General features: G+C 40.9%; 1 protein-coding gene across 1 annotated transcript; it reads left to right on the top strand.

Moving 5' to 3' along the window:
* Positions 1–17,856: 17,856 nt before the first annotated feature.
* DCUN1D4 (defective in cullin neddylation 1 domain containing 4) lies at positions 17,857–84,531 on the top strand (the record flags this gene model as incomplete). Its single annotated transcript, XM_081059618.1, is given in 13 exon segments — positions 17,857–17,899; positions 17,902–17,960; positions 17,962–18,019; positions 38,504–38,574; positions 38,751–38,790; positions 47,365–47,479; positions 50,424–50,515; positions 57,550–57,620; positions 60,875–60,966; positions 67,880–67,988; positions 78,835–78,939; positions 81,016–81,118; positions 81,228–84,531. Coding segments are annotated over 13 exon segments (1,014 nt in total). The 3' UTR covers positions 81,284–84,531.
* Between the last annotated feature and the right edge of the window lie 18,738 nt (positions 84,532–103,269).

Raw genomic sequence — 103,269 nt, 5'->3', positions numbered from 1 at the left:
ACCTTGCTGAGCCGTGGGCATACATGGTCTGACAACTAAGTTCATGAACTTGTTGCAACAATGTTGCTAACCTTTTTTGATAATCAGAGGAATTATTCATTATGAATTTGTACCAACTGGACAAACAGTTAAACCAAGTTTACTATTTGGAAGTGCTGAGAAGGCTGCATGAAAAAGTTAGACGACCTGAACTTTTCGCCAACAATTCATGGCTCTTGCATCATGACAATGCACCAGCTCATATGGCCCTGTCTGTGAGGGAGGTTTTAGCCAATGAACAAATAACTATTGGAACGCCCTCCCTACTCACCTGATCTGGCCCCCAATGACTTCTTTCTTTACCCGAAGATAAAGGAAACATTGAAAGGAAGACATTTTGATGACGTTCAGGATATCAAGGATAATACAACGACAGCCCCAATGGCCATTCCATAAAAAGAGTTCCAAAATTGCTTTGAAGGGTGAACTAGGCGCTGGCATCAGTGCATAGTTTCCCAAGGGGAGTACTTTGAAGGAGACTGTTGTGATATTGAGCAATGAGGTATGTAGTACTTTTTCTAGGATGAGTTTGCGAACTTAATTGTCTGAGCTCATATACAGGGAACAGGGATGCAGCGGTCCTCTTAGAGCCACCATCCTACTGGGCTCTGACATCCTGAGGGCTCCCTAGATCTGATGGAAAAGGATTTGATCGGGTTCAGTGTACTTCATGAGGCTTAAACATTTAAAAAAAATCTATATGGAATTAGTTGTGGGAATTGAAAACAACACACGTTTAAGTGTAGTATATAGCACATTTAGAATTCTATTGGCTTTGTGTCTTGGAATCTTATTATCATTTATAGCCTCATTTCAATGGAAAACGCGTTTTAAGTTTCCAACACTCAACTTATAAATGAACCTTTAAATAAATTAACTTTTCACAGTATTTTCAAGAGTTTGGATTTCCTGAACAATTTACTAAGGCAAGAAAGTTATAGCATTTTGGAAAACGTTTTCAACAGGAAGCACTGATGGAATTTTCAGATAATAAGAGTACCACGTTCTTTGAATATTCTGGTTAATTGAGATTATTACTTCAAAATACTCTAAGGTGAATATAGTCATAGGAAATAAAAGGAATCATGGTTCTAAAGGAATCATGGTACTAAATTTGCCTTAGTACCCCTTACTCACAAAGCCTTGGCCCTCACCAAAGGAAAGAACAAGAAGTTGAATGTTTTTCTCTTCATCTCCACCGCTCACCTGGTGGCAACTGACTCTGCATCCCTAAACAGTAATGGCAAATAGTAGCTGTAAACTCCCGTGGTCAGAAACTGTATTTGCTCTTTTATATAATACAGACAAAAGGTGTTGCTTTGTAGTCTACAAATTCTTTTCCTTCGGCATTTTTTTTTTTGATTCTCACAATCATCTTTCTAGCTAATATTCTGATTATTATTGTATATGTCTCATGATTTATGCTTTGGAAGTTTGGGCAGAATGTGGCTGGGCAATCCTATTCTGTGCGGCATTCACTAGAATCATTTGCTGGCATGTGGATGGTGGTTGGGCTGCACCAGCAAGTCCAAGCTGGCTTTGCTCACATGACAGTGTCGAAAAGTATGTGGCCATCTTTAATCTGCCACGGCTAGATTTCAAGAGGTGTTTTTGCATTTCTTAGATGAGGACACTAATATTCAAGTTGATAGAGTTGACTTGCCCAGAAGGGCACACCTAGTAAGTGGGGCCGGGGGGCAGTATCCCAGTTCTGCTAATTCCGAGGCTAGTATACATATATTGCTGGACACCTGGCCGGACTCAAATAATTCCTGGAGAACATAATATGCTAATACTGCTTCTCTTTTGCTCCTCCTCTTTTAAAATAATGGAGGGCCCAGAAGGGCCTGTAAGTGTCTGTGTTTCTGATGGTACATGTTCCAGTGCCTCTCTTTTCCCATTTGACCTATTTCCTTTCTGAAGCAGGAATGAGGTGAGGGGCAAGAGGGGAAAAAGGTGGAGGACTTTCTCTAAGGACTGGGGGTCTGGATAACTGTAGTTGCACCAGCTGCTGCCCTTAGTGTATGCTGCTGGGTTAACATTCTCTTGAGTTCTGAGCAAGCAAAGGGCTTAATCCATGGAAAAAGCCCATTTATTTGAGATTAATGAGGGTGGGACTCTACTCAGGAAATAAATAGCTGTGGGGTGAAGAAATAAGCATGAGCCATTTCGTTGACCAATATGAATCAGTCCTTTGGAAGCTGGTTTTAAATTGACACATTATTCAACAAAAGCCAGAGCGTGTTTCGCAGCAGTTTTTCTGTACAGTACAAATGCCTTTTTGAAAAGCACCTCCCAGTACATGACATTTGCTCTATTGCTCAGATTTGGTCACAGGAAGTCCTGGGGTTATCTCTAGCAGAAGGCACTTTGTCTTTACTAATAAGCTGTGTTTCCACTTTCCTTTATCTCAAAATTTCAGAAGATGCTTCTTTTCTAGCGAAGCAGTGGCTATAATAACCCTTTTCTTTTTTCCCATTACAGGGGAGCCTACTGCTATATTATACAATATTATTTTATATTATAATTATAATATATTAGTTACATATAATTTTACTTATAATTATTTTGCTGTAATAGCCTATCGTTATTACTACTACAGCCTGTTGCTATAGTATCCTTTAGATTTAAATTTATGTGCCAAGTCTTGGCAAACACCTTCTCTCCTCCTTCAAAATGCTGGGATTTTATTTACTGCATAAAAATCTGCCTCATTTTTCATCAAATAGCAAAAGCACTGAAGAAGTCTACAAAAGCCCCGTGGAAATCTACATCATATGTGAGCAGGGAAAAATTCCCGTCCAGGTGCTTCTGAATGTAACCATGCTAAACAGCACTTGGCTTCCTCAGAGCGAGGAATTCAAAGCAACAGCAAATTTAAAGTTCAATCAGAGCATCGTTCACTTGGAACATTTTTGCTTTGTGGATATCAAGTACCACAAGCACTTGCAGTGGCTAGGATTTCCGTAAAAGGAACAACAGGAGTGCTAGATTGCAAAATACCTAAAAGTGATGGTAGCTGTTATCACAAAGGAGAAAAGAAATTAAAGCAGAGGAAAGATGATAGGAGTCGAGTTAACTGAAAATGAAAGGCAGAGTGCTTGAGCACTGTGGGAGAAGATTAGTGGAACCACAAGCTGTGCCCACCTAATGTGTCCCTTTATTATCTCCTTTATTCGCAGTGTCTGAGGCTTGGGAAATTTCTGTGACTTCTGAAGTGCCTGCCACTGAGCTTGCTTCTCTAGCAAGGAAAGCGAGTATGGCTTGGTTTAGTGCAGTGGTTTCCGAAATGGGGTCTTTCACTCCTGGAGCTGCAAAAGACAATTATCTGAGGTGCAGGAAAAATATTAATTAGAATTAGTATTTTATCCCATAGTATTTTCGTGTTTTAAATATCTCCTTGGGGGTTATGTTTACAGCAATGCTATTGAAAGAGAGTTCCATCCCAGGCAGCATGGAGATCACCTGGGACCACCTGTTAAAAATGCACATTCTTCAGTCTAGTCTCAAACCTAGTGAATCTCTGAGGCTCTGCAGGTGGGCCTGATGGTGAGCTGTGTTTGCTTTCCAGGTGATTCTGATACCCATTAAAGTTTGAAGAGCAAACTGTTTTCTAATGTATGTTATTATATACAGACGGTGCCAAAAAAAATGTAGACATATTTTAAGAAAAGAAACCGTATTAATATTGTAGTACTCAATATGTATCGATAACTAAAGATGAATACAGGTCACATTTGACTTCTGTAATTACACGAGGTGCTCAGAATGGTTCCCATCAGCGTCCAGACACTTCTGATTATGGCAAACTACTGCTTGAGCAATGCTAACCAAAGTGTCCACTTGCCTACATTTTTTGGCACCGCCGGTATTTATAAATAAATACACATGTAAGGGAGATGCACTCGGAAGTCTTTGCTAAGGGGGTGTTCAAACAAAACTTTGACGATGGTGCTGTGGTACAGACCTGCTGACTCCAGAGCCACACATTCCTGTCTGCCCTTGTTTTCATTTTGCTACTTAACCCTGGGGTGGGGAAGTCGTTAGTTTCTGTTTCTTCCTGGGTGAGCTGAAGCAAGTCATTTAATCACTCTGGAAAATGAGAATAAAGTGAGCTGTTACTATCTCACAGGACCGTTACGGGAGTTAAATGAGTTCGTGTACCCTGGAAGCATGTACTATATGCTCGAGCACAAAATAGATGCCCGGTTCTTCTTCCCCTATGTAGCTGTGGGCCCCATAGCATCCGCAGCTCAAGTTCTTCTGCCTGCCAGGCTAGTTCTATGGTCCTCAAACACACCAGACCGTTACATGTGTGGAAGCCAAAAAAAAAAAATCTGTTACGGTCTACAGGCTATATTAGCCTGATCTATTGTGCTTCGTGAAGACAAAGGAGACAGAAGGAGAATGAATGAGTTTATTCAACATATTTACCATTTCCAAGAGTTGCATGAAATTTTCCACTGACATACCACACTGCAAAGAATAGCAGTGTCCGTGCGTGATAGCTGTTGACTGGAGCAGTTCCACAGCACACTGTTGTGAGGAACAGCTACTAAAACCCATTTCTGCTATCCTGATCGAGCAGGTAGCCTCTGATTCAAGCTGTGCACGCTTCAGGCTGGCAGCTGGACACAGCTGAGTTAGTTCGTAGGAGACAGTGTAAAGTTTTAGCCAAAGCTTTTTCCTAAGAGACCTGGGAGGTGCTCTTAACCATTAGTGTTCATAAGAATTTCCTGGAGAGCTTGTGGAATTGGCACATTTCTGGGCCTCACTGGCACTCAGCGTGCAGAGACCGTAAAAGCTTCTGACTCTTCCTTATGAAATCATTCTCACTAGCTCTCCACAACCTAATTCTAGACAGATCAGAGCCATCTATTAACATAAGTCTAAGCTGGAAACTGCATATGCTCAGGGCCAGTAGAAACCATGGATGACTTTGGTGGGTGATGGGAGAGAATTACAGAAAAGCCATTCTGTCCTTTCATACGTTACCACTTCCTCTTATCATGGTGGACAAAATGATCACCAGCAGATAGTCAACTCTTGACTCGTGAAATGTTTGAGTTTTGTTACGTAATGGAGGCAGTGTTAGATAATCAAAGACAGAGGTCCTGTGCTGAAGGTGAGGTGGCCTTACAGAGTGGAAGTTTCTGCCATGGAAGGATGGGCCTGGCAGAATGGGGGGGTCCACTGGACTGGAGAGGATGGACAGCTGGAACGGCCTGACTCTATGAGCCAGGGCTGTCCTGGTAGCAAGTGACAGAAACCTTTGTGTAATTTGAATTACACAAAGAGAATGCATTGTTGTGAAACCAGTGCCCTGGAAGAGGAGGGGATCAGCAAGGCTTCAGAAGCAGTTGTAATCAGGGACTAGATAAGCATCCAGACAAGGCCACTGAAAGAGCTGTTTTCTGTGCCTAGAAAGCTCTTCCCTCCCACTTAGTATGTCTCCTACTCTTTAGTCATTTGTCTCTAGTCACCTCCTCAGGAGAGCCTCTTCCTGCCCGCCTCTTATCTCTGACTGGGTCACACAGAGTCTTGGCTGATCCATTCAAGACTTTGGGGCAGATTAGAAAAAGGTACGGAAAGTGTCGGTGTGTGAAGAAAAAGGTGCCCCTTCTTCTGAGCAAATACAGCATCACACCAGGCCCCATGGCTTGGTGATCAGACTGAAAATGGTCTTTCAGCCCACTTGCTCCATCAACTGTGCTCCTTTGTGCTGTACACAAACCGTACAACTGTACAGAGCAGCTGAGTCAGATCCCCTATTGTGTGCTCTCAAAAGATGTGTACCTTTTCTCCTTACTACTTGTCAAAATAGCAGTTTTACTTTGCTTGCATGATATTTTAAGGAATGTCGCCCCTGCAGGCTTTAAGTCCCACAAGGGCAGCAAGTGGTCCTGTTTATGCTCAACATGTTATTCCTAGGGCCCAGCAGTGTCTGGCATATAGAAGGTCCTTTGCTTCCTGAATAAATGAATGAGCAAGCAAATGAGTGTTTGTTTCTTATTTCTCTTGGACTGGCTTTTCCTATGAGGTGGGGGCCATGGTTGCTGGCAGCTTATGAGCCCACAGACAGAGAATGCTGCCTCTCCTTAATTCTAATGTTGAAAATTATAGGGAAGGATGTTGATTGGCCCAGCTGAGATCACATGCTCACTGGGAGAGGGAGGCACCCTGATTAACCACCTATCAAAACTCTGTTTGATGAATGGTGGGGCAAGCAGTTCCCCAAAAGAAGAGAGGTTTCTTCCTAGCAAAAGAGGGGAGGGCTGGGCAGATACAACTCCAGAGAGCCTCATATTGCCATTGACCTGCTGTGGGTCTTTGTTTCCTCATGTGTGAAATGAGGAAAAGTGCTGAGCTCACCTCTGAGATCATCCAGCTCAGTGTTCTATTCCTTTTTGTTCTGGTTCTGATTCTGTTTTCTTCTCCTGCCAAATTCTGTTCTAGTGCTGTGGGTGTTAATGGAAAAAGACATGACCATTGGCAGCCTCAGTCAAGGAAGTCTCATGGAGGTGAGCTTTAAGTTGAATTGGAAAGGCTGAGGAGGAGTTGTGTATGAAGAGAGGAAGAAGGGGAGATTTTCAGGGTGAGGGGCTGGCTGGGGGGACATACAAGTCCTGACAATTAAGTTTGCGAACTCATCCTAGAAAAAGTGCTACATACCTCATTGCTGAATATCGCTACGGTCACCTTCAAAGTACTCCCATTGGGAAGCTATGCACTGAGGCCAGTCCCTAGTCCACCCTTCAAAGCAATTTGGAACTCTTTTTCTGAAATGGCCATCAGAGCAGTTATCGTATTATCCTTACTGTCCTGAATGTCATCAAAATGTCTTCCTTTCAATATTTCCTTTATCTTCAAGTAAAGAAAATCATTGGGAGCCACATCAGGTGAGTAGGGAGGGTGTTCCAATACAGTTATTTGTTTACTGGCTAAAAACTCGCTCACTGCTTCCTGAATAAATGAGCAGACAGTGCCGTGTGAGCTGGTGCATTGTCGTGATACAAGAGCCATGAATCGTTGGCAAGAAGTTCAGGTCGACTAACTTTTTCACGCAGCCTTCTCAGCACTTCCAAATAGTAAACTTGGAACTGTCTAGTTAACTGTCTAGTTGGTACCAGTTCATAATGAATAATCCCTCTGGTATGAAAAGAGGTTAGCAACATCATGGCAACAAATTCGCAAACTTAGTTTTCAGACCTTGTATGTTAGGCATTAGTGTGGAGCCATTTGTTTGTTAGGAGTATTTTTTTTTATTGGGGAATATTGGGGAACAGTGTGTTTTTCCAGGATGGTAAGTCGTTTCTCAATCTAGTTGGGGGGGACACAGCTCACTGGCCCACGTGGGACTCCAGTTGGTGACCTTGGTGTCATGATCACCTCACTCTAACTTGTGATCACCACTCTAACCACTGAGCCAACCGGTCACCCAGGATTTTTTTTTTTTAATCTTTTTTCCCCCTTTCTTCCGCCTCCCCAACCCCACTCTGGTTCAAGCCGTTGTTTCTCAGTCTAGTGGTGTAGGACACAGCTCCCCGACCCATGTTAGTATTATGAGCTCCCTGGCTGAGACAGTCGGTCGCCAGTCGTTGGTCGGCCACTCACAGCAGCTCATGCTGGCTGCCGGCCACTCACACCGGCACACGGTAGCCCACGGCAGCACAGCAGCCTGCAGCAGCCCAGCTCCAGGGAGAGCTGTTGTACACAATCTTAGCTGTAGAGGGCGCAGCTCACTGGCCCATGTGGGAATCGAACTGGCGACCTTGGTGTTAGGAGCACAGTGCTCCAACCAGCTGAGCCACCGGCCCGCCCAGGAGCATTTTTTTTTTTTAATATAAGGGATACCATCTTTGTAAGGAGTACCATGTTAACTTATCTGTATTTTCCCCCAAATTAGCTTATTTGAGAACAGCAAACCAATCATCCACAAGGATCTGAGGGAATGAGACATTGGACAGGTGAGTTTTGATAATCAAAATAGGTCCTGAGTACAAGCATCTCTAGGGTGTATCCATTAGATGGGTCACTATGGGGTCTGTATACTCTTTGCTGAGGGTGGGGCAGAGGGGACGGAGATTTGCTCAAATAGCAGGAGAGTGGCTCATGGAGACAGGGAGGGAAGAAGTGTCTGTATTTCATGATGCTAAAATGGCATTAGGCTCTTACACACACAACGGGTGTGTAAATCTTTTCCATGATCATTAAGTACTATAACCTCTCCACACCTGTCTGTTCCCCTTCCATTTCTTCAGGTGACCCTTCTGTGGCTTCCCTCAAGGATGTTGTTTAAGCTCATTTCAATCTTCCTCAGTCTTGGTCCTACTGGGGAATAGTGTGGTTTGCCTTTACTCGCTAAGGATGGGCCTCATACTGAAAATGAAAGCAATCTGTCCGGGAGGGCTGTCCACCAGGCACCACAGTGGGAGGCTTGGGTAGGTGGAAGGGGAGCCGGAAAAGGGAGAGAAGGTTCACCAAGGGCAATTGGGAGCAAGGGGCAAGCGACGCAGTGTTGACCCACGTGCAGTGGCAATCCCTTAAAGCCGAATTGCCTGTGACAACTCTGCTACTTTGCGGCCTACTCTAACATACCCCAACATGTGGTTCTATTGCTGGATCCTCACATCTGTTTAATGAGGAAGAGAATAAAGTTCCATATCCTGGAACTGGGGAAACCGTGTTTCGTGCTGCCACTAATGATGGGCAGAGAGAACACTGTGCTTGCTGTGACGGCCTAGTGGTACTAGAAAAATAGGTACAGCATCCACATTCATGGACTTGGAGTGTGTATTGGGGGAGGGGGAGTTGGGTGGGCAAACAGCCCTCTGTAAAATGCTACACAAAGAAGCAGTGCAGCACAGTGATGAAAAATACAGATTTGACGCCAGTCTGCTTGGGTTTAATTCTCCCAGTTTTGCTATTTACTAGTTGTATGACTTTGGGCAAGTTACTTTAAAGTTACCTTACCATTCTGTGCCTCAGTCTCCTTACCTGTAAAATGGGTTTAACAAGTTTCTACCTCTTGGGATTGTTGGGAGGAATAAATGAGTTAATATGAGCACTAGAACAGTACTTGGTACCAAGTGAGTAGGACTTGTTTGCCAATATTTGTATTCCCTGATCTGTTTGTGAACTTAAAACGTCCCAAAGCTAAAGTTATAGAAGATCGGAGTGGAGGCTTAGAACAGATGAAGGTTGAGAGAGCTTCAAAACCAGAAACAGTGATTGTGAGATGGAGGGATGAAGAATAAAATGGAAGCAGTTGTAGGGACTCAAGGTCAGACTTTCAGGATAAACTGACCAGACCATGGGCGTAGGGGCATGGGAGCTGGGATGTGCAGTGGGAGTTGATCAGGACCTGGGGTCCGGGATGAAGGGATAAAGCAATTAGATGAGAGAAGGCAAAGGGCACCTGTGGGAAGGATAGGACCCAGAGTCTCGGTGTAGGTGGCTGGCTGCAGCAAAAGCAGTTTTGATTGTAAGCCAGTTTGGAACTGGAGGTGAGCAAAATGTGGAAAGAGATGTTTATTTTGGGCATCTCCTCTCCAGAGAGCACTTCTCCTCTCACGCTCTATGTCCAATATTTCCATTCTGCCTTGAAAATGCTGCCCCCAGAGCCAAGCCTTCCTCCTCTGTCACTGCTCCACAGCCTGAAACTGTTCACCTCACCCACCAGTTTCCTAACAAAACTCCCATTATTTGAGCTCATACTCAGATGTCAGCCTGACTTGGGAGGAAAGATAACAGAGTGGAATTTATCTCTCACTAATGAAGTTACCAAAAGCCACTGACTACTCCCTAAAGTGCCTGGATTTTAAAAAGGAAATACTTGTAAACTCAAATGAATATCTAACCTAGGAAGTCTTAATTTAGGCAGTGATGGGGTGGGCAAAGGCAGGTTTCAGAGAGGCATCATTTTCAGTGATTCTTAAAGGGGCTGTGACTGCTAAAATGTTAAAGTATTTGCTTTAACCTATTTTGGCTAAGGCAGCTTAACAAAGTAAAATGTAAGCATTCAGGTTAGTTGGAAGAAAGTAATTTTCAATTCCATAAGTTACTGATTTGTGAATGTATGTGCCCACAAGTGTGCATGCATGTGTGTGTATCCAAATTCTTTCCTTTTTCTATTTTGGAACCATGGATTTTATTTTTTTAATGCTTGGATTCATTGTTTTCCTTCCACCAACATGGCTCCTGTGGTTTCTTCAACGGGGGGGGGGGGTTCAGGTGTGAGTGTCAGGAGGCGTGTGGGTAGCTGAGGGAGGTGTAACCAGGTTGTGGGGGCTGGAATCTGCTTAGTCACAGGTTTTTTGACATCCTACATCCTCTTCCTCTCTAAAATAGGAAGTTCTTACTTCCATACCATGGTATCATCATGAAGGAAGTGAGCATATATTTTCCACAGCTTTTCTTCCCTCCCCCATTTCCTATTGCTGTCTGCGGCTCCATCCACTCTCCCAGAATGCTTCACTTGGCCATAATGAGATGCTCGGCTGCTGTGCAGCACCGACATCTGGAGATGGATGGGGACTCCTGTACTGCCCTGAGAGGGATGTTAAAAGACGTTGTATTCATGGAAGCAGGCTAGAAAAAGCGAGGAGAAATGAAGAGCCTGACAACACACAGAAGCCATTGTCCAAGTAAAATGGTTATTCTTTCTGTCCATTCCCTGCTAGCTGGAGTAACTGAGGCGATGCTATGTTTCTGAGGGTCCCTATAAAGGTCGTGCATTGTTTAGATTCAATGGGAAAATTATACCTTCTGAGATTGATTTAATACGACATCATTAGGACTTGATTAACTTGGTGCAAATAAGGTGAAAATACCCAATTTAGAGATGAGCATGTGGTAATGAATAAATACATTTTAAAAAAAATCCCTAGGCAGGTGTGATTTCTGTCAAATAAAAGGCCCTGGTAAAAACGAACAGTGTCAATTTAAGCATCCCATAGTTGTGCTGGAGAAAAAAATTAGCAAAAAAAAAAAAAAAAAGGCTGATTAATGCTACCCTAACATTCATGTATAAAAAATCTTGGAAGTGAGAAATAGTTTTAAAAATAAATGAAATTTTCTCTATATCTAGGGGAGGCAAAAAAAGAAAAGTCATTGTTAAATGAAATTGAAACACTGATATTGAATCTCAGCATAATTGGAAAATTCTTGGCTTTTCTGAGAAATCCATAAGATGGCTGCTTCAGAAAGAACCAGGATTTTCCAGAAATTTAAAAACAGACTCATTTTTACTTGAAATAGTCCCAAGCATAAAAATTAGCCAACTGCACCTCATAAGATTGCATTAGGTTCACAAACAAATATGTGACAGCATCGTATAATTGGTGCTTATGCATTCATTCCTGCTTCCCTCTCCTACTTTTACAAATGTTTTTTTACATAGTTTATCTTATTTAGTCCTTATTTATTCCTTGAAAGTATTACTCCCATTTTTACAGATGAAGGAACGGAGGCCCAGCCAAGTTTAATGCCTGTTCAAGGGTTTAAGTGATAGGATTTGAGTCTTTATTCAGGCTGGCTGAAGGGTAATACTTAAAGACATGTTGCTTTTGCCTCTGGTATAGATTAAAAATTTTTTATGCTGGTAACTGGCTCTCAGGGAAGGGTAATGTTCCTTCAAAGTACAAGGAAGAGAAATTATTCACTATGGGAACACAATATGTATCTATTCATGTAGAACCCCCTGTAATTTATTACAATCTGTTTAGTTGTTTAAGATGCCGTCTGTCTATATTCACAGGAATTTCCTATACCCATTTGCACTTCCAGTATCAATTGTCATTAAACTGTTTTTCGAAGAGTTTGAAAGACACAGCATTGATATTAGGTACTCATTTTTTTTTCATTTACTGTGTAAAGTCTCACATTTCTGCTAGTTAGCTCAGTTGGTTGGAGCATGGTGCTGGTAGCACCAAGGTTGCCGGTTCAATCCCCGCATGGGCTACTGTGAGCTGCGCCCTCCTTTAAAAACAAAAGAAAGAAAATTTCACATTTCAGTTCCAAACTCGGCTCATTTCCCATTGGTGGCATGTCTTGGGGAAGGCTCTTTTGTATGCTAACTCAATGCTCACTGTAAACTCTGAAAGGGATGAGAGAAGCCAAATTAATAAAACAGTGACTGGAGTCGGACTAGTTTAGAGGAAAAGACAGATTTGGGATGACATGTTGGATGTGAAGAATGTGATGAGTACTGGAGAGTGTCACAATGACAACAGTGGCTAACATTTATTGAGCGATACTACCTATGTGCCAGGTACTTTTAAGTGCTTTACTTGAATTTATTCATTCATTTAATTCTCGTAACATACTTATGAGGTAGGTCCTATTATTTTCACTGTTTTGCAGATGAGGAAACTAAGACACAGCGGTGTGAAGTAATTTGTCTTCTTAAGTGGTGAAGCCAATGGGATTTTGATACAGACCTTAGGCTCCAGAAAGCTTAAGTTTGGCTTCCGAAAAAATGGCAAAAGTTTAACTTCCAGAGCTAAAGTTTAGCTCCCCCCCAAATTTAACTTCTAAAGCTAAAATGCCTAGTGTGCATTGGTTCTAGCAAGTTCCATCTGTTAAGGTTTTTTCATATTGGGGGACAGGTAATAGCCCCAGTGGAGGGTGATGAAAAAAATGGAAGTCTCTTGAATGTGCATTGTAAGCCCACATGACAGGAACATATCAATTCTATGAAGTAACTTGTAGCGATTACAAAGAGGTTGTTTGTGTTTGTCAGTATTCTGACCTCTGGTGTAAGATAGGCAGGGAAAATGGAAGCTGATAAAAGAAAAAGTATAGTAAAGTAAGATAGAAGGCAACCGATGCCATCTTTTCAGCTTGTCAGTCACTTCCAGTTTTGAGGAGAGGCTGTGCTCATTGATGACAACAAGGAAAATGCCTACTTCTATGCTTTTTCCATTAACCTGATAATTAAGACCTGACTGTATGCAGGTACTGAAAAATGAAACCAACATTTTTATTACCCTAGTAGCATCTGGCAAGTGGCTATTTGCAGAACTGTACTATGTATATATGTGAAAAGCAACATATGTTACAGAGATAGTCATATGTAATTAAAAGTTTAAGAACTGGAACATGCTTCCAATAACACAGGCCTTAGTGGTTAAAAGGTGAATTCCAGTATGCTGATGTATTAGATAGAGAATTTGTTATACTCAGTAGTGCCTCATTAGAGACTGGTATAAATAATCTTGTTGACAATATACCAGGAAGTATATATTTGCTATTGAAATAAAGTCAAAAGAATTAAATAGATAAGGAAGATGTAGTAATCTGGAAATAATCTGACTGATATTTTTCACAATATATGTCTACAAGGTACTCCTTAGTGGTTAGATATTCAACTCAAGACAGAGGCCAGATTTCACTATCTTAAAAGCACATTCACACCCAGATTATTGTATCCTTATAAATAAATCTCTCAGATATGTAGGCCATATATTAACCTGAATATTAACCTCTCTAAAAAGAGAGGGAACTTGGGGTGAGCGGTTAGCTCAGTTGGTTAGAGCTCGCTGCTCTTAACAACAAGGTTGCCGGTTCCATCCCCACATGGGCCACTGTGAGCTGCGCCCTCCACAACTACTTGATTGAAACAACTACTTGACTTGGAGCTGATGGGTCCTGGAAAAACACTTAAAATAAATAAAATTAAAGAGAGAGAGAGAGAGAGACAGAGAGAGAATTGAATAAAGCCCAGCATGGAAACATTGTAAAATAGAGAGTTTGGCTACTTTGGGACGATATTAACACTATTATCTGTTCGCTGAGTGGCAAGTTACTAAAGCTCTCTAAGCCTCAGTTAAATTATTTGTAAATTGGGGATAATATTAGTACATTGGGTGGTGGAATAATTTACAGGCAAAGCACTATAAGAATAGTGCCTATCATACTGGAAGCACTGAAAAAGGTTATCATTTTTGGGTTGGCAAACTGTCAGTTGGTTATGGGTTTGGAGAAATAAATTATCCTGACCTCTACAGATACACAGTTGACTCTTGACCAACACGGGTTTGAACTGTGTGGGTCCACTTATACATGGATTTTTTTCAGTAAGTATTATAAAGATGTTTTCTGTTCCTTACGATTTTCTTACATTTTTTTCTCTAGCTTACTTTATTGTAGGAATATACAGTATATAATATATACAATGTACAAAATACGTGTTAATCAATAGTGCAATTGGAAAAGCTTTCAGTCAACAGTAGGCTATTTATTAGTAGTTAAGTTCATGGGTAGTCAAAAGTTATATGTGGATTTTTGACTATGTGGGGGTTCAGCACCCCTCAATTTTGCATTGTTCAAGGGTCAACTGTATTTACTTTTTCTTTTTTCCCCATTTCCATGTACTGAAAACCCCTTAGTTTGACTTTTTGTGACTCGTGAAGTTCTACATACTCTGTCTCTGTAATCTGAAGCTGAATTATTCCACCCTGGCATGTGTTCTTTCTCATTCTCTTTAACTCTTACCAGGAACACATTTATCGATTTGTTTGAGCAGACACAACTTTATTTCAGTCCTGAGGATTATGCCATTTTTCATTCTGTACCCCCAACCCTAACACCTGCAGGAAAAGCATGTTATAGTGGGGTTTGTAGAATTTAGGGAAAAGTTTTAAAATTTGATTAAAGACTTCTGCTGTTCTTTCTCTCACTACACTTTTCCAAATCAAATTTTAATGCAGGCTTAGGGTATTTGAAAATATATCTGATTAAAATTAATATTATACAACTAATAAAATAGAAAAAATCCAATTAAATTTGGTATCAGTTGACACACAATAACTTGCTTTAATATTACCTTAAAGCAGTACCCTGGTGAAGGGTGATGCTGAGAGACTGCATTCCCAAACATCTCTACCCATCACAGTCCCAAGACAATTATTCACTTTTTTTCTCCAAGGATTTAATATAAACACACAGAAGTGTAACATTATTGTCTCAGTAAACATCCTCACAGGGGTAAAGTTATTTGGGAATGCTATCAATGAAAAATAATTGAAATATATAATGAAAAATTTTCTTATTGAATTTCATAAAAAAGGCAACATTCCAGTTCTGAAGTATAGAATTTGTATTACATTGATATAATAACTTTCAAAGGGGAGGAGAAAGTAGTTTACCCATCTTCGGAATTTGAAGCTTTGGACGTGTGATGCAGGGGGAAATAACTAGCCTAGGAGTTAGGAAATTTGAGATTAATTAATGCTTTGTTATCAGATTAGACATTTAATTACTTTGGACCTCAAGTCTCATATTCTTAAAATGAGGAAGTTGGATTTGATAATCTCCAAGCTTCCTTCCAGATCCAAAATTTCACATTACAGTGAATATTCAGTTCACTTTAAGGAACAGTTAATTAGTACCTACTATTTGAAGGCAGTGTATTAGGTACTAGGGACATAAAGATAAATGATGTAACAAGTTTCCTGCCCTCAAACGTTTATAATCTTGTGGATTATTAAAACAATAGGGTAGCATTTGAAGAATATTATGTTTAGTCATTGAATTATAACTATTTTATTCAGAAAATGTGGGGGCAGTAAGGTTTAGCAGAATAATAATGAGCTTCGCCTCTCAATCTTCAGACTACAACTGACCCACTACAAAATTCTGTGTAAATTACTCTCTAAGTCTGTTTTTCAATTTAAAATAATCATATTGACCCCACTGAAAATGATGCTGAGAAATAACAAAGGTTGTACATTCCATACTTTTTTATGGCCACCCTGTGCCAGAAGAGAGCTGGGGGCTAGGGGCAAAGCAGCTGGAAGGTCCCTTATGTAGGTTAATCGTGACATACATTATTACAAAGTTTGCTGCAAATGAATTCATATAGCAAATGGCTACGTAACACAAATTAATTGTGGTTTATTTGAATTTAGTAGTGTCAAGAAGCAAGCCCATTTTTGTACAAAAAAACAACTGTGTCTTAACCCTTGAAGTACCATAATAAGAAGTAAAAAAAAAACCCATACGAATACTACATGTACAAAATATGAACTTGTATAAGCTAAATATAATTTATTATTTCCTAGATGTAGAATAGGTTAAAAACATAAAGGGGATAATGAATTCAGGAGCAACTTTTCTGCTGTTAGTATGGATGGACATTCTTACGATTAAACTTGCCCAACAAGGAATGGCCTATCTCAGAGTCCAGAGGTAACTACCCATCTCTATGGCGCCCAGATGATGCTCTGTCAGGTTAAAGGTCACCAATATGAATGAGATTCTTGTTGAGAAGTGGATAAATTCACGTTCAATTCTGAGATTCTATGATTAGATGATGTGATTCGTAAATGTTTGAATGATAGAAATATTATAGATTATATTTTAAAAATTATAAGGATGTGATTTTTTTAAACGAAACATTAGGGATTACATGGAGTTTATTACAACAGGAGTGGGGTGGGACAGCGGAACAGGTTTGATTCCATTGTTTCAAACATCTTGTTTTTGGTGTAACATTTATGCCCTGATTTGAAACCTAAATTTTGGAACCCCGAAACTCCAGACCTTGGCTGTAGAAATCTAAAACCCAAACGATTGATGTTTTATTATCAGTTGTTTGTAGTGTCATCCACTCTCTGAGGTGAGATAGATGGAATACTGGGGTGCTGTCCTGGTCAGGGCCTTAGGATACGAGGAGGTGACGCACGTCTGCGATGCACGTGTGCTGTCCTTGGGGTAGGAGGGAGCGATCCTCCACTAATATCTCAAAATAGTATTACCCACTACAGTAATTTAGTGAGTGTGATGAGTTGGTTTGAAAGCATTGGAAAAACTGGTCAAAATTCATGAAAATGGTGCCAATTCTTAGGGAATTCAATGGTCATAATTCACCGAAATTAAACGCCTTTCTCTACCAAGCAACAGCCAATTTTGTTTTCTGGACGGTCTCCCAGCGTCAATGACTTAGGTTCTCTTAGTTTACGCTAGTTGACCTTAGACGGCTGGTGACCGGTCTTTGTGCCAGACTGAGCCCAAAGCTCGGAGCGTGGTCCTGGATTTCCGGCATGCGGACTGAAGCACACAGCTGTGTGTAGGACGGACAATGCCTGTAACATTCGAAGGCTTTAGCACAGCCCATTTGCGACGAAGGGGTAAATGTGTTAACTCCAGAAAAGAAGTGCATTTCGAAAACGGGAAAAGGATGGATTGTTCTACAAGAAATGGGAATTTGTCCTTCACCAGAGGGTTTGCTGGAAATGAAGACGCGGCAATTCTTTATCGTTTCCAGCTGTAGAAAACAGCAAGCGAAGTCCCAGTTCAAGTTCGGCGCGGACTGGGCTCCTGCAAAGAGCCACTCTGAGGCGTGCGAGTAAGTGGGAGATCCGAACGCGTAGCGCCAGGCGCGAGGGATGGGTTGCCTCCTCTGTTTGGTGCAGCGGGACAAACGCTGCCCCGACAGCGCTTCCCCTGCCGGGTTTTTCGGGGAACACTTTTCGTGCTTTGTTTCAGACGCCGACCCATCCTTATCGGTTGGTCGGCACCTCCACCAATCCCGCCCGCGACGGGGCGGAGCTTCAGGGTCAAGGTGGACCAATTCCCGGGCCTCGCCCCTACACGCGCTTTCGGACCCCCGGGGGTGAGTGACAGCAGTGGGGTCCAACCTCCTACTCCAGAGCGTGGCCTCCGCCAGGGGCGTTACGAAGACAAGGTGCCGGGGCCAATCGCATTGGATCTCAGGGGGCGGGGCCTCTTTGTCAGCCCCAGACCGGCGCTCACCGCACGCCTTTTGTCAAATGAGAAACGCGGAGGGGCTGTTCCTCAGCAGAGGTTTAGCCAATGAAGGAAGCGAGGTGGGCGGGCCGGGAGTGCCTGGCCGCGGGTCTCAGCTCCCAGCCGTGGTGCGGCGAGCCGGTGGGGGGACCGCGAGGCGAGCGCGGGATCCTGGGCGGCGAGCGGCGTGTGAGGTGCCTGAAAATGCACTCGGATGCTGCCGCTGTCAGTGAGTAACAGAGAGCGAGCGGGTCGGAGCCGGACGGCTGCCAACACTTTCCACTCGGGTCTTGCAGTCCCTGCGCCCGCACCTCTTGTCCCGAAACGCGCGGGGAGCTCCTGCTTGGGAGCCACCCCTTCCCCTCCTGGGGCCGAGGCGGGCGGTGAAGCCGCGGGCTGCGCGGGGCGGGGGCGGGCGTGGGGGGAAGGGGCCGGCCTGCTGGAGGAGGGCGGAGGTGAGGGGGGTGGGGACTGGCTCCATTTCAGTGTTGGGGGAAGGGGGGTCGGGACCGGAGTGTCCGGGGTGAATAGAGGTGGAGGCGGCGGGCGTTAGCGGGCAGGGACGGGTGGTGGCACCGGAGGGCGTGAAAGGCAGCGAGCGAGCGGGGCGCAGGGGTGAGGATTTCCTAGGGGCTGAGCGGTGCGGGCGGCTGGGTGAGAAAGGCGGGTGAGTGTGAGGGGAGCTCGGGGGCGGGGACAATGGGAAGGAGGACTGGTTGGCGGGGGTGGGGGGAACAATGGGGTGGGGGAGTGGGGGCCGCGGCTGAGAGGGGCTGGGAGGGCGGGCGAGGAGGTGAGGGCTGATGTAACGGGAGAGCGAGATGGTGGGAGGGATTGGGGTGTGATGGGATAGTTGGGGAGTCCAGCGGGCGGGAGGGGTATCGGAAGGCTGGTGGGCTAGCTGGGAATGGTGAGAGGGGCGGCCGTGGGGGTGAAAGGAGCAGGTGTTGGGAAGACAGGGTAATTGGGAATAAGAGGGTGATTGGGAAGGAGAGGAGGATTTGGGGTGAGAGGATGGGGTAGGGGTAAAGGAGGTGCGGTGTGGGTGAAGAGCTGGTTGGGTGGAAAGGGAGATTGGGAGGGGCCGGAGCAGGGGGACGACTGTCAAGTCCAGATTCGGGCTGTGCCGGGCTGGGGGCGACTAAGGTGTCAGACTGTGTTTGGGGGAGGTGTTTTCTGTCCCCCCTTTCCACTCCCTCAAGGCACGGTCCCTGGAGAGGGGAGCGAGCCCTGAGTTTCGGGGTCCGGGGGGGGGCGGGGTTGAGATGTAGGGGACGGGGGAGGTGCCCCGAGGTTGGCGCTGGTCGCGCGGTTCCCTCCCCCGGCCCCCCACCCCCCAGCGGCTGGAAGCGAGGTCGGCGCTGGCGCGGGCTCCGGCTGCGGGACTGGGAGGCGGGGCAGGGACGCGGGCTGCGGGCTTTCCGCTGTGGGAACTGGAGGGGTTGGGCCGTGGAGGCCGGGTGGGGGGTTTTGCACAGGGAAGGTGTCGGGGTCCTTGGATTTGTCAGTGACGCAGTTTTCTAATTTTTGGTTGTCAGGTGTGGAGGCTGGTGCTTCAGGACCCGCTTTCCTGCAGGGAGCATGGAGCTGGAGGCCCCGGGTGGCGCCTGGTGGGGCGCGACCGCTCCTAGGCTTGAGGGGAGAGCGCTTTAGGGGCTTCCTTTAGGGTCTGGCTCCTTTCGCCGGGTGTGAAGGGGAAAGGCGGTCTCGCGGAATTCTGGGATTCGTAGTACTGGCGGCGGTTGGGTTGGGTGCACGTGGGTAACTGTGGAAACGAGTCCCAGGATGCAGCGCGCCTGTCGGAGCCTCCCTTTTCTGCTAACTCTTGCTTTATTCCTGATGGACCTGAGAATGCTGTCCGGAGGCTCCCCAGTCCCCTGGGACTGGACATGGTTTCGTAGACCTCCCTTTGTCAGCTGGACGGGGAGAAAGCAAAGTGCAGTCCTTTCACACTGGGGCTCTTGATCCCTAAAGTTGATTTCCCCCCCCCCCTGCATTTGGTGGCTTTACTTGTAGAATAAATGCTCAGTGTTGAACCATTTAGCACATCGGTTGTGGGAAAAACATTCAAGGTGCAACGCAACATAAAGGAGTGTTTTTAGGATGGTGTATTGTGGCGTCTGTTGGTTGTAAACACTAGGTAGAAAGATTCGGTCATACATAAATCTGGGAACGCAGTTGGAGACATGTAACCCTTGTGAAGATAATATAAATTATGTGTTTGTATTTCGTGGGCTGTCTGGATTGCTCAGGGATGAGGGGACTTTTTGAAAAAAGACGGTTTTGAAATGATTTGCGTGATGGAGGCCGCTTAATAGAATTTAGGGTGGAATCTAGTGTGGTTTCATTCATAAAGCCACCATGAAAATGTAAAGATGAATAAAGGGAATATATGACGTCTTCAGTTTTCAAAGAAGCATGGGAAGCAAATAAGAAGAGAGGAAGACAAACTCAGTGGAGGACCTTTAGAGGTTTACACTTTTTTTGTTTTTAATTTTAGCTACAGCCTATAATTCCGTCTAGCTGCTTTGTAAGTATTAGAGACCATCCTCTTAGTCTGTAGACTCCCCCAACCTCATATACTTTGCGGTAAATGGTTCCCTTTACCATTTACATGTAATGATTCAAAAAATAATGTAGAGGGCCACAAGATTAACTTGGAGATGAGAAATCATTTTTATGTGATATGTAAGGTATTTTGAAACTATTGGTACCATAGTCACTGGAAGAATAATGACTCTAATGATAAAAATTTTAACCAAAAAGTCCTCAGATTTGGAAACCTTCTAGTATGGTTACAAATACACTGAATGTGTACCTGATTCAATGATGATTGTTTTCTTCATGGCTGAAAAATTGGGCAATGTGTGGTTTTTGGGGGGACATAGTTTATATCTATCTTATATTAATATAGTTTTTAAGTTTGTGGTGAAATATCCAGGAAACCCTTTGTGATATGTAAATACGTAATATGGACATGTTTTTTAAAGTGTACATTTAACAGTGGAATTTGCTCTTGTAAAAGATAAAGTGTATGAGGTTGAAAACAAGAATTGTAATTGTCTTCAAAATGTTTTTTTTTTTTTAAAGAATATATTAGGCTAGTCATTTCTTTACCTGTTGCTTTATCTTGCATTCCAAAGGGCAGGTGCCCTTTGCACACAATACAACCCCTTTCCTCCGCTAGCTCTCCAAACCCTAGGTTTCTATACGTTATCAGCTTACACTTTCTGCTTTGGTTTTTAGGATCCTCTTTGATTTTAGGCCTTTGGGGAGGTCCTTTATTTTCTTGTGAACTTAGCTATATATTTAAACAGATCTTTCTTATACAGAATTTTTTGACTCTTTTATATGACTTGTTTATAACATTGCCAGCAAAGAAAGTCTCCCTAATTTTTTCCACCTTAGATTACTTCTGTACATTTACTCTTTTCTTCTTCTTTTCCTGCCTTCAAGAAGTGCTCCTGCTAACACTTGATCACATTTTATCAAATGTTATTTGTCATATTCTTTTCTGTTCTTTAGCTGCTCCCAGAAGCTCTTATTAGCTTGTTGGTTTCTTCCTGACTATAGCACATGTTTTGCATTATTCTCAATCATCATCATCATCATCATCTTGTTAACTCAGCATTTTAAAAATCAACCTGTCAGAAACCGACCTTGTGATGACCTCTGTTATGTCAGGATGCTTTTGGTAGGTAACAGTACTCAATTAAAAATGGCTTAAATAAGGAAAAGAAAATGGCTTAAATGTAGAGCTTATCGTCCAGTAGCAAGAAGTCCAGAGGTAAGATTTCTTATCTGTCTTCTCTAGGGTCTAAGGTTGATGCAGTGTCTTAATGATAACTTAAGAATCTACACCCTGCACATCATTTTCTTCCTCTATTCTTAGTATTTTGACTTACCAAAAGTCTCAGGCTCGTTACCTCATGTTTGCAATGTGGTTGCTGCAGCACCAGACATGCGTATATAAGAAAGAGAGGCAAAAAGTTTATTTACTTACAACTCCCTCTTAACAGAGAGGTCTTTTCCAGAAGTTTACCTTGGCTACTTCCACTTGAGTTTCATTAGTTAGAACTGATCTCATGCCACTGGTACTTATGAGGGAGGTTGAGAAAGTGCAATCTGGCATTTTTCAGCTGTCGTGGCATATGGCCTTTGCTAGGGTGGAAGAAGGGTGAGGAGAACGCTGGGTTGGCAGCCTACAGGTATATCCCTGCGCCAGCGACTTGGTGTGTCTCTGCCTTGGTCGCCATCATTTCTATCTGTTGATTTATTTTTTGCCTCATTCTGAAATAATTAGAAGTGACCTACAAAATATAGATAAAATCGTGTCAAGATAAGGAAAATAAACTATAGATTGACAGGTTACACATAAATGCTTGCCATACATTAGAAAAAGGCCATGTATTTGGCTCTGAGCTTCCTAGTAGGCAAAACAAAGAGGAAAACAAGACCAATTTTATTCATTTGGTTAATGAAACTACAGTTCATTTAATAACCTAAGCAGGATGCTTAGACATTTCTCATCCTCTTTCCCTGGTCAGTAGTGAAAGGGAGGCTGGATCTCTTCCCTTGCCTGTCCTCTCTTCCCTGTACCTCTTGCTATCATCCTTGGTCTGATCCATCCTTTTATATGTTGTAATAACCAGTAATCCTTTGGCCAGGCTCAACCTCCTCAATCTTCTCTATCACCAGTTGAATCATTTTTGTCCTTACGATTCCCTTACCCAAAAAACTGGAGGGCTCCCAGTTGCTTACCGATATACAGACTCCTCAGGAGCTGGGGTCCAACCCGCTTCTGTAGTTTAAATTTAAGCTCAGTTTCTTCCCCTTGGACTGCTCTTTGCTTGTCCATTGCCTTCAGTGCTACTTCTGATTGAACTTGATTATTGAGTTCCTTATTCCCTTGCTAGCAGACTCATGTTCCCTCGAATCGAATCCCCAAAGTACTGTTTACTTCTGTTCTCAATTTTATCTTATATAACAATAACTGCTTGTTTGCTTTTTTGTCCCCTCTCCAATTAGGTTATTACCCCCTTGAGATCTGGGACTGTGTCTTAGTGTCCACTTTATTGTCCACCGTGATGTCTTGCTTATTAGGTCCTCATATATGTACTGAATTGAGCTTAACTGGTCAACTCTTGAATAGTTTGTGAATTATACGGAAAATTTTAATTCTTCCTCTTGCTATCCAGCAGTCTTCTGAGTCTTTCATTATCTTTAGATTTTTCTTCAGGGAATGCAAACTTTCACATTCATCTTCTGCCTTTTTGGACGTCAGCCATGTGCAAACCGATTTAAATAGTATTTCTTTAAAAATACATGCATGTATCAATTTCAAAGAATGTCTGTGGCCTGGAGAAATTTTCAAAGAGGTTAAAATGCTAATGATGCTGAGGAGCCAGGAGTCCGCGTGTGAAAGCGCGCCTGTCCATTTCTGATCCGGGGGCCAACAGCGCCGTTCGGAGGGGCTCAGGCAGGCCTGGTCTTAGGGGCCTAGAACACTTCTGCTTCCCCCGCTTTTTGTTTCATAACCAGTTCTGGTCCCAACGTTTTATTTCTGATTATTAATAATACTTTGACATTGATGAAAAGCTTTCTTCATTTAAAAAGTAAACTTTGTTAGTTGGAGGTGAGTTTTCTGAGAATCTGACATTAATGCTGATACCTTTTTGTAGTTGGTCAGGTTGAATTAGTGTTCAGAGTTTTTCATGGCTTGTTCTTCTTTTGTCTTATTCTGGGATTCAGGTTAGAAGTACCTCTTGAGAATTATTGCTTTAAGCAGAACATACATTTAAAAATATTTTTGGCTATAAGAGAGGTTATAATTTGTGGCTTATGTTTTAAGCAGAAGAAAGTATTGAGATACTACATTTTAAATAGAATCCTGTATTTCAGCAATTATTGCATGACTATTTCAGCTCTAAGGATATTTTTTGTATCATGTCCAGTGTTCGAGTTGACAAACTATCAGCTACTTCAGATTTAAATTTTTTTTTTAGATTGAAAATGCTGTTAATGAGTTATTTTCAGTCTTAGAAGGTAGGCTTGTTGTTTTTGAAACTAGTATACTGAGTAAAATACTAATTAATATGAAAAAAGTCCCATTCTCCCCAAAATAGCATTACCTCTGGGTATGATTCTTTTTACTTTCATCTTTGAGGTTGTTTTTCTTGTGAATACTTTTTTCAAACCTTTCGTTACTTGCTGGCCTGTATCAGTAGTATTGGCAGAAGCAACGCGCATCCCTTCGCGTCTGTGGTGGGCAGGACCTGGCTCCTCCTCTCATTGGTGTGGAGCTGCTTAGGCACAGCCACCTCGGCGTGGGAATCGGAAGGTGGAGGCCAGTGATGGGAAGAGTCCTGCAGGCTTTTTGGAGAGCAGGGACAGTGGTTGCAGCTGCACTATTTCTATTTCTAGAGTCAGTGGAGGCTGCAGTGGGGGGTGGGGGGTGGGGTGTCCGGCTTTCTGGTCCTGGCTTTGTGGATGGTGCACTCTGCTGAGTCCCCTGATGATGGTTGTATAGCTGATGCGCTTGGTTCTCTGGATTTCCTAGGGAGTCTGTGAACTATGCAATAGGTTTTAAAAAACAAATTCTCTTCTGTTTAAATTAGCTCGTTGGTTTTTGATACTCACAACTGAGCCTTCTGACAAATTCAACATCGAGACCTGTCCCTGTCGATTCCTGGGGGAGGCGCTTGTGGAGAAGAGCAGTGATCGGCCTTTCCACCCTCCTGGGACTCTGTGTAGAGACCTGGAGTCCTGCTTGGAGGCAACTTGGGGGACTGAAGGGGTGGAGCACAAAGGCAGTGTGAACTGTGGGGGCTGCTTTGCCGGTGGTCATGCAGGACTCTGAGCGACACACCAGCCACCCCACTGGTTCTTGCCTGATGGAGCCTTTATTGCTGTCTTTCCCTAATCGCCTTTGTCCCTTAGGACAAAACAATTCGAGGAGTTAAGGTGTAAGTTGCGCATCTTTTTGGATCTGACTTGGGAATATTAGCTATGGAAATAATACTTGTGGCTTTTTTTCCCTTGGTGGAATATTTGTTTAGCCAGAATTTGTATCTGATAGTCCTAATTACTTTTTAGTCTACTTTATTGTGTGTAATTTACATGCTATAAAATTGGATCTTTTTAAGTTTACAGTTTGATGCATTTTTGTAAATAATCTATATTGGTATAAGCACTACTAAACTTAAGATATAGGACATTTTTATTACCCACAAAAGTTCCCTGTGCCCTCTTGTAATTTGTACTTCTCTACCTCCCACTATAATTTTTAGCTTTTAACATATATCATTTTAGTCCTCCATGTTGGTTGATAATTTGTTATTTTGCTGCTCATTGGGATATTACAATATAGAAAAGCATGATAAATCTCTTTTTTACTGAACTATTAAATCCAAAGAAAAACTATCAGTGCTGTATAAATTATAAATCTGATAATTAACACGTTACCACATGAAACTGTCTATGTTGACTTGTTCCCTTGAAAGGTTTTCCAGTAAATGGCTTTTCATGCTTCTCTGTGGCCCAAAGACATATTGTGCTAGGATGTGCTGCCTGAATGCGATGACGTCTTTTAATTGTTATCTGGGTCAGGTTAGGAGGCAGGAAAACATAATAGTTAAGTGTGAGGCCTAGAGTCAGAATGTTTGGGTTCAAATCCTTGCTCTGCTACCTATTAGCTGTGTGACCACGGGTAAGTTACTCAACTGCTCTGTGTGCACTTCAGAGTTCTCATGTATAAGAAATAACTACTGCCAGGTATGGAGTTGTTCTGGCAACAAATGTTTATTGAGCACCTACTATATACCAGGTCCTGTTCTTCATCTTTCATGAAGTTTTCGTTCTGGTGCAGGGAAGGAGGCAAATAATAAACAGGTAAATCTGTAGAAAAAAATCAGGGAAGGGGGAGAGCACAGGTAGCCCTCCCTGTAAGTAGAGTAAAATTTATGTAATTTTAAATAGCATGGTTAGGGAAGGCCTCACAAAGAAGGTTTTAAGTTAAGCCCTGATGGAGGCGACAGGGCATTCCAGGCAGAGGGAATGCAAACGCAGAGGCTCTGAGTGGGGAGCAGGCTGTATCGGAGTAACAGCAAAGAGGCTGGGGTGCTTGGACTAGAGTTGGGGTTTGGGCCAAGGAGAAAAAAGTAGGAGGCAAGATCAAAAATGATCTCAAGGATTAAAGGAGATAAAACACATAGTGTCTAAAGAAGTGCTTGGCACTTTTCTGTTTTTGTTGCTAATGATTACTGTCTCATGACAGTCTCCTCGTTAGGCTTTAAAAGGAGAGCCTGGAGAAGAAAAGAGGTGATTAAGAAGCACCAAATGAGCGAGGCATTCCCTCACTCAGCCATTCACCAAACATTGGAGGTTTTTCTTGTTGCCAGGCACTGCCGTAACAGGACTGAACCGAGGTCCTTGTATTTAAGGAGCTTCCTTCCAGCCAGTTAAGTGTGGAGGCAGAGAAGTAATGGGCAGTTGAAGTGTGGGGCTATGGCTGCTGGGTTAGCTGGTGCCTAAGCTGCTTTGGAACAAATAAGGAGTCAGTAAAATTAGACTTCAGGGAAGGGCTAGCAATTGTCATGTGGATTCAGCTTTTGAAGTTTCATTGTCTGAAGAAAAGGATCTGAGTGCACGTGGGGGGTGAGGTGGGAAGGTGGCTGTGCGAGCAGAGGCTCAGCCCTGAGGACTGTGGCTGCAGAATGGGAGTTTGGGACCCCAGAGTGAAGCGGGGAGGGGAGCAGAGGGGGCAGGAGCTACATGGAGGAGGGCTGAAAAGAGGTACCGGGAAGTGAGAGAAGAAACGAGAAGTCAGAAGGTGGGTGCAGGGAGAAAGGAGGAACCAAGGGAAAAGGGAGGGACTGACACACATAGGATTATTCTCGCTACTCGGCTGCTTTTCCTGATTCACTCCTGTAGTCCTCGCAGCCACTCCGGAGGTAGGTTGTGTACGGTTCTTAGCCCTGTTCTGCAGATGAGGAAGCGGAGGTGAAGAAGGTAACTCACTTTTTCAGGGTCACACAGCTTATAAGTAGTGCACTGAGATTCTAACTGAGGCATGGGGCCTCCAGCACTGCCAATAAAGTAATGCTCAGTGAATCCTGGTGGTAACCCTGCAGATACATTGGAATTCCATATTTTGTCCCTGGCCTATGAATGATGACGGCAGAGCCAGTTGATATGATTCTCTCTGTTTTACTTTTGGTTCTTTTCTTCTCGGAATGGGCTCAAACAGTATTAGGGTCACGGATGAATTCCTTCTTTCCCAGCCCTCCTCTTCTCATTTCTGCCGTTTGATTCGCAATAACAGAAGGCATTTAAAAATGGATGCTTAGTGGGAAAAATATTTCCATACTTTTTCTTAACTCCCTAGTGAAATAGTCATTTTTAGTCTTCTTAACATTTTATTTTAAATAGACGTGTGTTAAGTATTTTCCAAACACACACATTTAATATTTTTAAAAATATAAGAAGTATCTACCTACATTGCAGAAAAGCCAGAAAATGTAAAATTTACCTTTTAGTAGAGCGATTAATGTAGTTTTTGTGTAACATCTTTGAAATTTTCTTCTTTCTCCGTAGATGATCCTTTTCCCCTTTAAGATCTCTTTGTACAGATGCCATTCCCAAAGTTAAACCGCAGATTACTTGTTCTTAATTAAACAGGAAGCTGAGAAGGGTAGTTGTATATTCAAGTCCAGGCAACTGGCTATTGAAGTTAGAGTTTTAAAGACCTGTCACCCTGTCATCCCTCTTGCCCTGTCTTTACTTTTTGATCTTCTAGGTTTAGTTTGTCTGAGGCTCTTCCATTTCTAATAATAGGGATTAAAATAATGACCCTTTATGAGTGCATAGTCGTGGGCCAGCACTGTGTGAAGCACTTGGCATGTAACATCTCATTTCCTCCTCACAATAGCCCTGGAAAGAGGGTCCTGTGATTCCTGCTATACAGATGAGGACACTGAGGCACAGTGAGGCTGGGTTAAAAGTCACTCAGCGAGGACTCCACAGCGCTGGAACTGATGCCACAGCTACGCTCTTGAGCCTAAATCTGCGCTCTTGTAACATTTGTGAGGTTAAAGGATGATTTTTACTCTGAACTCCCGAGTAGATGTGTGTTCTTTAGTGGGGAGGGTGGGGTGAAGGGAATGAATCTAGGGCCCTTTGTACCATGTTACATTTGGAGTGCAGCCAGACCCGGTGTCCTGAAGTGGCCGATTCCTTTGAGATGGCTCCCACAGGCATATGCTGTGCGATGGAGGACGGGTGCTAGGTGGCACAGCGCCTCTCCTGGGTGGATGGTTTCTCCTCCCAGCCCCTTTTATGGGTCCTGTGAGAGTTAGGAGGAAAAAGCCAGCAGCGGTGTGCTTGGATGGCTTTAACTTTGGATCTTGTGTTCAGTAAAAACGCTGCGTCACCTCTCATGACCTGCTTCCCCCCACTTAGTGGCTTTCCCCTTTCCATGCTCACCTTGTTGGCTTTCTACCTTGTAAGTAGCAAATATTTATTGATGAGAATGACATTAATAGCTTCGTCACTGCTCCTTTGTTTTTTTTCAGTTTTGCCCGGCTTTTCAGCCTTGTAATCTTTTCCCTGGCATTGATCTTTTTTTCACATGCTTCTTGATCTCTTTTTTTACATGCCGATAGGGTACTTATGAATGAGTTGGATTCCTGTCTGTTTTGTGAGGTTGTTCCAGGAATGGATTGGCTGCCATTGAGTCGAGGGTGGGGACAGAACTCTCCTCTCTGCTTGCACATTAGAATCACTTGGGCTGCTTGAGAAAAGATCAGTGCTCCCCCTCCCCCATTTTTATTTCAGTGATCTGGATTGGGGTGCCAGCAGTGGCATTTTTTCAAGCTCCCCAGGTGATTCGGATGTACGGTCACTGGGTTCGTTTAAGTAGCTTAATTAGTGTGCTGGGTTTGGTTTGGGCTGTGGGGGAGAGGGCTCAAAATCTGCAGCTTCTGTCACCTGGGCCCTGCACTGGGCGGGTAGCACAGACCATTCCTGCACCCCATTTAACATAGCCAGCACTCAGGTACGCTCTCCGTGTGCCAGGCACTGTTCTAAGCACATTGCAGCAAAAACTCATTTAATCCTCACAGTATCCTTGTGAGGATGGCACTATTATTATCCATTTTACAGATAAAGAAATTCCTACTTCTAGCAATGAAAGGCATGTGGAATGAAGCTGACCCACAAACCTAGCTTTTGGGTTTTCCTAGTATTGTGGTATAGAAAACTCATTTCAAATCTTTGTGTTTTAATAATTTGACCTCAAATATGAATGTATTTGTTTCTACAGATGAGATGTATACTCGTGCCATCTCATATAGCTAAATGGCTGTCAGTTGGTATGCAAAGGTGTAAGTTGATCTTGTAGATCATTTAAAATACTGCTTATATATTTTTTAAGTTTTTAAAATTTTTATTGGGGAATATTGGGGAACAATGTGTTTTCCCAGGGCCCATCAGCTCCAAGTCTAGTTGTTGTTTTCAGTCTAGTTGTGGGGGGCACAACTCAGCTCCAAGTCAAGTTGTCTTCAATCTAGTAGTGGAGGGCGCAGCTCACTGGCCCATGTGGGAATCGAACCGGCATCGCTGTTGTTAAGAGCTCATGCTCTAACCAACCATCTGAGCCATCTGGCCGCCCCCTAAAACACTACTTTCTATAGTGCCAAAAGCAAGTAGACTTTACTTTATGGTAGATTTTTATATTCCAAGTTATTTTAAAGTAGAACTCATTTTTAATGATTTTTATTACTTAAAATTGCATTTTGTACTTTTTTTTAAATTGGGAATATTGGGGAACAGTGTGTTTTTCTAGGACCCATCAGCTCCATGTCAAGTTGTTGTTTTCAGCCTGGTTGTGGAGGGCACAGCTCACTGGCCCTTGTGGGAATCGAACCGGCGACCTTAGTGTTATGAGCACTGTGCTCGAACCACTGAACCAACTGGCCGCCCCGCATTTTGTACTTTTAAAATCAGACATTTGAGCTCATGTGTAGATAGATCTGCGCTGACTTGTGATCTGACCTGGTCTATACACTCTGGCTACTGTAACCTTCCAGGGTATTAAGCAAATCTAACGTTTGCATTTTAAACATGCTCTAGTCTCGCCATCATAAGACCCTAAGCAAGACTCGCTCAATCCCATGTACATTTCTAGTCTCCCTTTCACAGTCAGACTTCTGGAGCAGGATTTTTAGGTTTGACATAGTCCGCTCCCTCGCTGCCTGCTTGATTCTCAGCCCACTTCATTCTGGCCTCAGTTCTGCCTTCAAAATCTTCGCCAAGGTCACATTGCCAACCTTAGTGACTACGTACTTACAAAGCATTTATTCTCCTGTTTATTGGTACCTGTCGTGTACTAGGCTTTTGCTGTTTTAGGTATTGGGATATAGTGGGGAACAAAACAAAAGAAAGTCCCTGTCTGCCTGGATCTTGGACTCTAGAGAAGTGGCAAAGGATAAAGATGTAAATATATATGAAGTGTAATGTCAGGTCACTAAAGACTTCATATTGTATGAATCCATTGACATAAAAGTCCAGAATAGGCAAATTTACAGAGACAAAAAGTGGATTTATGGTGGTGTAGGCCTGAGGAGTGAGGGGAGGAATGGAGAGTGACGGCTAATGGGGTGATAAAAATGTTTTAAAATTAGATTGTGGAGATGGTTGCACAGCTCTGTGAAAACGCTGAAAAACATTGACTGCACTTGAAATGGGTGACTTGTGTGGTTTGTGAACTAGATCTCCATAAAGCTGTTAGAAAATGTCAGAAAGTGATGAGTGCTGTGCAGTAATCTAAATCTGGTGGGGATGGAGGTACAGCGTTGGACAGAGAAGTCAGGGGAGACCTCTGTTCCCAGGTGACACTTGAGTAGCTATTTCAGTGAGGTCACCTGTCAGGCCTGTGAGCAGCGGAAGTTGTGGAGGCCAAGGGCATATTAAATGCAAAGGCCCTGAGGTAGGAAGTCACTTGTATTCAAGGAGAAGTATGGCTGGAATGGAGTGAGCAGGGATAAGTGGAATGAGATGACTTAGGGCGGATAACTTAGATCACGTAGAGCTTTGTTTGGAAGGACGTGTGGAAGACTTGGATTCTATTGTGCTTCAGTAACAAATCCGAAATCTCAGAGATTGAAATCAAAGGCGGAGGGAGGTCTCCACTTGAGATCACTGACATTCTCATCCTCTGTCTGAAACTCGTAGGAGAGAAGGCTTCTCTTCTAGAAGGAAGGAGACCACGCACACCTAAACAGTGGCTCTCAGCTACACTACATCCTTGGCTGTAACACAAAGTTGTTTTCTTTTCCCATACGACTGAGTGAAATTCACCTTTCGGGAGGATGGGCCAGGTGACCCATGGCTTAGAGAAGCCCTACGCTGGCTGTGTTGAGTCCCAGTTAGAGAGGCCCAGCCCTGTACCATTAGGTCATGTTCTTCTGTCCCAGACGCGTTTGGGATGAGTTCTGGTTTTGATAACCTTTAATTTTGTCCAATTCTGTTTCACTCTTTTGGCAGTAACATGGTCATTTTTCTGTCACTGTCCCAGTGTCCCGTGGGGCTGCCCCACCCCAGCGTTTACTGGTTTAGTTTATCATTTTCATTGTCATCAAACAGCAGTTATTAAGTACATATCTGTGCATAGTGCTGCTTCAAACACTTTTATACCTGAGAGCATTGTTCTGATTGGCCAGCTGGAGTTTAGCTAATGATAAACTACTTCTATGACTCTTTAGTGACCAACAGAGAAGTGTACTTAAAATAGAAATAGCATCCGTATTCCTGGTGGTACCTTTTCTGCACATCTTTTTCTTTTTTTTAAAGGTAGGTTGTTCTAAATTTAGCCAGTTTTGATAGCTTAAAAAACATCTATTACCCTAAGTGTGCTTGATTATTAACAACTTTGCATGGGAAATGCTGTTGGCTTTTTTGCTTTTATCTTTTATGGAGCGTGAAGATAGATAAGATTAGAAATAAGCTAGAATGGAAGAACAGACTTTGGATTGGCAATTAGAAGATGTAACTTACTCCCAGCTTGGCCACAGCTAAGCTGTCTGACCTGCTTGGGCTAATAAAATGAGGAGATGTGGACAAAAGGACGTGCCGCACAGCTCCTCTCTCGTCTCCCGAATGCAGCCTTGTTCTTTTTCCTCACAGCACAATCACATTTTATATAGAAGCTAGTTCTAAAGTTCATAGGTAAGCTGACAATCACCCGTATTAAAAATATAAAACTATCACTGGCACTGCTTTCAGGAGGTGTCCCGTTGGGGGCTGTCCAGCTCAGCCAGTCCTTTCCTCCAGCATCAGAACAGATCGCTGGCTCTTCAGCCGAGCACCAGTTAAAGCAGCTACCTTGCGTTTAAGGGCCGTGTTTTATGGAAACAAAAAAAAATCTTTAAATACTAGACTCATTCATACACTGTTGTGAGATGCACACGTAATTGGCATGTGGTAGCTGAGTGACTATGGGATTCACGTTGCCCCGTCTCCTGCTCAACAAGGAGAAGGGAGGGCAGTTCCTGGGACAATTGAAAATTTGCTTTCTTCTCTCTCCTTTTTTTTTTTTTTTTTTTTTGCCAAGTGAATAAAGTTGAATTTGTTTAAGTTAAGTGTGGATATTCTGCAATCCCACTGTGCTCAGCATTTTCCCTCTCCATTTTTACTGCCACTAACTTAAGGCCCTAATGATTTTCCATTCCAATCACTTCCAGTAGTCTTCAGGAAAGGCCATCCTAAATCCAGGCCAACCATCATCTATGCCACACATTTGCCATAGAAGTGATCTTCCTAAAAAACCCGATTTAAACCACTTGTGTGGCACCCTGATACAGAGCCGTGCTTCTCACACTTCTCCACCAGCCTTGGGCTATGGCAGAGGTTCCGTGACTTAGGTGCCCTCTCGGTCCTGGGTGCCTCGCTCAGTGTGGGCACATTTCTTTAAAGTCTTATGCCATAATCACGTTTTTGTGTTCATGTAACCCTCTTACAGATGAATTGCCATTGAGCAGAGTTGCTGCTGCTGCTTGAATGCGCCATATTTATCTGTTACACTTGCATACCCTCTGGCTCAGTTGGAATCTCCTTAGGAGATTAAAGCTAAAGTCTGAAGCAGGATTCAGTCTTCTTTTTTGGACCTGTTTTTGAGTCTATTACTATGCCGCTTCTCACATTGGAAGACTTAATGCTGTAGATGTACACAAATGCCCTGAACAGACTGAATTTAGGTCTTGGTGCATTTGTAGCTGCATTCATTTATTCCCTGAGTATTCACTGAGCACCTAGTATGTGTCACATACTGTTCTAGTAGGTAGTAGGGATCCAGCAGTCCTTCGTGAAGCTCACATCCTAATGGGAGAGGAAGATGACAAATATATGACATGTTATCAGGTGATACCATACAGAGAAGTAAAGCGCGGCGAGGTGATAAAGAGTGAAGGAGTCCTGTTTGCTGGGTGTGGCAAGGTTTTGTAAGAACAGGATATTTCAACGGCGACCTGATGAAGTGTGAGAGCAAGTAGAGGGAATAGGACTCAAGGCAAAGAGAACAACGTGCAAAGGCCCTGAGGTAGGAGTGTGCTCGGAGGGTGCCCAGAACAGCAGGAAGTGCACTATGACAGAAGAATGAGCCTGGGGAAGAGGACTAGGACGGGAGATTGAATAGATGCTGGAGGCAGAGTGTGCAGGCCTCTGAGTTTATAATTAGGACTTTTCCCTTGCCTGCCTTCCCCTTCCATGGGTCATGTTTGTGTGAGTTTGGAATTACTTTAAATTTGTTCACATGCCAGCTAGTTGCCCCTGTGTTTACTGAGTAATTATCTCCTCCCCATTAATTTAACATGCAGTTTTATTATATATTGATCATATGTGTGTTCATGCGTATGTACATGCATGCGTACATACGTGTTTATCAAGTCTCGCCACTGGTTTGTTGTCTCGCACACGTACCTCCCACTACGGTTACTGCACAGACTCCCCCAGTATCTGCGCAGGGTTTGTTCCAAGACCCTCAGTGGATACCTGAAACCACGGATAGTGCTGAACTGTACACATACTATGTTTTTTTCCTATACATACTTTTTTTGACTTAAAGGGGGTACTTTATGACTTCGCTTTGGCATATCCCAGTTGCCAGCGTCACTACATTTGCGCTTTGGGGCCATCATTAAGTGAAAGGAGGGTTCCTTGGACACAAGCCCTGCGATAACTGGGCAGTTCGTCGGTCGGTCTGGTTCCCGAGAGGGCTGCTCAGTGACCAATGGGCAGGGAGCATGCACATGTGGGTAACGCTGGGCAGAGGGATGGTGCGTGTCTCAGGCAGGCCTGAGGTTTCATCCCGCTACTCAGAACGCCACACAATTTAAAACTTATGAATTGTTTATTTCTGGAATTTTCCATTTAATATTTTTGGACTGTGGTTGACCTCAGCCAGCTGAAACCACAAAAAGCAAAACCACGGATAAGAGGGGACTAATGTACCTTTATATCTGACATTGGCAAACTACAGCCCATGGGCCAAATCTGGCTCACCACCTGGATTTTTTATAAATAAAGTTTTATTGGAACACAGCCACACTCATTTGTTTATACAGTGCTTATGGCTGCTTTTGCGCTACAATGGCATAGTAGTAGCAACAGAGATCATATAGCCCACAAAGCCTAAAATGTTTATGATCTGGTCCTTACAGAGAGTCTACCAACCTCTGCTTTATACTATGATTGATATCCGATAGGGCAAGTTCTTCCTCATTCTTTTCAACAATTTCTTGGCAAACCTAGCATGTTTGTTCTTTCAGATGAACTTTAGAACCAATCTGCCAAGTTTGTCTGACTCCCTCCCTTTCCCCACCTCTTTCTCTGGGGCGGGGAAACTGGGAGATGCAAAGAATAGGAATTTGCAATTACTTTGTAGTTTAGTAAAGGGAGAAGGATTGCTTTACCATACTGGGACTTTTCATTCCAGGAATGCAGTATCTCTGTATTTTATGTTTTTCAGTAAGCTTTTATTGTTTCTTCATTTGAATGTTGCATATTTAAGCTTATTCCTACATGTATTATTGCTTTTTGTTCCTATTAAAATTGAGATCGCCTCCCAGCTGTATTTTGCAAGTGACTGTGGCATAAAAGAAAGGTTTTAATTTTTGTACATTTAAATTGTTTCTGACCCTCTTACGGAAATAGACTTAATTTTTAAAATTTGATTCTCTTGGTTGATGGTTATTGTTTGAACTTACCCGTAGTTGTTTCATTACAGATATTTATGTCTTGGTCTATTTTGTGGGACTCTCTACCTGGGATAGTTTGGGGGAATGGACTTACACCCTTTCAGAGGCACACATTTTTTTTCTTCTGTGTTATGTGGATTACAGCAAATGGTAATTACAAAACAACAAAAAACCCAGCAACCCAGAAAACTTTAATGCCCCGTCAGCCTTTGTTGGTAGTTTTAAGAATACCCAGAAGATAATTTCAGCAAGCTCTTTATCACGCAGGCTGTGCCTTTTTACAGAGCTATTTGTTGCTGTTAATTTAGAATATAGGGTTTGCATGTCACACAGGAGAGTCAACCCCAGTCACTGCTTTGCTCTAAAGAGCCGTTTGATGGTGGAATAAAGTTGACTTAACGTAGCATTTCCTTCAGAATTGAAATATGAGCCGAAGGAGATTTTTATGAATCAGTTAGTGCTTTCCTAAATACATTCTCTGTAAAGCATTTGATCTTTACTCTTAACATCTATTCCTTAAAGATGTGAAATCTTTTTCAGATTTTAAGGGCTATTACTTGCCCTGAGCACTGAACAGATGAACCATAAATTTAATATGTATTAACTTTTGTGGATTTATCTTTTAAGGCCATTTTTGTCTTTTTTTTCCCTTGAATTTGTGTCTCCTCCTTAGTTTCTTCTTACCTTGGTGAAACTAAAGAAAAAGGATTCATGTTGCTGGTTCCTTTACTTTTTACTGATTTTTGGGGGGGTGAAGCGATGATGCGGTGGCGATGGTAGTAACCATCGTATATGGAAATGGAGACTTGCTGACATACGTGATTTGTGAAATGGACTTCGTTGTTCTCTGTTTGTGAACGTGAAACTTCATGTGTAGAACCTGGTCTTAATCACTCCTGTAGATGTTTTCCACTGTGTAGAGATGACCTTTGACCGTCATGAATATCAGTTGGTGATGTACGAGTGCAGCGAGGCCCTCATAGGCTGTGGAGAGGTGTCAGGCCATGTGTCTCAGTCACAGAAGGAGCGCCAGCTTGGGGGTTTCTGTGCTGGGGCTTGACTTGGACCTACGGAAAGTAGAGACACTTTTAGAAGCTAGGTGGTGTGGAAAATGGTATAACAGGATATGGTGATAGTTGATACCTTTTATTGAGCACTTGCTTTGGTCCAGGTCTTGTAAAGGATGTCTGCCACATGCAGGCACTGTGAGCCTATGGTACAGATGAGGACATTCAAAGGCTAGGTTAAAAAACTGGCAGATCTGAGATTCAAACCAGATGTCAGACTCCAGAGAGAGGTAGTGAAGCACAGTGGTTATTTGAGCAGGACGTGTGTGTGTGTGTGTGTGTGTGTGTGTGTGTGTGTGTGTATAGAAGGATGTAGTAATTACAACTCGTTTGGATTCTCTATGTGAATTTTGACAGTTGAATTGACGTCAGGATGTGAACAAGTGTAGCACGGGGGCCCTGGAAACCCTACTGCTTGATGATCTTTGGCAAGTCCCTGTCTCTCTTCCCTCCTGTGTGGCCTCATGACCCTTAAATTTCCTATTTTTGTTTTCTGTGGGGGTGCCCAGGAATTTTAACTCAGGATTTAATATCAAGATGATAATAGAAGGTATCATTTGTATTCCTATTTTTAAATTAGAGACCACAAAAGGGGGTTATGGCTCTGGAGTAGATGCGGGATGGGGGAAGTATACGGTTAAGCACCCTGTTGCCTCTGGCAGCTCAGGAGAGGGCTGTCGCTTCTAGGTCTAGGGATCTCTATCCATGTTTATTAAATATAAACATGAGTAAGTAAATACACACATAGACATACACTCACACACACCTCATGCTTTTAAAAATTTTTCTGTAGAATGCTCTAATTAAAATGGAAGAGGTTCTGTGCCACATTATGTTGTCATTTACCTTAAATATGGCTAAACCATTCAGATGCCAAACAATTAACACTTGTCTATGTTCGAGGCCTATTTAGAGCCTGAGCCCCTGTTCTGGTTGCCTCTCAGCCAAAAACTCGGGTTCTCTGGACCACTCTTGATGGCTGTGACTATGGTGGTAGGTGTTTGGCTGTCGCCTGGTAGGGAGAGCAGTGTACACGTGCGGTGGGGACCTGGATGACCTGCAGCTCCTGACAATGGAGCTTCAGTGTCAGGGGCTTTGCTTCCTGCTGGCCCCTCTTCCCGGCAGGCCAGCCAAGAACTGGATTACTGCCACAATTTAGAAAAGAAAGTAAAGCTTTCTAAATACTGGCAGGGAAATCAGCTTGCTTTCCAGATTCGGAGCAGCAGCCCAGAATGTCCAGTCCCCCTGCATAGACAGCTTGTATTGTTGAGTCTGCTCTTTGGGTCTGTTCTTGACATCTGATACATGTCCCGAATAAATACCACCTGAAGGGCGATTCCCCCCCCCCCGCCCTTTTTTAATCAGAATGGCATAACTTGTAGAGATACAGTATCTTTTCAAGGTTACTTTCAAGACTAACCTTTAGGATAGTAAAGAAGAACAACTAATGTAATTTCTGATATTTTATGAAAACACATCTATTGATGCTTAGTCAAATATGGCATTATTCAGACTTTCAGCTAATTTTTACATAGCCTAAAATGTATGCGAGCATACTTAACTTGATAAAAATCATTTGAAATTAGAGATTCAAAAGCCTAACAGTTTAACCTTAAAGTTTTATGTTGTGCAGGATTCTTAGGTGGAACAATGTAATTTGTCTTGTATGTATGATTTAGTAACTCCACAACTGTTGGAAATGATTCAGTGTGGATACATTTTTTGATTTGGGCCTACTTCTCTCGGAGTGTGATTTCTGCTTCTGTATGTCTGGTTCTGTGGCACATGTAATATTGCAGTAACAGACTCCATGACAGGGCTTGTCGGACTCAGCTGGCAGGATCATTCTTTGATTTGTCTGTGTTTGACTAATGGGAGGACAAGGGGCTTAGATTCCTTTTTTATTCTCTGTTGTATAAGAGCCAACAAAATAAATATACTGTAAGAACTGCTGAATGATTGAGAAGTTGGTCTATTAGTTTCTTCGGGGGAGCTTGATATCTTACTGGTAATTCTGGGGAAGACAAAGGAAAAAAGAAATGATCAATTTCATTTGAGATCTGTCTTCTATTTTGTGACTTAATTTGATAACATTGATATTTTTCTGTTAAGTTCAGGTTCATTGCTGGTAGGATTTTATAACTACTGAGGCATTTTTGTTTTTTCTTACAATTCACATGAAACTCTAACATTTGGTTGGAATTTTAACTTTATTGTTAGACTTTATTTCTAGGTCAGTAGTTGCCTGTTATATTTTATTTAATAAGTATCAAATTAATGGAGATAGTATTCAACTGTATCCAAACATTTGCTTATCTTCACTTGTGAACGATCTTTTTTATAGTCTTTGCACTGTGGGAAATGAATGACACTGAATTTCTCCTTTTTCTTTTAAAGACTTTCAGCTGAATTCTCATCTCTCAACACTGGCAAACATTCATAAGATCTACCACACCCTTAATAAGCTAGTAAGTCAATCTTTTAAAGACAAAACTACCAACTGTTTAAAATAGTTGTTTTAAGTGTATTTGATAAAAATTTAGGTTATAGATTTTAAGATATCAGCTGTTTATGAAAATACTGAATTTTAAAACTTGCAGTGTGGTATGTGATTTCTTGGTAATAATGAACATATTTCTTGCAGAATCTAACAGAAGACGTTGGCCAAGACGATCACCAAACAGGTATCTGTAAATGCTAACACTACTTAATTTTAAATGAACTTCCTAACATAAAGTTATGAAGGAGAAATACTAGCTGAGAATAATTCAACATTGTATTAACATTCCATTAACAAGTTGTTACTTGGTTGAGGATGTTTTTCACTGTGTATGGAGGCAGCCATGTTACAGTTCCTTCCTAGTAGGAAATCTGTTCTGGGGCTTTGGCTTATGACAATACTTCAGTCCCTTTAAAACGGGGCTGGGGATTCTCCCTATGGTTTCAAGATACCATTTCTCTACTGAAGTATTTTAATTTATACTAAAAAGTTACTACAATAATGCAGTTTGAAAGGTATTCCATAAATGTTTGTTGAGATGAAACATGATTTATAGGTAGGTAGGGGTGTGTGTGTGTGTGCGCGCGTGGTATAGGTCCTGAAGATTTATAAATGGGAAAATTGAAACTTGATTATTGTAAATGATTCTCTAGCCCCATAGTTCTCATACTGTTGTAGCATTATCATTCCCCGGGGAGGCCTTATTACAACAGGTTGCTAGGCTCCATCCCCAGACTTTCTGATTCTGCAGATTTGGGATGGGTTCCCAGAGTCTGCATAGCTGACAAGTTCCCAGGTGCTGATGAGGCAGCTCGTCGGGAGCCCACACTTTGAGAACCACTTCTCGAAACTGCTGGTAACCATAACGTTTAGAAACTTGTGCTTGATCTGTAGTTACTAAAACTTCCAGCAAAAATTATTAAACTATATTTAAAATATTTTGAAAATTACCACAAAAATATATGAATGCATGCTTGCTGGAGAATTTTGAATAGCATACAAGTAAATTGAGGAGTAAAAAGTGACAGTCCTCCTTCCCATCTCCCAATCCATTCTTTATCCTGTTTAATGTTTGTTCTTTCAGACATTTTTATACAAGCGTCTATTTTTATAGTGGTGTTTTTTATTTAGCATCGATGAGATCATACTATACCGTATACACTATACAGCAGGGTTCTTTTTTTCATTTAATGGTATGTCTTGGAGGTTTTTGGAACCTCTCCAAATTGGTTCAGAATCATTTGAAGATTAGGCGCAAGATGAAGGTTGAAGTAACAAGTTTTTTGGAAAACATAGCTTAGTTGTGCAGCAAAAATGCAGAGGCTTTTCAGTGTTTCACCTGAATCAGACACCCTTACACTCAATCACTGCCACAGCTGGGTGAGCACCGGCAGCACACCTGCTCTACCCCTTCGGGCCCCCCGCTAGGGACAGTGGAAAGGTCTGAGCTTCTGTTGGCAGGCCTGTCTGAAAGGGAGTTCAGAAAGGGCTGGACCCCTCCACTCAGCTCCTTCTATAGCACCAGTTAGATCAGACACTCTTCCTTCTAGGGGTAGGAGTGAGAGAAGGGGGCAGAGACTGTGCCAGGAGTGTTCTAGAAGGCCAGGCCGGAGTGTCCCTGCACCGGATCTTGTTTCATTGTATAATATATAGATCAATTCAAAGACAGTCAAAAGTTTCCTTAATAATTTTAAAAGCAGTGTATGTACACAGTTTTAAAAGAAGTGTTGGAAAGGTATAAAACAGAAAGCGAAGGTTTCTGTTCTATTTTGTTACCCCAACTCCCATTACCTACGAGTATTCCACATTTGACTTTCTGCAGGTAACTCTCATATTCTTAATATTTGTTTCCCAAGTGATGATGGTGATGGTATGTTTTTCCCTCACATACCGTGTGCATTTGTATGTGCCTCTTGTTTTTGTCATTCAGTATATCTTGGAGATCTTTTCATAGTAGCAGAGTTATAAAGCATTCACTTTATTTTTTTAATGAATGCATGATTTTCCACTTCATGGATATATCATGATATGTTTCTATTGATATGTACATTTAAGTATGTTTAACTTTCAGCTACTACCAATAATGCTGAAATAAAGTTTTCAGGGCTACTTTTAACAGTAAAAAAAAAAAAAAAAGAGCACATTTCTCTCCTATTCAGGAACACTATGTTTGTAGGCTTTGGGGATTTTTTTTTTAATTCAAGAGTTAGTATAGTTTTGATTTTTAAAATCGAATTTTGTTTGTAAAGCCTTTAGGTTATCTTCCCCTTAGCAAAGGTAATAAAAGTTCTAAGCTCTGAATCTTGTACATTATTTAATTAACTTTGACTTTTGGATTAAAATTGAGTATTGTTACTATAGTAATTTCATATTTAAATACTTAATCTGAATGTGGCAGTTTAATAGCTAAGTTGTAATTAAGGAAGATGAAAGTGGAAAATGTCTTTGGCCTCAAGCCCCCTCTTTCACGCCTAAGGGACAGTGGATGTGTCTGATGTTTGGTATATGACATGCTGGTGCAGTTACTGGTACCTTGTAATTGCCAGTCAGTGTCAATTAGTGTTAATAATTTCTTAGATTTGTCCATTTCATTAACAGTTCTCCATCTGGTTATAGCACCACTTGTGATTGCTATACCTGACAGAGTAGCCTTTAAAATTAAACCACATATAATCTATAATGTTGGAAATCTGAGAAAGTTAATCACTGTAGTCCTGTTCGAATCTCTTGGCTTATCCATAGTCTGAGCAGTATCTGTAACAAGTGTGTGTGGAGAGCCAATCCCAAGTGCAGGAGAGGCTGGAAGCTGCCCCTCTGCCTCCTCTAACGATTTTCTTTGGTGCTTTCAATCTTACACACACACACACACACACACAAACATATGAGAGAGAGACAGAGTTAATATTGGAGTAGACAAAAAAAAATGATGAAGGAAGATGATAGATGTCAGAAGTCAATATTTTTGAAAGAGAAAGGAAAGGAAATATTTTAGCCTTAAATAATAGGATAAAATTTGTGCATATAGACACTAATAGTTTTTTACTCAAGCAAGCAAGTAGTTCAATGATCTGTTCAAGAAAATGAAATAACATATGAGGTACTGGTAAGATGTCTTAAACTGCAATCTATTTATCAACTCAAATTACTGTATCTTTGTGAAACTTCAGTGAAAAGTGAGGTGAAATAGCTCTATAAAATGTACTGAAGTGGCACAGTGAACCACGTAAAATGTTATTAAGTGAAATAAGCTATATGACACAGCAAACTCACTGAAATGAAAAACTAGACAGTGAGTTGTTTATATTAGAACATGAATTTATACTATTTTGGAAAAGTCAAAATTTCTTGACCTGTTGTTTGTGCATGACTAGAAATTGGGCACACAATTTTATGTCTTACAGAAAATAAATCCTGAACAGGACCTTTTATTACATGAGGCCCACAAGCAAAAGGATTAAAAAAAGAAAAAAAGAGGCAGCATACCACCTTCTGAGATAGCATTTATTGAGACTAACATGCTTAGTTATTACTGTGGGTCCCCGAAAATAAGTCCTAGCTGGACCATCAGCTCTAAGGCGTCTTTTGGAGTAAAAATTAATGTAAGACCTGATATTATATTATATCATATGATATCATACCTGGTCTTATAGTAAAATAAGACAGGTGTTATATTAATTTTTGCTCCAAAAGACTCATTAGAGCTGATGGTCCGGCTAGGTCTTATTTTCGGGGAAACACAGTAGCAAAAGAACAAACTGGATTTGACTGTAAAGGGCCTTTGGTGTGATCCAGATAAACTCAAATTATTCTTTAAAATTTATTTTCTGGGGTCAGATATTAGGATAGATATGTTGAAAAATGTCAGCAGTATTTCTAACTGTTTAGTGTGGGAAGAATGGCTATATTCATTCACTACCTGATTTATTTGAAAACATAGTTCATTAGTAGAAGAATTTATTTGTTCTCTTTAAACACTGAACAGAAAATAAATAAACCTGAACTAAAATCATAACCCTTGAGTTAAAAACTATAAACAATTTTTATTTCCTTCCTAAGGATCATTTAAAAACCCCAGTATCAAGAAATAGCTTCTAATGATGGGAGAACTGAGAGGGTTGATTTTACTCACTGTTCATCTAATAGAGAGATTGTTAGACTGAACATGAGAATATCAATCAGGATAATTTTGAGGAGTCCAAATCATAGTTTGGGATTACTGGTTGAGATTCTTCTTCTCTTCTTCCTCCTTCTTTTTTATTATTACAAAAAGGCTCTTCCTCTTTCACATGTTCCTGTGAAATATTCTGTAGGAGATTTAAGATGGCTCCCTATAATCTTTTTCATCTCTGTTTTTCTTGCATGTTTGTGAAAGAATGAAAACTTGCAGCTCTGATCATTGCAAATTAATTTCTGGGTATCTTAAAGTTCGCTTCGGCAGCACATATGCTAAAGTTCATTAGGCAGTCACTTTTATTTGTTAAGTATTTATTGATCTTGGAACTTTCAGGTGCTCTTTATTAGTCAGTTTTCTTACCTTTAGAATTAGGGTGGTAATAACACCCCTCAGATTTGTGAAGATAAATAGGATAACTTTAAAAGTGCTTTATTGTTATTATTTAAAACATCGACTTTAATATTTTGCCTCTCCCCGTAATGGCAGATTGTTTGTATCTAAGTAGATAACGTTTAAAGGGTCAAAATAGCTCATTCTTTGTGATTGTGATAGAAGTTGAGTCAGTAAAGTCTAAATTTAACTATACAGATAAATACGAATTTGTAACACATTCATTTAGACTTAAGTATTTTTATTGTAAAAAGACTTAGCACAGAGTTATTTTAAGAAGCAAATATTCTGGAATATTTGTATTAAAGAAAAAAAAATTCTTACCTGCCAGGAATCTTAAAGTGCTTGTTTTACTGAGAAGAAGAAAAACCATCAAAAATGATGGTGTATTATTTATTCATAAGTGTTTTAAATATCTGGAAATGTACTGAATTTTAACAGCATTTGATTTATGCATGTTACAGGAACACATTTATTCAAATATTTATTGAAAGTCTACTATAGGATTCTCACCGTATATGTCTGATTATTGCTGCATTGTGACACTGTTAGCTGCTGTGTGCACACAGGTGAACCAGACAGGGCCCTGCAGACCAAACTGGCCCTTTGTATCCGTGCACTTACACCCCTACGTGTCGATGTGCTCGCTTCGGCAGCACATACACTAAACCCCTACTTGTTGCCCTACTCAGGTAGGGTCCTAGGAGCCATGGTAGGGTGGAGGGCTTGGGGCAAACTTGAGTTGAATTCTCTCTGTTTTGTTGATTTGGTTCATGTTGGCAAATTATTTTAAGTAAACTTAATTTTCCTCAGCATTCAAAAATAGCTTTTATGTAGTTTGAAACTTTTCACTGCCATAGGGTCTAGGGTTCTACCTGAGGAGCTGTGCCGTCCTTTGCAGCGTCCCAGGGGTGTGAGTTGGACTCCTCCCTCCTGTGAGGTGAGGGTGAGAGCAGCAGCGAGCCGTGGGGCCCTGGGCTGTAATGAGCGTCAGGGAAGGAACAGATGTTGTTTCTTTGTGAAGATGGTCTCATAACAGCCACTCGCTTATGCTGATGACGAGTGGACAGAGCTGAACAAAAGCGATGCTTCTTACGTAGAAGATACAAATGTCAGATAAGTGAAAGAATAAAATGTCAAATTTGGGATGACTTCGGGGTCGAACATGAATAAGTTTTATGCCGATGCAAGAAAAGGTGATTTGTGAAACTCTTTTAACAGAAAGCATTCATCAGTAAGGAAAAAAATAAAAGAAAGTTTAAAAAGTTGGTTAATTTCCAATGTTTGTAAGTTTACAAAATACATGATACTCTTGACAAGTGAGATTCAGTGAAAGCCTGACATTATACCAGTGTTTCTATGAAGAAGCAGATAGTAGAGCAGCTGGTGGATTAACCTTTACTGGTGAATATTGGTGAAAACATTATTTTAAATAGTGTTCGTCTTCTCACGGGTTGAGGAGGTAAGTACATTTTCCTCTGTGCTCTGCAAACACTGGTGGAAGGGAGCGGTTACTGCCGGACCAGATGCTCAGAACCAAACCATGACCAGTACTAGAAGACAGTGTCTTTCCTTCACACGTAACACGTCCACGGCGGGAGAAGCAAGCCTGCCAGTATAAGGCAGACTCTTAATTCCGAGCAGTGTAGCAGGCTTTTCAGCTAGATGGGCTGTGCTTTTTCATTTTGCAGGCCCCACCCCAAGGCATTAATGGGCAAGACTAAATGTTTTCCTTAAATGTTGGCAGTCTGCAAAAGCTTGGGTCACTGCAACTCTTGGGACCTTTGTGTGTGCTTTGGTGCTGTCTATAAACTGGACCACCATTTCCCAGGGAGGATGAATGAGGTGCCTGTGGCGGTAGGCCCTTTCTCCGGCTCATTCTCTTTCAGTTCTTGCTGCTGTGATGGGGAGAGAGATCTGAGGGTGCCTTAAGTCTCAGAAAAACCCTTGACTCTCTCCCCTGGAAGGCCTGGTTAGGCCCCCAGGAGAGGTGGCTGAGTGTCGTCTTTTTAGCCCTGGTTGGGGTGCTGGAGTAGCAGGCAGGGTCCTCGAGCACATGCCTTTTCTGGTCCTTGGCTCTGGGCGGACACCTCAGTCAGGCTGCCGTCTTGTTTCATAACAGAGTAAGTGCTCTTGGCTGGTATGTTCTCGGAGCGTCTGAGTCACCCTGGGCACTTAGCACTCGGTATAAAGTGGCGTTTAGGTTCCAGTCCTAACCATTGCTCTTCCCGGGGTGGTGACTGTTAGTGACTGACAGCTGCCTCCCTGCCTCCCGAACAGCTTTCTAGAAGGAGTTTTTTATGTCCGCTGTGTTCACTCCCTCTCCTCACAGTCTTTCCCAGCCCCCTGCAGTCTGGCCTCTCCCCTCACAGCCCGTTGCTCCTGCCCTGAGTGCTCAGTGCAGGGTGCACCTTCACTCCTTCCTGCGCTGCTCTGTGTGCTGCACACCCTTCCCTCCTCGAAACACTCTCCTCCTCTGCCTTCCAGGAGTGACTCTCCCCGAGGTTTTTTCTCTACTCTGGTTTTTACCGTCTTTTCCCAGCCCCCTGAATATCCACACTCCCTGGGGCTCTGTCCTTAGTTTTCTGCTTCTCAGTCTCTGCTTTTCTGGCCTAGGGGAGGTGGCAGTCATAGTGGCAGAGAGCTTGGGCTTTGCTGCTGGGCCGCTTGTTCAATCCTCGACTTCACTTACTTCACTTTCCATCTGTCACCTCATCTCTCTGGTTCAGTTTCTTCATTTGTAAAAATGGGGATGCTAGCAAATCACCTACATTGTGGGGTTCTTGTGAGGTCCTGCCTGAGCTCCACGGCATCATCCATATGTCACTCAGAGCGTGTTCTTTACGTCTCCAACATCTGTCTGCGCACAGCACTCAGCACCTAAGCACCTCCTGAATGGATGTTTTTTTGAGAGATACCACAGTTCTCATTCTTCAGATGGTGCACCAAGGCCCAGAATGGGTCAGTGATTGACCAAGCCACATATGTAGGTAAAGAGCTGGAACTCATTCATGGAATGCAGGTCGTTCAAGCGCAGGCACCCCTACGCTCTCGTCCTCATGACTCACTGAGAAGTCCCCTGGGCCTTCTACCAAGAGGCCAATGGAAGGAGTAAAGATGTATGCTCCAGAATTCATCACTTAACACTTCTGAGACTTTGGAAATTTGCTTAAATGCCTAAGCCTTAGTTTTCCCCATCTGTCAAGTAGAGATAATTATCTTTGCTCTGAGTATAATTCAGGGTTATTGTGGGAACCAAATGACATATCTGATAGTACTTGTGCCAAGATGGGTATTTTAATTATCTTATAATTGTCTTGTAAATTATAATGATTTAAGACAGTGTGAAGCGAGACTGTCAGCGTTTGAATCCCAGTTTTGCCACTTCTCTTACTCTCTCTGCCTCCATTTTCTCATCAGCATGGTCAGTAGTGACGGTTCTTTTTTCATAAGCTCATGATGTTAAGTGTGTTAATACATTTAAGTAAGTGTTAAAAACAGGGCCTGGCTCACAGTAAGGTTTCAATAAGTGTTCAGTGTTGTTAGTTTAATATTGGTTTTTACCAAATGAAGGTATGTTTCTGAAAGTGGCAGAATCTTCTTCAAGTTGCAGGAAAAAAACCCTCAAAATTATTATGGAAGTTTTGCTCAAGACCATGTTGATCTTCTTCCTAAAATATCCAAATCCTGTTTGTTTGTTTGTTTGTTTTTGTTTTTTTTAAACCCAAACCAGATATGTCCTGAAGCTGAAGAGTGTCAGGACTGATGTTCTTGTATGTATTTTAGACGCAAGGTGACTGGTTGAGCTGGCCTTGCCTGGCGAAGTACATAAATGAGATAGCAGTGCAATTCTTTTTGAAGGAACATTGACATGTAAGAGAAGCTGAAAGCTGAGATGATTTACATTAGTAGTTTTGGAGAATAAATTGAAGTTGTGATAACTTCTATTTCTGGTGTGGTTTTGGGCAGAAAAAGTATTAACTTATTTGTCATTGCTAGTTTATTTCTTGACTATAACATTTTTTCGAGCAGGAGCTAAAAAACATTTTTTTTCACCTCCTAGCATTTACAGACAACATGTAAACCATTTACAGTACCAGTCACGAAGCTTTCTCATTTGGTGGGGTATATTTTTTTGAAGAGTTGTGATGTGGCGTGCATTAATCTTGTAGCCTTTGACTCTTTGTGCTGTAGGAAGTCTGCGGTCTTGTAGTTCTTCGGACTGCTTTAGTAAAGTGATGCCACCAAGGAAAAAGAGAAGACCTGCCTCTGGAGATGATTTATCTGCCAAGAAAAGTAGACATGACAGGTATGTGGCAGAGACCGTAGATCAAAATTGATGACATATGTGTCAAAGAGTCACATGCCTGCCTAGTCCAGTGTGGGTCTTCTAAATGTACAGGTGCGGACGGGAACATTGTTGTCATTCTGCCAGGTGGACTTTCGAAGTATGGTTATTTCCTGTCACTTATTTTATGTGTGGGTTTACAAAATAAAAACAAATTAGGTCATTTGTATTCTTAGAAATTAAAGTTTTATCTTAGTGCACTGATCCACCAAAACTGGTGTAGAGTTTCTTTCTTTCCTTTTAAGGGCTTGCTGTCGGTGCCTGTTGAGGACCCCACGATTGGTATGTATCCGTTCTGTGAGTCTCAGTAAATACCACCCTAGGAATCCTCTGATTGCCTTTGCAAGGGCCCGGACAGCGGCTGGAGAGAGCTGCCTGGACTGCACCCTCTAAGCCGGCCTGAGGTTTATTAGAGGAGTGAGAATTGGTTAGGAACTGTAAAAACAAGACTGTTTCCACCACTTCTCTTTCAGACAAGTGCACTGTTAATTTTGGTAACTCCAAAGGTCTGTTAGATTTGTTTATTTTAGGCCTCTTTATGGTTTTCACCCTAATTTTAATAAGTAAGTTTGTCGGGGTTTTTAAAATTTTTTTTTAAAACAATGAGCAGACATCAGAGTTTTAATCCTTTCTGTCTTTTTCCATCTCCCTCCATTCTTGCTCTGTAGGTCACTTCACTAATGGGCCTGAATTTTCACATCTGTAAATCAAGATGAAATTTTTCTGTTTCTTTCTTGCTGTGTTACTTAATATGCTACAACTCAGTTGGAGGGATAGAGAGATGGACTCTGAAAATGTGAAAATAATGTCACTGTTCATATCCCTAATGAGGAGAAAACATTATCTAAAAGAAGATAGCAGTGATTTAGAAGAGAATCATCAGCAATGTTTAGACCAGTGATTTTTAGACTTACGAAGCCAGGTTACTTGATGTAATTCCGTGGTGGTGTTGATGTGATTTTTGGGGCATTGTTAAATTCTAATAATCACATAGCATTTTGTGACTGTATATATAGATAGCACTTATTATTTTTCACCACAGTCTAATACAATTTAGTATGTTAAAGCCAGTTTAAAAACTGGTAGTTGGGTTGCAGAAGAGTGTGAGGTGCTCTTACTGACAGCATTTCCTTGGTCACCCAAGGGAAAGGGAGGTACAGCATTATCTGAGTTTCATTCTTGGTTGTTTTTTAAAAAAACACCTTATTTACATACCACATTGTTCATCCATTTTAAGTGCACAAACTCAGTGATTTTTACGAAGTTGTTAGAGTTGTGCAACCATCACTACAAACGAGTTTTAAAAGATTTCCATGACCCGTTAGATCCTGGATGCTCATTCAGTCACTCCCTGTTCCCACTCCCAGGCAGCCATGAATCTACTTTCTACCGATTTGCCTGTTCTGGACATTTTATATAGTTAATCTGTTAATCTTTTTTGTGTCTTGCTTCTTTCACTTAGCTTAATGTTTTTGAGGTTATCCTTGTAATAGCATGTATCAATATTATTTTTCTTTTATTTGCTGAATGGTATTCCATGTAGCAATGGAATACCACTCATGTATGTAGAGTATGTTTAAGAAATGAAAACATTATAGTGTCATATGTTGATCTCCAGATTATTGACCAATTACAGACTTTGAGCTGAGACAGAAATATCTAGGCCCAGGATTGGAGCATCTCTGTTTGAACCCTTGGCCAGTACCCACCTTTGTTCCCAGATAGTATGGCAACCTTTTATAGAAGAAATACAAAACTGGTGGTTTGCAGATTCAGTACATGCTATGACCATGTTCTTTTTTTTGGTATTAAAACTTAGAATCTCTAATCAGAGGTACATACAGGTACTCTGGTGAATGTCAAGGTCATGAGTAAATGCTCATTTAAAAAATACATATAATTTTTATATTATGTACTATGTGAATAAAAACTATATTCATAAATGTTTATAACTGTTTAGGCAATTTATATATAAATAAGGGATAAGAAAAATATATATTCATTATTTTTCTATCCAAGTCACTGTTTTAGAGATACTGCATCCTCCCCCTTCCCCCCTCCCCCAGGAATATCTCAGTCCTCAGCCCCGGGTCATTGTGAAATCCTGTTGAAGGCCACAGTGTGGAGGAGGAGGCTGCCGTGCTTCCCGAGGCAGTTCTCTGGCTGATGCTGGCTGTCTTCCTAACACTAGGGAATTGTAAGAGAATGGCAGAAGCCAGGGTTTCTCTATACGTCTCTCTCCTGAGGTTTTTAAGATTTTTAAGCCAGGGTTTCTCTATATGTCTCTCTCCTGAGGTTATACTAATCAAGAAACCATCCAAGGGATTTTTATCTCATCAACCTTACACCTGACTTTTTTTTCCCCCTGGAGGCTTGGACATAGTTTGATGTTTCTTTTATTTTCTTAATGTTCTGTTGAGATGTCTAATAGTGACAGATTCTTCCTTTGAGTGTGCTCTGTGCCCAACCTGACTTGGAAGACACAGGAGTCAGGAGAATTTAATGTGGAGACATAAGTGAGTTCTAGGGTCATCAATTGGAGAAAACACTGTAAGCATTTCTTACTGTATCTCACTATCATTCTGTAGTTAGTTCTGGCTAGTCAGGTAGAAGGGAGTCTGTCAAATACCTGTTGGATTCATTTCTTACGGATTCTTTGTTAATCAGAGAAAAGCCTGTATTAAGTGGTTATTACCATTTGATTCTGTATTGAGTGTGACTATGTTTAAAATTGTAGTTATAAAAGCTGAAGCTTCTCAAAACAGGAAGTTAAATATTTAAAATATACTTGAAATACTGATTGAATAGATGTCTGGTTTGGGTAGGTGAATAAAATCTATCTGCTAGTTAAAAGAACTCACTGTCTTTACTTTAAATAACTTAAAACTGCTTTCTCAATTTCTAGCATGTATAGAAAATATGATTCAACAAGAATAAAGACTGAAGAAGAAGCCTTTTCAAGTAAGAGGTGCTTAGAGTGGTTCTATGAGTATGCAGGTAGGTAATCACTTGTATCGTCCGAGACCGATCCTCAGTATTAAAAGTAAGGACTACTGCGAGGAGATAGGGAATTAAAAAATGTGTACTTTTTGAATTTTGGGGTGGGGTGGGGTGTGTGTGTGTGTGTGTGTCCCTGTTTGAGGGAGAGAACACAGTTGAAACAAATCCCCAAGTGTCCTACTATTTATAGCCAGCAGCTAAGCCAAAGAATTCAGAACACTAGAAGGGAACTGAAAAGATGAAATGTACTTGGGAGAAATACTTGGGATTGCTAGGAAACCTATTTAGAAAGCCGGTACTGGGTGGTTATTTGATTTACACATCAAAGTTAAAATAAGCTTTGCTGCTTTGAACCTTTATGTAGTGCAATGGAATTTCTTGTATTAAGTGTCTGTATTGAAAGATCTTTTGGCAGAAAATGTTTGTCATTTAAATGTGTTAAATTCAGTCCCATTTTTGCAACTTATTATAATTGGTTGGATAGTTTAATAGTGAAATCTAGGGTTTATTTATTATATTGTAGCTGTGTATGGTATGAAACAGAGAAAAAGAAAATTTTTCAGACAAGTTTGAGCTGAAGGTTCTTTTACTTTTCCTGTTCCCTATCTTATTACCTATCAACTTGACTATCCCAGCAACCTTCAAACAATTTTGCTGTCATCAGATCACCTCCACCCCACCCCACTTAAAAATCCCTGCTCCCAACGAGATGAAAGACCGCTAATTCCCTGCCATCTCTTTGCCTGGTGCTTTTCTTCATTTTCCATCTGAGAAGCTGTTATACATCTTTAAAGCCCCGTAATTAGCCGAATAGCCTTTTCTGTACTTCTTTAGGACATTGTTCACAACTAGTTCTGACACCCTTTCATTGGATATGCAAGCGAGGATTCCTCCCACGGCCTGATCTTGCCATTTCCCCCCACCCTACCCCTTTTCTAGCCACAGCTCTTGTTCCAGTGGCTGGCAGGTAACCTAGGCCAGCCAGGCCAGTCAGATAAAAGCCCCTGGGATTTTCAGATTGAAGCTGGGAGAAGAGCATCTTTTTTTTCCAGTGATGGACTTGAAAGGATACGATCCTGCTCCTTTGATTCTTTCGATTTTTCTGAGCTACCCCAGTATCTCTCTAGTGAATTATCCTTCATTACTAGAACTCGTTTGAGCTGAATTTTATTTGTGGGGCGTGGACACTAGTACAAACACTTACATAGTATGAGAATTTATCTGTTTTCACAGTTAGGTCATAAAAACACAGATTTCTTGAAGACGTTTTGTATTCCTAGTGAAAGTGGTTGGCTATTTTCCAGTTGTCTGTTACATGGCTGCTGAAATGAATTAAGAGTTTTCTCATATTTGTATCACTTTGATTATGAAGACCTTTTGCTGTCTTTTATTCACATTTATTGTTATGAAATATAAAAAGGAAATATTAAACAAAAACTATACTTAATCCCACCGTCATAGCACAGCTATTTTGATTATTTTGTGTGTCTTTCTTTATGAACAAATACGAATTTTTCCATAGTACCAACCACACTTCTGTTTTCTTTAAAAAGAGATCAGGCTATAGTTTTCCTTCTTGTTTTCTTTGCTTCAGCTCACAAAGATGACATTTGAGATAAAGCTTAAGCCACATTCTTTAGGTTCCTTGAGATCCCTGCTGCGTGGTTCCTTATAGTTCATTTCTAAGAGGTTTCTGTGGGTGTGGCTTTCCCTATTTATATAAATCTCCCCTTTTCCTTAATCTCACATATCTTATCAGTAAGGAAAATGGTTTGAAACTAGGAATAATTAAACGCCCCAGGTGGTAGCTGTTTCATTTTTAGTATCCCAACCACATGAATAAAAACGTAGATCAGTATTATTCAAGGATGACTGACAGGTTGTGATGTGGGGTGAAGCTGGGGGAGCAGGTTGTGAGTTCCCAAGCCCCCTAGATGCTAGAATGAGGAGGGCTTTACCACCCACGGTGTGTCCACTGTCCCTGGTAGAGAGCCAACTGATTTGGGCGGACTCCCTGCACTTTAATTCTGAGTGGAGTGGAGGGGCAGCAGGGGCCTTGGTGGTGCAGTTTCACCTGGATGGACCTTTAGTTCTTTCCAGAGTTCTCAGTTCCGCTCCTGGACCTGCTCTCTGCTTTCCATGGCTCCTGCTGCCTGAACCCAGGTCCTCCAGCTTCTGCCTGGAGAGTTAACCCAGCCCTCCTTTGCACATTCTAGGATGCAGCCTTCTCACCTTTTTAACTCCCTATCAACTCAGTATCTGTTTCTCAGAAATGTAACAAATGAGCCTGCTCCACTGGGAGCTCTTTGTCCTGTTCTCTGTGGTTATAGGTTCACTCCCTTTTGTACTTTGCTACTTCATATCTCTGTGACTTTAGAAAGGATGGTGGGAGGAAGGTGGGGGACTATTATTTAGACCTCCATGTGAAACCAGAATCCCATTTATTTTTTATTAGAAGGAAAATAACCAGTTTTATACAGATAATGTATGTAATAACTTCCACTTTCTGGGCGTATGTTTAAGAATAAGGAAGTCAGCCAAGCACATGGGCCAGCACTGTGTAGTCACACAAAGCTCACACACGCAGGTCATCAAAGTTGTGTAGGTCCCGATTGCAGGCCCGTAGTCGTGATTTTGGATTAAGTTCTATAGCAAAATTGTTTGTTTTTGGTTCTCCAAAACGAGATTAGGGACCAGGAGCAGGTGCTAAGTGTCAGTGAAGGAAGCGATACTAAAAGCTACCAAAGAAGACAGTGGGGCCCCATTTGCCTCAGCGACACAGCGTGGTGTAATTACGGGAACTTGGCCATGAGGGTCTTGGCCCATTGTGAAAAGGTTAAATATATTTAGTTAGGGACCCCTGCTTAAAATGGCAGGGAAAGTGGGAGGACCACTTTTTTCTAGATTACAGTCAGTATATCTGTCTTCTAAATGTATCTCCAGAATCTTGTCACCAGGGCGTTGTGTAGCTTATGATTTTAACTATAATGGTTTTTTAAACCATCTTCTTCAAACCCCACTTGGTGTTAGTCAGTGACATATTTGTTAGATTTAAGATTGCTCAATTCTACAGATTAATTGATAAACTTAGTCTAAATACAACCATAATTCCAATGAACAGTGTGATTGTAACTAGAGCTAAATGCATGCATGGGAAAGATAGTGAGACAAAAGGAAAAGTTGTTTTAGATAGCAGGATTGTGAGTAGCTTTTTTTTTTTTTTTTTTTTTTTTTTTTTAAAAGAAGGGATCAGCTCACAGTGGCCCATGTGGGTTTTGAACTGGCAACTTTGGTGCTACCAGAACCACGCTGTAACCAACTGAGCTAACCAGTCACCCCATGAATAGCTTTTAAATAATGTTGATTGACAAGCTATACTTGGAATATTTTTAGGATAAAATAATGACTTTTGGTAGAGTCATGCCATTGTAAATAATACTGTTAAAGACTTGTTTCTTTTAAAACATATAGATGTAAGTACATGCAATGAATATGACAATGGCATTGTGTAAAATGTGGAAAAAAGGAAAGAGTGTGGATAACTTTAACATTCCCATTGCACAGTATATCTACATCAGCAAACCTTTGAGGGCTTGCTGTGTGCCAGGCTCTGGGGTACAGTCAGCAGAAGTGCTGTGCTCATTTCCTAGTGTGGCAAACAGACAAATAAACTGAGAAGTGTCATTTTTGTAATGAGTATTGATAGAGAACATTGGCGGTCACCAGGATGGCGGGTGTGAGAGTGGGAGAGCGAGCTGGAAGACAGTCAGGCCTAGTGCAGCGGCCTGGGAAATGCAGGTGCCTGGCTAGGCTCAAGAACAGGTTATAGGGAAAGAGCTTTTTTTAATCAGGAAGAATAGAAACCAAAGACAGGAATTTAAGAAGAAGTACAAGGGAACTTTTTTTTTTAAGCTCTATGTAGCCACCTCCAGTGAATCCTATTGGTAGTCACCAAAAAGGTGTCTTAAAAACAAAACCTCTTAGCAAAATAGGAAGAGGTGGATATTTCCTTGTGAGAATTTTTCTTTAATTTCAGCCTAAATACTTTACTGTAGTGGGACACGATGAACGTACAGACCCACACACACACACATTCACGTACAGTGGAGTAATGTAGAATGTGTCAGCTAACAGAGCCAAGTAGATACGTAGGTACACGCACCGGAAGATTATCAGGCATATTTACTGAAAACACCAACGGGTAGAATTTATAGGCACAGCAGGAACCCATGTGTGCAGATAAACATGTTTCAGCTGCATTTCATTGTATATTTGCACATCCGTAAAGCATAGCAGAAAGGTCTGGGAGGACACATGGCCTAACTGATAAGGAAAGGGAGAAGGCAAGTTTTCTCTGTTTACTGTATTTACTAATGTCTCATTTGTGTAATATATACATGAGTGTGCACATATGGGTACATGTAGTCTCAAACCCAAACTAGCAACATATCAAATGATAAAATGCTACATGTATTCCCATTTGAATCAAGAATGAGAGAAAGATGGCCACTCTGACTATTCTTATTTGCCATTGTTTTGGAAGTTATTAGCCAGTGTTGTTAGACAACAGAAAGAAAGATGGGGCATAAATATTGGAAAAGAGGAGACAAAAATGGTCATTTGTTGGAGATGAAATGTTTATATTATTGTATATCTGGAAAGCCACAGAGAATTGCCTGGATAAACTTAGAGCAAATAAATATGTACATATTCCATGCATGTAGATTCTATAAATGGCTAATTTTGGGAAGGGTTCTTAAACTTTTTAATAAATGGTTGTCTCTGGGGAGTAGGGAGGGGTTTGAGGGGAAACTTTTGCTTTCTAAATATTTTTATTTTTCACTTTCACTTTTAAATGAAGTTTTGTGTCATGTTTGTTTGTTAATGTAGCAAAAAATAACTAAATTAAAAATTAAGAAAATTTTATTTGATTAAGAACTTTTCCCTTAATAAAGTTAAGAAAATTAGGAGTACATAGGAAAATATTTAAAATATGAAAGCAGAAAAAAAAATCCCAGAAAAAGGTGACAAATTTGAATATATGAAAAGACATTTTGTAACAAATTAGCACATTTATTAAAGTAAACAGCGTGGAGAAAAAGGATTTGCTCTGGCCTGATTATGAGGAAGGACCTGAGTTTAGAGTTTAGGGGGAGATAGGATTTGAAGCAGAGAAGTGACATGAGACTTTCCAACAAGTGTTCCAGGTGATTGTAATAGTCATCCTTTGTTGAGGACAATCTCTCTATACATTCAATGTGGTTCATGATCCCTAGCATTGCATGGGGTCACAGAGGACCGCGAGACACCCAGCCTCTGCTATAGGGTGGGGGGGAGATTGGGGCTGTTGCCTGTCTGAGTTAGTCTTTAAGGATTGGAGGAGTTAGCCAGGTAAGATAGGACAAGGGGAAAGGAAGGGCTGAGGCACAGAGTATTGTGGTGGCGGTGTGTCAGGATGGTGTGCAGAGCAAGCCACAGGTAAGGAAGTGTTTCTGAGTCTTCATTTTTATTCATTCAGCAATATTCATTGATTATTTCTAAGAAACGTAATTTGAAGGTGGAAAGATATGAGGCTGAAGAGGGAGAGAAGTACTAGATCATACGGTACCTTATTTAATAGGCATCAACTTTGGGCTTTTGGTAGTGGGGAGCCACTGAAGGATTTTAAGCCAGATTGGCTGTATGCAGGATGGATCCAAGGTGGGTAGACAGTGGAATTAGGGAGCTCCTGAGGAAACTGCTGTGGTAATCGAAGTGAGAGAAGAAAGCCTGAATAGGTCAGCGCAGTGCAATTAAGAAATATTTGGAAGGAAAATGGGCAGCACACTTGATCACTGATTGGATGTAGAGAGTGTAGGAGAAGGGAGGAATCCGGATGACTCCCAGGTTTCTATTCTGGTGATGCCACCAGTTGAGACGGTACAGGAGGATAAGCAGGCTTGGCATGGGGACGTGATGGGCTCAGTGAGATGGTGGCTGAAAATGGGAAATGCAGGAGGAGTATGTTTGGGGCAGAAGGGGAGTTTCTTTGTGGCAGTTGAAGAAGAGGTGGGGTAGCCAGATAGTTCAAAAGTAAGGGGGAAAATGCAGGCTACAAAGAGATCTGGGTAATACCCGAAACCTCAAGTATGGTTGAAATTTCCTAAGGAGAGTGTATAGAGGTTTAAGGATGGAACTCCATACATCAAATTTAACAAGTTGGGAGAAGCAAAGGAACCCATAAACAGGCTAGAAGAGGAGAGGTGGGGGGAAACCAGGTGAGAGGGCACTTTCCAGCAGCCATGGGAGGACACAAGTGTTGTGAAGAAAGAACTTCAAATTTTCAGATATCACAGAGAGGTCAAATAAAACAAAGATGGACTGTGTCTATTCGATTTGGCAGTTAGGGGGCGATTGGTGACTTTGGCAAGAAGAGTTCAGTGGTGAGACGAGCAGAAACCAAATTACAGTGGTTGAAGAATAAATGGGAGATAAAGTAGAGATGGAACATGTGGACAGTTCTTTCAGGAAGACACAAAGCTAAAGCTAGAGTGGGAAGAAAGCTCTATTGCCTTATCAAGAACAGAAAGACTGCTTGATTGTTTTTCTGTGTAAAAGAAACAGTTGTGTTATTTCTCAATTAATTTTATAAAGAACATTATGTGGTTCCTTGCTGTTTCTAAAAATTATTGCATGTATTGAAATTATAACCAAAATAAGAATAGAGCTTTAAGCTACTTTAATAAAGAGCAGAAATTGAACTCAGTAGCCTTATCTGTAGACATAAATTATATATCCTGCATGTCCATAGGGTGAAGGACATGGAGGTGAATTGACTTAAATGTGCAGAGAGCAGAATCCTTTAATGATATAACTGAAATTCCTGAATATTTTTCAATTTATACTCAGTGATTTCTTTCTTCAGAAAAGGAGTTATAGCCCTTACGTGTTACTTGATTTTAGTTTAGTTTAATAATATTTTGACAACACAGTGCAGTAGTAATAGTGTGCGTGGTTAGATTTAATTTATATAAGGTTGCGTTTCATCCCAGGTACTGATGATGTTGTAGGTCCTGAAGGCATGGAGAAGTTTTGTGAAGACATTGGTGTGGAGCCAGAAAATGTAAGTCTGACTGACAACATTGGGGGAGTAAAGGGATTGTTTTCCTTACGTCTTCTCTCCCTTGACTACTAAAGCAACAATAAAGAAGTAATGGTGTGTTAGTTTTTATGAAGCAGTCTAAGAGATAAGTTCCATTTCTAATTTGATTTGTAAGTGAAATTTTTTGTTGTCATTGGTATAGTATAACTGCAGTCCTTTTGTCTCTTGTTTAATTTCTTGTATCTAAAAGGTGCAGTAATAAAATAATTAAACTAGATTTTTAAAAAGTAATGTGGGCATGAGTACCCACAGTGATAGATCAACCGGGAGCCCACGTTATGGCCTTGTGTCCCTTTATCTCTCTCCGCAGTTGTCCTAGTCTAATGTAGAATTTATCCAGGACTTTAAATAAAATTGTTCTTAAGGGTTTTGATAGGATGTAATTATCAAGAATTTTTCACAACTCTTACACTTCCATTTGAATTTAGCTTAGAAAGCAATTGATTTTTAGTGTAAAGGCCCTAAGTACTTCCCTTAAAAATTTAATTAGAAGTTATTTTATATGCTTAATTATTTTTGCCTAGTTCTTATCATGTTGTTGAGTATTTTTTCCTGTTTCCGTATCTTCTCTCTTACACGAAAATGAAAAATTCTGCTCATACAAATGCCCAGATCATTAACTGTGCAGTTTAATATTTCATTAGTCTCCAATTTAACAAATATGTCTTAGATCCTAAATGAATTTATGACCTGGAAGAGATCTCAAGAGAGCGTCGCCTTCATTCAGACTGTTTGCAGGGTATCTAGTGTCCTGAAAGAAAACTAGGAATCGAGACTATACTTTTTTATTAAAACTTTTTTTTTTCAGTATCATTTCTGTTCCTCTGTCCCCCACCACTTCCCCTCAATGACACTTTACATTTTCTAAGGAGCTTTTGGAATGTCTCCCACTTACTGCAGGATTTTTGTCTTGTATTTTTAATTTTAGTGTGATCTTGTTCCGGTATCTTGATAATTATTCACCTTGGTGGAACGGTTTGGGGACAACTGGGTGAATAGTGTTTTGCCTGGTCTGGTCCACAGATCAGTTGTAGACATAGGAAAGAACATTTCACTGACTTTAAGAAGGAAGTGTTTGTCGGAACGTGGGCCAAGATTGGCAGGGTGTTTTCTGAACAGTATGAGTGAGCTGGGCCCGAGAGGGGATCCAGAGGTCCCACCCTGAGGACAGTAGTCCCTGTACGATGGATGATCGATCGATTGCAGGGCTGGGCAGCATGGCCATGGCAAGGAGACGGGGAGGCCAGGGTCCGGCTGGAGGTGTGAGGGGGTTAGATGAGCATTTCCTCGCAGGTGAAAGGCCCATCTCTGTGGGAGGAGGTGCTGATACTGGTTCTAACTGAAAAAAAAGGAGGGGAGATGACAGCTCCTCAAAGCTCCTCACCCCCAAATACCAGGACTCTAATAAGAGAGTTGCTACTATAATGTTACCCCCTTTGGGGCACTTATGAGTCCTTTAACTCTCGTGAAATGTTGAATCATGCACATTGAAGACTAAAAGACAAAATTTAGAATATTATTTTAAAGTATTTATTTCCGTACTTCAATCCTAAGATGCCATTGATAGAAGTTGTATTATTTTGTATAATTACTGAAAAAGAAAAAATGTTGCTAAATAACTCTAATACGACATTAATTGTGGATATATCCCAATTTCAGAAATGTTAACATTTGAGAAACAAGGGGCAAAAAAGTTTTTAAAAGGCTGCCTTCCTCGATGAGTAAGCACTTTAAATTAAAGTATTTAAAACTCTCACCTTGCCTGGTATTTATAGCTTATGAAATTTAAGTAGGCTTGAAAAATTCAAGCCTTCTTTCATTTAGTAAGGTAATTGCAAAATCCTTTATTTAAGTAGTTAGCTTCCTTATTAGCTAGCATAAAAAAAGGTGTATTTTGTGTAAGGAAACATTGTGAATATCTGCTTGGCAGTTTAGACATATTTTATGTATACTGTGTCTGTGTTCTTGTGCCCTCACCATTTTTTTTAACTTAATAAGTGTTTATGTGGAACTTGTAATCTTTCTAATAGAGGATTGAGTTTAGATATTGAGAATATAGCAAGTTAAGAAATGGGGAACTGTTCACCGAGGTACATGGATATACAGGAGTCCGAATTCTAAGAAAAGCCGAGAGATGAGGAGAAAATCCACTAACGTGAATATTTTAAAGAATACATAACCTCTTCTTTTTGGGCAATTCTTCTGAATCTCTTAAGTTGACATTTTTTAAGTTCACAATCTTATTTTATGATGATGTGTATAATATGTAGATACATTGATTTACTAACCAGCTCCCATAATCTACCTCGTAATCTAGATTTTTAAAAGTCTAACCCACCTGATAACTTTTAAAAAATGGATATGTACTGATTTGATTGCTATTTGATGAAAGGGAATTTTAAACAGAAAAAGTACATTTAATCCTACCATCATTGCAGTGACTTTGATTTCTTTGTGTGGTTCCCACTGAGACGAGATTGGGCCGTGCTGCTGCCCCGTGCACATTCCAGGCATGGCGCTATTTAAGTGGAAGGTCAGGCTACTTTAAAATAATCCCCCCCAGCGTATATAGTTGAATTTATAAACATTAATGTATTTATGATCCAACTCCACTGTGTATGTTCCACCACCACCTTTTTATTTGGTAACACTCTGTTCTGCCCCTTGCTCTTGGCGTTAAATAAATATTGGAGGTTGTTCCCTGTTGGTACCGATAGCTCTACTGTATTTGTCTTCAAGGTAGCATATTCCTTTGTGTGGAATGTATTTAGCAAAGAGGTGTTTAACTAGCCGCGTGTTAGTAGACGTGTGTTTGTTTTCAATCTCTTGCTACAGTAAATATTGTTGACTCTACACCTTTGTGTGTGCATGTGCAGGTATGTCTGTAAGGTAACTTTCCATAGGTGGAATTGCCAAGTCAGTAACTGGTTTTAATTTTGGTAGAGCCTGCAGAATTGCCCTCTGAAGAGGCTAAGCACCCCACACTGCACCATCATGAAACATGAGAGTTCATGTTTCTCCAAGCCCTTGTCAGCAGACTGAATTATCAAACTTCTAGATGTTTGCCAAACTGGACTCATTGTTTTGAAGTTACCTGTTCGTATTTCGGTGACTAAACGACCGTGGACAGAAGCATTTGACAAGATGTTAATGTATTTAACTGAGGAGATCTGTCGTTCTGATTTGATTGGACTTTCTATTTCTTTTTTTAACAGGTAGTGATGCTTGTCCTAGCTTGGAAATTGGATGCACAAAATATGGGTTATTTTACTCTACAGGAATGGTTAAAAGGAATGACTTCTCTACAGTAAGTCCTGAGACTGCATTGTGGGGGTCCCTGCCAAGCGGTCTGCCTCCTCCCTGGGACCTCAGCGAGCCTGGGGTGGGTGACTGAGGAAGGCCAGGTGGTCTGCGGCCATGGATGTCAAGGCCAAGCCCCATTTTTATATGATGAGGAGGGGAGGGCTATTATGGTTGAATTTGAGCAACCATATAAAGTTTTTATATAATGTATATTTATTTTAGTATTCCTCTAGAACAGCTCTGGCCAATAGAAATATACCAGCCTTTTCTCAAGAATGTGAGCCACATGTGTAATTTAAAATTTTCCAATAGCCACATTTGAAAAAAGTAAAAAGAAACAGGTAAAATTAATTTTAATGTTTTTATTTAACCCCCAAGTATTATCATTCTAGCATGTAATCAATAGTTAAAAAATCAATGAGCTCTTTTACATCCTTTTTTCGTATTACATCTTCAAAATCTTATGTGTGTATTACATTTACGGTACATCTCAATTTGCATTAGCTGCATTTCAAGTGCTCGGTAGCCACGTGCGTGTTTAGTGGGTACTGTATTAGCACAGGGGTAGAGCTTTACAAGCAAAGGCTTATTAGCATCTGGTTTACAGTCAGTGTGAAAAAAATTGAGTGAAGCAAAACTTACAAGTAAAAATGTTTCATATCTTTTATTTTTTATATTTTAGTTTCGGGCAAAATTGGGACTTCTTTACTCTAGTGATTAAAAAGTAGCAATAAAGATTCTGTTGGAATTACCTGACCCAGAATAAGAACAAATCAGTGGTTTTATATGTATGCTTTGTGTTTGTGGTGTGGTGTGGTGTGTGTACGTGTGTGTGCGCACGCATGTGTATGTTCATGTACTGAAAGTTTCATTCAAGAAAACAAATTGTTCTATATTATGCATTGAAGGGTACAGTTGAGGTGGATGACTAAACATTTCAAATGGTATTGGAAGATGAAGTGCTAATTCTTAACATAGTAGCTTTGATCTAGTACTTTGAATCACTTCTTTTCCTTTTCACTTTAACTGGGATTAATAGACTTTGATTTTTATTAGATTAAAATTGGAAATGAAATGGATTTGTTTTATTTAAATAATTTTGGAATATGTCAACTTTCAGTATCATTGTCCATTTGTTATTGATAGTAATGCTTTCTTTATTTGCATTGTTCCTCAGTAGTTTATGAAGTATTCTTACTGTTTTTCCCATCTGAGCCTCATGGCTGCCGAGAAAGATCAGGCTTGATCCTTGTTCATTTTACAAATGAGGAAACTGAGGCTCAGAGGGGATATGTGATTTGTAAAAGTAAGTGGTAGAGATGGGAAGAAAATCCAAGACTTCTCATTCTTCCTGTACTGCTATTGTCTGATGGCAAATGAGTTTTAAGTAAAAGCCAAAAACCACCCTTTTCCAACTACACTTTCCTCTCAGCATGCACTAGAATTTAGGATTAAGTCTCTGAAATCTCTAAAAATTGTATTGTGTTAGCAAACATCTCCTTATGGTTTTAAGCCTATTAACTCATTGTTTTCCTGCCTTGGTTTGTTGCTTTCTGAATAGAGTGAGTACATGATGGCTGCTCTTTTTTAAAGTGTCCGTGTAATGATGACTGCATGGCCATATCAAGATGTTATTTCCAGGCTTCAGAGGAGGCACCATCAACATTTTTTCAGGCACATTTTCATTTTTCTTACAAGTATAATATCCATTTTTGTATAGTTCTGGATTTTTCACATTTGCCTTTACAAAAGAATATTGCCAGGCTTTGCCCATGTGTTTTCACAGCCTCACCACCTGGGAGATGAAATATGCAGTTTCCTGGAAGAGGTCTATATGTATGTTTGGGGTTGAGGGGAACACTCCACAGGCTCATTGTTGGGGACTCTGCTTGCCACTTTGTGTGACACAGGTGGTGGCGTGGGCTCCTACGGAATGCTGCTACTTGGTCCTTGCAGTTCAGAGCGCAGTGACAAGCCTGGTCCATGTAAAGGCATTGAGGAATCTGCTTTCTTTTTGTGATAGGAATCTCTGAGACTGGTTTCCTCATCAACTCGGGAGATAATTACTCAGAATAACCTGTAAGGTTCTTTGTAGTTCAAAAATAGTCCAGTTTCCTGTTTTAACAACCTCAACCCCCCACCCCCTCCAGCCTCCCTTGATTTGTCATTTGTTCAGCAAATATTTGAATGGCAGTGATGTGCCAAGCTCTGTGTTCTAGTCCTGGAGAAAGAAAATCCAAGAACAAGACAAAGTCCATTTGGGGCCGAGGCTTGGAAGCAATGTTCAGGCAAAAGATCAAAAGTAATGAGGTCACTTCTCTTTATGCTGCTTGAATTAACTAAATAAGTACTGCATTGGTAGGTTCGTGCACCCAGTAACTAAGAGAACTCTGTTCAATCATTTATATGCTCTTAAGATAGTAGTAAGTAGTCCATTTTCAAATGATCTGTTTTATCTTCTATTTTGGATTCTTTTGCTTTTTTGCTCATTTTTGGTTTTATTAAACCTGTCCAGTGAACTGTTTTGGTCTCAAACTTTAAAGTGTATATGACAAAATCTGCATTTTCATAAACTAGTAGATTTGATTTAAAGGCTGGTTTTTGTTGTTACTGTACAGTGGGAGTGTGCTAGAAATAGAAAGCCCACGCGTGGGTTTTGGAACCAGAGAGTTCTGAATTAGTTGGCCACTTCCTGGGTGTCTCTGGTAGCATTTCTGAAGGCAGGAAGGTGAAGTGATAAGGTGTGGAGTACGCTTGGGCACTCAGAAACCAGTCTCGCCACTGTCTAGGGGAGTTGTGGGCATGGCCTCCTTAGGGCCGGGTTTTGTGAGTGTTGGAGGAAGTGGCAGCAGCTGGTAGGGAATTCTGTCCCCAAGCTCCCTAGGTCATTAGTCAGAGAAAGCACAGTTCTTGTTTAAATTGACTATTTTATTTATTGCCTTGTTCTAACATGTGGGTTTAAGGTTGCCTCTGATTAATTAAGCTTTATAGGGATATTTAAGCTAAACAAAACGAAGTATGTTAGAGTTATAGCTAAGTTTGCATAGAACTGACGATGGGCTGGGAAATAACCTTTGGGCTAAGTAAAGGGGTGAAGGCCCTTTCTGGGTAATGGGGGGAGAACTACCTTTGATTTTGTAACCTTTGAGGATGATTGCCCTGTTTTCTGTTGCTTCTGCATGCGTTTTGTGGTAGCAAGACTCAAATAAGAAATGATCCCATGATAATGTGTATATTTTGTTTAGGCATGTGATGCCCCATAGTGGTGTGGCACTGTCACTATACAACTTCTATGAGTTTTCTCACACGTGGTACCCAGCAGAGCAGGGGGAAACGGAGTGAAGATGTGGCTGCTTTCGGAGAAATCTCAGGCAGGTTGCTTCAACTTCCCAAGCCTGTTTCTTCACAGGCCCTTTGTTAGAACTAGATCTGTCACCTCTGCAGACCATCCTGTTGAATGGCCACTAGATGGCACTGTATGGTTCAGACAGGGTGACTCAGCGGCCCGTTTCCCTAGTGGGGTTAGTCCAGGGGCTCTGCAGGACAAAGCCCCTTTTAAAGCAGATTAAATTCTTCATTGACAGTGTTATCTCTAACCCATGTAACTATACTTAAGAGATAAATGAAGTGAAAATTTTACTTTGGGCATTTTATGCTTCACAGTCCAGACAAGACTTCTGACCATCTTTTAAACATAGGGACGTCTTTTGCCAGGCGGCTGGACTCACTCCCAGGCATGCTGCAGAACTTGACATTTCGCCTTGCAGCTCTACCCAAAGACTCCCAGCTACTTTGTTTCCTGTTAGGTTATTTAAACGAGTGGTTCCTGCCCTTGAATCTTTTCAACAAACAGCTGCTCTTCCTCTCATTGGGCAGGATTAAACTAACCTGGCCAAAATCTGGCCAATTTCCTGTGGCTTTGGTCTGTAATATTGCTTTCCAGTGCAGGTTCCAGGGACCTCTACCTTATGTTTTAGGGTTACCATGCCCTCCTCTTTGACCCTCCCCCATGTTATAATAAAATATTATTTATATACATAGTAATAAATCAAACCATACAGTAGAGTACCCAGTGCAAAGTAAGCCCTGCTCCCACACCTGCCTCCTAGACTCCCACTTACTGTCTTTTTCTGGGCTCTTTTCTCCTCAGTGGGATTCGGGCACCAGAGCTCTAACTAGGCTATCAGTGTCTCTTTTCTCCCTTCCCTAACCCTTCTCCACGGGGATCCAGAATGAGGTTTTCAAGATGGAAGCCTGATCGTGGTCTCTCCCGTGGTAGGAGGTGGCTTCCATTGGTTCTAGGATTCAATAAAAAAATAAAACACTGTGGGCCACAGAAACTCTTTATGGTCTGGTTCCACCTCCCTTTCAGCCTCAGCTTGTACCACTTCCCTTCTTATTCTACTCAGTCTAGTCACAGTGTTTTTCTTTTAGACTTTGGACTTGCCATGCTTCCTTCTACCACTAGGCCTGTGCACATGCTGTTACTTTTATTTGGAAAGCCCTCCCCTCCAAAAACAGGGAATCGCTGCTTGTCTTTCAGCTATCAGATTACGTGTTAGTCCCGTAAAGAAGGCTTCTTGAATAGTCTAATTAGACTTCCAGAATCATTAATTTTAATCTTTTTTTTAAGTTTTGAAATACTAGAAAGAAACAAGGACATTCTAAATTGTTATACGAGGTGTGATCAAAAACTATGGTGAATGCTTAAATAACAAAAATTTATTACAGTAAAAGATACATTGCCATGAATCCCTCTCAAAACACTCCCCCTCGCTTCGAACACACTTATCCCATCATTCTTGCCACTTTCTGAAGCAGTTCTGGAAGTCCTCTTTTGTGAGTGTCTTTATTTCATCCTGTCATGACAATGTTCCGTGTCACGCGTCGCTTCTGATATGGCAATTACTGTCAAAAACATAACGGTGTGTCCTTATCCACGTTATTACCGGATCTGGCACTGTGTGGCTTCTGGCTCTTCCCCAAAGTCAAAATGACCATGAAAGGAAAATGTTTTGAATCGATTCACGACATCGAGGCAGCCACAGCAATGCAACTAAAGACACTCATGAAAGAGGACTTCCAGAACTGCTTCAGAAAGAGGCAAGAACGATGGGATAAGTGTGTTCAAAGTGAGGGGGAGTATTTTGAGGGGGATTCATGGTAATGTGTCTTTTACTGTAATAATTTTTTTCTATTTAAACATTCACTGTATGTGGTAATCACACCTCATAGACTCACAGAAATGAAACATTTGCTCTAAGTTTTGGCTGTTAGAGATTTTATCTCAATAGATTATGGAGACTTTTTTGTAGTTAGCTTTCACAAATTTATTGCTAAAAATAGATCTGTGTGCTCTATTATGGACCATATTTTAGTTTATAAAGTACAATATTTACATTGATGATACTTGTTATATATATATATATATATATATATGTATATGTATATATGTATATTATCTATACTTAGTAACAGGGAAAAGCTTTATAGAGAAGCACAGGGAAATACGTCCAGCATTGAAAAGCTTTGATATTGCTGGTGAAAATGGTGACTCTTGGTTCTCATTTTTAAGGGCTAGATATTACAAACTAAATTAGTTTGTAAAAATAATCAATTAGTCTACTTCCTTAAGAAAAATAAACAGTGTGCCACTTACCTATAAAAATGGGTTATCATCACCAGGGCTCAAAAGAGAAATAGCTGATTTCAAATCTAGGGTAGAGAAAGTACAAGGTGAGCTGGAATGTCTGTGTCAGAAAGGAGGACATGCTCCAAGACTGAGGGGGCATGTCAGGAGGACCCTGGCGCCCGCTTGAAGGAGCCGCTGTCCAAATGAGGACAGTTTGGGCATAAAAAAGAATAAAGACAGTCATAGATTTTAAAACAATGAAAAACAAAAATCCTGAAGTCCAAAAAATAAGTGGTGAATAGAACTCTTCTTGATAGAAAAATTACAGCAAGTAAGTGTAAAAGCATGATAGAGGTAGAAAAATCACCATTTTGTATCTTCAAATGTAAAATCTGAACAGACAGTTATCACCAATGAATGCTAAAACCACTGGTGAAATGTTGAGGAACAGGATTCAGAGTCTCAAGATATCATCCTACAGATTACGTGCTATTTCAGAGGAGGAAAAGGATCTTTAACTGGGGCATCTGATGGGCAGTACCCTAATTAAGTGAATCAGCTCAGCGTCACCAGTAATGGGACAGACTGAAGTTACCAGCCTCCTTCCTGGGGTGCACGGAGAAGGGCATCACGTGTAGTGAGTGTTCTTACCATGAGTGTTCAACCTGAATATAATCATAGGGAAATTTTCTGACAATTTGAGATTCTATAAAACAGCTAGTCTGATCTTTTCGAAAATGACATTGTCAAGAAAGACAGAAACAAAGCAGGACACCCTTCCAGAGACTAAGGAGACATGACAGCAAAATGTATAAGCTGTCAGTTGATTAGATCCTAGTTTGGAAAAAAAACAAAACAGCAGTTATAAAGAAAATTGGGGGAACAATTTGGACTTTGGTAATGTGGGTTGTATATTAGCTAAGAAACTTAACACTGATAGAATATTAAGAGTGATGGTATTTAAGTGTTTAGGAGCGAAGTGTCATTAAGTTGGCAACTTACATTTAAATGGTACAGAAAAAAGTGTGTGTATGAGAGCACAAGTGTGACAATGTTCATTGTGAACTGAGGGGATGGGTATATGGGTGCTTATTTAGTATTCTTTCAACTTTTCTATACATTTGAAATGTTTTAAAATAAAAATTGTACGAAAAATATCAGTCATCCCACAGATACGTTCCAACTCGAGGGTTTTTATTCTGTCTTTTGGTATTGTGTTTTATATTACTGCCCCAATTGAGAAAGAAAACTCAGGTTATAATTTGCCTTTGTTCTGTTTTTCTAGATGTGATACAACAGAAAAACTCAGACATACTTTGGATTACTTAAGATCATTATTAAATGATTCTACAAACTTTAAACTTATTTACAGATACGCGTTTGACTTTGCACGGGTGAGTTCTCTGGGGCCTATCGAGATGTTTCCCTCCCCCCCCTTTTTTTGCCTTTTGAGGTTTGTTTTTACATACTACAGCAAAGAAGTTAATAAGTTACTCCCAGGATGTTAGTTCGAATTTCTTTCTACGTGTACACTTTCTAAACTAACTCTGATTCTGAGCAAAAAAGTAGTATGATAAGCAAAAAGCTGTAGTGACAGACCTCTCGCAGCTCTTGCTTAGAAGTAATTTATAAATGGGCATGCAATAGACACTGTTCTGAATATCTCTTAGATAAGGTGGTAAAACTTTTCCTTCTCATGAAACAGCGGATCTTCACCATTGGGTTTACTAGAATAAGCTAATCAGATCTAATCTGGTTTCACTTTGGTTGCTGTATTGTATTTGGACAGCATTTGAGTTTCAAACTTAATTTCAGTGAATATTTATTCAAATGTAATTTCTAATCATCATTTTGAAAAATGGTCATCTTGTTTGTTACAAAGTGAGCCAGGTCCAGGTATGTGACAGTGGTTCTACTGGAGTGAAATCAAGTCTTGTTTTTCAGCCTGGTCACCATAGGTCATAAGTGCTGAGGCCCCAGTTCCCATTGTACTCATTCACACACAATCAACAGCCCGTACAATTACACTTTATTCAAACATGGTGTTTTCTGTTATGTTGGTATGTTTGTTGAATTTGAGTGACTAGGCTTTCTTGATTGATTGAATTTTTTAAATGAATTTTTTTATTAAAGCAGAGAAGTTAGTGAAAAATGATTTTTTCTTTCCTACCCCCGTGCTGATTTTTTTCACCTGCTTTGGCTCTGCTACTTGAGCACCAAAGGTTTATTCAGTGGTGAATTCTCGTGTGTTAGTATAACACATTTGTAGTTTTCTGTGGTGTCCTCATTCGTAAATTTTTGCATAATTGCAATTTTCAAATAAAATGACAACATGCATGGAAATTTATATAGATGTTAGAAATTATATGGTAAAATTCAGATACAGAGTTTTACTAAATGGCATTTGTGTAGTTATATATAGATATTATTTGCCAGATGCTTTTAGAAAAATGCATAGTTTCTAGGATTAAATATTTTATTACATGAGATTTTTTTTTCCTCCCAAAGTCAGCTGTTTGTTACTGTATGGGTCAAAGTTTGTTTAGAAGAAACTTTCTAGAAAATAGGGCTTATATTCTAACTTTACTGTGTGGGGGTCAAATTTTCCCATGTATCTGCTGCGTTAGACCCAGGTTCCATTTTACTCCTTCCTGGCTTTTATTCATCCTCGGTCAGTCCTTTGGTTGCCTCTTTCATGGTGCTTCTGCCACCGCCTTGCTGGTTGAGGCCCTTGCTACTCCTTGCCTGCACTGCTACAGTACCCTTATTTCCACATTTTTTCACTTCTCATCCAGCATACACATGAGCAGGGTGTCATTCATCTTCCTTCAGCCCTAGGGTCACTTGGCCACCTTCCACCTCACCGAAGCCTTTGGTATCTTCCCTCTGCCTGTATGTACTTCACCGTATGTCCGGTGGTGCAGTTGCTCCCACAGCAGGCAGAGATGCTTTCAGTGTACTTCACAGAGGAGGAAAGTGGGTTTCGGAGAAGTGGAGAAATTGGACCATGGTCACATTGTTAAACAACAGTATACGCAGGACTCACCCAGGTTCTGGCTCCAAGTCCAGTCTGCAGGTCAATCCAGGCTTACAATCGAGTCCCAAGCTCCCTGTCTTATGTATGTGATGCCTGCGACACTTGTGTTGTGGTGAAGTTGAATTAGCTGTTCACTGAACCTGCCACCTACCTTTTTGGTGGGTTCTGCTTTCTGTCTTTCACACACTGGGCCTCCCTCCGCCTAGAGCCGTGTGTGTACTCGCGCAGCTCTCTCCATGTCGAGCTTCAGGGCCCAAGCCCCTCCTTCCACTTTCACACAGCCTCCCCCTCCTCCTGTCCTGGGGTCGTACTGTGTCTTCACTTACTTAAAGCTCCTATCTCCTCTAGCTTGGCTTTGGAGTTCAGGTAAAGGCCTCAATTTTATCTGCCAGATTAAGGGAGTAGTGTTTTCTTTCTAGGTATCCCCTGTAGCAGCCAGCAGAGTTCTTTGCTTTTAAGGAGAGTATCAGTTAAGATCAGTTTTACATAATGATGAATAATAACAACCACCATTCAGCTAAAATATACTGTCACACGAATTTGTTATTGAATCCTTTTTTGTTTTGTTTTGTTTAGCTCTGTCCCACAAGTTTTGAGATGTTGTATTTTCGTTTACATTCAGTCTAAAATATTTTCCAGTTTCCCTTGTGATTTCCTTTTTGAACCTTTGGTTATTTAGAAGTGTGTTGTTTGTGTTATTTTCCACGTATTTAGGATTTTCCAGGTAATCTTTTTATTATTGATACCTAGTTTAATTCTGCTGTGGTCAGAGAACATATCCTGTATAATTTAAGTCCACTTAATTGTATGGAGGCTTGATTTATAGTCTGGAATATGATCTGCTGGGATGAATATCTTATGTGTACCTGAAAAGAAGGAATATTCCCCTGCTGTTCAGTGGCGTGTTTCATAAATGTCAACTAGGTCACGTTGGTTGATAGTGTTGTTCAGTCTTCCGTGTCCTTATGGATTTCTGCCTACTTGTTCTATCAGTTACTGAGAGGAATGTTGAACTCGCCAATGATAATATTTGTCTTGTCACTTCTATTGTTTTCTTTGTTTGTTTCATGTACTGAAGCTCAGATATTCAGTTTAGATTCACTTAGTATTATGTCTTAAAGAATTGACCCTTTAGCATTATGAAGTGTCTCTTTATCTCTGGTAACAATGCTTGTTTGAAGTCTACTTTGATACAAATGTAGCCTCTCCAGCTTTCTTTTGATTAAAGTCTGCAAGATATGTCTTTTTCCATTCTTTTACTTTTAACCTATTTGTGTCTTTATATTTAAAATGGGTTTCTTATAAATAGTGTATATTTGGGTCTGACGTTATCTGTCTTGAGATGCCTAAACCATTTATATTTAATATAATTATTGGTATGGTTAAGTTTACATCTCCTATCGTGCTATTTGTCCCATTATTTGTCCTTTCTCTTTTTTGTGCCTTTTTTCTTCTTTTGATGATTTAGTTTGGATTGAGTTTTTGCTTTTTTTTTTTTTTTTTACGATTCCATTTTATTTCCACTATTGCCTTGTTAGCTATTATCTGTGCTTCAGTTTTCTTGCAGTTGCTATAGACTTTATAGTATTATATTTAAATTTTCACAAGTTTTCTTCAAATAATATATACCACTTCATGTATAATGCGAGAACCTTTACATTCGCCCTCCCATACTTTTTGCTGTTATCATACACTTCTATGTATGCTGTAAATCTCACAGTATATTGTCTTAGTCTAGTCAGGCTGTTCTAACAAATACCAGAGACTGAGTAGTTTATAAACAACAAAAATTTATTTCTCCCAGTTCTGGAGGCTGGGAAGTCCAAGATCAAGGCCTGGACAGATTGGATGTCTGGTGAGAGCCCGCTTCACTTCCTGTAACCTCACAGTGTCAGAAGAAGGCAGGAGGGACCTCTCTGGGGTCTCTTATAAGCACTAATCCCATTCATGAGGGCAGAGCCTAATCACCTCCCCAAGGCCCCACCTCCCAATACCATCGCCTTGGGGGTTAGGGTTTCAGCATAGGAATTTTGGGGGGACACAAACATCTAGATCATGGCATGTGTGTTATCATTTTGGTAAAATTGTGTTTTATATTTACCCAAATATATATCATTTCTGTGTTCTCTATTTCTTTTGTACACATCCAGATTTCTATCTGGTTATCATTTGCCTTCTGCCTAAAAAATTAACATTTCTCATGGTAGAGATCTTCTAGTGATGAATTCTTTAAGCTTTTATTTTGCCTTCAGTTTTGAAAGGTACTTCTCTGCATAAAAGATTCTAGGTTGATTGAATATTCTTTCAGTACTTTAATCTTCTCTCTCCATTGTCTTCTGTCTTTGGTAGTGTCTGATGACAAGTCTGGTGGTGGTCATTATTCCTTTGAATGTAATGTTTTGTTTTATTTTCTGACCACTTTTATTCTCTTCATTGCTTTTCAGCGAGTTGATTACAATGCGCCTTGGCAAAATTTTATTTGTTTATTCTGGTTAGGGTTTATTGAGTTTTTCGGATCTGTGGGCATATAGTTTGTATTAAATTGGGAAATTTTTCAGCAATTATTTCTTCAGATTTTTTTCTGTTCTTCCTCTGCTCTCCTTCTGGGACTATAGTTATACCTATACCTATGTTTGATGCTTGATATTGTCTCACAAGCCGCAGATGCCAAGTTGAGTTTTTTCCAGGTTTATTTCCTTATCTGTTTCCTTTTGGGTAGTTTTGATTACCATGTCTTCAAATATTAATCTTTTCTCCCACAGTGTTCTCAGTATATTTTTCATTTCAGATACTGTTATTTCTCGTCTCTGGAAGTTCCATTTGGGTCTTTTTTTCTATCTTCCATTTCTTTCTTCATCATCATATTTTCCTTCACCTTCTGGAACATCCAGAATATGTTTATAACAGGTATAGTAACAACTTTGTCCTTAGGTTCCATCATCTCTGCCATTTCTGAGTCTCTTTCTATTGGTTAATTTCTGTCTTGGCCATGAATCGTATTTTATAGCTTTGCATTCCTGCTAGTTTTGTTTTTTTGTTTTTTGTTTTTTTTAATTGGATGCTGGGTATTGTGAATTTTATGTTGTTAGTTGCTAGGGCATTTTTTTGTATTCCTTTAAATAGTGTTGGCTTTTAAAGTTTTTCTGGTGTATAATTAAGTTACTTGGAATCAGTTTGATCCTTTGAAAGGGCTGGTGCCAAGCAGCCTTCAGTCTAAGGATGACTGAGCCCCACTCGTAAAACAAATACTCTTTGAGGAGTCTACCACCCGAGGCCCTATGCATTATGAGATCTTTCCACTCTGGCTCTTGGGAATACAAACTATTCCCAGGCGCTGAGAATTTCTGTTTACTGTTTTGCAGTGGTTCTTTCCCCAGGCTCAGGTGGTTTCCTCTCTCATATGCAAAGTTAAATCTTTGGCCAAAGATTGGGGAGATACTGTAGGTTTCCAGATCTTTCTTTGCTCATTCCCACCCTTCAGTTCCCACCCCGCAGCTCCCTCTCTGCAGCTCCCTTCCCTCACCGCAGCTCTCTCCCCGCAGCTCCCATCTCGCTAGTATGTTTAACCACGGATTATGGTCACCTTTGCCTCCTCGAACTCTGTCTTTTCCACCCCAGCAAGGCTATGGGGCTCCAGTTGGGTTCCCCCATCCTGTGTATCCTGGAACTACCTCCATACAGTTAGGTGGTTTCACTGTAGGGCTTACTTTGTGTTTCCTTTTTGTCAGGGGTCATGGTCTTGTGCTGCCTATTGTCCAATATGTGAAAGTCATCATTTCACATCATTTTGTTTGGTTTTCTGGTTTTTTTGAAGTAAAAAGGGAAATCTGGTTTTTCTTAACTCCATCTTGGTTAGAAGCAGAAGTCAAACTGCTTTTTATCCTTCTAATCTTCTTTTTCCTACTAGAAAAAATGACTTCTAGAGGTAATAATTTATAATGAACACCTTTTAAAATCAAACTTTTAATGGAAATTATATTTTCTGATAGTTTTTATGTCCTAAATATTCTCTATCACAGATAACAGTGGCATATGTTAAATATTCTGAATTATGCTTTAAAATACCAAGAAAGAAACTCTAGTACAATACTAGAAAATGATAAAACGGCCCTTTTAACATCCTTCCACCCAGATTGTACTCCTAAGGGTGGGATTATTTTTCTCTCTCATCTTCAAATTTGTAGCCAATTAAAAATATTATTTGGCTATAAAGTTGTATTATTTTTCTCCTAATTTTACTTTGACTTGAACTTATTTATAGTGTTATGGATATCATAAACTCTTGAATTTTACAGCTGAAAGAAACCATGAGAAATCACTTGGTCCAGTTTTGTCATAATGCAGATGAATAAACAGAGCCAGAGAGGAGAGGATAACACGCCAAGCTCTGCCCCTGAGGTACAGGCGGTTGTCCTCTCCATAGCGTCACACCTTCCCTGACTCACAGCTGCCACCATCCTGTGGCATCTTGTTAAAGGAAGGCGGGGGGATATAAGTTCAATGGCTGAAATGACCAGTTCGCTCATACAAGTGAAATTTTATTATATAAACAAATATTAATGTATGATTTCTTTAAATAAAACAGCCATTTCTTTTCTTGATTCTTTTGTTTTAAAAGGATCCAGAGAAAATAAGATTGGACAAAAAGAATGCGATAAAAGACTATAGTATTAATGTTTTGTTAATAGGGGAATAGTCATTAAATTCAATGAAATCTGTTTTTTTCTACATTCTCTGTGGCAGAGGCTTAATGTTCTTAATATACTCCTATATACGTGTTGACTCATTATGTTGTACACTTGAAAACTAATATAAGATGTCAATTATACTTCAATCAAAAAGTACTCTGGTTATTGCAGACACACACAGATTTGCTCAGCTGTTAACTTGTAAAGCTAACTGGACTGTAAGGCACTTTACACTGAAATCTCTCTTCCCTCATCACTTCTCAGGGAAGCGAGATGGTACGTGAAGAGCCCAGGCTTGGAATCAGACTTCCTGGTTCGAGTCCCAGTTATTTACCTATTATCTATCACTTAAAGACTGTCATTTTAACTCCCTGTGCCTCAGTTTCCTTATCTATGAATTGGGGATAATAATGCCTATCCTGATAAGGTTGTTGTATTTGATAAGTTTAAGGCACTAGAACAGTTTCTGGCTCAAATTAATTTCTTAATAACAGTTAACCATAGAGTTAGAAATAGTTGTTGAATTACTCTTCACTGACATTACTCAGGTTTCTGCAAACCTCAAGTTTCAAATAATGACTTATTTTCCAAGACTAGTGCGTACAGTAATAGAATCTGTACCAAATAAAATGACAAGGAAGGACTGTGTCAGTTGGCAGATTTTTTTTGTTTGTTTGTTTTAAAGGAAAGGTTAAGCTGAAGTAATTGCCTTGCAAATATTGTGATCTGTAAACTAATGCTGGATAAGTTCTAAGAGCATAATTATTTAGATTCATTTTCCCCAGTGGCAGATACTCTTGGGTTTTATGATTTTTTTTAATGTGTATTTTAAAAAAACCCTCCCTTTCAAAAAATTGATTTGCTATATTTTCAGTTTTACAAACTGACTCACATTATTTAAGATTTGAGTTAGAGCTCTCTAGTTTTGCCTTTTGTTTGTTTATTTAGGTAGCCGTGTCAAGGAGGTCTGTATTTTCTATTTTTTGTAATCCCCTCATCTCAGATGAGAATTCCATGATATATGTCATAGGTCTTCATTTTTGTCCTTTTGATTTCACATACCAATTTTGGACTTGGTTGTCACCTTTTATGTTTGTGAATCATGGTCACTTATATATTGTTTCTTGAGTCCAACCAGTTCTTGAAAATCTTAGGAATTTTGTTTTTCTGTTGAAGATTTTTTTCTTTATAATTTTAATAATTAAAGGTTTCCCTTTTTACATATAAGTCTTAAGCTATTAAAATTTTGTGAATATTGGAACTAGACCATCTAAAACAATTGGGAGGGCCTCTGAATAGTGTATCTGGATACCTTGATAGTTGAGGATTCATTTTTATGGTATCACTTATATTTACATATATACACTTACTTATTTGTTTCAGTTATTGTTTCTTAAGTCATTTGTTCCATTTAAGGAAAAAATGTTTAATTTTCACATTTTATAGGAAAACTTATACTAGAACAAAGGCAATTAAAGCAATATTTTTTTCAAATCAGATTTTAATGAAACTTTATTATTCTCTACTCCGCGTTAGCTGTTATTAGTCTTTATCTTAGGGAGTGCATTTATTCCATATACAAAACATAACTTTTAAGACTATTCACAATAGGACCCTTTGGTTTTGCAGATGCACCATTAAGAGGCCAAATTTCAACTGTAACTGCTCTTTAATCTGTGTTTAAGGAAGACAAGGCAGAGTCTAGTTGTGTATTGCAGGGGGTTGGTACATCTTTGGTGTACAGAACCAGTTCAAGTTTCTGCCATTTGAAAAAATACAATTGTTTTCAAATTTGTTACCTTAGAAAATTAAAATTTATGAAATACATACCAACATATGTTGGGTCAATTCGTGGTCAGGGAGAAGAGTTTCATTTCCTCTCCTTTCACCTTGACGGTCCTTCTGGGGATGCTGACTCTTGACAGTCTGTCTCAAGGTACTTTCTGCTTAGATTCTGACCTGGGGATGCAGGCACCTGCCCCTTGTTCCACGGGTACTTTGTGTTCCCTGAGCGGAGGGTCGCAGGGTTGGTGTTGACAGTGTTCTCTCTTAATTTCCTGCGAGGAGCCTCTGGATGTCTTTGCTGTCCTCCTCGAATTAATTAAGGTGATTTTTTTTTTTTTTTAATGCCTAGCATCCTGGGAGATTGATTTTACTTTTAATTGGGAACCCCTTGGTAGAGAATGCCATTGGGATCATTGCTGCAGAGAACCCCCTGGGCATGTCTCCATTTTCACATTCAGTAGATGTTTGCGGTGAGATCTCAGGCCTGTTGTTTCCAGGAACTTTGAATGTTTCCAGTTATGGTCGTTTGCACGTAGCCTCAAATCCACCCCCAGGCAATGCTGGTTGTCTATCAGCGAGCGAAAAGCCACTGTTGGGATCGTAAGTGCATCCATAATACCTTTCTCTTATTTGCTAGGCAGAAGATGGTGTTAGTGCTTGTGAGCTGCTGGCTGGCACCTGTGCAGCGCAGGAGTGAGTGAGTGCTGTTCAGCTTCCGGTCCTGTGAGTCTGATGCCTTTCCTCCCTGTTGGGCATCACTGCCACACACATGCATCGAAACTTCATGATCATCAGTTTGTCAGATGATTATATTGTTCCAAAGAGTCTGTCCAGGTCTTTTGTATCTTTTTTTTTCTTTTTTGTCACCTTAGTGTATGTCCATTGTGGTGGGGACATAGGCATTAATGGTATTGGAAGAAGGCACAATATGTATGGAGCCAAGACCAGCAATTTTAGGTTTAGTGAGTGATTGCAAACTCCCAAGGGAAAGCTTTTCCCTGCCACCAGTGTCGTCATCCAGTGCTGCCTGAGCTGCTGTTCAGCAATTGAACTTGGGCCCAGTCCAGTGGTGCTACTTGTGTTTTCAACAGTTTATTCGTTTTTCTTGTGGATTGCTTCATAGTGTGGTGCGCTGTTGCTGTCTGCCACGCCTTTGTGACAGGGTAAGATGAAGGTTTCCATCTGCTTGCACCATGCATCTCAGAAGTAGAAGCCCTTGGAATGCAGCGCACCAATGAGGCTTGGTTGGCAAAGGTGGACAATCTCTAGGGCACCTTCTGTATTGTCCTCCTTTCTGTTGGGAATGAATCCTGCAGCCCTGAGCAGGACAGTGTGCACGGCCAAGGGACAGGCAGAGAGGGCTTTGGAAAGGAGGCCCCACCCCACCTGTGTGCGTGGAACTGCGAAACTGGGACACCCTGACTGTCACCAGACAAGTTGTGTGGCCTGTGACAGAGGGGGTGACGGACGCGGAGCCATCTGACCTGGTCTGTTCATGAACAGCCATTAGTTTTTATCACTGGGACCAAAAGACAGACCGATCATACATCTTCCTGTATCTTCATCTATTGTGTTTGCTGCTGTTGAGTGAGGCCCTTACATTTGCTGTATTGTTTAAGTCCTTCACCTTTAAATTCAGTGTCAAGGCCAGAAATTCTCTGTGTACCAAAGAGCACTCCACTGTTAGAGTCCTGGAGGGAATAATATGTTTTATCAGGAGGTGTGTGTGCTGGATATGTGGCTGCCAGTGGTGGTCACAGCATCATGCGGGGACATTCAGATTCCACCCCAAATGGGATGGTCAGGAACATTTTCCTGTTGTAAAAAGTACTTTTGCAAGTTTCCACTGGCATTGAGATACCACTTGGAGGCGAGCTTTGGATATATAAGGCTACCCCTTCCGGCCCCAGGTCCTCTGTCCCTTTACGTAGAAACTCCCCACTTGTAGTTCCAGAATGGGAACTTGTAAGAAAATTGAGAATGAGAAATTAGGATCGTTAATTGCAAATATAAGTAGAATGAGCTTAATCTGCCCATATTCAAGTTTACATGACATTTCTTTCCTGGCTTCTTTATGAAATGTTGTCTTTCACTTGGTTACTAGGAGATACCACATCTAACAAATCCAAGGTAAGAAGGACTGTAACAGGCAGACTACTTTCCCCCAGACTGGGTGGGTGAATACACCCTCTTACTTGGAATCTCCAGAGCCCAATATTTATTATGAGCTGAATTTATAATTCCAGTATTTAGGTATAAGAAAAACATTTACCAATGGTATAAAATTATTAGAAAAATGATTTTTATTAAGGGAACCTGATTCCTAAGCATGGAAATTGAAACCTTTAAATTTCATTTAGTAATGGGCTTTGGGGGTGAACAATTAGGATTTTGATAATTATCATAAATGTCAAACAGCGAGTGATTGAATTATAGATTTTTATTTCTCCCATGAAAAAATCGTAGATGACGTTGATGTTACATTAGGGCAGTCATTGAATTGAAATGAATCTTCCTCATAATAAATTCATGTAGTAGCAGAATGATCCAGCCCTCCATTGTGTTTGACTGCCCCCCCTCCCCCACCTTAGTCTTGATCCAGGGTTTTATGGTGTATGATAAATGACAAATGAGCTGTTGACTAATTTCTTGTTGAAGTGAAGTAGAAATTTGGATTACGGGAATTTATTTGGGGCATCGGGCTCATTCTTGTTTTTGTTTGTCAAACAGGAAAAGGACCAGCGCAGCCTAGACATAAACACTGCCAAGTGCATGTTGGGACTGTTATTAGGAAAAATCTGGCCCCTTTTTCCAGTTTTTCACCAATTCTTAGAGGTACCAAATTGTTATTTTATGGAATATATGTTTGCTTGCTTAGAACTACCAAGTGTACTTTGTTTAACCATTTTGTGTACTTTTCTGTTTGTTGCACTTTTCTGCTTATAGGAATTATGGTGACGTAGTTGCTGTCACTCAGCAGCGACCTGTTTTCTCTGAGCCTATCGTGTGTGCATTTCATGTTGTGTGGCCTCCCCTGGGGCAAATGCATCTGCCATAGCTGCAGCTCTCCTGTCTTCTCGCTCTGCCCCATTGTAAAGGCTGTGCTTTTGTTTAGATGCCCTGCTCCTTATAACAATAGTAAGACAAGGTTTACTTTCTTTTGTGGCTTTACATTAATTCCCACTTTTATTAAGCAAAGTTTAAAAAACAGCTCTCTGCCTTCTTGTTAAAAGAAGTTTGTCATGTAGACTTCTTTTATCTCCAAGTAAGTTGGGGACCTTGAATCAATCTACGTGTTAGGCAAACTGACAGTTTAAAAATCTCTTCACATTTGTATTAGCAATAATCCAGCACTTTACTCCATCATTATTTGTTTGCTTTAAGTATTAATAATAAAACTTGGAGCTGCTTGTTATTGGGAGCTGGTTTTGATGCAGTGTAATATTTAGGATCTGACAGTACTTGAGATGTAAGTTTGAGTAACTTGGGTTGTCACGTATAGATAGCGTCCTTCTTGCCATCCAGCTCCAAACCCCTTTTAAAAAAAATGCCCTTTGCTTGAAAGGATTGAGTGTGTTGGGTCTTTGAGGAAATCCTGGGCCTTTCCCCGACTCCAGTTTCACTCTTGAAATCATCTTTCTTACCACTTACTGTATGTAATTATCTGGAAAAACTTCCAATTGATAGGATTCTTTGAGGACTGTTATTAAAATTTGCTTGTAGCATTACGAACTGGAGAACTCTTCAAGAAAGGTATAAAAACTAGTTTTAATATAAGACGTATTTGTTTACGTGGTAGTTCATACCTACAAATGATCTGTTCTGATTTCTCTGACAACCTTATGAAATGTTAGCGTTATTTGGAAAATGAGTAGAAACAGGTTCTTGTTCTCAGAGAGATTAACAGAATTTGAGCCTGAGTGTGAAACGTTCTTTAGCTGATTGGACTTCCCACAAGTCCAGGAGCCTCACCAACTGTTGCAATGACTGGATTTTGCTTTCAGTTGCTTAGAAAGTTAAACTTGTAGTCCGTGCTTTGTTCTCTTTCTTATTTGCTTTTTTCTTTTAAAAGGACACAGTAATCTGTTCATTTGAGCTTTTCTTGTGTTTGCATCCTCAAAACCGTCGGCTCAACTCTTTGCTTTTTATGTGCTTATGTTGTTTTCCAATGTTTCTGATGTTAGTAATGGTTAGGATTTAGAAATTATTGTATCTGGCTTTTATTGTCGAATCTTTATACAGGAATACTGTATTTTAAAATATACATGTGGCATACTTCTTTTCTACGAGGAATAGAAAACTACTTCATGGCTATTCTGATTCCTTTTTGATCAGATTCAAGTTTTGAATTATTAGAACAGTAATTTTCTTCAACGGCTAGAGCACCTAGCCTGAGACCACGTGTAGCACTTAGTAAGTCCTCGTCCACTGCTGCGTGTACTTTCAGCTGACAACTTGACAGTGAGCTTGCTGGTCATATCAGGGCTTATTCATGGAAGCTACTCTTTATTTAGCACTTACTTTGTGCCAAGCACTGAATGAAGTGCTCTACATAAATTACATAAGTTATCTCTTTTAATCCTTGCAGTATCTCTATGAAGTAGGTATTATCCCCATTTTTTATAAAAGGGCTTTTGCAGTCTAGAAATTTCACTTCTAGGGAAATAAAACTGTGTTCTTTTGATGTGCTTATCATTTTGTGTTGAGCCCCCATAATATTGTTGTAATGGAAATTGTCATCTTAAGTTCTACTCTTGCTCTCTCTCACCCTTCTCCTAGATGGTGCTTAAGACACCACAAACGGAAAGAGTTAACCTTCATGAAATGTATATTAAGTTGATTCATACAGCAGTTGAAACCGTCCTATTTTTTAATTGTGTCAGTAATTCATATTACTTTTCCCTCCATCAGCAATCAAAATACAAAGTTATTAACAAAGACCAGTGGTGCAATGTGCTAGAGTTTAGCAGAACAATTAATCTTGACCTCAGCAACTACGATGAAGACGGAGCGTGTAAGTACCGTGCTGGGTGTTCTCTCATCTCCCCCATGGCTGTACATTTGCTCGTCCTTCTCACTGTGAAAAGCCTCAGAGCCGTGCTGTTTTCTCTCTCTCTCTTCAGGGCCAGTTTTGTTGGACGAGTTTGTGGAGTGGTATAAAGAGAAACAGATGTCCTAGGACTTTATGCATAGCAGCGAAAGAGTCACTGTTACCACAGTTATGTCAACCATTAGCCATAAATCGCTGTTTGTATCAAAGCGCATGCTGCTTTTCTTGCACTGTCTCCCTTTTGCAGGGACGTTTTTTGGTGTTTGCTATGGAATGGGCCAGCTCTGCCTGCTGTGTAGCATTGTTCTCTTGGAAGGCTGCTTTGCAGTTTGTATTTACACCACAGATTGGTGAACTCACCAACGTCCTCACTGTGATTATGTGTATATTGCTGTTTAAATTTTGTATATGTGTATAAAAAGAAAAAGCTTCACCTAGAGATTATTTCTGCAAAAATGTATTGTAAAAATAATTTTGTGGCATATTTCTAGTCCCTTTTTTCAAATGAACCAATTACACTTTATTTGGTCTCAAATGTAGCATTTCAGAAAACAAGACAAAACAACTGTTAGCATAAGTAAATGTTGCCAGAATTCACCTTATTGTTCAAGAGGCCAACTTTTGGAAGGAGGTGGGAGTTATAACTTTCAAGAGGCAAATGCCAAATATAATTTGGTCTACTTAAATATTAGCATTTTTAAATGATGAAACTAGTATTTATTTGAACATATAGACATGTACTGTGTCACAAATCATTTCCACAATGCAAGGTATAGATTTTTCTTTTCTAATGTTAAAAACTGTAATTTGAATATAGGTACAAATGAACAAATTAAAATTTCACCTCTTTTTTTTTTAATGATATGGGTTTTAAACTCTTGTAGTAAACTTTCTTGAGTTTTTTTTCCCCCTTCTTTTGCATTCTTCTTGTCAGTGTTTGGTCTGCTGATGCTTTCATTGCCATTCTAAGTAAAATTTGTTTTTCCTCTTCCATGAAAACCTCATGGTTTGCTGGCATTTTATAACTGCAGAGCACTTTTAGTTGTGGCTTGAATTTTTAGTTAAGCTTTCATGGTGTCTAATTTTCTAGTTTTTTGGAAAAAGAACTCTATTATAAGTGAGAGGTGTTTTGTTTTCCTTTTTGTTTCTTTCATGCTAGGCTTTTCCTGGCAGAATGTCCACTGCAGGCAGTGGACATGAAACCACCAGCATTGAGCTAATAACTTATCACACGGCAGGCCCTTTCCTGGAGAGGCCACTCGTCATTACCTGAGTAATTTGTATAGAAAGTTGGTAGCCATTATTTATGTGGACGAGGAAAAAGAGTACACAGGATGGTATTTTTAGGTTTGTATTTTGTCTTTTCTCGCCCCTCCCCTTGCCTTACCCTTCTTGAGGAAATGTATAGATAACATGTTTCCCCCTCAACTATCTGGTGCTATTAAGTGACTAATTGAGTCCCTAAAGTTTTGTGAAACACGAAAGTCTAATGATTTAATCCAAGTAAAAAGCTAATGGTGCATCTGGACAAGTGAATGTCTGTAGTTGTGAGCAAGATCCATGATTGACTATATAACGCTTGGAAGAGGTTTGGATCATTTCTAAACCTGGCCGAAAAATCTTCTGGATTAAATGTGAACCTTTAAATGGCATTAAATCAGAAAAGCACACAGACAATGCTACTTTTGACCACTATTTCACAGTTTCTTTGCAAACAGTGTTCAGATTTTCATATTATTTTTTTCTCTAACTGAACCACCAAAGACAGAAATTTTGTACGTATATACAGTGTGTGTGCATACACAAAATCACGATACGGTAGAATGAAATTACTTCCTTTTTCCACCAAATAGAAAGGTTTGGTTTGCTGCGAAATAAACCAGAAGTTTGAAAAACTCCATAGTGATTAAGCATACTTAATCATTCCTTGTTTAGGGATTGTAGACTCCCTTCGACTTTATAAATTCATACCAGTTTGCACAAATTAATATCTGAAAAGAACAGAAGATGTTAACGGCAAGCACAGCTCTCAAGCCCAGTGTATTGAAAGGTTTTCGGTTCAGACGGTGCTGTTCCAGTGGCGATTGGCCACCGGTCGGTTCAGATCTGTGGAGAACTTGATTCATTTTCAAAAGTAGCCTGTAAAGTTTTTTTTAAAAAGAATCACTGTAAAGTCAACAGTTCTTAAATTTGATCAACTATAAATCACAAATGAATATACAAATATAACTCATAGATGAAATTATTTTAAAAGTTATTATTAGAAACTGGAGAATTTTTTAAACACTAAGCACAGTTAATCCTAAATTAGAGGACTGTCACAGGGGAGAGATGGTACATTTCATCCACAATGAACATTTTGATAATGGGGGAAAAACCCAAGTGAAAATGATTTCATGGTGTAGAATACAAAAGTTAAGTATTCCAAAGCGATATTTAGAAAACTCCAAATAAGCTTAGAAACTCCTTTGAAAAATAAAGCTCTGTGACTGCAGAGTGCTTGCCCTTGGTTTTCTTGAATTTATGAAGTTATTTTTAAGGGGAGGAATAAGGGTTAGAGTAACAAGATACCTTTTCTTAAAAATGTCCCTAAATTACATACAATTGAGGAACCATCAAGCACTTACTTAATGGCTAATATTAAATAAATTAGGGTGCCTTCTTCTGGTTTTTCTTTATTACCTAAGTCTACACCCTTTATCTCTTTCTGTTGTGTATTGAACTCCTCATTGCAATACCCTGTTGTAACAGAATACAACTTTTAGATGTTTACTGCTGCAATAGGTCACAAATTTCATTATTTGATTTGCCGTGAACACCCACTGTAATGTTACATGCAGCTTTTTGGAAGCGAACTCTGAATTAAGTTGTTACAAATCTTACCAGACAGACCTTCACGTTTAACAACAGATTTCTGTTGCCTCTCAGTCTCCATTTTCAGTGCTTTTGAAGTTTATACACAAAGCTTTAAAAGTTCATTTTGTGCCCTTGGTTTTTATTCTTACAACTGCTAAATACCTCTGTAAGCCTTACCTTTTATTCTTTCATATGTTGTATAATAAATGTATAGAATTCATTGACCAACTAAAATGTTGGGTGTCTGTAAATGAGACCAAAACGTGGGTTGCTTTTTTCATAAAATAATTTTCCTTGGGGGTTACTGTTAAATGAACAGCAGCTAACCTATAACTGTGAATGCTTCATGTCGTCAGTATTTGCATTACATTCATGAACGTGTGCAAGTCCTGTGACTCCCAGCTTAACTCACATACTGTTATGCCACCTAACTTGAGTACAGCAAACTGGTTTTAGGTTTTAATGTAATGGATGTAAAATGATATCCCATAAATAAAAAGTATTTGTGTTTGGTTTCAGAACTGATTTGTGAATTCTTTCTTCTCTTCTCTGGCATTTAAAGTATTTTGTTTTTTATTCTTTTTCTTTTCCCAACTTTTTATATTGAAAAATTTCAAAGCATAGAAACAATGCAATAACAATATAATGACCACCCGTCCATACATCTACCACCTGGGTTTTCCACTAGTTAGCATTTCTGTACCAGAGAGAGAGAGAGACAGAGAGAGAATATGAATTTCTCTCTATATAAATAGAGAGCTATAATTTTTTCTGAATCACCGGAGAGTAAATTACATTATGACACCTTATACCTAGTATTTCCAAACAAGGACATTCTTAGGACCACAATACAGTGACCACACTGAAGGAATTTACCCCTGATGCAATTCTATTCCCCACTGTGCCTCTAGAGTAAAATCTCAGTTGTACCGATAATGGCCCTGCAACTATTTTATTTTTAATTCAGGGATAAGCATTTCATTTAGTTGTCATGCTTCTTTAGTCTCTTTTACTCTGTAACAATTCCAGATACAGTGCAAACACTCTTTGGCCAACTAGTGATTTAAAAAAAAAAAATGTACTACCATATGTTGTATCTTTCTAAACATTGAGCCGATAATAGAGTGCTTACTGTGTTCCAGGAGCCAGGCCGAAATGACCATTTTTACTCCCTCCAGGGCTCCCACCCAGTTAGTCTGTAAGTGGGTGTCAGCCCTCGTGCCCAGTCTCTGAAGTTGTCTTACACTAAAATGCCAGCTCCTCGACGGGGACCACATACACGCTCAGAAAATGTATGTGGAAGTAAGCAAGTAACAGTTCGCACGTGGCAAAGAATTGTCAGGACATAAGAAACCTCATGTAAAGATTAATCAGGAAGGACTGATACAGACTTTTAAGATTTTTGGAAGCTTGAAAGCAAGAGGGGAAGTAGGAAACAACTCCTAAAAAACACAATCCAGAATCCAGCTGTTCACTGTTTCCATTGGTGATGTTGCTGGTTCTTTCAACTATTTTGTGCCCAACGCTGAGGATTAAACTAGGAAAGTATTCTTCCAGACACCTGCAAGGAGAGGGAATAGATGGCAGGTGGAGATAAAGGAAAAAATTAGCCTAAATTGATAGAAAGGAGTGGAAGGTGACAAACCTTAGGATGGGATTCTTAACCTGGGCTACAGCACACGAGGCTTATTAACTTAGCATAGGAGCTAGGAAGGCGAGATGTATTCTCTGGGCAATACTTGTAGTTCACGATAAAATTAACAGGCGTTGAAAGAAAGTTCTCTGGCAATGTAATTGGAATGAGATAGACTGGGGAGAGAATAAATCACTCATGTCTACTCATGAGTAGACAAAAAGACCCCAGCTGAGGTGCATTGCAGACATACCTATGTAGGAAGGAAGTTACAGGAAGGTTGCTCTAAACAAAGGGCATTTTTAAAGATAGTTTTTTGAAATAATGGGATGAAGAGGAAAGTGAACTGAAAAATGAAAAGCATTATCTACAGAAAAAAATGGAGTTCATTGGGTCAACCCTGGAGCTACAGAAGTGAGGGGAATGTCAGCTACGTCTGGACAGCAGTTTGCTTGATTTGTTGGAACCTCTAGGAAGGCAGGACACGTTTCCCATGGTGCTGTAATGTGCGTTAGGTCTGAAGTCACTGAAGTGACTCATTTGGATGTTATCCCCAAGTGCTGGTGTGAAGAATGACTTTAGGCAGAAGATTAGCGAAAACCTTTTATGATTTATTAAGAAAAGAATTGCCTTTGGAACTTTATTACAGCTCGAAGGAAAAAAAAACACTTGTGAGGAAATAATATCAAGCTTTATGGCCATCACTTATCTAAGAAAATAATCCAATAGGGCCTGTTCACCAGTTTTGGCACATTCAGCAGGAAGTAGTTTTCTATGGTTTTCTTTTCCCCACTGATTTTGGTCCCTGGCATTTATCTTCAATTGCCTTAAAAAATAAAACCATCCCATGTATATACAAGTACTCGCATAGAAATTATGGTAAGTAAGTAGGCTATGCTGAGAATAATAATTGGGAACTGAAAAAAATTGACTATAATAATTAAATGGAAATTTTTAAGCACATCATTTAAAATGTAAATCCCTTCTAAAGAAATGTATTCAGTCCTTTGAAAGAGATTCCTTGGCAATCACTGGAGAATGGATTGTGGTGAACCCTGGCAATGAGAGAGTAAGCTGTGAAGGGTTTGTTTTTTTCCTCTGACACTTTCCAGCAGTGACAGCTCAGAATTGCCTAAACTTGAGTATTTGAAATTCTAACTAGTGTTCTCCAGAAATTTTCCAATAAATGTGTGGTGATAACAAGAGCGGCAGCTGTACTCAATATCAGTGAACAAACTCAAAGTTTCGGGCCTACTTCTGATCGTACATATATTGAGAGCCGTTGTATTTTGTCTCTACTTATTATTTATTTTGTCTTCATGACCTATGGTGGCTCCTAAATATTCCATCTTGAGAGTGGGACTTGGACAAGTGTTATAATCCTGTCACAGGTACACCCCAAATCATTGAATAAAATAGGAGGTGCCTTTTAGCAACCTATTCTGCATGCCACAAAGTCGTAAGTCCTTCCAGCCCTGGTTCCTCCTACAGCAAGGTTGGTTTGCAGAGTGTCAGCACGATCAAACGTCAATTGTAAGGCAGAATTCCTATGTGACATTGGGAACACAGGCATTAAAGTTGGTAAGTGTGCATAGAGGGGGCTGGGGCACATAGGAAATACTCTGAAGAATTAGGAAGGATCTCCTGATGGGAGGTCTTGTGCCTACTAAGTTTAAGTGGTATCAGCCTTATGGACGGTAGGAAGACACCGACTCGGAGCTGAGAGTTCCTTTTGGAGAGCAGGGCATTATAGGGAAAGAGGGGAACTCAGTGTAGCCTCCCCTTAGAGAGGTCTGGCACACACACAGCAATAGAGGCGGTAGAGAGGTTTCAGGACAGAGAGTTTATGGTTGTCACCAAGCGATAGCAATACAATTGCTGGAAAGATACCAACAGAAACTGGGGACTTCGGTGATAAAGGACGTGGCGTATAGTGAGGCAGCTGCATAAAGCAGATGATAAAGCAGTGGGGGAACTGCTTCTTCCCCTGTCTCCAAAATTCCAACAAGGATTGAAACTGCCCACATACAGCAAGGATTCTACCGGGCAGAATACGCTCTCTATGCCCTTCTCACGGGGTTGAACCTGCTGCCCTCTGGATGGAAGTAACTGGTATCAACACCCCAGCTCATTCCCTACAGGAAAGGGGATGAAGGTCAGTTTTCTAGGAGCATCTTCCTTCCCCAGGCCCAGCCATTAGGCACTTTAAAAAAGCGGACGACACCCATGGGAGGCAGACCTCAGATTCTGGGAGTGGGACGCGGAAGGGCTGGCAGGTGAGAAAGGTCCGTGTGGCACAGGCAGATTTAGTGGAGAGGAGCGGCAGTGGGGAAATGGAGCGAGCTGGGCTGAGGTGTAGATGAGAGGACTGCGCTGGGAGGACAGTGTGGGAAGAACAGGAAGTCTTCCTGCTAACTAATTTTCAGAGAGCCAAAGCTCATACTGTATCGAATCTCCCACAGAGGAGGCATTGACTGCCAGCATTCAGTCACAGGGAGAGACCTTGTGTTCTCTCCTCCTCATCAGAATTGACACAATTTTGACTCAGCATATGATTTTCTGTGCAGTTACAAAACCTTTGTAGCTAAATAGTTTCATTGTTTTGCCCCCTCTGTTTCCCCTGCCCCAATCCTCCCTGCTAAAAGGCACCTGTAACCATCTCCTCCCTCCAGCGTGGACATTTGGAGATAAGGGAACAGACTTTTTTGGATCTTTTTAGGCAAAGTACTTTTTGAATTTGAATCAGACTTTTTATCTTTCTGATTCAACATGGTCATTGTGGTCCTTTAGTGTACTGATGTCACATGCATACTCCTGGGTTTTGTTTTGAGAGTTGGTTGCCAACAAGCTGTAAGGGATTCGAGGGATGAGGTCCAGAAGACCAATTGGTGGCTTGTTGTCATCATTTAGCTCCTTTCAGAAGAGGAGATGGCCAGGCAGGCCTTGTGCTTCACGCTGAGCTCCTTGAATGCCTTTTAACAATCATGGAAAGTACATGGAGGAAACAGGTTCACAATGTTTAAGGAACTTACCTTAAGTCACATAGTTGGGAGGTGGCGGGAGCTGAGTTTTCACTCAGGTAGATGTCTGCACCCCAGCAGGTTACTGGGGAGGGAGGCCACGTGGTATAGAGGCAAGTTTGCTGGGAGGAAGGTTGAGGCATGTAAGCCCCATGTGTGCAGTGTGGTTCTTTGGCAGATGACTTGGGCCCCTCTCATGCTAATTTTATAGAGAGTTTCTGGGAAACAGAGTTCAGGGATTGGCTGGTTTTTCAGAAGTGGCAATGTTTAGGGGTTGGTTAACCTTCAGCCAAAGAATTGAGGTCACTGGTTGGCCACCTTTCAGAAGTGTGGGCCTGGCTCTCAAAGGCATGGTCTGATGTAGGTACCGTGTTTCCCCGCAAATAAGACCTAACTGGAAACTAAGCCCTAGCAATGTTTTTCAGGATGACATACCCTGAACATAAGCCCTAATGCGTCTTTTGGAGCAAAACTTAATATAAGACCCAGTCTTATTTTCGGGGAAATACGGTGTTTTCCAAGGCACCGAGCAATTAACTCAGTTCTGACACTGTCTACCTGGAGATCTCATCAGATCCCACAGATTAAGGGCTCAGTCACACAAGACTGTGGTGCCTTTCCCCCGGTTCAGATGCCAATCACAAGTCCCCCTGTGCTTCTCAACAACTGGCTTTAAATTGGAGAATCCCACACCCCTTTCGGGGTTTGATTAATTTGCTAGAACAGCTCACAGAACTCAGAGAAACAGTCTGCTTACTAGATCACCGGTTTATTATAAGAGGATATAGCACAGGCATATCAGATGGAAGAGATGTGTAGAACAAGGCAGGGGGAAAGTTTCAAAGAAGGCTTGGTTAACAGATACCCTGCGGGACCTCTCAGGTATTCCTCCTCCGCTGACTGGTAGAGGGCGCCTCGTGGATCACAAGCCATCCGGACAGGAAAAGTCTGCCACCAGAATAATGGTAAGTTTCGATGAGCCAGACCCTATCTTAAGCGCTTTGCAGGCAACAACTTACTTAGTCCTCACTACAACCTTATCCTCATTACTCAGAGGAAAATGTCAGAGGCACAGACTCGTTAAGCAATTTTCCCCAGGTTACACAGTTAAGCAGTGAAGCGGCCAGATTTTTTTAACAGGAGAAAATCAAGTTTTAATATGTGCGTCTGGGGAATTATCATACGTATGAAAATTCCCATATTCTTAACTTCTATCCACACAGCTCCCGTAGGCTAAGTAGCAGCATTTCAAACTGCTCTTGCATACATGCTCTGTAATGGTATGGAAAATACAATTTTTTGTGTCCGGGAAGAATGTTCTTCCTGCCCAAAGAAAAAATATGTTTTTTTTTGCTATTGGCTGTGGTTAGAAAGACATCTGTGTGTGGAAAGCCCAAACCCTGGCTTTGGCAGCTTTGCACTACAAAACTTTCCTCCTGCTTAGTCAAGGAGGAGGCTTGGAATTAGGGGGGCTGCTGACCAAATAGAGGAAGCTTCTGACCTCAGGAGAGGTCAGCTGTGACAGTAACTCTACCTGTTTCTGGAAGCAGTAGGAGCCTGCTCCTTGCGAAGCCCTGTTTCGCTCAATACCCTGTCGGGCTCAAACCCCAATTCTTTGGGAAGAAGGGAGATTATAGATTTTGTAACATCAGACTTTTCTCGGTGGGACCCCATTCGGTATTTTTTTTCTTTTTTGGTCAGATCTTCTTGGTTTTTATTTATCTGTTTATTTGAAGATGCATAAAATTATATGAATTTATTATTTGTTTCTGTTGAGCAACTGAACCAGTGTGGGAATCAGGGGTACAGATTTTGCAACTTGCCCTCCTCCCTCCTTTAAGCTGTTGAGAACATTCTGCATTTCCAAAGTTTCAGTTTCTGCTTGACCCAACTTCACCTTATAGTAAGTGAAAGCTAGTTTCTTCTTCAAATTGAGTTCTAAGCCACTAAATGGAAAGTGTCCAAGAAATTCACTAACATCTCAAATATGACACATCATATCCTTATGACTCATTTCTTTCTGTAAATGTGTTTCTGGAAATGCTTGATTATAGAAAGAGATGTAAGAGAAGACTAGTAGAACCCTGACATAGCTTAGGTTGTTTCGGGGTGCCAGGCTGTCTGGGAACTCTATGATTCCAACTACCGGTGTCAGAGGGAATGAAGCTTCACTGAAGCCACGGTGAATTTTTGTAACCAGCGCCATGTTTCGCTTGTGTGGGCAACAACCTCAACATGGGGGATCTGCACGGCACAGCTCCTCGCACGCAATTTAACTATATGAATCTTAATTTTAAGGATACTCTTAGATGCCGACTTGGTGCCACAAACCACTCAATTTTTCCCCCAGTTGATACAGAGGTGTAGCCACGCCCACTTTACAAAGAGCCAGCACTTCTCAGACTTAACCATTTGTATTTCTTGGAGAGGCGCGGATTTGAGTTCTCTCAATGGAACAGATTTGGGTTCTGTGGTTTTGATGTTGTGTCCCCAAACTCTGCCAGCTACCAACAACAATGTGACAGGGATGCTTTGCATTTTGCTCATGACTTAGGGATACATAAGATTTTGTGTGCCTTCTATAATTTTGAAATCTTTTGATCAAGGTCATATATGGACATGGTTATGAACTGTATAATTCAGAAAGGATTCTAATGAAAACCAGCAGTCCCTGTAGTACTCATTCCCAGCTCAGTTTACAGCTTATCATGTTTTTAATGCCCAAGAGTTTTCTCTTGTTATTGGATGGTCTGTTCTCCAATTTATCTGTTTACTGCTGAATCATTTTCTTCAGCTATTTCGTCATGGTCTTTCTCTTTAATGTTTTAGGCCTTAATCAAATAAGTGATAATCTGCCAGAAAATCTGCATATCTGCTTTTCTTAACCCTATCAGAGAGCTGAGGTAGCATGCAGCTAACTAACAAAAGACAGGAACATCCAAGAAGGAATGGGCTGTGAGTACTTGGGTGGCCAGGGCACATATTTCTAGGGGCTGTACAAGCTGGGAAGAAGAATTCAACTAAGATTTGTAACGAATTGCCACTAGCATAAGAATGCAGAACCTCATGGAGCTACCCATTGTTCACCCATTTGCAGGTTTCTCACTGGTCCTCACCACACGCTCACGAAGAAACACTGGGGAAAGGGAGAGTGTGGTTTGTCGTGGCCAAGAAACACCGAGTTTAGAGAGTTGCCTCTTTTATAGCAAGCCTGCTCTTGGTTTGGGGAAGCTGTCACCTCATCCCTCAGGCCCTCCCTGCAAACACAACCCTGAGAAGTGGCTGTGGAGAGGAGCGGAGGGCCTTGCCCTGCTGGCACACCAGTAAGAGTTTGCAGGGACCCACATGGCGGATCACCCCTCCCAGTGAGGTCCAGTAAGAAGCAGTCTCGGAAGACCCGGCCCAGAGAGGTCTGCCGCTGAATAGGGAAGATCCCTTTTCTGCCCACAGGCTTGCTGTGGAGGACCGGAGGATATGAAATGGTGGAAGTGAAAGGTTGGAACTGGCCCCTCTGGTCGTGAAGGATTGTAGGAAATGATAGGAGGAAACAGGAAAGAAGGAGTGAGATGTGCCTCCTCCATATGGAGGTAGGGACGTGAGTTAGATGTGACCAGGAGAATGCCAAGGGCATCACTGAGGACCCCGGGGAGGGGGAGGGGTCACCTGAGACGCTACCCCCCACACCGACCTGGGGCCACCAGAGCAGACTCGTGGTGCAGCAGGTTAGGAGATGGGGCTGGAAGGCAGCTTTCCAGAGCTGCTCTTTGTGCCATTATGGTGTGGCTCAAACCCAGGCAGTCCTAATTGATGAGCCACCCAGATGCCTTTGGCCACGTGCTCCTGGGCCAAGCCATGGGGCTGCTGCCAGCCCCTCTGGACCCTTTCCGTTCTCTGCCAAACTGTACCCATTGTAGGCGCCCTGGGCCAATAACTGTGACCACTGGGCCACTCAGCCTGCTGCAGCATGGCCTGAGCATGCAACTGGCCCAGGCTGTGCAGTGACCTCAGGCTCTAACTGTCTGAAATGTGGGCCCTATGGGAGCTGTTGCAGCTGAAGCCAGGGCGCCCACGATATTCAAATTCAGGTGCAGCACGATGTGACAGGGGTTTGGCTTCTCTCTGTGCTTCATGGGGGTCAGGGGACACAGCCCAGAAGTGCAGATGAGTTTTGACTGTGGGGTGAAGTTTGAACAGGGAGAGACAGGAACCGGAAAGAAGCCAGCGGATACATTCCTTACTCTGTCTCCTCTTCCCTCTACCCCTCCTCCCGCCTCCTAACTCTTCCAAGACTCAGTGACTTGGTGCAGCCTCTCCGGAGAAGTCCCTGTGCTTGAGCCAGCAGCCCTGTTTTCCTGTGTGTCCACTGTGTCTGCATTCCCCTTCCCCGACGTAGTTACCTTTTCCTCTCTGACCTGCCTGAAGATGCTTCCTCTTCCATCCCTCTATCAATAATACACTGGCTTTTACATTTTACTGCAGACTCTTTTTCTAGGGAGCCCAGGCTCGGGCAGCACATAGGGAGGTCAGTTAAGGGCTTGCCTGGGGACCTTATCGATGAGCTGGGGCGGGGTGGCCCTTAGTATAGGGCTTTGGAGATGGGCATGCAGGGCAGACAGACCCCGGTGTTTGTGAGAGCCTGGGTGGGGTAGGCAGTGAGTGCAGGTCACCAGACCTTGACAAATCCAAGACAAGTGACAGCCAGAGAATGACAAGACGAGCGGCCACCGGGTGGTCCAGGGACACCCCCTGCAAAGCCCCTTTCTCCCCAAAGCTTCAAGGACAGAGTGTAGCCCTCATATACCCAGACACCAACCAGAGGAAAGACAAAAATCAGAGATGAAGTCATGCCAACAAAGCTGCTTAACCTACTCCTGATAGAGAGTTCAATTAATTTTCAACAGACTAGAATTTTAAACAGAAAGAAGACAATTTAGATTGGAAGAGACACAAATAGTTTTCACTGGCAAGTCTAAGTTATTCCTGCTATCCCAGGAAGAATATCAGTTATAGGTAAAAGAAAGAAACTCCATTTGCTCTGCAAGCCTGTGTGCCTTGGGAATGATTTTGTGGCCCTGCTGCAATTCCCTAGAGTAGTAGGTGAGAGCCTCTGCTGCAGGCCAAGGTTATGGGACCGTAGAGGGAGCACTGGAAGTGGCCCGGGACAGCCGGCGAGCAGTACTGCTGACTAACTTCGTGACTGGAAGGTAATTCTTTTTGTATCTTGAAATGTGGCTGTTTGGCCAGATCTATAATTCTAATGCAGGGGTTGCAGACTGCAAATGCTCACAGGGGCCAGGTGGGTCATGTAAATGGGGGAAGTGGCCCAGATGGGAACTGTGTCAAACTGGAGGATGTTTGCCCCTCATAAAGCGGGCAGCCACTGATCGACTCCTGCAGAAAAGGGATGCAGTGTTCCCAGATAGTAGCTCACATTTACTGAGGCAAATAGATGGTCTTATTGTAAGCTCAGAATAACCCAGAGCTGGAGGTACGGCCATGTTTCGCTGAAAATAAAACCTAGCCAGACCATCAGCTCTAATGTGTCTTTTGGAGCAAAAGTTAATATAAGACCTGGTCTTATTTTACTATAATATAAGACCGGGTCTTTAAAATATAATGTAATGTAATGTAATGCAATGCAATGCAATATAATATAATATAATATAATATAATATAATATAATATAATACTGGGTCTTATATTAATTTTTGCTCCAAAAGACGCATTAGAGCTCATGGCCCGGCTAGGTCTTATTTTCGGGGAAACACAGTGTTATTATCCCTATTTTTCAGATGGGGAAAATAACTTGAGTTACTTTGCGTCCTAAGGCACTGAGCTTAAGTAACTTAAAAGTCAAACAAGCATGCCTGCTAATGACAGCACAGTTTGGCTGAGTGTTCATGATCAGTCAGAAATTGAGATTTTAAAAAAATTTAAATGCCCCAATTTAAATATTCAGAGTATTTTAATAAAATACTCTGCAAGGCAAAGAAAACCAAAGTGTGGGCCAAGCGATGGCTCTGGGTTGCCAGCTTGTGTCTGGTATTCTAAGAGTGGGAGTTACGAGCTATCCCTGGAAAGCAATGTTTTTGTTTTGTTTTCCCCCAAATATTCAGAGTTTAAACTGGTAGGTTTTCCTTCAGAGTAGTCGAGTTGGGCACGTACACACTTTTACCGATAGTGCTTCCATTGCTAAAAATAATTTCGGAATTCCTCTTTTGGAATTGTCTTCAGAAAGCTTTCCAAATCAGCTCTGTTGTTTTGTAACCAGATCTCCTTTTCTTGATGATACTGCATGCCAGATGTGGTTCAGAATCACTTTTAGTTATTTCTGGAAATCACATTCATTCGGATGCATGGTGATTTACTGACGGGGAATCATTCAATAGAGTGTGTTCTAAAACTCATTAAAATACATTTATGGCCTTCAGATTAATGACGTTTAAAAGGACACAGCAAGACATCTCTTCACATTCATATTTGTTAAAAAGCTAGCCACTAATATAAGGCTGCATCTCATTTACATTACCTGGGCTGGGTATTCTGCACCGAGCTGTGCTAACATCCCTTGTCCATTCGGCCCTATGAAATCAATCAATGCTCCCCGCTCTCTGGTGCTAAGAATTATCAACAAGGTACAGAAACTTGAATGGTTTTAGGTCTATAGTAGAATAACATCTGAAATCTTGAAAAGCTGAACAATGTCCATTAGATGAGTGTTTCTAGACTTTTTTTTCTGTGAGGTGACCTGTGTAGCACAGCATTTCTACATGCACCTGTTATGTGCAGTACCAATTCCTGTAATTTGACACAAATTCCAAGGTAGTTATTAGCTGCATAAAGAATTTAGTTTTCTACAAGTTATTTACATGAGAAAAAAATCGAAAGAGGAATATAAAATAAAGAAGAATATAAAATATGTCTAGTTGAATCGGTCATCATTTCCGTTGCAGTCATTCTCAACTCACGGCTGCACTGGAAGCGGAGCGGGTGAGTGAGGCGAGGTGCTGCCCTGCAGTCGCTCGTGTCCATCTGCTCTTCCTCTTACGTTAGTCAGTGGGATTGACTTTGAGCGACGCATTTTGTTATTCTGTCTTGATTGCACCTATGATAGAATCAATTTATTTTATTGGTTGTTAAAACACTCTCTCTGTAAGAAAAACATTCTCTTCTTACCCCAAGCAAGTATTAGTGCATGTACTGCTCTTTCCTGCCCAGTAGGTTTCTAGACGTGGATAGCATGACCTGAACATGTTCTTTGAATTGCAGGGACTGACACAGCAATGTCAATTTTTAATTTTTCCATGGAAGGATATGTTTTAAAAAATAGCATCTACGATCGCCATCATTTGATGAAAGAAAGGAGAATTTTAACCTTTAAAAATGTAAGAAAAGACACAATCCTAGAATAAAGGACAATGGAATACATTTATCTTTTCACACCTTACATGATCATACACATTAGAAAGGCTACTGTTTCAAAAAAAGAAAATAGCAAGTTTTGATGAGGAGGTGAGATGTTGGAACCTTTGTGAATTGCTGATGGGAATGTAAAGTGGTGTAGCTACTATGCAAAACAGTATAGTGGTTGCTCAAAGAGTTAAAGATAGAACTACCATATGATCCAGCTATATTCTCCTTCTGGGAATATCCCCAGAATTATTGAAAGCTGATCTTGAAGAGATATTTGCATACCCATGTTCACAGCAGCGTTATTCACAATAGCCAAAAGGTGGGAGCAACTTAAATGTCCATAGACAGAAAAATGGACAAATATGATATATATACAAAGGGTGCCAAAAAATGTATACACATTTTAAGAAAGGAAAAACCTATATTAAAATTACACTGATGGTGTTACCACTTTGAGCACCTCTTGTAATTGCAGAAATCAAACGTGACTTGTATTCATCTTTTGTTATTGGTTTATGTTGAGTATTACAACTTTAATATTGTTTTTTCCTTAAAATGTGTATACATTTTCTTGGCACCCTCTTTATATTAAAAAGGCATGGAATTCTGACACATGCTACCACATAAATGAACCTTTAGGGCATTATACTAAGTAAAATAAGCCAGTCACAAAAGGACAAACGTTGTATGATTCACTTATATGAGGTACAGAGAGTAGTCAAACTCATGGAGACAGAAAGTAGAATAGTGGTTGCCAGGGGCTGGAGGAGACGGGAATTGGGAGATGTTGTTTAATGAGTACAGAATTTCAGTTTTGCAAGATGAAAAAGTTCTGGAGATGTGTTGCATAACAGTGAATATACTTAACAGTATTGAACTGTACCCTTTAAAATGGTTAAGATGGAAAATTTCATGTTATATGTATTTTACCACAATAAAAAATAAAATAAATGCAGTCATCATTCTCCTCTTGAAACAAAATAGAACAAAACCTACCCTACGTGGGGTGGGGTATCTTTTGCATCACTCACATCTTAGCAGGCTGGTAAAACCTTCAGCACAATATGGGCACTGATCCTCAGTGGCTGTTTCAGAATCACTGGGCCAGAAAGCCTTATGCTTCCAGAAGGGAGCCCAGGTTTAGGCGGGAAACATATCTGTTTTTATGCCAATATCATGCTGTTTTGATTGTTATAGCTTTGTAGTATATTTTGAAATCAAGAACTGTGGTGTCTTCAACTTTGTTCTTTTTGCTAAAGACTGATTTGGCTATTTGGGGTCTTTTGTGGTTCCATATAAATTTTAGGATTGTTTTTCTATTTCTGTGAAAATGCCATTGGAGTTTTGATAAGGATTGCATTGAATCTGTATATCACTTTGGGTAGTACGAATATTTTAATAATAGTAATTATTTCAATCCATGAACCCAGGATATCTTTTCATTATTTGTGTCTTCTTCCACTGCTTTCATCAATGTTTTACGGTTTTCAGTGTACAGATATTTCACCTCCTTGATTAAATTTACTCTCACGTGTTTTATTACTTTTGATGCTGTTATAAATGGAATTGTTTTCTTAATTTCTTTTTCGAATAGTTTGTTGTTAGTGTATAGAAACATTACTGATATTTGTATGTTGATTTTGTACCCTGCAACTTGACTGAATTTGTTTAGTACTTCTAACATTTTTTGGTGGAGTCTTTAGGGGTTTTACATGCATCATGCCATTTGCAGTGTTTCAATATTTTTATAACCAGTAGGCTCATACTGGTGAATGCCAGCTCAATACTAGCTTTCCCTTTAAGTTCTTAATACGACTTTTTACGAAAACATCCAAACTCTGCTGCACTGAACTGAACGGGGAGTAAGTTAGCTAAGGGAAACAAAGTGGCCTAGATGACGTTTATGGGTTTGAGAGAGGGTCAGGGAGGAGAAATGGTCAGAGCAGGCCAGCTAGAAAATCAGGGAAGAGTTAGGTTAGTTGTGGTAAAAATGTGGGCAGAAAGGAGACTGGAAAGTGTAAGTGGAAAAACACCTCCCCTTTCCCTCTTTTCAAGGGAGTGTGCAGAATCCTGGCATAAATGATTAACCTTGCACACTTCGAAAGTAGGGACAGTTAATAGTTTTACCTTCCTCCCACTACTCTGTGGGAGCTCATAGCAAATCACAAAGCAGATTTTCTGAAGTCAGGAAACCAATAAATAGCTGGTTGGTTCAGAACTAAGTTTGCTTTATATACATTGAGGCTCAGTGGCTTTTTGTCATCTCATGGGCACAGTCTCAGTATAACCTTCCTCCATCGGGAGGTGATGATGTTGACAGACAAGGAAAGCTGAAAGCCAGCCAATCAGGAAATAGAAAAGTCATATAAAGGCCTGTAGCGTATCCTTGAAGAATTGAGTGGCAGGCAGTACTTTCTATTGGAGAAGCTTTCCCCGTCACAATGTAAACCTGAGAACCCTCCCACACTGGGCAGTGCATGTGCTGGCGGTGGTGTGCCCCTGCACCCGTGTGGGTGTGCCTGTGCCCCTGTGCTTGTGCACACGCGCAGGGGCATCTGCCCATGTTTTGCTGATATATAAACAGAGGCATGTAGAAAATGTCACAGTTCCAGGATAACAGAATTATTGGAGGAGCCAGGAATAAAATCGAGTCCCTGTAGTTGTGAAGCAGGTATTCAGTGCTATAGATACTCTATATTTCTCTTCCTCTCACTCACATCCCATCTGCTCCTCTTCCCTCATTCACAGAACCTGTGGTCCAGAATAGGTCTGCAGTAGAGTTGGGAGTGGGGAAAGTTATCATAGACAGTAGGAAAGTTATGGAGAAAATGATGTAAGGAGATTTACCTGGATTATGGCAGAGCTGAATATAATGTTTGTTGAACGAATGAGTGATGGATTAGATTGGAAATAGCTTGGAACTACTAGACTGGTGGATAATAATAGCGATGACATTGAGTACTCTGTGTCCTATGCTTTCTGGGCATTTACATGCATTATCTTATAACTCTCATCATCCCCATTACACAAACAAAGAAACAAGTCTTACATGTAGTGGTGTGCTGGTAAATGTTTAACAACCAGCTTGGGGAAACAGGAAGATCCTAATCTGTAGCATTTGCTAATTTCCATGGTGTAAAGTGTCACCATGACCATTTCCAAGCTTCCATAATGATGTCACTGAACACAGAGTTGGGAAAAGATGCATAAAGTTTACTCTGTGTACTGACTCGAGCCAGCTCTAGCACGTCTCTGCTTAGAGCGGTTAAGGAACTTCCCCCAAACCACTTCCCTGCTCATTAATGGCAGAGCCAGGGCTCAAACCCGGTTCTCACCCACCAAAACAGTCCTCTTCCCCAATGCATTTTAGCACCTCAGAGTTAAATCACCCAGTATGGAAAATGGATCCATGTGGGGTGGCGGTAGTGGCAAAGGAGAGGAAAGAATGGATGAGAGAGTTTTTCCTTTCTTTTCTCTAAAAGACAAATGTTTTTCAACCCAGCGGTCTGAAAAGCAGAGTTCAAAGATCAGGGACCAATTACTATCCAGATGCCGAAAGAGAACTGTGTTGTGACCTTAGCAGAAAGTTACATAAACTCTCTGTGGATGAGGGGCTTCTTGGGGACAATTAAGAGGTGGTACACACAGAGTTCATTTGGCAAGAATTGGAAGAACGTTCCTGTTTAACCCCTAGAATTCCATTCAAAGCTGTGGCAGGTGGAGCTCTAGAACAGCTCTTGAGGGGAGGGGATTAAAGAATCAGGTTTCTATAGATATTACAAAGCCAAAGACAGTGAGATATCGACCATCTCACTGTCCTTGTGATGTGTGGGGGGTGATTTTCAAATTCTTCCACTGTGCTTCTGTGTTCTCCGCCGAAGTTTCATTGTGCAGCAAAGGCTCCGGCTTGATCAGAGCTACTGGCACGTGGTGCTTTCTTCGATAAGCACCGAGCACAGTGAGGTGTGTTGGAAAGGGCTGTGGGCTGGATTTCGGTCCCTGACCTGCCAGTGTGGGCTGGCTAAGCTTGGATGTGCTACTCTGAGCTTGCTTTTGTCATTTACAACACTAAAGGGGTGAACTGGATTAATTTTTAAAAACCTCTTCCAGCTCTAAAACGCTACAATTCTGTGACACTTAAATATTTTCATTTCCTAAGTGTGATGCTTCACGAAGAAAGGTTGATGAAGCAAACAGAACTTGGAAATAGAATAACAGAAACAATAAACATTTATGTGATGTTTATTAGTGTCACACACTGTTTTAAGTGCGTTACATATGTCCCATTTCATCCTTACAACAGTCACTTGAAATAGGGAATATTATGTGAGATGATGGATACTAGCTAAACTTATTGTGGTAATCGTTTTGCAATGTATATATATACATTGCAAAATGTATATGTATATATTATTAGACATATGTATGTCTTATATATATTAGACATATACATGTGTAGTAATTATGCTGTGTATCTTAAACTTATACTGTTTTGTATGTCAATTATGTCTCGATAAAACTGGAAAAAAAAGAAGTAGATATTATTATCTTCATTTTGCAGATGAGGAAACTGAGGGACAAAGAGATTATGTAAACCCATGGGATCATGCTATTCTTATCCCTATCACATAGGTGAAGAAACTAAGGCCCATCGATAGCAATGTGCTGCTAGCAGAGCACGGAAAGGGTCCAGGGCAGCTGGCAGCAGCCCCATGACTGGGCCCAGGAGCACGAGGCAAAGGTATCTGTGTGGCACATAAATTCAGGTAAGTACATCCCCTTCTAGATCATTGCAGGATTGCCTGGGTCCGAGCCACATCATCATGGCACAAAGAGCAGCTCTGGAAAGCTGACTTCCAGCCCCATCTCCTAACCTGCTGCACCATGAGTGTGCTTAGCTCTGGTGGCTGCAGGTCTGTCTGTGTGGGGGGTGGCATCTCAGGTGACCCTCCCCCTGCCACCCAGAGGATTTGACTGTACCTACTGTCCCAGTTTTGTAGACTCTGGTGCTGCACCAAGAGAATTATATAAACCTATCTTTGATGACACCAAAGGAGAATTATAATAAAAGGTGGTGTTCTAGTGTGGGCGCCAAGCCAGGGCAAGTACGGGACTCTGGTTAAAGCACTAAAAAAGACGGAGAAAAGTGTGTCAGACTCAAGAGACTAAAGGCAAGAGTAGGTACCACTGCGGACCTAGAAAGGCTGGGAATACTTACCCAGTCTATTTCAAAATACACTTACAGGTGGGTTTCCTTCGACCAAGGAAAAAGCATATAAATATTGGGTTAAAGCAGCTGTCATCCAATGGTGAAAATGGTCAGAGAGCCAGTACTTGGTAGCCTTCTCTATTGAACTTTTATAAAATTGTTTTAAGTGAAGAAAAATTTAGATTGAAAGTCAGGAATAGTAAAGATTTTTCTCCTAATTTAAAAACTTTCCAGAACATGGGGATGCTTCCCAAGAAATTACATAAAATCATTTTTTTAAAGGAGATTAAATGCATTTTTCTTTAGTCATTTCTGAAAAGTGAACAGCCTGGGACTTTTCTCCCATCACTAATATATGTGTACTTCCTGATGATATATGAGTGAGTATGTAAGTATGTTGAAAAGCACTGTTTCTGGTTTGTCTGGAGTTGAAATGTATTTTGTTCAATCAACAGATTTTTATTGAGCACCTATTCTGTGCCAAGTATTGTCCCCGGGGATGCTCTAGTAACCGAGACAAATAAGATGTTTGTCCATATTGGGAAGACAGACAAAACACTAGGGAGCATTTAATGAGAAATAGTTTTGTAGATAATTTTAGGAGGTATGAAGACAAAACCGAAATGTGATAAAGAATGCTTTGGATGGGGTGTGCTACTTTAGACAGAATAAAATGGGAAGATAAGATTTGAGCTGAGATCTTTATTATAATAAGAAACCATGGTGAGAACTACGGATGGCCCATTCCCTGCATAGGAAAAAGTAAAAGGCTCTGAAGTGGGGCCATGACTGTTATATTCTGGGAGTTGAGAGACACTAGTGTGGCTGCAGTGGTGAAATCAGCAGAATAGCAGTGGGGAGGTTGGCGAGAAGGTGAGTGGCGCAGGTGACATGGGGTGCTGTGGGCCAAGGAGGGAGCTGATTTGGAAGGTTTTCTACGGGACAGTGACATGATCCAGCTGCCTGGTGGAAGCTGCATATCCCAGCTATGTCTTCATGGAGGATGACAAAAGAACAATCTATATATTCACTTCTGGGTCAGGATTCACATTTTTAAAAAAAGAAACATGTCATGTTTTGTTTAATGGTAATCTTATTTATTAGCATTTAACATTATTAGCATTTCCTCCAGTGTGTGGAGTTTTGCTTATATATGGCCGTTCATAGCATTATGTGCACAATATTTTAAGACAAACTTTTACATGCTTCCATCTGTAGATTTAGGTTGTCTGAAGGGGGCCTTTATCAATAAATGTAAATCGAATCTTGTTCCTGCATTTGTAAATTGATTTTCCCTCTACTGACCCACATAGGGCCCATTATATTTTAGCACTTTTGGATTCAATTTAACATCTATTATTTAGGTATGTGGTCTAAATAATACATTGACATTCCTTCTGCATCCATCCATAGAGTGCTTTATAATATGGGCAGAAACCTTGCATGCATATTTCCCATCTCCCTCTCATTCCTACCCACTTGCCTCCACCCCTCCGTTCTCAAACATGGAATTGATTTCTCTGGACAGATTGTGTTGTACTTCTGGTGTCTGAAGCTTATCTTTGTGAAACTTTCTCTCTGGATTTGAAGCACTCTGAGGGCAGCACTGTGTGGGGCCAGCCTCACACCTGTGATCCCCCGCACCCCATCCTCACCCCGTGGCTTGCACAGCATTTTGCCCATTAGAAGCAGTCATTTGAATTGCGTGGTAAATACAAGAGTGTTTCTGTGCATTTGTGTGTACAATTTAGCTGGCCAAAGTAGTGGTTCTGGCATTTTAAAATGTGCCACCGAGTTAACTGGAAGTCATCCATTCCAGGCTGCTGAGTCAGCCCAAGGAAAGGATGATGCATTTTGAAGCTGTGAGCTTGTGGCCTGGGTGGAGTTGGTGAGAGAGGCAGAACTCACAGAATGGAAGGCTGGGGGCAGGGGGACTTTCTTTTTTACAATGGCAAGTTTTTATGTAATCCATTCTCCCTACAAG

This window comes from Rhinolophus hipposideros (assembly GCF_964194185.1).
Source record: "Rhinolophus hipposideros genome assembly, chromosome: 1".
In the NCBI taxonomy this organism is placed as follows: domain Eukaryota; kingdom Metazoa; phylum Chordata; class Mammalia; order Chiroptera; family Rhinolophidae; genus Rhinolophus; species Rhinolophus hipposideros.
Note: the sequence above shows the minus strand (reverse complement) of the source record. Positions and strands in the feature narration are given on the sequence as shown.